At 38.8% G+C, this 109,261-nt stretch overlaps 1 protein-coding gene across 3 annotated transcripts; it reads left to right on the top strand.

Moving 5' to 3' along the window:
• The first annotated feature begins 5,392 nt into the window (after positions 1 to 5,392).
• WASHC3 (WASH complex subunit 3) lies at positions 5,393 to 48,804 on the top strand. Of its 3 annotated transcripts, none has more exons than XM_001497456.5 (7): positions 5,393 to 5,618; positions 6,186 to 6,284; positions 13,330 to 13,395; positions 15,161 to 15,259; positions 19,057 to 19,167; positions 37,215 to 37,279; positions 48,612 to 48,804. In XM_001497456.5, the coding sequence occupies exons 1-7, from the start codon at positions 5,568 to 5,570 to the stop codon at positions 48,694 to 48,696; spliced, it is 576 nt and encodes a 191-aa protein (XP_001497506.1). In that variant the 5' UTR covers positions 5,393 to 5,567; the 3' UTR covers positions 48,697 to 48,804. The 3 variants fall into 3 exon arrangements, with proteins under 3 accessions (XP_001497506.1, XP_005606604.1, XP_023486829.1); XM_005606547.3 differs by having other exon boundaries at positions 5,435 to 5,618; positions 19,060 to 19,167; XM_023631061.2 differs by having other exon boundaries at positions 5,441 to 5,618; positions 19,033 to 19,167.
• Positions 48,805 to 109,261: the final 60,457 nt, after the last annotated feature.

Raw genomic sequence — 109,261 nt, 5'->3', positions numbered from 1 at the left:
GGACACAGACTTCATGGGAAATCAAAAGCACTGCATCTACTTTCTCACCTCTTCAGCTGTTCTTTGAACTATCTTAGTAACAATTGTTGCCTTTATGTAGGATCAAATTATATTTGCCTGGAAATTTCTTTGGATTAGCTTATTTCTGTGTAACTTATGTCTTTGTTATATAGCTATTTGCCTTCTCAACTAATTTTTAACAGAATACTCTTCCTTGGGACTTAGAACACTAAAAGCTGTATGAACAATGGGAAGTAAAAGGGGGGCCACCAGGTTTCTCAGCCTTTGCAAACAATTTGAGTAACCCAATAGGTTTAAAGATATATGAAATAAGCATTTTTACCAACTGCATTTTTAGTGCTGTATTGAGTTGAAGGCCTGTTTCCTTCCTTTGTAGTAAAAGACAATAAATGCTGCTATCTTTGCTTCTAATAGTGGTTAAGCACAAAACTTTGATCTTTCTTATAAACACAGCTGTTGTCCTATTATTGAGCCAAATCCACACAAGATTAGACTCTGGCCAAAATTAGGATTAATCTTTGCAACCATCTCAAGTAAGAGCTTTCTAATACTGTTTTAGGAAATCTCTATGTTTGAGACAGTGTATAAAGGAAATAAGCCCCAGACAGCTAACCTCTAAAGTAAGCCAGAGGCAACCAGTGATAAATTATACCACAGTGATAAAGATGGTGGAGACTGTCTAAACAGATTAGTTCATTTCAGTTCATTTTTATTTAGACTATAACTGTAGGAAATTACTTTCTTAATTGATGTTAAATTTAAATCAGACCAATGTAAGTTATGTTTTAAAGATCTTCTTTCTACCATCTTTTCTTAATGTTTCTTTGGTTAATTGCTAGTTCTTTCTTCCATTAATACTAATGAAAACTAGGTGTTTAGTTATTACAGATAACAGATTTTTTTTTTTTTGGGTAATTACTGTATAATAGCTCACTTTGAGTTTCAGCCTACAAAAAAATTTGCTTTTCCTTAAGATTTAGATTCTCTGGAATTTTAAATACTTTGCCAAATGTTCTGTAGGACTGATTCTCCCGAGAGTTGGACACTAGTGCCTCAAGCTGTGTTGTGAACAGCTAATCATGCATTTCTTTCTAAATTGCCTGTACCAAGGAGAACATCTGTGAGAGTCCCTTACTTGAAATCTGTAGAACTCTAAAGATTTCCCCGGCACTTGTTTTTGAGCAAGTACAGAACATGGCCATATACATAGCAGCTTCAGAGGTCTTACTCCATCCTGGATTTACCTCACAAATATATTAAACCCCGAGCCTGTGGAGCGATTCTGGAATTCTGTCAGTGTTTTTGACCTGTTCTTTACCCCATCACTCCACCCACCTGCCACAGTAACCAAGATGTGTTCACACGTATGTATAATCTTTACAAAACCCTGGGTCATGTCTTCCCAACCTATTGATGGCAGATAACTGGGAGAATATGGAATTATTGCAAGGGTTTCTCAATATTATCTTCATATTACTGCTATCAAAATCTTCTTTTTCCTTTGAAGCCATAACTTCCTGGGGTCCTGGGATAATATAGACATCTCCAAAATCAAACTTGCCTACTTAATTCTAACAGATGTTGACTTCAGGTGTCCTGCTATCTGCCACTTCCTTACCCAAAACACCACTAATGGGTTGTCAGAGGAATGAGCCTGCCAGTGAACCCTTCTCACCAATTCATACGGCTTTTGGATATTGGCTTTTGGAGATCTCGTTCAGAAATCTTGAGAGGGTTAAAAAGTTCCCAGATATATCAAGGTGTTCTTGTCATCCTGATGCCTATTATGTGACTTCAGGTTTGGCTCTGGAGTTCAGAGGAAAGCCAGAATACTTCAACCATTCCTGCCTTATGTGATATAGAAGAAGCAAGACTTTCTAAAGCAGGATGTATTATAGGAAAACTAATAGAATCTAGTCTGGAAAATAAAAGAGAGCGAAATACTATCTTTGAATGAAAATTTGAGATTTTAAGATGGATTTCCCAATGTAGCTCACTCATTTCCATTTAATATTCCTATTTTAAATCCTCAGCGACATGTATGTATTTGTTCAATGAATTTTAAATATCCAACCGCAATCATCTAGGGTTCCTCAAAATTGTTTTTTCATTAAAAAGGGCTTCTCATACTGGAAAATATTGTGAACCACTTTCCTAGACTGACTGGCTCATACCTTCTGGCTCATTTTTTAAAGGGTAATAGCAAACGTTCTAACATGATCATTTTGGACTCTAGAAACAAGGCTACAGCAAGAAATGTTTATGTTGAACTTCCAGAGTAGTGTTAAGTGATTTTATGTGGTGGTGATTCAAAATAACCTGACCACTTTAAGAAGTCCAGGTATTGAGTCATTTAGTAAAACAACCAGGGGAAGTTAATTAAAAGCAGCTGATAGTGGCATCATTTGCTGCTTTTTCTTTAAATATGTAAATAGAGTTGCTCTACAAAGAGAAGAGAGTGGTATAGAAGGTGTACAAAGCTAAGCAAAAACTTTTATTTTTTTGCTAAGGAAGATTCACCCTGAGCTAACTCCTCTCACCAATCTTCTTTTTGCTTGAGGAAGATTTGCCCTGAGCCAACATCCATCAACAATCTTCCTCTTTTTGCTTGAGGAAGATTTGCCCTAAGCTAACATCTGTGCCAATCTTCTATTTTGTATGTGGGTCGCTGCCACAGCATGCCTGCCAACAAGTGGTGTAGGTCCACGCCTGGGAACTGAACCCTGGCCACCAAAGCAGAACACACTGAACTAAACCACTAGGCCATAGGGCCAGCCCCTAAGCAAAGACTCTTGATTGAGGCCTACCTCATTTATACCCCCACTGAAGGATAAAAAATCTGGCTTCATGAATTCAAGATAAAATACCTTAGCTGTATAAAAATGGTAATAGTTATTCTAAGACTGCCTGGGTGACATTTTTCCCTCCTATGCTTTTTAAGTTTTCCATGGTGAATACCTTTTATAATAAATGCTTAACTTAAAAATAAGCAGATATTAACCACCTGTCATGTGCATGGCTCTGTAGTAGGTGTCAGGAAATGGAAACTGGCCTCTGATCTCAAATAAATTACAAAGGGGTTGGCAATACCACATGGTCACAAAAAGGTAAAGGTAGCATGTTTAAGGCCCATAGCAAGTGGTTTTGCAGGAATTGAAAGAAATTCTTGGGGGTTAAATGCAGAGTTAGAATAGTGATTAGGTGAGGTTAGAGAAGTGAGCAAGAGTCAGAGAGACCTGGGTTATATAATAAGATTGTCTGTAAAAAGTCACTATGGGTACAATGTGTAGAATAGAATGGAGGGACACAAGATGGAGGCAGGAAGAGGCTATTACAGTAATCTCTTACTAGGGACAAGTAGCCTAGTAATAGTAGCCTATTACTAGGGACAAGAGAATGTTGGACAGAACTTGAGATATGGCAATAAAGATGGAGAGTTACAGATAGATTCAAGAGCTATGGAGTAGCTAGAAGGTGACAGCTGTGTAACTTCTTCAGGCTTGCCAACCTCATGCCACTCTCATTACCTTGTGCCAAGGAGAACGACTGTCCTCAAATACAATTCAGATGATGCCGCTCCCCTGGTTAAGGCTCTTCAGTGGCTCCCATCATGCCTTCACTTGAAATCTTGCCATGACTTCCCACCTTACCCAGAAAACCAAAGTCCTACAATGGCCTACAAAGCTCTTCATGGTCAGGCCCCTACATAACTTTAAGACCTCATCTCCTTCAAGTCTCCACCTTGCTCACTCTGCTTCAGCTATACTGGCTTCCAGTGTGAGATCTGGGCTAGATATACAAATGTGGGAAACTAGAGGTTGGGGATGATGGGAAGGAATCAGCAAATGACAGAGAAGTGGTCAGAGAGATGAAAGGAAAATCATGAAAGAGTGAATCATGTCATTCTCGCTCAGAATTTTTTAATGGCTCCCATCACTTTTGCAAGTACCTTTCTAACCTTTTGGTTCAGAATAATGGAGGGAAGGGAAAAAGACTGGTTAAAGTGCAGATTTCTAGGCTCACTCCTAGAGGTCCTGATTGTTTATCTAAGGTTAATCCCCAGAATGTGCATTTTCAGAAGTACTGCCCACTCCCAAATAACTGATGCAGGCGGTCCATGGATCACACTTTAGAGACGCATAGACTATAGTATCAACCTGGCATAAAAGGCCCTGAATGAGCTGTTTCGTCTACTTCTCCTGCCACTTTTCCTACCATTCTCCATTTCTGGGATTTTTTTCTTCAACAGAACCAAACAGCTCTCCATTTCCCCCTGATGCCTCTGTGCCTTTGTACAAAGATCCACCAGAAATTGTCTGCCTGGCTAACTCCACTCAAGTACCTGCTAAAAAGCTACTTTCTCTAGTTTTCTCAGAGGATTTAGGTATATTTTATCTCTACTATATTTGCATCTGTGTAGCTGTGGGCACAGCTTTCTCAGTATTGTTTGCATGTCTGTCTAGATGCGGTACTTCTAGACTTTCTATGTCTGCCCTAAACTATAAGTTTCTTGAAGGCAGAGACTGTTCTTCATCTTTTCAGTACTGAGCATCTTGCTTGGTCCATGGCAGAAGGGGTTCAACTTTTGGTTTGTCCTAGGTCACATAGCTGGTAAACTGCAGTCAGAATCTGAACCAAGATCTTCAAATCTGAGCTGCAAAGTTCTTTTCAGGTGTCTGTTGCCCCTTTTTGGTGATTTCTTTAGGTGGATGTCATTTTTTACTTTGAAATTGGCTGTTTCTCTTACCCCAAAGATTTACATTTTTAGTACACATTGTTTCAGTTTATATTAAAATTATTTTACATTCCTTGATGCAAAAGATGAGTGAGGAGGTAGCCTAGAAACATAGCTTTAGCATCAAATATCATTATGAAAATATAAAAATACTTTCTCCAAATGACTTGTGAAGCCAGGATTAAGTACCCAATTAAGGATTAGGTACCAGATCCAGGGATCCGTGTCTTTAAAAAGCCAAAATCGGTTTCTGCCTCACCTGTAGCATTTGACATTTTATTTCAAGTTTTAAAGTCCTTCGGAAACAAGTCTTATCTCCCCATTCTGGGCACAAACCTCTCCAGTGCAGGAGGCTCAAACTGACTCAATCTCTGTATTCCCCACAGGGCCTAGGAGAGTATCTGGCACTTGGTATCATAGAAAAAAATAACTTTTTTTTTTTGATGGCTTAGCTATTTATGTAACAGACAGGATTAAGAGGGATAACCTCAAACGGACTCAATTTTTTTTTCACTTTCTTTTTTCTTGCCCCTTTTGTAAGATTTTACTACTACCACAGACGTCTGCCACCCTGCGCCCCCGCGTCTGACGTCACAATCCGGGCCTAGAACTACCAATCCCAGAATGCCGTGCGAAGGGGCGGGCTCTCCGGGAACCGCCGAGTGATTGGCGAACGGAGGCGTTTCCTTCCGGCTGGTAGGGCTTAGGAGGCGGGGACTAGGAGATGCGTTGGGACACTATTACCGGACTGGGAGGGCCCCAACGGGGAGGGGTTTGCGGGTGATCCCTGGGTCGCCCGCCAGCTGAAGCGATGGATGAGGACGGGCTTCCTCTCATGGGGTCAGGCATAGACCTGACCAAGGTTTGTAAAAGGCGGAGTTGAACTTCCGGCGACCCGGGAGGAGGATGGGGAAGGCACGCCCGGTTCCCAGGGAGACCCCCATCTCTCCATGCCCCATCCTTTCCCAGGCCCCGGGCCTCTTTTCTGCCGGTCTCGGGAGGGAAAGTTCCAGAGTTCACTTTGAAAAGGGATCCCTGCCCAGCTGTTTAAGGGGTAGAGTGCCTCTCCCAGCCTTCACTTCCCGCGTCACGAGTCTGCTCAAGGGAGACCCGCTGGCGACATGGGCCGGTTGCGACCTCTAACCCTACCTCTTTTATTCGGCCCCCAAGTGTTTTGTGAGTTCATGTGTGTTGTTTTTACCGGCAAGTTCGTACTTGTGAATCCAGAGCTCATTCTCCACCTTTTCTGCAGCCTCTGTCATCTTCGGACACCCCACCCCCACAGTTTAGGGAAACAAGTTAAAGACTATTCACAGTACTTCAAAGAGCTCATATCACACAGCAGAACGCCTCGTTGTTGTTAATATCAAAGGGATTGCACGGTGTACGTTCCTCCTGTACGAATCATATTTGTTTTTACATAATACAGGTACCAGCTATTCAACAGAAAAGAACGGTGGCATTTCTAAACCAATTTGTGGTGCACACTGTACAGTTCCTCAACCGCTTTTCTACAGTTTGTGAGGAGGTAGGTCCTCTGATAATGGTTTAATGAGTAGCCTAGAAATCGCCTTGCATTTTTGAAGGTGGCGATTGAGTAGAAAAGAATTACAGCCTTTACGGTATTCACATACTGTGACGTCATCACCCAGTTATGATGTTAACATGCGTTAAATCCTCTTTGATTCTGTTCCCATCAGTTCTGTACCCCATCTCTGAATTAGTTTTCTAGAAGCCTTTGTGAAATACTTCAGTAAGGCTTATTGTGATTAAAGAGAACAAAAGGAATTCCAAAATTTCACAGTGGAAAACTTTTTATTTTGAAATTGGTTGTGTTTTTCTTACCCCAGAGATTTACATTTTTAAGTATGCATTGTTTCAGTTTATATTAAAATTATTTTACATCCCTTGATCCAAAAGATGATTGGGGAGGTAGACTAGAAACATAGCTTTGGCATCAAATATCGTTATGGAAATAAAAATAAAAATACTTTTGCAAGTGACTTGTGAAATGAAGATTAAGTATCCAATTAAGGATTAGGCACCAGATCCAGGGATCTCTGTCTTTAAAAAAAAAAAAAAACAAAAACAAAAGCCAAAAAGAATGAGGAGGAAAATAGGAAACATGGGTTGAAAGTGGGTGTAAGAAAGGAGAAAAAGGAGTAAAATTAGATAATTCACAGGTGAGCCAATTAAACAGTATTTAGTTCATTTTGTCTTCTATTTGATATAAAGTATAGCCTTAGCAACTGGAGTTTTTGTTAGATGTGTTATTAAAATTTCATAGAGACAGGAAAACTATTCTCACTTGTGTTAGATTCCAGCTGCTGTTTTTGTCTAGTTATCAAAATCTCTTCTGCCTTCTCACTAAGGCAATGAAAGCAAAATGATAATTGATAGAGTAAGAAGCTCAATTCAATATATTGTACTTAACAGGCCCAGAGACTAAGGTGGTTGCTTCCGTGGGTTTTATCTTGTACTGCTCCCTCTCTAAATGGGTTATAGAATTGACTGACTAGAAAGCAGTAAGCCAAGGATTGAGTCCTTCACTTTTTATATCAGGGCAGGGTGGAGAAGTATCTGGAGAGACACTATTCCAGGATTGTTAGCAGAGATGAGCAAATACTCCATCCTCACACTCTCATCACCAGGTTAAAAAATAAAACCACCACCACCAGCGCACATACCTCTGAAAGCAACTTGATGGGGCTGCTGTGAGGCAAGGATAGCCCCTCACCTTTGTAGTGCCTAACAACTTCACTGCCTGAGGAGTGAGTGCTGTTTACTGGGGACTAGATCAAATATAACAATAATCGTCTCTTGTTTATTGATTACTTATAAATTATGAAAGTCTCATGATTCCTTCTTTTCCCCCTTTCTGTTCCGCTGTCAACTTCTCCCCAACTGTTTTGACTTAATCACTATTCCCAATTCTTCTTTGAACTTTAGAGAAAAGGTTATTGACCAAAACTCAGGAAGGTTAAAGGTCACTTATTGCCTTTTTCTCCTTAACGGATAAAACTCTAGGTTGAATATAACTCATTATTTACAATTTATGTTGTAACAGTTTGGATATCTGTTTGCTTGGTGTGATGACAAGAACTAATATTTATTGTGTGCCTATTCTGTGCTAGGCTTTGTACTAAGTGTTATATGTGTATTTAGTCACCACAGCCCAGCCCTCTGAGAGAGGTCCAGTTATCTCTCTTTTAGAAATGCAGGCACAGAGATGTAGAGAGATTTATATCATTTGCTTATTCATTCATTCAATATGTATTTGAGTTAGTATTTAAAGCTGCAGTAGCTGCTCTAACTTGCCCACATCACACAGCTAGAAAATAGCAGAGCTAGGATTCCAACTCTGATCTATTAACTACAAAAAAAACATGCCTCACTATTCTGTTATGTTGCACCTTCTGATCCAAATAGGAGGCATGTTTATATCATTTTCAAGTGAGAGACTGCACTGTCGTCTTTATAGCTATTTCATAATTTATTTTTTAGATTTGTATTCTTTTCTTTGCTATGCCATGTCCATTTAAAGTGATGTCTTTTTTGGGGCCGGCCTGGTGGCACAGCGGTTAAGTTCGCACATTCTGCTTCTCGGCGGCCCGGGGTTCGCTGGTTCAGATCCTGGGTGTGGACATGGCACCACCTGGCAAAAAGCCATGCTGTAGTAGGCGTCCCACGTATAAAGTAGAGGAAGATGGGCACGGATGTTAGCTCAGGGCCAGTCTTCCTCAGCAAAAAGAGGAGGATTGGCAGTAGTTAGCTCAGGGCTAATGTTCCTCAAAAAAAAAATAATAAAGTGATGTCTTTTTTGATATGATCCATTCCAAGGATATAATATATGTATTCAAACATAAGGTGCCATTTTCTCACGAGTTAAGATCAGTGTGGTTTTTCGAAATGGGATGTAATTTGTTAATGGCACCTATTAGACCTGTAGTCCTTGTTTAGTTAAAGCCTTAAGCAAAAACCAAAACAACTGTTTTCTTCAACAAAAAAATGAACCTCAGCTATTATTTTTTGAAGTGGAAGTTAACTGGGGGAAAAACAAAACCTGATTTGTTTTTTGTTTTTCACATAATCTGGTTTGAACCAAACCTAAACTGTAACAACTTCAGTCACAGCTAAACTCAAACCGGAGCTAAATTTGAGACAAATTGCTAGGGCTGTTTCTTCATCACTAATACTGGTTTTAGTGTTTTCTAATAAAGAGAAAAGTGGAGGACTTAACTTCTTAAAAACTTTCTGGATACCAGGCTACTTTGTAACTCTTGTAAAGACTGGAACCAGGGTAGGAGAAAAGTAGGAAGACAGAGAAAGGAAAGTAGTTGAGTCAAACCCAAGTTAGGAAGTTACTCAAGGTCATCTCGTCTTCCTTTTGAAATCCCCAGTAAGCATTTCTATTCTGGCCTTTGTTACAAAATCTTATGGAGTCCATTGGGACCGCAAATTTAAAATGGAGGGTGTGGGGAGCAACACAAGTTCTATGCATATTGCAGATAAAACTGAGCAGAAATTTAACCCTACAGTGAATTTTAAAGTCAAAGGTACTCTATAAACAGGGCAGTCAGGTGTGTTATTTTGATTTAGACTTGTAACATGCCTAGAATACTGGAGTTTTAATCTTTTTTAAAATATTCTAAAGTGTTTATTTTTTCTAAAATCTTTAAGTACAGGCAAAAGTGCTGAGAATTCTCATATGACCTAGAAATTTTACAGTGCTTATCTTCTACCTCCAATTTTTAAGCCCACAGTCAGACTTAACCTTCAACCAAATAATGTTTTGCTTAAAACCCTATTTACTGCTACAACTTTTACAACTGCTTTTACAACTTTTACAACTGCTGGGCTTAAGCGTCGGATGAAGTTTAATAAAACCATCAACTGCTTCCCTTTCTGACTTCTAGGACATATCCAACCCAGTGTAATATACCAAGAGATCCATTATTTTAAAATACCGTTTCTCTTTTAGAGAACTGGATATGCAAACTGGATATTTTACAAGCCTGACAAACCACAGTATTTTATTTTTGTCTCCATGTTCAACTGTTAACTCTATATTTCTTCATTTTCTTTTTCACTTTAATAAAATGCTCTGCCTTAGAAATAGGTGGGTGATAAATCAAGAGATTTTCAACTTATCTGACAAACTTCAGGTACCTTGTAAAATTCCCCCTTTGTCTCCAACCAAGGTATTTCAGGTTCTTTAAATCCTTATAAAGATAAGAGGATGGTTAAAAGGAGGAGAAAGACTGTTACCTTTCCATTTCCTCTTTGCTAAAACTTTCAGATGTGGGGACAGTTACTATCCGTAGTCATCTACACTTTAGAGCAGTGGTTCTCAACCAGGGGACATTTGACAATGTCTAGAGATGTTTTTAGTTGGCACAACTGGAGAGTACTAGGGGCATTTGGTGGGTAGAGGTCAGAGATTCTGCTAAACATCCTATAGTGCACAGCGCAGTCCCTCACAACAAAGAATTATCCAGGCCAAAATGACAACAGAGCCCAAGTTGAGAGACCTGATTTATAGTGGTCTGGGGGTTGTAGAAGGAAAATGCAGAAGGCATGAACATCTTAGAAATGAACCTCAGCAGCCCGTAAATGAAGCCAGGTGCACTTTGTCAAGTGACAATGACTTTTAAAAAGTATATATTTGTGTATGTTGTGGCAGTAATTCCATGGGAACAGACTCAAAAGCATTTTTTATTCTGAATCATCTTTGAAAAGCAGAGGTTCTTAATTATGCCATGGACCCTTTGGCAGTCTAGTGAAAGGAAATTAATGTTTTGCAATGTATAAAATAATATGCGTCGGATTACAAAAGAAACCAATTATGTACATTTAAAAACTCAAAATTATGATATAGTAATATGTTCTTTATTAAATTATATCATCCAGATAAGATGTTTAATATTTTAAACCCTCAAAAACCAGCTCTAGAGAAGATGGATAATACTTTTATGGATAATAGCACCATTTATCCACAACAAAGATCTTCCCTAGCCAAGAGGAAAAGCCTTTTGTTGATCTGATTTTGAGAAAATCATTTACATAGTGGTTCTAAACTTGGAGTACATGAACTTGGATGGGAAAAGAATTGTATTTTTACTTACCTCTAACTTAAATTTCACATTTTCTTTAACTTTAAATTTAATCAACAAAAATGCACAGTAGTATTAGAACCTATGGCTCTCACCAATAGAAATCACAGGTCTTTGTTTAGTAAATTACGATTGTTTCAGATTTCTTTATTCTTCACAATTCTGGTTGTAATTAGCTTAGATAGCAAAGATATTCAGATAAATTATTATAAATAAAAATAATTGCTGTTTAGATCAGTCTCATGTTTTATATGACTAAATCATTCATATAATCTTGTTTTATTAAAAGAAAACATTTTATTTTGGTGAAGATTTGATGATAGTAGATGAGAGTAGGTAAAATGAGTGTTAAAGCAAAAGATTGATATACCAGACAAATCTGCATCCAAAAAAATGGATAATTCTGTTCTAGAAAATATAGCTTTTTTTCTCCAGGCCTCTTTAATCTTCCTTATCAACAAGTACTTTTCCAGATAAACATTTTCATCCTTATTCCCTTATTTACTAAGACTTGTATTTCAATTCTTAGCCTATTCCGTGTGAATCACTGAGTTCCCATTTAAGGACAATTTAGTTTTATGATCTAACTCTGAAAAAATTAAATGCCAATTTTTAATAACTCCAGATAAACAACATCTATTTTAGGAAATTTAATCAGAAAAATTTGATTCCCAGTATTTAGCACAGTGGCACTTTAGTCTTAGTGAGAAGTGGGTTGATCGTTTGTTAGCTTTGAATAATAAAAATTCTATCTATGCAATAGTTGGGGATTTTCCATCTTTCTTTTTTGTATAATAAACTTTATTTTTTAGAGCAGTTGCAGATTCACAGCGAAATTGAGCAGAAAGCACAGAGTTCCTGTATACTTCCCCCTGCCACCCTGTATACACCACCTTCTGCACTGTCAGCGTCTGCTACCAACATGGTGCATTTGTTACAGTCTACATTGACATTGACACATCATTGTCACCCAGAGTCTAAATTTGCCAAAGTTTAATTTTCATGATTTTCAGGAAAACAGTTTTAATTTGGAGGGGAATTCATCCATGTGGTGTTTCATAGAGCTGTATTTGTTTACGTAAAAGCCTAATGTGAACAAATCCAGGAATCAAGGTTAAACTTAGCTTTGAATGCCATTAAAAGTAGATTCTAATGTTTTATTTCCAGATTATGTCTGTAGATATCAAGATGCTCATCTTAGAAATAACTGTCTTGTGAAGAAGCGGTAACTACTCTGTGGTTGCTTTCAGATTTTTTTCTCCCCTCTCAATGTGGGCAAAATGATCATTTCTTGGGGTGTTAAAATTCTGCTTACGATTTAGTCAGGATCTTGATAACGTCCCAGAAATGGGTCAGAGTGCTACACATCTGCCAACTAGTAAACTGGCCAAATGCTCTTGGACGCTGTCTCACTGAATATAATAATGTTTAGGGTTCAGGAGTTTTAAATAAATGTTCTTATGGATCATATTTTATGATATTACTTTTATTTGTGTGGATAGATAGATAGATAATTTAATTGTACAGAATAACTAGAGCATGGTAAGTTCTTGGTTCTGGTTTATCTTGGATTTTGATGGTAGATTGATTCCTTTTGCTTTCCTAGTACTCTTTCTCTTTGTTTTAATTCTTTCCAGCATTAACTGCTCATTTTCTAATTTCGTCGCCTTTTACTTTTCAAACTTGAAAAGTTTGAATTTGGGAATACTTATGTATACTTAGGTGTTTAACTTAGAAAGGCAGATCCTGCCTCAGGCTGTTTTGAACTAATTTTTTTTTTAAGATTGGCACCTGAGCTAACAACTGTTGCCAATCTTCTTTTTTTTTGCTTTTTCTCCCCAAATCCCCCCGGTACATAGTTGTATATTTTAGTTGCGGGTCCCTCTGGGTGTGATATGGGATGCCTCCTCAGCATGGCCTGATGAGTGGTGCCATATCTGCGCCCAGGATATGAACCAGCGAAACCCTGGGCTGCCGAAGCAGAGCGCGCAAACTTAACCATTGGGCCACGGGGCCGGCCCCTGTCTTGAACTAATTTTTATTCTGTTTTCTATGAAGAATTCCCTCAGTCATCAACAAATAATTATTAGACTCCTGTTAAGTGTCAGGTACTGTTCTGGGCACTGAGGGTATAGCAGTGAACAAATCTCTGTCCTGGGAGGAGTGGACATCCTGGCCCCAGTGATTGATTATGGCTCTGATAATGAATTTGACAAGGCTGAAAACGTAATTTTTTTCTTATCTGTGAATCTAGTTTTATAAAATAACCATGAAGGATGCCAATGAACATTGTAGACTACTTGATTCCCATTCCTACTCCTGTCAATAAGAGAGTAGCATATTAGAAAATCATAAATACTTAAACCATGGTTTTTATTATTTTCTAGGCTGCCCTTTGTCATCCTTAACAGTTCATTTTATTCAGACTTTGTTCTTTTGTTTCTAATCTTTCTTTTCCAGAAACTAGCAGACCTTTCTCTTCGAATCCAACAAATTGAAACAACTCTCAATATTTTAGATGCAAAGGTTTGTATTTCTGAATAATTTATAGTGTAAACTTTGCTCTACACATACCAACTTCCTCAGTCATATTTAACTTTAATTGCATTTGAGAATGAATCCAATTTAGCTCCTGTATCCATGAGGCAGTACAGTGGTTTTTGTTTGGTTTTTTAATTCATTATAATTGCAAAGGAAGTGATATTCATTATGAATCATTAACTGAGTCTGTTTAAATGTACATGTGGATTGAGATTTCTTTCATTATGCTTGTGAAAAGCATAATATAAGTAACATATTAACAAATTGAACCATTATATAGTTTACTTCATTTGATGTAAAATTCACAGTTATCCTGATAGTAATCATTTACTAACACAGTAAAAATTATATAAAACTTCAGATATCTCCAGAACAAAATTTGGGGAAAATATCAACTATTTTGCATTTGGGAATATTTTAAATACTAATGAAGAGTACTAATATGGTGTCAGAAATTACAGTTAATAACTAGGAAAAATAGAAGGGTGTTTTGATTTGAAAGTTTGCAGCTTTTATATGTTTTTCCTGTTTATAAAATAATGGAGACAGTATATTTTTGTGACTATGTTTTTTTATCAAAAAAAATTGATCTGAAGAAATATTTATTGAATATTTATGAGGCAGTAAAATGACTAATATCTTTAGCATAGGATCAGAGTGTCTAGTTTGTACTTTGTCTTCTTGTGGACTTCAGTCATTATATTTCACTCAGAACATTTCTCTAGCTTGGAAAATGTAGGATACCTGGGCTTGAACATATTCAAGATATTTTCCTAGCAGCCATACTCACTTGAAACTATTTGGACCATAGCCACTGTGCTAAGTACTGTCGTCAGTCAACAGTTCTCAATGAATATCGCTGCTTCAGATCTTATTACCGTTAGTTTTTTCATTATTCTTTATTGTAAGTATGTGTCTTATTTTAATGTTTGGAGAATTCTTGCTAGAGACCAAGGTCACAAGTTAACTTACCATATGGACAAGTTAACCTTAATTATTTCCATGACCGTAGAGTTAATCCCCAAAGTTAGCCAAACGTCTGACAAATGTATATTGTTGATATCAGGAAGAAATTAGAAAAGAGGGTTTGCATGGATCTTGCAAATCCAACCTGAGATGCTTAACCACTGACAACATGCCCATCTTTTGTGTATGAAAAATAACACATTTTAGTAATATTCAGTGATAAATGTTTAAAGAAAGAAAAAAGAAGGAGCTGTATCAGACATTAAAACATGTCAAGAGTTTGTCATTACCCAGATAATTCAAAGTTAAAATATGCTGCAAAGCACTTTTTTTTTTTACAAAGTATGTTTAATAAAAATCTTTTTACAAGAACTTTGTAAGTTTTCTTATCCATGCTTTGCAGGTGAGAAAATTGAGGTCTCAGGAGATTTACAACAGGTCACATAGCTTGTGACTTAAACCTCAGCAGTCTGACTCCAAAGCCTGTGCTCTCGTTCCTTACACCAGAGTTTCTTATATTTTAAAAATAAGTCCCGGGAAAAGAATGGGTATAAGCTAAATTAGATGTGTGAGAAATTCTTCAAAAATATTTTGTTTGTGAATTCCTTTCACTTTTAAATAGTTTATGGCATGGAGAATTTCAAACACCAAAGGTGAGATTTTATAAACCTATTTCTATAGGTTTAAAACTTAAGACAGCCATTTAAGACACACACATGTAGAAACTTAAAGTGTAAGCACCTAATATTATTCTCATATACCAACATTAAGTTTGTTTTCTCAGTTGTCGTCTATCCCAGGCCTAGATGATGTCACGTTTGAAGTATCTCCTCTAAATGTCACAAGGGAATCACATTCTGAAACCACTTCAGAGCAATCACAGGTAGGTATAAATTCCAAGAAACATGAGCACATCTTCTTGGTTGAACCACATAGACCTAAGCAGCAGGTTTGAAGGAAGAAGTTAAATAAAAATGTAAAACTTTAAATAATAACATTTTAAAACCTTAAGATAGAAAATGAAGTTCGAAAAAAAGTTGGCTGTTTCATTTTATTTTGTGATTTGTTATTTGTTCCTTTAATATCTTCTTTACTTATAAAAAAAATTGATCTATACAGGACTAGAAAAAACCTTGAATATGATTAATTTCTTCAGATTCATTACGGAAATTGTTCCAAGTTCTTGTAAGAAATGTACTTTTTAAATGTTTTATTATAAAAACTTTCAGACATACACAAAAATAGAATAGTACAATAAATACCCAGATGCCCATTACCTGGATTCTCCAGTTAAGATTTTGTTGCAGTTGCTTCATATATCTTTTTTGTCACTTGCTCAAGTGAATCCAGGCATCATGTTAGTTCACTCCTGTATAATTCGTGAGCATTTTTGAAAAGTTCTGACATTTTCTTATATAACCACAATGCCTTTAGCATACACAATATAACTGACAGTAATTCCCTGGTATCATCTAACCCCTTCTTACTCAAAGTGTGCTCTGTGGACCAGCAGCATAGGCATCACCTGGGGGCTTGTTAGAAATGCAGAATCTCAGGCGCCACCCCAGACCTCCTGAATCAGCATCTATGTTTTAACAAGATCCCTAAGTCATTTGTAGACTTGAAATTTGAGAGCTACTGATTTGAAATACCAATTGTCTAAAAAGTGTGTTTTTAGAGTTGATTTGTTCAAATCAGCATCAAGGAAGGGCCACACTTTGCATCTGGTTCTTATGTTCTGATGTTCATTTATGCTCTGTATAAATTTAAATTTTATATTACTTTTTATGTCAAAAAATAAAAATTCTTCATTGTTTAAGGACAGTCTCTCGTGTATCTCAACGAGGTATTAAAATTCAAAATAAAATGATGACTAAAATGTTGATCTACCAAGTAATACTGAACATGTAGATGTCCTATCTATAGGGAATTTTGCATTTGTACCTGGAGATACTTTTCAGATCATGATAGTGGTGACCGTGATAATAATGACTAACATGTGAGAGTGCTTACTGTGTGCCAGGCATGCTTCTAAGTGCTTTTCATAAATTAACTCATTTAATCCTCACTACAGCCCTATGGTGCCCTGTAATCCTCACTAATATAGAAGTAAATACTATATTATCAATTCTACTTTACAAATGTGTCAGATGAGGTATACAGAAGTTAACTTGCCGAAGGTCAAACAACAAGTGTAAGAGCTGGAATTTTAACCCAGGCAATCTGGTGCCAAGAGTCCTAACTCTTACCTGCTACACTATACTGTCTCCAGTACCTGTGCTGAATTCATTAAACATATTGAGCACATGTGGTGCGAGGCCCTCTGGGAGGAGCCATATATTTAGATATAATATGTATTTGGGGAATGAATTAGATGACCATTTATTTAACGATTAGATATTAGAAAATTTAATATCCATTTAATTAAGATAGCAAATTCCATTATCATGGCCACTGAAATATTTGTAATATACAAGAGGAAATCCAGATGTTGTAGAGGAGTTTAACTTTAGAAGGTTCTTTCAATTAAATATGGACCACCCTTTTCATAGAACGAAGCATGTGTAAAATATATTAAGAAACTGTTTCTACTCTTCCTCTCAGTTATTCTTGGGTGGATACTAGCTATCATACATTTCTATAAATTTTTTAAGTATCTGTCTAACTTTGAATGTTAATTTTTCCAGGTGTTATTATGAATGCCATGTATAATATATATTTAAAAACTTTTGCAGTTGTGTTTGTATTGCCTATTTAAGGTCTCAAAAAATTGATTACGATTTATCAGAGCTGAATTTTCTAAAATTCAGAATAACCTGGTGTATCTCTGGCAATTTTATTTAAAAATTATATAGTAATTCATTTGGAGGATTTATGAAGTTCTTTTGGATTCCTGAGTTTAAAAAATTGTGGTAAAGTTATGTGTTGATTAGCTTAATGAAATAACTGCTCAGCATGTTCTTTATATTCAAATCAATTTGTTTCTTCTCCGTTGTTATTGATTAGTATATTTTATGTAAAATATTTTGAAACGAATTTAGGTATTTCCTAAGGCATTTCCATGGGCATTAAAGTCAACTCACTTATCAGATAAAGGATAATCATGCACTTTTAAAAAAAATCATGCATTCATTGCAATCTCTAATCTATATATGAGTCAAAGACCTTTGCATACTGATTTTTCTGCAACTTTAATTTCATGATTCAGATCTTATCATTACTCACGATAGAACATCCAATTGTACAGTTTGAGATTAATTTGAGCATAAAATGAAGGACAGTTGAGAGATATGATAGAGGATTTAATGGGTCATTCAAATAGCAAAGGTGTAAGACCTGACATAATTAAACCTTGTTGAGGTCTTGGTTATTAGACAAAAGTTAATGGCTGAGTTTTGAAATCCATTGGCCCTGTATGTAATTATCATTTGCTCCATTGTGCTATTGTATGAGTTTATTGTCCATAATTTTTTTAAAAACATACTTCAGTTTTGTTTGATTTTTTTAATTTAATTAAATGTTTTGAACTTTTTGTATTTATGTATTTTACAGATGAACATATGTATCTACTCACTTCTATACACTTAATAGTGTCACATAACGGGAGAAACGTAAAGGATTTGGGGATGTTTTATTTGCTTCAGAGTTTTCAACAGGTTTAATTTGTATTTGAATTATCTAAGGAAAAACCTTAATATATAATTCACATTTATAGTCTAAAAACGATAAATATTTTTAAATATTTCTTGATTTATCTATATTTCAGCATAGATATGTAGACATAAATTGATTTTTCATTCTGTTAAGGAACTTCCTCTTAATGCTAATATACAGATAATGAGTGAGAACTGATAAAAGTAAACTTAGTCTAAATGTTCAGGTTGATAGAAAAATCAAGAATACAGGCAGTCCTAGCTTTGCACTTAAGTGAAGATAGGGCTCCAATATGGACAAGTTTCAGTTAACACAGTACCAGGCAAAGTGAGAACTGCCTGTGCGATGAAAGCATTTTTATCTAAGAAGACCACTCCCCGGTATTCTTCGTTGTAAGTAGTATTCAGCATTTAATCTTAACCACTCTGTGGAGAATGTTACCATTAATAGTTCCAGCAGTAGCCGAAATATACCAAACCAGATAATTTTGTCTGGGAAATGGGCTTCTCTTCCACAAACTCTCCAGGCATTGCTTTCTGAGATATTAGAATAACCCTATCTACTTAGAGTAAGATTATTTAATAAATGAGAAATTCAATTGTGTAGATGGTAGATACCTAGAAAATCAGTTGTCTGCTGGAGTTAACTGACAAATCAAGTAGTTTTATTAGCTTTATTAAAAGTTTTATTAAAATAATATGCCCTTCTATAATTCATGTAATATATCAGCACTCTGGGGACACAGAGTAAAGTAGAATTCTAATGTTTTTTAATGCCGTGAATATCTTTGTGTTTTTTAAGGAATAATATAATGTTGATATTAAGTGTAACTTCCTCTGAAATCTTAAAGTATTTGTAAATATTTAGAAAGATATATCCCATAATTAAATTATTGGTGTTTAACTTTAGAAATATTTGTTCTGATATTGATTGCTTTAGAATTATAAAAGGAAACATCCCTTTTAAGTAACATAATGGACTCCTTTTGTGAATTTTCTAAAGATTTACGCCCAATACTCTCTACAGCAGAACAGTTTACAAGACTCTGGACCACAGGAAAGTGAAGTAACAGCAGAAAATATCTTAACTGTAGCCAAGGATCCAAGATATGCCAGATATCTCAAAATGGTTCAAGTGGTAAGCTAATTTGGTCTGTCTTCTCTATCTAGCAGCCTCATTTGAAATTCTTAACCCTAGAGGTTTCATTGTTATTTTTTCAATCTGAGAAAACTGCTAAACTGAGTGACCAAGTTTTTCTGTTCTTTTACTTCTTTCCTATGCTTAATTAATGCCCTGATGAAAAGTAAGCAGAAGTCAAATCTTTCTAATTAAAATTGATCTCACACTTCAAATTAACATAGTTTAATATAGATTTATATAAATTTTTCTGCTGTATATAAAGTTATCATTGCAAATCTTGGCTGTGACAGATGGGGGAATGAAAGTGAACTATTCTTTTGGTAAATCATGTGGCTTTAGCTTAATTCCCATATGCTAGTACAAATAATGGGTTTTTTGTGTATTTTCATTCTGAATTTCATCTGTCAGCGGTTTGGTTCTTAGACAAAAGCATAAGTCTCTTGGCTATGTAAGGTAATGCTTTTAATATTATATGGCTTTAGAATTCTTATGTTTTCTAAGAAATCGTTATATAGTATGAAACCAAAAATATTTGCAGTTGTCTCTAACAGCAGAAGTTAATTTCTTTTCATTCCTTTAGAGTCCGATTACAGTGACTGAAGGAGCTAGCTGTCCATCATTTTTCTGTTAATCAAAAATTAATGCTTTTGTAAAATTCTATTATCAGGCAAAAGAAGTACTAATATTAAAGAAGAACAGTTTTGTTTTGCTGTCCATGGCATTATTTATCACCAAAATAATTTAAAAACAAATACTATCTGACAACCAGAAAGAGTAGACTGGCTCATACAGAAGCTAGAGTGGTGACAGTGGGTAGAAGAAAGTATGTTCACTTTTCCTAGCTGTCAGAAGAGGATTTGTCACTTTCAGAATTCTTCATTGACGGTCAAAATCCTGGGCTCTAGGCTTTAGAAAAAAATAAACCAGGGGCCAGCCCCGTGGCCAAGTGGTTAAGTTCCCGCACTCTGCTTTGGTGGCCCAGGGTTTCACCGGTTCGGATCCTGGGTGCAGACCTAGCACTGTTCATCAGGCCATGCTGAGGCGGTGTCTCACATAGCACAACTAGAAGGACCTGCACCTGGAATATACAACTATGTACTGGGGGGACTTTGGGGAGAAGAAAAAGAAGAAAAAGAAAAATATTGGCAACAGATGTTAGCTCAGGTGCCCATCTTTAAAAAAAATAATAAATAAAAATGAACTAGACTTTGGGATGAAATTATATAAAGTTCCTTAATTAATAAGAATAAAGTACAGCTAGTTTGGTTAGGAATCATAAGTTTTTAAAGCTAGAACCTAGGAAAGCTTAAGCTAAGTTTAAAATTTGGTCTGGGGGCTGGCCCCGTGGCCGAGTGGTTAAGTTCGCGCGCTCCGCTGCAGGCGGCCCAGTGTTTCGTTAGTTCGAATCCTGGGCGCGGACATGGCACTGCTCATCAGACCACGCTGAGGCAGCGTCCCACATACCACAACTAGAAGAACCCACAACGAAGAATACACAACTAGGTACCGGGGGGCTTTGGGGAGAAAAAGGAAAAAATAAAATCTTTAAAAAAAAAAAAAAAAAAAATTTGGTCTGTTAAAAAGTATATGTGTGACTCTTTCAATCAGAAGCAGAGAAGTTTCAGAGTGACTCTAGAGGGCTTTTTATGTCAGTCTCTTCTTGCCTCACATAGAATATAGGAAATGGGAACATCTACTTGGTGATCTCTGTAAGAATGCCCTGAAATCTTTCAGGAAAAACTGCATCTTCGGATAAGTGCTATATTCTTGCCTCTGATTTTACACAAACTTCAAAAACTCATTTCCCTTTTCAGTATAAATCCACTGTTCATTTATTCCACAAGTATTTATTAAACACTTACTTTAAGGAACTATATTAGGTATTGTCTAGATTTGTTTAGCCAGGTAAGGTCAGATACCACTTGACAATATTTTTGTTATTAATTACTTAGAAAAATTCCATTGCTTTTCAGAATCAGGTATAGCATATGTATGTGTATATATATTTAAATGACTCTTTTAAATATTCATTTTTCTAATCATGTGGCTTACTATTTCACTAGGACTAAAACCGAAGTCCTTCACAGGCCTATGAGATCCTGTACAGTTTCGTTCCCCTGTTACGTTTCTGATCTCGTATCTTTACTCACTCTGCTCCAGCTCTACTGGCCTCCTTGATGTTCCTTGAATAAGTATATGGACAGTCTCTTGTTTCAGGGCCTTTGCATCAGCTATTCTCTCTGCCTGAAACACTATTTCCCAGATATCTTCATGGTTTACTCACTCACTTCCTTCAAATCTTTACTCAGATATTACCTTCTCTCTGTCCCCATTCCTTTTACCCCTTCCCTGCTGTGTTTTTCTTCATGTAACCATCCAGTAATATGTAAAATACTACATATTGTATGTGGTTTATGTCTCTCCTGCTACTAGAATATAAACTCCATGAGAGTAGGGAATTTTTTTGTCCTGCACTATTCCCAGTTCCTAGACAATACCTGGCACGTAGTATTTACCTATGAATGAAAATGCCTATCTTTTTCTCTATGGTCTTTTATCTTTTTATATGTTTTGATGATAGGTTTCTTTTTTACACTAGCTCAGTGGTTTTCAGACTAAGAAGCTTTGTCAAATAGAAGTTCCTAGTCCCCACTCTACTGGAGTCTCTGGAGTTGGGACTTGGAGCTCGAACATATGTATTTTAAAAAAGCTCTTCTGATGAAGAACTGTTTAAAAATATTTTATACTGTATTATAACATTAAAATAACTTGTATTTAAAACATTTCAGAAAGAATAAGGAATTGTTTGTTTTGTTTTTTTTAAAAACTATCTAATTCCCTAGCAGAATTTGGCACTTAGCTTCAGCCCATCCTTTTTGCTTGGTATCACTTAGTATGAGCAGGAGTTTAATTTCTTCTGCCTTATGCTTTTCCCATTTTTAGCGCAGTTTTCCTCATTTCCGTCCTTTGCCTCCCTTCTGCCTTTGGTCCAGGAGTTTCTGACTCCTGAACATTTCCAGGGTTCTGCAAGTGCTGCTGCTTTGTGGTGTCTGCCTCTTCAGGCACATGGACTTGGCCGTCCTCTGCTGTGCTGTCATCATCATTCTTTTATCTGCTTTTAATTTCCATGTATTGTAGTTCATATATGCCTCTTAAAATTGAAGTTTGTGTTCTATTTCTTTTTGCCTTATTGTTTGGGGTAATTTTCAAGAAGAAAGGAGGGAGCAACATCTTTACACTGCCATCCTAAAACTAGAAGTTCATCCAAGTTAAATTTAATTTTATTGTTTTTAGGTTATTGTGCCAACCTGTATCCCAGAATCTTATTACCCAACTTTTGTTTTCTACTGCTCCCTGTCCTACATTTCATTCCTCAGACAAAACCACAAACCCTTCCCAATTCTCTATGCTTTTCCACCTCTGAATTTAGATTCCTCTTCTCTTGATTCCTACATATCCAAATTCTACTCATCTGACATGCTCCATGAACACTTCCACTAAAGCATCCCAGATTCTGAACCCACCAACACATAAAGATAGAAGTAATATCTGCCTTCATTGACCTGTCCATCCACTTTATACTTTTTATGGAACTTATCACTCATACTTTGGTTCTGTGATAATTTATCTGTATTTGTTTATCCCCTTTTGAAAAGGAAACCATGAGAGGAAGAAATGGTTCTTTATTCATCTTTATATTCACTTTAACACCTTGCCCATAAAGATGCTCAGTCAATATTTGTTGAATGGACTATTTTATCCTTCATATTAACTTTCCTTCCCAGCTTTGTGTCACCTGGAAATGTATAGATATACTCGCATTTCTTCAAGTTATTGGCATAAAACATTTTGTAGGACCAAGCCAAGAATAGACCAAGTAGAGGTCTCTCTCAAGGTTGACTTGAATCAGGTAATCATTATTTTTGGATTATCATTATTAAGCTGTCTGTAAATCCACCATTTTTCCTGTTTCCTGATATCATGAGTGACTGTCAGAATGTCCAACTACAGATGTAGGCTACACATTTGACAAGGACAATGCCCAGTGTTGCCTTTCCTTGGCATGATCACTGCTGGAGTTCCTGTCACTTCTGCATCATCATTCAGTTCTGCCTTTTTGTTTAAATATAAGTATGAAATAGTTAAATCAGTTCCCTTCATTGCTTCTCTTATCTTTTGAAGGATGAAATTTTTAGCAAGGTAACTTAGGAATTTATCAGATGCTCTGATTTGGGCAAAATTAAGGTGCCAGTACATGTAAGTAAGTAATATCTCCCATCATGTCTGTATCTTATCCTTGTGCTTGTTTGTAACATGTTTTAAAAAGCCTCATCTAAATCCTCCATCTGGTCAGGTGGCCAGAAAGTATGCTCCATCTGTTAATACAACTACTGCCTTCTTTTAGCCTTACTTAGGAGTTCCTTTATCCCATGTTCAAGAATTTCCATTGATTGATTGATTGATTGACTGATCAGTAAATCCTTCCATTGTAAGACATTGTGTCTCTGTAGGGAAATGCCTTCCTATTTTCTGCATTAGTCTTCTAATCAGTTGTTCATTCTGCTAAGGTAGGTCAGTTCCTTCAGTATGACTGAGCACAAATGGGTTCAGAGGGATATAGATAGAAAAAAAACAAATTTGACTACTTCCTGTAAGGAGCCTAACCCCAGCTAATTCTAGAGGGTAGCTTCATTACAAACTGCCTTATCAATACTGGAAAGTGTTTCACTTTCACTTTCCCTACAAGATTGTAGATTTTCATTAAAATGCCCAAATTTTCTCAGGTATTTTAGTTTTAGTTATTAATGTAGAGAAAGACCAATATCAGCATAATACATCTATTGAGTTCTCCTTCATCTGTTAGTATGATCTTGAGTAGTTTATCACCCATCATACACATTACTACCTGTTATCAAAGCTGAATTTTAGAAGCCTACATTCTGGAATTTAGGAAATTGCATTAACAAAAGAGAAGATAGAAGGTTCTCAAAAATAACCCTGTCTTTCTGAAAAATCACTGTATTTATATCGACAGTATAAAAACCTCCTGTGATCTCCTAAGTAACCGTTTCTATACCCTCAAAAGGAAGTTAGTAGTGCCACAAGTTATCCCACCTCCGAAGCACAGTAGTAGGATGTCTTTCGTTTTAAATTGCCTTTATATTTTTGTTGTTTAAAAATATGAGTTGCTGCTCCATAGACAGAGTCTTATACCTATAATTCCTCTTAGGCTGAATTTCTTATCTTTTTCCAAAGTGTAATATTCTCCCACTCAGCATCTTAGTACTTACTAGGTTGTCAGCCCTCTTGTAATCTCTTTTCTTGCTTCCTTCCTGAACTATTGTTTAGAACCATTTCATTCTCTCTAATAAGAAAGAGGGTAGACAAGTGTTTCTCAAGCCCTTTCAGCTTCTTTGCTAGTATAAAAGCTTGAATTTGCTGACCTACCCACATAGTAATCACTCATTTCAGATAGGAAGACATAGAAAGTCCTACAAATTACAAACACAAATTAAAAAAAAAAAATTTAGGCTTCCTGGGTATCAGGATGAACTACAAATCTTTTTTGGCTTTCTTCCTAAGCTGCCATGAAAACTTCCTCTTCCTGGGTCCTAGATAACTCTGGAATATACTGCTTTTGGATTTGCCTTTCCTCACCATGTACCTGTAAATCTACTTTAGAGCCTAGATAATTAAAACTGCTTAATTAATATAAACTCCTTTGAACAGAAGCCAACAGAATCTTTCCAATGTCACAAGTACCAGTTCACAGAGAAGCCAGCAGTACCTTGCTTTTTGGTCTTTATACCTTTTTTTGTCACTCCTGGATTCCTGCTCTCTGAAAGATATAAGAATGATTACAGATCCAGAAAGTAGTTGTTCTCTGTGAGAACAATTTGGATGCCAGGAGTACACTCAGATATTTACTCTGTACTTCTGACATGTGCCATGGTGTAGTTTCTTAGCTAGTTTCTTAGCTTTGTCATGCAATCCTGTGTTACCATGTTCAGGATATGTCACCTCTCAAAGCCTCATTCCCTCATACATAAAATGAGATCTGAAGTTCTCTCTAGATTTATGATCTATTAATTGATCCCCAAATTTGGATCTCATTATTAATGAATGTTCCTGGAACCCACCTGCTGGCATTTTCTGATTTTTTTACACAAGATTTTTCAGTGAGTAATACTGTTGTGTTCCAAATGTGGCAGATAATTGATTCTGATTTAGTGTTTGTTGTCATAATAGTGCAGCACAAGCCTTTACTAAGTTACATATTGCTTTTATAACTTAACTGGAATTGTGTACATAGATCACTTTTCCAACAACTCTCCCCTTTTTACTGGCAGAGCTTGGTGAATCCTTTGCCAGTAATAAATTGTGCATTGGGAAAGTCCGACTTCCACATTAAGAAGCTAATGACTTGTATTTTTTGAAACCATATTTGCCAAAACAGTCTCTTCGGACCCTTAGACTTTTTTAAAGTTCTATTTTCTTTGGCTGGCTTAAAATGTGAATTGAATAATCTCCTTGGTTCTGGTGGTTCTGATGCATCTGTTGCCAGCAGTGGATGTCAGCCTTGGGGAAATGTGACTTCCATTACTTAAAGATAAAGAATCGCCACTGATTGTTAAAGATGTTCGTCAAGAAGTTGTGCACCTTGGATGTGGGGAAACTAATCAAGCATGAAGAGGAGTGCTCTTTAGATAAGGTGTAGTTTTTATAAGATCAATTAAAGGCTTTAAAACCTCTTTTGGGATATAACCCCAGTGTGACTTTGCACGGTCTAGAGAGTTCTGGGGTAGGTTCTTCATCACTGATCAACAGTGTAGTCAAAAGGAGGAGCTGCTGGTTCATATATAGTCAAAGCTGTGGAAAACACTGGTACAAATTTAGTTTAACAACTATATGCTATTTCTTTTTTCATTGCTTTTTTTAAAAAAAATCTTATTGAGGTCATAATAGTTTATAACGTGAAATTTCAGTTGTACATTATTTTTTGTCAGTCACCTTATATATATATATGTGCCCCTTCACTCCTCGTGCCCATCTCCCAACCCCCTTCCCCTCTGGTAACCATTAAGCTGTTCTCTTTGGCCGTATGTTAGTTTATCGTCCACATATGAGTAAAATCATACAGTGTTTGTCTTTCTCTGTCTGGCTTATCTCACTTAACATAATACCCTTTAGGTCCATCCATGTTGTTGTGAATCAGATGATTTTGTCTTTTTTATGGCTGAGTAGTATTCCATTGTGTGTATATATACACCACACCTTCTTTATCCATTCTTCAGTCAATGGGCACTTGGGTTGCTTCCATGTCTTGGCTATTGTGAATAATGCTGCAATGAACATAGGGGTGCGTTAAGTCTCTTTGAATTGTTGATTTCAAGTTCTTTGGATAAATACCCAGTAGTAGGATAGCTGGGTTGTATGGTATTTCTATTTTTAACTTTTTGAGAAATCTCCATACTGTTTCTTTTTTCATTCCTTTTTATCTCTGTAGGTATTATAATATTAATATGTGTTTTTTGTAATACCTGAAAATTACTAATCAATGTCAAGGTCAGTATTTTTGGAGTACATAAAGGTTTGGGGGGGAACAACTTTTTGTGGTGTTTTAGCATCATGCTGTTCATTGAAGATAAAAGCTGCATGTACAATAATTGATTTCCCACACATCTGAATGTGAATAAAGAAAAGATACAAGTGAACATTTGTCTTTTTAATTAATTGCGTAATTTAGCCAACTCCGAAAATCGAAAAGGGAAAATATCTTATCTTTCCCATCAACTAAGTGGTCAGCCGGATCCATTGGACAACAACTAAAAGAAACAAAGCTTAGCAGAATGGTAGACTGTGTGAGTAGTAACTCTGAGTTGGGATAAGTGGAACTCAAGTGACCTCAGTTCTCCTCCTTGCCCTACATTCTATCTTACTTCAAATGCAAGAAGGATAGCGATTTCCCCTAAGGGAGAAAACCTTGACAGCTACCAGTTGGGAACCCCTAAGGTGTACTTATGCTTTGCCATGGCCTGAGTATCTGGAAAACCTAGAAACAGATAACTTTTTGTTGTATGCTTGGCAAAAAAACTACCAAAATAACTTATTCTCTGCTAAAGTGAGTGAACTAGCCTCTAAGGAAACCATGCGTCAAGAATTATTATGCTGGTTTTACAGGTTATGATTTTTCAGTATTTTGGCTGCCTTTGGAACCCTTCTCAAGTTGCCTTGAAAGTTAGGGAGCTCAGAACCAGTCATACTATGTACACATTTAATGTTGAGAAGTATTGGTTTTAATTGATATATTTACCCTTTTGTTTTTTCTTTGCTATTTTATTTTTCTTATGTACGTTTGTTAGAGGGCAGTAAACAATATAGCTAAGTTCAGCTTTTAAATTTCTTGCTTTTCCTGATGTATTTGTTTTCCTGATTTCTTGTTTTCCTTAGAACACTGAAAGAAAAACATGTAATGGGCAGCTACTACTAAGTTAGATGGTTGTCAATATCCATTTGGTAATATTATATGCGCCTACCTTGATTCTTATCTATTCCTCATATATTCTTCGCTAATACCACTTTTGCCATAGTTAGATTGCTCAGAATATTTTAATACTGATATCATATATTTTTCATTATAGCTATCCTTCGGTGGCATTCAATTGCCATGAAAGTGTTAATTTGTGAATAATTTCTTTCCAGGAACTAGCTGTTTAACCGTAACTATTTCTATTTATGGTGCTTTTAGTCTCTGGAAAAAATATATGTTGAATTGTGAACCTCAGGAGGGTTTGGAATTCTCCATCATATTTGAAGAATAGTCACATACCAACAAGCTGGTGTACACAGATGCCAGTCTCCATTAGAGCTGTAGGAGAATATTTGGCTATTGTACACTTGAATTCTTTTAATAATATATCAGAGTATTAAAAATTAATTTCGATTAAAAGCAATTTTAAAGGGGAAGTAAGTGAAACATAAGAGAATTGAGAATGCAAAATAATCTTCTTTGAAAAATAATTTATAAGGTAATAAATTTAAGATGCTAAATTTGCCACTCAGTTTTTCTTAAGCATAAAAGTATGTTTGAAGAGAATATATTTATTTAGGAATTTATTCTCCATAACATATTTTTGTGTCATTGGTATCATAATTAAATTAATTTAGATAATATATAGGGTGGCTTATCTGAAACAGCCCTTTCAAGCCAAAGCATTTAATTCTTTATTTCAGTTTATTTATTTGCTAAGTGCCAATAAAATTTCCTTCATGTGCCTTAAAGTCACTATAGCACCAGACCTCTGTACACCTCTTCCTACAGAAGAAAGAAAGAGAGAGGGTATAAGCAAGCAAGCAAGCAGAGGGGAGGGAACTTTTAGAGCTTAAGGTAGTTTTAAATTTCATAGGAATTTCCTTTAAGTGATATATAAAATGATAACCAACAAAAACAGGGGCATTTCGCAGAAAAATGTTTTTAACTTCTGACTTCATATCTTTCATTCTAACTTCTTGAAACAACTCTTTAACCTTTACTTTAGAAGTTGAGACAAAAGGAAGAGTAGTAGTAAGTTTCATAAGGAAGCTTTTGAAGATAGAAACTAACAATGGCAGTTTTTATACTTGCTGAAATTGTATGGTATAGTTCTTTTGCTTTGATCCAACTATAATTTTTCTGTTACCCGACTTTGATTTCTCATTGCCCTTCTGTCCTCCTTTCCTCCTCACCACATCTTCCAGAAATCAGGAGCTTCACATAGAGGTTTTCCAAACTGGTAAGGAGGGAATGAATAGAAATGTAAATAATGCAGTTACTTAGATTTATTTACTCTTTTAGAAATATCGTGATTCTCACCTTAACTATAAATTTGTTTGTCTAAGATTGTGGTTAATTAATGGGAAAAAAAAAGTAAAGACCAGAGGAGCAGTAAGCTAAAATAAGAAAGTGGGCTCATCTCAGGTGAGAGAGAAGTGTTGTAGAGATTTTAGAGACTATCAACTTGAGGAAGGCATTTTAGTACCATATTTGGACAAGGATCTCAGATAGTGTAAGCATTCATAGTGGGGTAGACGGTCCTGGTGCAGAAGATAATTTGTCTTGAATGGATCACAGCACTGTAAGATGCAACAACGTATTCATTTGTAAGTTAATTTTTTGGTAAGGATTATTTTACAATTTAGAGGAAATGCTAATATATTAATTGTATGTTTTAAAAGGAAATAAAATAGATTTCAAAATAGCAAATTTTATTGGGAAAAATGAATGAAAATTAGATATTCCTCTACCTGAAGATATCTACATCTTTTGTATTTATCTTAACACTACAATTTTTTAAAAATCTCCAGACTTAAATACAACTTGCCAAAGTTTTTCATAATATAATACAGCATCCTAATTTTTCTTGTTCTTTTCCTATCGCAAGTTCACAAATGACTTTTATTCACTTAGTTGGTTAGACCATATGCTGATGACATGTTGATATCAGATTCAGGACCCTTCAGGTGGTTCCATGTAGCCACATGGAATGCCTAATCCTGGCCATCTCTCTTTAAATGAGTACCTATGGATCCCTAAGGCTGTTGAATGAGAGACTCTTAATACACCAGTTCAAACACATTACCACTGTTGGAGAATTAGTTCAGAAATGAATTTTCTGTGATTTCAGACTAGTGGAATCAAGTCTATAGTTAACTACTAAGAATTCTATTCTTTATAACTTTTCTTGCTATATTTGGGGATATTTCTTTAAATCCTCTTGAATAGGTACACACAGTAATAAGCTTTCAAAAACTGATCAAAAGACCATCTTAACTTATTACACTTTTAATTTAAGTAGCAAATTTCAAAATGATTTGCCATAAAGATTCTTTGAAAGGTTTTATTCCTAGAAAGTAAAAGTATAATTAAATTTGGAAAATTCTAATTAAGACATGTTTTAAAGAACAATTATCATTTGAGTGAAATGAGGTATAGCAAAGCTATAATGTAGCTGAGGTATTCATAATGGAATTATAACATTAATTACTCTATCAAAGCAAGGCTTTAAATTTTAGATAATGTTTTTGCATTATACTGGAGGGAGGAAAATGGGTCTTCCACAGCACCAAATTACTCTTGTCACCAAATACTTCAGTATCTACGAAATGCAAAGAAAACACGTTTTTGGTCGTTACCACCTAATATTTATCATGTTGCAAGAATATCCAGGAGAAAAATCAATCACATCAGGAAATTGATGCAGCTATATTTTGAATTGTCTCATAACAATAGATCCCTAACTTTCTAAAATAATTTCTTTAAAGGTTTTTCTTGATAGGCATTTAGGTTAACCTTAGTTCCCATGCCTAAAAGGCACAAGTGGAACTGCTAACGTATTCATTTTACAAATAAAGTAGTAGTAACTGCCATACTAACTTCTTGGGGCCCTGGTCATGGCCGTTGTCATTTTTGTCCATTTTACCATGTGATTTGTTCCTTCATCTTTAAAGATATCTGATGGACAGTCAGTGAGAAGTACTTTCTCCCTGTGAAACTGATCTCTTGAGATCATCTCTGAAAAAGAAATAATTTACTGTTAGCTCCATGGAAACCACTAGTCAAGATTTGAAAGCCTCTTTTTTGCCCACATATTTAGGTTCAAATTAACAATCTAGGAGGCAACAGTATCAGAGTCTAGCATTTTCTAAATCTGTACAGTCATTAGAAATAAAGCTTCCCTTTTTTTAGATAGCCATATTCATTTTACAGTGATTAAGAGATTTATTTAAATTAATTTGGTATCCCCTCACGGAAACATTCCAGAAAGAGAAAAGATTATTGAATATGTGCTTGCTTTTGTGTTTTGATTTGTTCAGTAAACATTTATCCATTATATAGAATGTTTCATCTGAAAATTTTATCCTAAATACAACACCCTACTAATATATTTCATAAAATGCAGTATAGATATTTTCAATATATCATTATAGAAAGACAGGAAGCAAATAAATGGTTGAGTCCATTTCACTAAGTTAGAATTTAAGTAAAAGGAACCTAATTGGGGAACTGGCTACCATTTTCTTACCCATATCATCTTTTCAACTTCTACTCATTCCCTCTCCCTGCAAATAAAAAAAGTGCTATTCACCTATCAACTTAATGGATCCTTTTATTATTGTTGACCTAGGTGAGGAAAAAAACTTCATAAACTTCATATTTTCCATCTTTCATAACTGAATTGTTGTGATTCAAGCTCATAAACTGAGAGGAAAAACTCTAAAATATAAGGAGCATTTTTTGTTATTTTAAAAAAGGAAGTCATTTATCTCTATTAGATTGAGTAAGAGGATTTTCCCCCCCTTCTAATCTAAAACTTTAGGAAAATTTCAACCTGGGTTATAAAGGGATTTTGTAGTTTTGCTTCTATTAACACAATAACAAATAAATGTAAATATTGGCAGTCCTATAAACCTGCATACAGTTTTTCTGTTATAAGAAACTAGTATTTAACTATTAGTGTTGCCATCATAATTTCATTACTGTGGCTTCTTGACACACTTTCTCCAGTGACGCAAATACAGACGTGATTTTTTGGAACATCAGCCTTATGGCTGCCTTCTCTCTTCTTCATTACTTATGTTGGACAAACTGCCATTATCACTTGCCAAAAATAATCCCACAGTTCAGTCAACTTCAGTTTTGAGGTCTCTCATGTCCTCCTTAGACCACCAGTAGCTTTGTCTCTTGGAGATCAGAAATTGGACACTTCTTTTTGATGTTTAACAAACCAGGCTCTGTTCCTTAACCTCTAAGGAAGAATATAACAAAACAACAACTTTTCTAAGCAACATCACTGGAAACAGAGCAGCAAATCCCTTTGGAATGCATCCTTTGGAACACAAGCCAAGTTATTTTTGTATCAAGCTTTATGAGATTTGTATTACGGTGATGATAATAGTAAAATCTCTAATAGGGTAAGATATTATATATATTTTCCTTTATCTATATCCATATACAGAAATTATTAAAGACCCATCAAATTTTGGTAAATCTGTATTCTTTTGCTGTAACCAGCTTCAAGAAACTAAGGGTAAAATATGGAGCTTATAGATTCAGCCTCTGTTATAGTTATAATATAACCAATTCCATGAAACTAATGTTAAAATAGGAAGCTTATCTAATTCCACCAACTTCCCTGTTCCCCTTTCCTCCCTTCCCACCCACTGCCTCCCTCTGCCCCGCTGCCCCCCCATACACTGCTATATTTTAGGAAATGTTTTTTTCAACTTTATTTCTCCTCCTTTCTGTTTTCTCGGCTTTGTAACTTATTTGTACAACCTTTTCTGGTGATATCCTGTGGATTATGCTAAAGTGTAATAAATAAATCACATAGTTGAGTTTGTAGAAAGACCTTATGCCATCAAACCATAATTAATAGAAACTGAGGATCTTTTTAAAGAGTCTGGCATTAGCTCTGCTCTTTTTCCCATTTCTCCTTAGCACTTCAGTGTTTTTTTATGAAATATTTCAAACTCCTGACTTTCCCTGTTATACTAAATAATTGAGTGGCATTTAATTATCTAGTAAAATTCCCAACCTTGTTGTTCAAGTAGTCAGCTTTCTCCTCTACCATTAAAATAATGTTAATTTTATTATTAGGTAATTATTGAGAGCATTTTATTTAAAAATCTTTCTTTCAAGTCTTAGTTCCAGGTGATATATTTTAAAAGTGGTGCAAGTTTTAATCTCATGCTTACTTTATTCCAAGTTTTAAGAGTCTGTTCACACTAGATGCCCCTAAGCGAGTAACTGCTTGTTTTTTTCTGTCTTTCATTTATCCTTTAACTTCATAAACTAACAAAAGGCCCAAAGTTTTACCTTCCTCCTTCTTTGTCTTCCAAACCTACCATATTTCACTTTTCGGAATACCTTAAAGGGTGATCTGTGGAACGGTGTTACTTCAGGAGTATGATTTGGAAGAGAATTCTATGGTTCTATTTATTTTTATCCATCTAATATTTAGAATGCACTTAAGTGGCCATTGTTATCTGAGTCTTAATAGATGACATTTTACTAATTTATAACATGAAACATAACAGTTATGAAGATGTATGTAAGTGGGCCTGTAAATGACAGCCTTGCCTTTGCTACCTCTCAAGAGAGAGAGTCTCCTCGGTAACCTATAAATTTGAAAGAAAGGCTTTCCTTTCCCAGCCGGCTCTAACCTAGCAAGCTGTAGAGAACTTGGACTTTTTCTCCTCCATAGCCAAGATAAGTAAGGTTGTAGAAGGCATCTTATGACTCTATATCTGTCTTTCCGGACATTTTTTAAAAGTAAATAAGAAATTTTTAACACATTTTCTGATTTTGGAAGTGAAAATTATAGTTAATAATGACCTGAATTTAATTTGGCAAGATCTGTAACATTTCTATGAGAGGTAGATAGATGGTCATTAACTTTGAAGCCTCTTCATATTGAGTCATGTTCCAATTCGTATAACCCATTTGACTCTCGTATTTTTACAAATGCTTGCCTGGACATAAACGCAGATTTTATTGGCTGAAATGTAAAATAAAATCAGCATTTGGGGGGAGGAAAATAGCTTGACGTGTATATATTCTTAAAAAACATGTTTGAGACAAGCTTATGTATGATAGATTAAAGATTTGTGTATTTTTCTATGTCTTTGTGTTTTTCATTTTAAATAAACTGCTATCTCATCTTCAACACTTAGCTCAGCAAATGTTCTGCTGGTCTTCAACTCAATCTGTCTTTCCTTGGGTCTAACATTGTTCATTACGCAGGCCTCTGTTATCAATTTCCTGATCGTATTGTGATTATCTGTTTAACATATCTGTTAGACTGTACTCCCTGAAGGCAGGGGTTGCTTATGTCTTTATTTTCTCAGCATAACACGCTGCCATAGTGATGTTAAACATTGAGATGTGGGATTGTGATATCAGAATTCTACTGCTAACCACAGTGAATTTACTCTTGACCACCCTGTAAGATTCCTGAGACCAGAAAACACACAAAGGACAACTCCAAAAGAAAGCAAGGAAACCTTAGCAGGGTTGGTGCCGAGAAACTTCAGAGTAGGGCTCTGAGAAATTAGACTGGAGCATCAGAGCTCCTAAGGGACCTCTGCTGTAGCTTAGGTTCAAAACTGAATGTCACAACTGGCTAGTGACATTTAGAGGACCAAAGGGAAGAGTGTGCAACAGCAATAGAGAGGTGGTTGAGCTTTTTCCCATGTGTGCCCTGGCTCAGCTTGCCCCTTCTGCCACATGGGTTGAAGAGATATAAGGCAGAGGTCCCAACCATGTGTACAACCTTTTAAAGCACAGTGACCCCGTTCACTTACTTTTGAAGATGATATAATCAAGGTGCCCAAATTTAACACATCACATTAGTGTTTGCTCATCTTTTGGGATGATGTGAAGAGGAGGAGTTGACAAAGAGGCTTGATTGCCTCTTCTCCCCTTAGAGCTTTATAAGTGAGCTTTCAGTAAATGTTTATTTATCCATCAAATCAGTTCCCTTTTCAAGTAAATTTGTATTTCTGACATATGCTTTTCTTACTGTTTTGACGTTCTTGTGTCGAACTTTGAAATTCACATGTTCTCAATGTTTTTGTGACTTACACACTTTTAGAATTATCATTACTTAGTGTTTGTATTGGTGTAGGGAAGATCTGTAATATAGGCCCAGGAGAGTTCTTGAATTCTATTTGACCTTTGCACATAATGTGTCCAAATAGAATTGGACCATTTGCTTATGAAAAGAACATTAACATAGCTATACTTAAGAGTAGAAAGCTCTGAAATCTTTATTTGAAAAGACGTTTATTCATATTGTTAAGTATTCATTGTACCATTCCAGCCAAGACTTTAATCATTTGAGTTATCAATGTTTTCTTTCTTTTAGTGATATAAAGAAGAGTAAGAATATGATATCTGGCTTCTATAGAGCAGAATTAGTAATGGATAAGCTCCAGTGATTTAATTTGGGCTTATGTGGTATTGGATAGCACTGACTCCATTATGTCAGTTCAATATGTACCTTATTAGATTATTCAAGTGCTATGCACATGCTAATACAAAGGAAAATAAGAGCTGTTTCGAATAATGTTACATCTAAAAGATCTTGCTTTAAGTGGTAGTGGAGACATATAAAGGACTTTTTTTTTCTTTTTTTTGAGGATGATTAGCCCTTAGCTAACATCTGCCACCAGTCCTCCTCTTTTTTGCTGAGGAAGACAGGCCCTGAGCTAACATCTGTGCCCATCTTCCTCTACTTTATATGTAGGATGCCTGCGACAGCGTGGCTTGACAATCAGTGCATAGGTCCACACCCAGGATCCGAACCGGCGAACCCTAGGCCGCTGAAGCAGAACCTGTAAACTTACTGCTGTGCCACCAAGCGGGCTCCCATTATTTTTTTCTTTTTTTAGCTTCTGATTCTTTAAATTTTGTCCCTAGTTTTATTGAGAAATAATTGACATACATCACTGAATAAGTTTAAGGTGTACAGCATGATGGTTTTTGATTTACATATATTGTGAAGTGATTAACACAATAGCTTTAGTTAATACTCATCATCTTATATAGGTAAAATAAAAAGAAATTTTTCTCCTTGTGCTGAGAACTCCTGGGATCTACTCTCTTAACAACTTTCCTACATACCATACAGCAGTCTTAACTATAGTCATCATTTGGTACATTACGTGCCTAGTACTTATTTATCTTATAGCTGGAAGTTTGTACCTTTTGACCACCTTCCTCTTGTCCCACCCCCTGCCTCTGATAACAAATAAATCTGATCTCTTTTTTCGGTGAGTTTGATGTCTCTTTTTTTGGTTTTGTTTTGTTTTTTAGATTCTGCATATAAGTGAGATCATGCAGTATTTATCTTTCTTTGACTTATTTCCCTTAGCATCATCCCTTCATAGTCCATCTGTGTTGTTGCAAATGGTAGGATTTCCTGATTTTTTATGGCTGAATAATTTTCCATTATATTTATGTACCATAACTTCTTTATCCATTCATCCATCAATGGACACTTAGATTGTTTCCATGTCTTGGCTATTATAAATAATGCTACTATGAGCATAAGGATGTAGATATCTTTTCAAGTTAGCATTTTTATTTCTTTTGGATATATTCCTAGAACTGGAATTGCTGGGTCATATGGCAGTTCTCTTTTTAATTTTTTGAGGAACCTCCATTCTGTTTTCCGTAGTGGTTATGCCAATTTACAGTCCCACCAACAGTGCATAGGGGTTCCCTTTTCTCCACATCCAGCATTTGTTATCTCCTGTCTTTTTGATGATAGCCATTCTAATAGGTGTGAGGTGATATCTCACTGTGGTTTTAATTTGCATTTCTCTAATGACTAGTGATGGTGAGCATCTTTTCATGTACCTGTCGGCCACTTGTATATCTTCTTTTTAAAAAATGTGTATTCAGGTCCTTTGCCCATTTTTTAATTGCACTGTTTTTTGCTATTGAGTTGTATGAGTTCTTTATATACTTTGGATATTAACCTCTTATCAGATATATGGTTTGCAAATATTTTTTTCCCGTTCTGTCTGTTATCTTTTCACTTGTTGGTGTTTTCTTTTGCTCTGCAGAAGCTTTTTAGTTTGATGTAGTCCCACTTGTTTTTTTTTATTTTGTTACTTGTGCTTTAGTTGTGATTTCCATAAAATCATTACCAAGACCCATGTCAAGGAGCTTTTTTCCTATGTTTTCTTCTAGGAGTTTTATGGTTTCAGGTCTTAACATTTAAGTCTTTAATCCATTTTGAGTTAATTTTTCTAGGTGGTATGAGATCAAGGTCAAGTTTCATTCTTTTACGTGTGGATATCCAATTTTCCCAGCCCCATTTATTGAAGAGACTGTCTTTTCACCACTGAGTATTCTTGGCTTCCTTGTTAAATATTAGTTGACCTTATATGCTTGGGTTTATTTCTGGCCCTCAATTCTAGTCCATTGGTCTATTTGTCTATTTTTATGAAGGAGGCATTTTTAATAATTGAATTATTATCTTGTGTCCTTTGCTTAGGGTGTTCCAGTGATGGCAATAAGAAACAAAATGATATCAGAAGGACTAGACCCAGAACTTCTTGAGTAAGTAATTCTTCTAATGTAATGATATTTCTGCCAAGATGTTGAATTTATCAGTCAGAATAAAACATTTCAAGTTCTCCAGTTTTTTTCCCTATACAGTGTGTTATGGTTGAGGAAACCACCTTCATAAGTAGTGTCTCTGCTATGTTACAAAAATGAAAAATCTCCCCTGTGCCTTAGCATGTTTTAGGAGTAGTTTCATTAGAACAGTGATGAATCTATATATCCAAAAGAGAGGGAATTTGATGGCAGTTTTGTTGCGGTAGTGTCTATAAGAAGCAGTGTTTTTTCTCTTTCCATGCTACCTTTTCTTTTCTTTCTTTCGTTCTTTTAATTATCTACTAGACTTTTGTTTAAGACCTTAATATTCAGGAAATTTACTATACCATGACTTAGGTTGAGCCATGTTGAAAACTAAACAGGGTAAAGCCCCTCTAGGTCCACGTTAATGCTTATTATGAAACTAGATACCAGTTTACATGAGTTTTATAAAATATTTTTTGGGGAATTCTGAAAAATTCTGGCTCAGAAATTTGGCAATAATTTATTCCATCTAAGCAAACCTGGCTCATCCTGGATAAAATATATCTTAATGGATTGCTCAGAACTAGTCTGTTTTGCAAGTATATGGATACTTGTGAAGAGTCGTCACTGTTTGGGGTTTTAATTTACCCCAATGTATTAGGCTGTGTTATCCAGGCATTCATACTGTACTAGCAGTATATGCTGAAATTTTTCTTGGCTCTTAGCCCTTTAAGAAAATGTGTGCATTTTGGAGGTAAAACACCATAAAACAGTCTTCTTCTCATATTTTATCTTCCAAAATATGAAATTTAAGCAATTTTTTAAAGTCTGCAAGAACAGATTTCTAACATGTATCTATATTTAGTATATATTCAAGTAGCAAACAGTTCATGTACAATGACATGAATTGGTAATTTGAACTAAAGCATCTCCAGGATTTTTGGCATTTGTTCTGGAAGTTGTTTCTGATACACACTTTAGAAGCAGATGTACTGTGACATATATTTTAATATGAATTGAACATATGGGTCCAATCCATTTTGTTACTTGTTGGAATATATGTTATAAATATATTTAATGTTGACCATGACCTCTTTTGCTTCTGGAAATACACAGTAGACCTTCTGCAGTAAAAGAAAGCTAAAATGACCTTTAAAATGATGATTTTTCTCTCTAGAGAAAATGTAATAAATGGAAAACTAACAGCCCTATAAGCATCAACATATACTGGATATCCAATGTCTTTATCCCCTACTGGCTTCATTTCATAAGTAGGTTAGGCCAGCCCAGCCTAAACTTACTTCATAATCCTTTACTTCAACCAGCTACCCACACTAGTAAATTGAAAGTCATCCTTGATTATGCCCTCTTCGCTACCCCTTACTATGTCAGTTACTATGATTTTCTCATTTTTAATATATCTCACATCTGACCACATGCCTCCCTGCCCATTGCTCTTTAGTTCAAGCCCTCATCATTTCTCGTCTGAATTATTGTAATAGATCCTGATTGGTTTCCCTGTTCTCTTTCAATCTGTCAGCAGAGCCTTAGTAGATCTGTTCACACTTGATTCTTGCTTCAGATCTTTCTGTGACTCTCCACTGCCTTCAACATGTAGTCTAACATCTTAGAATTGCATATAAATGCTTTTATCATCAAGACCCAGATTCTCTCTCTAGCTTCATTTCTTGCCACTCTTCCCTACATCCCTGTCTCCTGCAGCTGTGGCAAACTACTCGCAGTTCTCTGAATGTATTATTTTCCTATTCTCTTTTGGTGTCTTTGAATGTTTTTTTCCTTTCCATGGAACTCCCTTCCCCCGTCTTATTGGCCTGGCTAATTTCATATTCTTCAAAACTCTATTTAGGCATCGCCACCTTAACAAGTCCATGGGTGACTACCAAGGAGAGAACCTCCAGCAGCCCCAATACTTCCTTGATGTATCTCATTTAGCAAGTTTGAGGTCATGTCATTGTCTGTAAATGTTGAGAAACATTTAGTTGCAAGGTGATGCCAAGTTTTAGGGTAGAATTCCAGTAACCGTTAACATTGCCTTACAGAAAAGCTGTTCCTCAACCACAGCCTGGAGCCTGAATTCTGACCCATTACCTCATATGTACATGCCGTTGGTCACACGGGGCACTGGTTGGAGTGGGGGTGACTCATTATAACCTATCACCACTACTACTAGAAAGCCAGCTCCAACAACATTTAGCCAGATATGATAAGTGGAATCAACTGCGTTGTTAAAGAGAATTCTGACAGTTTGGGAATCACGTTTACATAAATGTTAAGGAGGCTCACTTTGGGAGAAAAGTCTGAGATGGCGAAGAAGCAGAATATGTGACATCTGAGGGAAGGATATACTTTTATTTAGAATCTTAGGTACATATTAAGCTTCAACCAAGAACTTTCAGTAAAGATTGTTCTATTTTCTTTTAAAGTATAAACATAAACATACGAAAGTATATGCACTTTTTTTTATTAGCCTCAGATAGTAAGACAGACTCATATAACTGTTGGAAGAAACAGTTGGAAGAGACGATGTAGATCTGTCTGCACTGAGCAAAGAGCAAAACAGGCTGATGCAGAAATAGATACGGATCAGAAAATACATTGTTATGTGATTGGCTTGTGTCCATAAAAATTTGTAAGTTAAGAGTACGTAATTTTAAACTAAAACTGTTTATGTGATAAGAAAGAAGGGAGCCTAACTATTTTCCTATAAAAATGACTATCATTGAATTTTAGAAACTCTATAAAACTGAAGAAAATGGCTGATATTTACCAAATAAATAGTACTTGTTTGCTACTTTTAAGTGTTTAATTATTTTTAAAAATCCAAGTTATTGAAAGTAACAGTAGTTCTTAGATAACCAAGAATTAGTCATGTTTAACTTGTAAAAATTAGTTTCTAATGCCACTGAAATAAAAAGATATGTGAGAATACCTTTGTTGTCATCATACTCAAAAGAGTTTAAGGGGAAAGAAAAATGGAAATTTTATGGTTAATCGGTTTTAGTTTTGCATTCAGAAATATAGAACGGGTAAATTGTGCCATATAAATTCTTTCAGTCAGTGCCTAGATTTTCTTACCAGGAAAAAAAAAAAAAAAATCAAGTTTCTCCCCTATCCTGTTCTGTACTTACATTTATGTCCCAGAACTAAGGTTACTATCATTACCTAGTAATTACTACTTTTACTGCTTTAAGGTGCATAGACTAGCCTCTGGAACTGCCTATCAGCAGGAGATGAAATTCATGATGGTTAAGGCTCAGGCTAAGGCAGACTTTAGAAATGATCTGCTTCCTGGGGTTCAGATTCTGCCCTGCCACTTTCTAGCTATCTGACCCTGGACCTAATCTCTCTATGCACCGTTTCTCTCTGTGAAACTACTGTGCGGTTTCCTCATCAGAAAAATGGGAAATAGAAGAGTTGTTCAGACTAAGTAGGAGAATGATGTAAACAGTTAGCACAGCTCTGGACAAGCAGTAAATGTTCAATAAATGTTAGTTGTGATTTATGAATGTTTTAATGGAGGAATATGTGGAAAGTTCTAAACAATTGGATTTACCAGGCTTTGGCATCACAACTTGTTTCTAATCCTATAGTTGCCTGAATACCATTGTGTTTTCAACAAAGACATATATAATATACACAGAGTAGTTATCGTTCTGAATTACACTCTTTTCTCAAACTGAAAAATCTATATTTTAAACTTTGCGGTAAAGAACAGACTTCTGAAACTGAAATTCAGCTGGTCACACTCTAGTGTGAAGGTACAGTTTGTAGCATATTGATTTGGCTAAAGAAAGCATGTAATTGAGTTCAAATTACTGTGCAGGCTTTGAACAGAACCAGCACAGTTGGCATTTGTCCTGGAGATATCTATTTAAAAGACATTTACACCCTCCTCCCAGACTGTGGAATGACCTCTCATGTTTGCCAGAAATAAAAGTAACCACCTCAGCTTGCTTATCACTGAGACAGAGGGGATTTATTAATGTTAACCAAAAGGAGACTGGAAGGCAGGAAAACTTTCTGTTAATTATATTCAAGGCAAGTCAAGAAGATTTTCCTGCCCTGTAAGGGGATTTCTTATCTGCCAATGATCTTTGTCTACCTCCTGCTACACAACATAGTGGATTAAAGGTTGGGTTTCGGCTAGTTGAGGACTGAATAGACCCCAATTCCCCAGCTGGACAATTCCAAAAATAGATTTTTTTACAGGTTTCATTTTTTTTAGTTCTTGCTGAGCTAGGATCCCATTCAATGTAATTGCCAGTCCTCAGCCATTGGCTGGCAGACTGGCTAGACAGTATAGGACAGGAAAAAACAATGTCAAAAAAATTGTTGGTCTCCACTGTTGGAGACCTTGTTCACAAGAGTGAGAGAGAGAATAAAAATATCAAAGAGCTGGTTTTAAAAAGCAGCTGTGGTCTGCCAATGACTAGCAAAGAAGACATAGGGGAGCTGCTGGGAAGTAAAGAACCCCAAGATAAACAGCAGAAGCCCCTCTTAGCTAGGAAGCCTGCCTTTCTTTTTCTTTATGATATTAGGCACTACATTGTTCCCCTGGTTGCAGGAATCTACTTATCACAGCAAAGGACAGGATGTATCTACCTTGATGAGCATTCAGAAGAGAAAAGACCAAAGGATGTGTAGTTTAAGTAAATGTAATGCTGAAATAAGTCTTGCTACTATAATATCAAAGTCGAAATTGTCATTTTTTTTTTAACTACTTCAGAAGTCTTTTTATAGTCGGCGGATTCTCAGTTCTGGAATCTTAGCGTTTTGCTCTTAAGATCACCCGTTGCCATTTCGTAGAGCTCTGACAGAACACCACTAATGGACAACAGTGTCATGTGACATTATACCTTTATGTGTGCTATGCTTGATATTGAAAAGTGATTTGAATGATAACTACTGCACCCACTCCCACAGCCGCCTCCTCAGCAGTATTTTTACTAACAATGTTTTTGGTACTTAATCTGCTTTAAATTCAACTATTTCAAATTTAAGAAAATGAAAAATATTTAAAAACTATCTACATAAATAAATGTTTTTCTAAAGAATGTTTATATTTTTGTATCCTTAAAGTGACTACAGTTTTGAACACAAATATAAATCTCTCTTTAATGAAAACAAATTAAACCAATGATATTTGTATTTTAGAACTCTTTTCGTGTTCAGGATCACAGAAACCAATTAAAACCAGCTTCTGCAAATAGGGAAGGTATTGACTCATATAGCTGAGAAGTCTAAGTAGGACAGGATCAGGGGCTCAGTGTCATTAGTGCTGGCTGGCTGCCTGTCTGATGTTCTCTCTTTCCCAGCACCTCATTCCACTTTTTTTTTTTCCTGAGGAAGATTAGCCCTGAGCTAACATCTGCCACCACTCCTCTTTTTGCTGAGGAAGACTGGCCCTGAGCTAACATCCGTGACCATCTTCCTCTACTTTATATGTGGGACATCTACACTGCATGGCTTTGCCAAGCACTGCCATGTCTGCACCAGGGATCCGAACCAGCGAATACCGGGCTGCTGAAGCAGAACATGCAAACTTAACCACTGTGCCACCAGGCCAGCCTCTCATTCCACTTTTTTGTTGTTATTAGTGCCCTCAAGTAGATTCTGACTCCTAGTGCCCCTGTGTACAGCAGAGTGGAACCCGGCCTGGTCTTTTTGCACCATCCTCTCACCTTCCAACACTGTATCAGACAGTGCTCTGCTGCTATTCATAGGGTTTTCCTGGCAAATTTTTTCAGAAATGGATGACCAGTTCCTTCCTACATTCCACCTTTACTCCTTCGTATAATAACCCACTTCTCTCCTACTGCTGATGAGCTTCTGCCCTGAAGCCAAGGAATTAGCAATTGAAGGCTTTACTATTGCTAGTTTTTGCCAATTGAATGGAAACGAACCCATTCTTCTCCATAATGTGTAGCTCATTTCTAGGGAAACATTCACTTGGCCCTGCTTGCGTTATGTGCCCTCCCATAAATCAGTCTCTTCTCTCCAGGGGAGGGGATTCTTGTGATTGGCCAGGCCTGAGTCATGTGATTGAAACAAGGCAGGGGGAAGGGAGGGAATAAGGGCATCAGGGATTGTGGGTAACAGCTTTATTTGCTTCCCATAAATGGGAGAAAAGTGGTTGTCAGTAATAACCTTTGCATACAGCATCTAGGATGCTAAAAAGTACTGATTTGTGTATGTGTAGTCTTTCCTTCTCCTTTCTAAATTTTAGCTTATTTTTAGTTAAAGTCAACCTAGTAACTTCTTTGAAAATATCTGTTTTTTAAGATGATTTAGACTTAGAAATGAGTTTAAACTTAAACTTTTTAAAAATTTGCTTTTATTAAGACTTTTAATGATAATCTTGCTGCCACAAATTATATAAATATGCTTATTAAAATGTAGCTACCAGGCTAGTGTTTTTTATTGTAACCACTAAAGACTGAGATTTTTTTAAAAATATGCATGATGCATCATGAATATACTTCTGACATATGTTTTTCTGTATTTTGCTAATATACTTTTTTTTAGCATTCACTTCTATATTTAAAATATTGAGAGTTTTATAAAGTCCTCATTTCCAAATTTTAGTAGTGAAGTGTGTTTCCTTTGGATTATGCAAGCTAAACTTAAGGCTAGTAGTTAAAGTAGCAACCTTTCAAACGTGTTTAAAACTTGTTTCATGAAAAATGCTTAAAATGAAAGGGTCGTTTGTCATAGGATCAAGTAACAGCATTTCTGATCATAACATAGAAAGCCCAATTTCTGTTTCCGCTAAAAGAATATGAATATACAGTCTAGAAATGATGGTATTGTTACTATCATTACTATTACTATTGACATTTGTGTAAGGCTTTATAACATAAAATATTTTCATACATATTACCTCATCTGATTCTCATGGTTTCTTGAATTTTTCTTTTTTTATGTCTAAAGAGAACTAGTGTTTACTTTTTCTTTTGTTTTCATAGCAGTTCCAATTCAAAGTGGCATAAAGTTTATTTAAATGAATGAGGACAAACGATAACAAGTATTAGTGAGAATACAAAGAAATTGGAACTCTGTGCACTATTGGTGGGAATGTAAAATGATGTAAACAGTATGGTGGTTCCTCAAAAAATTAACCTTAGAATTGCCATGTGATCCATCAGTTCCACTTCTGGGTATGTAACCAAAGCAGCAAAAAGCAGGGACTTGAATAGATATTTGTATACCCATGTTCATAGCAGCATTATTCATAATAGCCAAAAGCTAGAAGCAACCCAAGTGTCCATCAAGAGCTGAGTGGATAAGTAAATGTGGTATATACATACAATGAAATATTACTCAGCCTTAGAAAGGAAGGAAATTCTGATACATACTACAAGATGGATGAACATTGAAGACATTATGATAAATGAAATAAGCCAGTCACAAAAAGACAAATATTGTATGATTCCACTTATGTGAGATACTTAGAATAGTCAAATTCATAGAAACAAAGTAGAATAGTGGTCGCTAGAGACTAGAAGCAGAGAGGAATGAGAAGCTATTGTTTAATGGATACAGAGTTTCAGTTTTTCAAGATGAAAGGAGTTCTGGAGATCAGTAGTGGTGATGATTACACAAAAATGTGAATGTCCTTAACACCAATAAACTGTACACTTAAAAATGGTTAAGATGGTAAAATATGTGTTATATATATTTTACCACAATAAAGAAAATGAAAAATAAGAATAGTGAATAGGACAGACATTAACCCGTGTTGGCGAGGATATAGACAAATTGGAACCCTCTTATATTGCTGATGGGAATGTAAAATGAACATCCGCTGCAGAAACCATTTTGGCACTTCATTAAAAAGTTAAACAGGGGCCAGCCCAGTGGCACAGTGGTTAAGTGTGCACGTTCCGCTTCAGCCGTCCGGGGTTTGCCGGTTCGGATCCTGGGTGTGGACATGGCACCACTTGGCAAGCCATGCTGTGGCAGGCGTCCCACATATAAAGTGGAGGAAGATGGGCACGGATGTTAGCTCAGGGCCAGTCTTCCTCAGCAAAAAGAGGAGGATTGGCAGCAGATGTGAGCTCAGGGCTGATCTTCCTCAAAAAAAAAAAAGGTTAAACATAGGCGGCCAGCCCCATGATCAAGTGGTTAAAGTTCTAGGCACTCCACTTCAGTGGCCCAGGGTTCACCGCTTCAGATCCCAGGTGCAGACCTACTCCACTCATCAGACATGCTGTGGATGCGTCCCACATACGAAGTAGAGGAAGATTGGCACATATGTTAGCTGAGGGCTAATCTTCCTCAAGCAAAAAAGGAGAAGGATTGGCAATGGATGTTAGCTCAGAGCGGATCTTCCTCACACACACACAAAAAAGGTAAACATGGAGTTACCATACAACCCAGCAGTTCCACTCCTAGGTATATATGCAAGAGAACTGAAAACAAAAACTTGGACACAAATGTTCAGAACAGCATTATTCATAATAACCAAAAAGTGGAAACAAGCTAAATGTTCATCCAACTGATGAGTGGATAAGCAAAATGTGGTGTATCCACAGTGGGATAGTATTCACTATAAAAAGGAATGAAGTACTGATAAATGCTACAGCATAGACGAAACTTGACATTATGCTAAGTGAAAGAAGCCAGATACAAAGGCCAAATATTTTATAATCCCAGTTATAGGAAACGTCCTAAATAGGCAAATCCATAGATACAGAAAAGAAGATTAGCAGTTGCCAGGGGCTGAGGGTAAAAGAAAATGGAGTGTCTGCTGATGGGTATAGGGTTTCTTTTGAGGGTAATGAAAATGTTCTGGAATTAGACAGTGGTAATGTTTGCAAAACCTTGTGAATATACTAAAAAAACACTAATTTGTACACTTTAAAATGGTGAATTTTACGATATGTGAATTATATCTGAATTAAAAAATAAATGACTAAAGAATCCCCAGCTTAGTTGTGCAATTTCAGTGAAAACCTGTATTTCATATAACTTTTCTCTACCCTCCACCTGTTGCTCCTGCCAAATGGTCTAATCTCATCTACTGTGGCATCCCAATGTACCTTACGCTCTAGCTACCAAATGAATTGTAGTTCCCAAATGCAGCATGTCACACCATTCCCTTTTTTTTTTCTGTATTTAGAACACTCTCATCCACACTTAATCTCACCTTTTCCTTATCTGGCAAACCCCTACTCATATCCCAAAACCCTTCACAGGTGTCTCCACCTCTCTGGAACCTTCTCTGATCAACCCTAGTAGAGTGAATTACTTTTCTTTTCACAGAAGCATAGTTAGTACAACTGTATTTGTGTATATCACCCTGTGTAACAATAGTTTGTGTGCATTTCTGTCTCCCCCACTAAAATATCAGTTTCTGCAGTGTAGGAACTACTTGTTATTCATCTCTGTGTCTCCAGCACATAACATACTTGCAAATAGTGGTTGCATAATGATGATGAGAATAGTGATAATAGACAACGTTTATTTAGTACACTTACTGTGTGCCAGATACTATTGAATACACTTTACATTTAGTAATTCATTTTAATCATCACAACAATGTAGTCAGTCAGTTGGGTTCAGAGCGGTTAAATAGCTTCCCCAGAGTTGCCCAACAAGTAAGTAGCAAGGCTGGGATTTGAACCCGTCTGGCTCCAGAGTCTGTGTTCTTAACTGCTGTGCTATACAGCATCACGTATATCCAAAAATGATTACGTGCATAAATTAATTAATTTCGTAATTTCACTCCGTTCTAGGCCTAAGCTGCCTTTACCCTTAAGTAGCATTTATTTTAGGGGAGTAGTGTAAGTTGTTTTGTTCGTTTGAGTTGTCATAGATAGTAATATAATTTTGATGTAGTATTCAAATAATTCCCTCTGGTAATTTTTTCCTTTTTAACAAAGTGAGGACAGTAAGAAATTAACTATATAGCAAAGAGAAATATACTGGGGAAAATGTACCCAGTATTCATGCGCACCAGTTCTGGAGTTCTTGCTGCTTTGGAGAGTAATGAAGACTGTGTTCCCGTGTTAGTATTTTAGGCAGATGGAGCATCAGTGAAAACCTAGAAATGCTGAACCCAGTCCTAAAGTTTTACTTATTAAGTAGATTAAGTATTAAGTAGATGTGACTTCCTGATAGACATAATCTAAAATTGTACAGCAGAGCAAATGGGTTTATATTTGACTGCTAGGAAGCAATGCCAGCTTTCTTTCTGTTTTGTTGCATGCCAAAAATGATATTAAAAAACATAAACTAAATCTCAGCCATAATTTTTAATACCTAAAAGTAAATAATAGACTCTACATTTTCTGACTTTATTAATAGTAATTGTATTTGTGGCAAAGAACAGTTTTATTTGTTGGTGTCTTTAATCCTTAATAAGAATCAAGGAGCCCGAGGGAGAAATAAGTCTGGTAGTTTTTAATTTTTAAGGCATAGCAGCTATATTATTCTTCCCTTCTCTCTTAGTTTCCCAAAAAAGTATACTTTCCTTGCCTAATTTACTTTCCTGGTAGGAGTGAAAAGAGGCTGAGTGATAGTGCCACCATGTTGATTTGCTGACAAACACTGTGGGATCTATCTGGTTGACTGTTCTAATGTGACACCATTAAAAGTTCATTTTGTTTATTATAGCACATCCATGCAAAGTTGGAATTTAACCATTCTCATGTCTCCTTATTGTGCCTAGGGAATCTTCTAGATACTATTTTTACCAACTCATACTTTTTACATTCATTTTCTGAAGACAAAGCATAAGTGAAAATATTCAACAGACATTAGGAACCTTCCTAGACCGGGCAGTCTCCTTCCCTGCAGAATTTCCATATTGCCTGTCTTTCTTAGTAGCCATTCTTGAACTCTCTTCCATTTTTAAATTTCTCCCTGCAGCTTTCCTGAACGTGAAGGTTTTCCTTTTCTTTCCATTTCTAGCTTTCCTTTTTCTGTACCCCATGTACACTTGGAGGCTCCAGGCATCTAGCCCTGGTCGTGCCACCCTCTCCAGATCTCATCTCTGTCTGTAGTCGGGTCTCCATGGTAATAAGAAGCAGAAAGTGCTGAAGTAGCACACTCTGGAAGGACTGGCAAGAGAAAACAGTGCCATGGCCTGTACAGGAATAGCACTTAATCCGCCTGCTGCTGGAGAAGCACGCCGCGGTGGAGAGCGCGAGACTCTCTCCGTTGAGGACGTGGACTTGGCAGATTTATTAGCAGCGATTTTCTAGGATGAACCTAATTCACAGTTAGTAAGTGCTTTTTTTCAATTGGAAAAACCTTTAAAGTTTTTTTCCTTCTTCTCTTTCAGGAAGCCAGATGCTCCAGTGCCTGATGGTGAAGGTGAAAAAAATACAGAAGAAAGTTCAGATAGCGAGTCTTCTTTTAGTGACTAAGCTGGAGAGCCTGACCTTGAACTCTTAGTCATAAAAACGTCAAATGATCACCTATCTACCACCGAGCTTGCTCTATGTTAAAAAATAAAGCATTATAATAACCTGGCAGTATGTCTTGTTACCAAAATAAAGGGCCTTGAACTGAAAAAATAGAATAGCCTAAATTAAGTGCAATTAGTGCTGTAAGTACTAGAATGGAATATTTCAGGGATACAATGAGCATTTAAAATGAAGTCAATGTTAGTTTAGTGATCAAAAATAGCCTCAATGCAGGGGCTGGCCTGGTGGCGTAGTAGTTAAGTCCATGCACTCCACTCTGGCAGCCAGGGGTTCTCAGGTTCAGATCTGGGGCACAGACCTAGCGCTGCTCATAAGCCATGCTGTGGCAGCATCCCACATAAAACAGAAGAAGACTGGCACAGATGTTGGCTCAGTGACAATCTTCCTCAAGCAAAAAGAGGAAGATTGGCAACAGATGTTAGCTCAGGGCCAATCTTTCTCACCAAAAAAAAATGGACTCAATGCAAAAAAAGTGAGTTATTCAATTTTTGTGAATATTTTAGCCTGCAAAGTATTATATGCATTTGTATCAGAAGAGTTGTTAAATTCCTGGCAGAAAGTAATACAGGATTGAAGTTTTCTGTAACAACTTGAAGCTTATATATATCATATATAATGGATGTTGAATTGATTGGTAGTATTTATTAGAATATAGAGCTTTTCATCACTTGGCCATTACTTCATGTACTATCAATGTCAGCTATTCTTATATTTATTATCAGATAGAAGTTGAATTGAAGGTAGTTTCAATGTGATTCAGTGAGCAAGCATCACTGTCATCAACTCTTACTGCCTAAACAGAAAAAAAAAATTTGCACTGGTTTGAAATATTGTCCTCACCTCACCTTATTCATTATTCATATAGTTATTCATGAATAATTATTTGCACACAGGTTTAGAGAAAAATCTCTAAAATACTTACATGAAAAGATATATAAATGCATTTGATTAATGATGCTCATCTTAGTTTAGGCCACCTGAAAGTAGACCCTGGGAAAAGGACTTAGGTATAAGTACGTTATTTGTCAGGTGATCCAGGAAGCAGAAGGGAGAGAGCAGGGAAGCAAGATGGGAAAACCGTACAAAGGTGTCAAGTTGCCATTTTGGGCTTGATTACTCCTAGACCTGAGGAGCTTACAAAAGGCCTCCCAAAATTGTTCACCTATACAGATGGGATAATTATTAACCAGTTTCCATCCGCCATTAGTTAAAGAGTTACCTCCAGGAGCGTCAGCTACCTCTGTACTTCTGGGCTGCACTTTTGTGTGGGAAAGCAGGCTTTCCCCGTGTTGAAAAAGAACTTGGAACAGAAGCAGAAAGATGCAGGCCCCACGCTCGCAATGGGATTTCACCAGCAAAAAAGGACAAGTCTGCGCTCATGTAGAACTGCTGATATCAGAAGTTGACAAGGGGATGTGATCTGGGGCAAAAGAGGTGTTTGCTGCTGTCTACACCTTGGCTGTTGAGAACTGCTTGAGCCCTCTGTTAAGTCTGTTCTGTCACCAAGTCTTCAAGGTGGCCAGCCACAAGGTCTAAAAGACTACACAGGAGGATCAGTGAGACAAACTACGGTTCCTGCTGCAGCTGAAGCCAAGGCCAAGACTCAAGTTCATCCACTCCTTCCTCCACCACCCATTTTAGATTTTCCTTGCTCTCTGCCAGAAATTCAGCTGGTCTAGTTTGTTGCCTATAGAGTGACCTAGGCCTTCGTCCCTTCAGGGATCTAGGGTTGCTTTGCCTTGGTTACTAGGCCTTGGTTACTTTGCCCTTCTTAGGCTATGATTATCACAATTGTCTGCTCACTCTTCACACCAGGCGTGAAGCACCAAGACATGCCCCATGAATCACCTGAGTTCCAGATACAGCCTCCCTATTTCATTTTATACTCACAACCCTAGCTCCTCATGTTAACCAACATATTAACTCCCTTTTTCTCCCCTGTTGTCTCACAGACATGAGCAGTCCAATGGGACCAGTTTTGCGGAAACCTTGTACTTCCTGATGGAAATATGCCAGCTTCTTCCACCACCCTATCTAGGAAACAGGACCTCCAGCCCAGCAAAGCCTAAGGTGATAGGGATGAGAAGCACAATTCTGCAAGTAGGTCGCTTGGAATAGTGGTAAGAAGGGCCAATCCTATTTTTATCCTCTTGGTTCCTGGACCCATGAATTCTAGCATTTGGGGCCAATGGCATCATATACTGGCCATTGATATAGTGCATGTATCACATCCTGGAGAATAGCACCCCAACCCTGCAGGATGTTATGGCTGAGCTGGAGCCTAAGCTGACCCTGTAATAGGACATTTCATTGTTCTATTAGGTTGCTTCTGGATAATGCTGTATATGGTAGGACCACGGATCTGATAATTCATGTTACTCTTCATTTGCTACAAAACAGTTCCTTGATCTGAGGCAGTGTAATTCAGGATACCATGTTGGTAACAGGCATTCTGTAGACTATCAGATAGGCATTATGGCAGAGGTACTGCTGAAAGAGAAGGCAAGCCCATATTAAGAGTACAAATTAATTACAATAGGAAAAAATTGCTTCCTCCTCCCAGGTGGAAGGAAACTTAACGTAAATAACTTGCTACCAGGTGACTAGTTAATCTCCTGAAGGAATGGTACCAAACCAGTGGTCCCTGCTGGTGACAGATCATGTATTCCACAATGGCAGTAACTAGACCAGCCCAAGTGAAAGACAACCCAAGCTGTTGGGCCCAGGCATAGCCTCCATCTCTGCCACCATGGCTACTCCAGTCATGGGTTTGTTATGTGAGCCTAGGGTGGTCAAGGACAAGGCTGGCTGAAATCTACTGAAGGAGTCATCCTTTCCACCTAATCTTTGCCTCCTCAGGTGAGTGGTCTCTTATTGATGTTCCATAATACAAACATCGCACTTTGCTATGATCAAAAGACTATGTTGTTATTAACTCAGGCCATGTCTTTCTCCATCAATATGGGTGACCAAGTGCACTCTTTGACAATTTTTCTATCACCCCGCACTAATTAATTCTTAGATTCACCTCTGAGAGAGGCTATAATGTAGAAACCAGCCATTTTGGGCTCACGCCAACATACCAAGCTGTTCCATCCATGAACAAGGCCCACTTTTTCCTCCTGTGTCATCTAGTATGTCAATATTGCAAAAATAGCCTCAATTCTTCACTTCTCCCTGTGTCCATGCCCTTTGCCATGTAATTTTGCATTGCCTTCCCACCCTGGGTGGAGCATTCTGCCTCACGTTTTGACTCTGAACTTAGCCATGTGATTTGCTTTGGGCCAACAGAATTTTAGCAAATTCTGATCCAAGCAGAGGCTTGAAAAATACTTGGGTGATTGGTCTTGCCTTCTCTTGTGGCTCTGTCACTGACATGAGAACATGACTGGGATGGTCTGATGGAGAATGAGAGATGCGTGGGGCAAAGCTAAGTTGTTCCAGTCACCCAGCAGCCAACCCCAAGATGTGAGTAAGCCCAGCCAAGATCAGAAAACCTGCCTGCCAATTCCCAGTTGGCCCTAGATGTGTGAGTAATAAGTGCTCAATGTTGATTCTCATAAAGATTTTTTTTGGTTGTTATTATATAGTATCATTGTAACAGTAAAGGATACAACTGACCGTTAGGGAATTCCCCATGAGTTCATAGGTGTAGGTTAAAGGAGATGCATTCGTGCCAGAAAGAGAAATGATAAGAGAATCTTGTCCATGTAACTTACATGCACCCTCTGGACTTCCTCAGGCTTGATCCCAAATGTATGATTTCCATCAAATGATGGATTGCTACTGTGACTATTTCACCTTATGATTTGGTGACTCTGATAACACCCAGCTCAAAATGGGCAGCTCCAGTTAATCACCTGATGTCATATATGGTCAGATCTGTTTCTTTTGGGCACGGAGGCATGCCAAGGGTTGCTTTTTAAACAATGAGAAGGCATGACCTTGCTTCGGAACCTAAGGCCTGTGATGTTAATCTTCTGTTGGAGCGTGCTAGAGATGCTATTCAAAGTTCTACTACAGATACCTGTAGCATCGATGGATAATCAGTCATAGTCTGAGAAGGAGGACAGCTTGTCGCGCAGCCTGAGCTTGCAGCAGAGCACTCCTGCTCTGGGCCCCACTTGAAACTGGCAGCCTTCCAAGTCTCCCCATAAATGGGTGAGAGCAGTATTTAGCTTCAAAAGCCAAAGTCCCCAGCATGTTGTACCTCTTTCTTAACGGGAGAGGGTGCAAGTTCAATAACTTGTCCTTTACCTTGGAGGGGATGTCTCAGCATCCTCCAGACCATTAGACCCCTAAAATCTGCAGGGGTCTGAATTTTCCATCCTCTGGAATGTGTGTCTTACAGGGCACCAAGAGTCCTTTCTACTTCCTCTTCACCAAGTCTGGTTAGCCTGATTTACCAATATAGACGACCAGCACAAGGTTCTGTGGAACATAGGATGAACAAGATCCCTGCAGACTACACTGTGAGAGAGAGAGTAGGAGAGTTGACATAGCCCTGCAGCAATAGGTTAACATGCATTGTGATTCTTCCCATGTAAATAAAAACACTTCCGGTGTTCCTAATGGTTGGAAAAAAGTTTGCCAGATCAACAGCCACTTCCCATGCCAGAGGCTGTGTTGATATGTTCCAGGAAAGGTACCATATCTGGCGTGGCAGCCATGATTGGCACTACCACTTGGTTAAGTTTATGGCAGTCCTTTGTCTTCCGCCTTTGTCCTTTGGTTTTTGCAGGGGCCATACAGGTGAACGCAGAGGGTACCACCTCTGCATCCTTCAAGTGTTTGAAGGTGGTGCTAATCTGCACTTTCACTCAGAATGCAATATTGTTTCTGTCTACTGTCTTGGCTGGGGTGGAGGGGTGCAATTTTAGGGATTTCTACTTGATCCTCCCTGCCATAATGGATTTTATCCCATAGGTCAGGGAACCAATGTGAAACTGTTAAAGAGTATCCCAGGTATGCACTCAAAGACCAGGGGAGATAGCCACAGGGACCCGTCTGGACTGACTGAAACTACTGTAAGGAGAACTGGAGTGAAGACTCCATTCATTACCTGGCATCCATAAGTCCCAACTCTGATTGAGGAACAAAAATGACATTTTAGATCACTTGATATCAAATTAGTTTAGCGTCTATCCAACAACCTTTGAAAGGATTGAGTATTCCTCATTGTATAGTTACGTTGATAAGCAGCTTATGGTTCTTTAGAGAAAGATTGGAGGAGTATTTATTGTCTATACTTGTGTTGGCATAGGTGGCATTCTTCAAAGGGCTTTGACCTTTTCAATCGATGGCCATGAGATAATAGTTACAGGCTAACACTTTTCCATTATAGCAGCTGACATCAATCTTCTGTTCAACAACTCTTGATTTTCTTTGGGTTTTACAAGTAAAACTCTAGTCTACTGCCTCCTACCTTGAGCATGAGATACACCATGGTGTAGCCGTCACCACCACAGATCCCTGCACATCAAGGAACCTTGGTTGCCACTTCAGTCTTGCTGCCACTTTGCCACTGTGGTTGAATACCACTACCTGCCCCCTGCCATTATGGGATCTTCAATTAATCATCTCAATTAATAAAAGAGAGCCCAGTTCTGTGGCACCATATCCTACTGTGAATCCTGGCTACCACTAATATTCTCAAAGATGTCATTGCCACCCTCATTAGTACATTCTTTATTGCCTTAGTAAAGAGAGTTTTCTCTGGACCCTTCCTGGGAAAATAGGTTTGTTCTCTCAACATATGAAATAGATCCATTTTAACATTCCCACTTCTCTGAGCTGCTGACCTCTTCTTCAATACTTTGACAAGGCAATTCTAGCATTTCCGTCTCATTTAGTATAGGCCATCATCCTGACTAAGTTTCAAGAAGCCATTCCAACAGCCTATTAACACCAATGCTATGTGTCCTTGCCAAGATGTTAAATCCTGAGTCATAAGAGAGTGCTCCTACGTCAATCAACTCTCCTCTGTCCAGCCTTATATTCTGCCCCTCTAGTCCATCACATTCAAGATTATTCCCACACATATTCTCCAGATTTCTGCCAGTACTTATTAGCTGGTTCCTAAAATTATTTCAGTAAATAAGCTATTTCTTTCTAGATCAAGGACCATATTTCCTCTCTCAGCTGAAACCTGACATTAGTTATTCTTCTCAAGGCCATGGAGGAGGATGAGTTAGATCTTGAGGTAATAAGAGTCATCTTAGAAGCCATCCATTTCAGGTGAACACTTCACGTGGCCTCAGGTAAGGGGAGGCGGCCCTCCTCTAGTAAGAGAAAGAGCTATTTGGCTGACAACAGGGATTCAGAGAAAACCAAGGATTCAAGCTCCTCAGGCACATCTCCCCAAATTTGCTCATCCCAAGTCTCAGTCTCTCGCCTTTGATATCAGGACCCTGACTTTAGCAAAAGAGACTTGTAGAGACTGCATGTTTCATCTACTTGGCAGCTCTGCCACCCTTGCAATTAAACTCTGAGCCCGATTTTCACCTCAGCTGTCCTATGGTTGAGGAGATAATGGTCTTTTTAAGTACTGACAAGACAGCCTCTTAACTTTGTGTGCCCTAAGGTGATAGTCGGCTGATCTGAGTGTTATTTTCTTTTTCCAAGGCTTCCAAGGCAATTAACAAATGCCAGCCAATTCCACAATCCTTCGCCCCCAAACCATTCTAGTGACAGAGCTACCAGATAACCCACTACTTCTCATCCCAGTCCACCACAAGTGAGACTCTTAGGAATTGTGATGCACACCAGGGCTTACCACCATTCTGCTTATCCTAGCAGTGATCCAGTCCCAGAACCCCATCCTAAGGATCTGCTTTTCAGGGTCACTCTCATATTAAAGCCCTATGTTGTGTTCCTCCTAAAACAGACCTTGAGACAAACACTAGGGCACAAGTAGTTTATTTGTGAACTAATCCCAGGAAGCAGGAGTGAGAGAGCTGGAAGACTGAGTAGGGAAGAAAATACAATACAAAGGTATGTGGTCAAGATTGCTATCGTGCTTGGGACTTGATTCCAGGACCAGCACCTCCTTAAAAATGAGCGGTGCTTTCCAGGATTGTCTACCAGAAGGACTAGAGGCTGGATCCTCTGTCCAGTAGCCCTAAACCCATTGGTCGAGGGCATTACTCCTCTACCCTTCTGCGATGTACTTTCTTATAGGCCTAGGAGGTTCCAATGGCTTTGGAAAGGACACTTTGTCAGAAAGTGGAGAAATGGGGCACTCATTTGAGATGGGTTGCTGTCACCAAAAGGTGAGTCTGAGATTGAGCAGAACTCTCTACTACAACTGTGTGGCTGAAATCCAAGATGAGCCTGGGGGATATGTTGCAGGGCACCAACAGAAGCATCAGGTACAGGCAGTGCTGATTCCAAAACACCAAATTGACCTGAACTTACCTTTATTTGAAATCTATTATTTTCTTCTTGGATATAAAGACAAATTGGATATTAAGCCACACTCAAGATTTCCAGAACATTTTCATTAAAATTTTTACTTTTTAAAATCTTCCAAGAATGAGCAAAGGATAAACAATGACTAAATCTATATCTTTATAGTCTGTTGTAATCATAATACAATTTTTAAATGTTTTCTTTTCACATACCCCACAGAGTTTTTCTGTGAAACTTTTATATCTGAACCAGCGCATGGCTCCTGTTAAAGAATAAATTGTGTCCATGTGGTCTTGAAAAGTGCCCAGACAACATAATGTTCAGTAAAACAGTTTTGTTTCTGATCAAGTTCTGCACAAAAACAAGCTTGATTTTCAGGATTCGTGAAAACTTAAATTCCCACGATTTAATCCTGTACTTTAATAGCTGCTGCAACAGTGCCAAGATGTCTTTTCAAAAACATTCACTATTACCTTTCTTATTGGTAAAATTAATAAACAAAAGGACAGACACTAGAGCAAATGTCACTCTGACTTGGATTTAAATAGATAGCTTAAACAAGAGACATGTATCTTCCTTTGGAACACGAAGTATAAAGAGTTTATTTGTGACTCCATTTCCTCTCTTCCCAAAACAGTATTACTTTATTTATTTATTTATTTATTTATTTATTTATTTATTTGGTGAGGAAGATTGGCCCTAAACTAACATCTGTTGCCAATCTTCCTTTTTTTGCTTGAGGAAGACTGTCGCTGAGCTAACATCTGTGCCAATCTTCCTCTATTTTATGTGGGATGTCACCACATCATGGCTTGACAATAAGTGCTGTGTCCCGCCTGGGACCTGAACCTGCAAACCCTGGGCTGCTGAAGCAGACCATGTGAACGTAACCACTATGCCACCAGACCAACCCCTGCAATATTACTTTAGCTTGGCAGCTTACAAATATATAAATTTGGAAAAAATTCATTTTACACTGTCTACAAATTATTTAGTAGGTATCTGATACTTACATTCAAATCATTAGATTAAAACACTTTAGAATTAAACACTTTGTTTCACAGATAACATTGCAAACATTTTTTCACGATAAGTTCTAAGTATTGGAATAATAACATTTTTAAGTCTGGAATAAATCTTAGCCAATATCTAGTCTAATTACCTCATTTTTACCAATGAATAAATTGAAACCCAGAGGAAGGGGCTTGAACAATTCCCCCCAGAAATGTAAGAAAGAAAAGAGGTTTATTTATATAAACAAAATACTTGATCTATCAATAATATTCTTCTCTTAAATATTAATACTTTTAGTTATCCACACAAAAACAAAATACTTACAATTTCAGTAATCTTATTAAAATTTCGTATGGTAATCTGCAAAATGGAGTTGTGAAAATTTTTTTATAGTTCTCTTAAGGATATTTGGACATGAATCTCTCGATTTTTTCACTTGTACTAAAACATGTGACCCTGCGGCAGTCAAGTCAAGCCACTTCTCCATTTTCTTAGGGGCATCTTGACCGTACTGGTGTATACTTTGCTAAACTGTCATTCTGGTTTTCCAAATCAAACCTTAAACGATTCTAAAAAGCTGGCAACATAGTTTTTAAATGGTCAGCATAAACACAGTATACCTAAATAGCAAAATCAAAAAGCCCCAAGGGTAAAATCTGTGACAAAATTCCTTGAAAGACACTAACTATCAAAAACTACTCAAAGAGAAATACATGATCTGAACGGCCTTATATCTACAAAAGAAATTGAAATTATAGTTTAAAAGATTCCTGTAAAGAAAATCAGACACTCACGTGGCTTCAATGGGGAATCCTACTAAACGTTTAGGGTAGAAATAGCGCCAATTCTACACAAACTCTTCCAGAGAACCGAAAAGGGGAAACTACTTCCCAAGTCATTCTATGAGACCAGCATTAGATACCAAAACTAGACAGACATTACAATAAAAATATAGAGAGAGACCAATATCCTTCATGAAAACAGAGGTAAATATTCTTAAAAATGTCTTAGAAAATTGAATCCAATAGCATAGAAGATATATAGGTGTCCAATAAACATGAAAAGTTGCTCATCATCATATATCTTTAGGTGATTGTAAATTAAGACAATAACGAGATTACACCACATACATATTAGAATGATTAAAATCCAAAATGTTGATAATACTAAATGCTAGGAAGGATACAGAGCTGATTTATTCATTGCTGATGGGAATGCAAAATAGTACAACCACTTTGCAAAACAGTTTGGCAGTTTCTTACAAAGCTAAACATAGTTTTATCATACAACAATCATGCTCCTAGGTATTTACCCAATTTAGTTGAAAATTTATGCCCACACCAAAACCTACATATGAATGTTTATAGCAGCTTTATTCATGATTCCCCAAACTGGAAGCAAGCAAGATGTCTCTCAATAGATAAATGGATAACCAATTCTGATATATCCATACAATGGAATATTATTCAATGGTAAGAAGAACTGAGTTATCAAGCCATGAAAAGACACACAGGAACCTTAAATGCATATGGCTAAGTGAAAGAAACCAGTCCGAAAAGGCTACATATTATATGATTCCAACTATATGACATTGTGGAAGAGAAAATAGTATAGAGGTAGTAAAATATCAGTAGTTGTCAGCATGTGAGGGGAGGAAGAGGAAGACTGAAAAGATGAAGCACAGGATGTTCTTAGAGTAATAAAACTGTTCTGTACGAAACTATAATGATAGATACATGTGTGTACAACGCAAAGAAGGAACCTAATGTAAACTATGGACTAATAATAATGTACCAATATCGGTTCATTAATTGTAACAAAAAATTGGCTTGTTAATTGTAACAAAAGTATTGCACTAGTGCAAGATGTTCATAACAAGGAAAACTAGGGGGAAGAGGAGTGGGGTGTCTATATGGAAGTTCTGTACTATTTGCCCAATTATTCTGTAAATGTAAAACTGCTTAAAAATAAAATCTGTTTTTTTAAATAATTATTACATCACATCCAAGTGGGGTGTATCCTAGGAATGGAAAGTTGGATTAACACTCAAAAACCAATCAATGTCATATTAAAAAACAGAAAGAAAAACCACATGATCGTCTCAATAAGTGCAGAAAATACATTTGAAAAAATCCAACAACCATTCCTGATAACAATTCTCAACAAACTAAACATAGAAATTAACTTCCTGAACCTGATGAAAACAATGTACAAAAAAACCTATAACTAACTTAATGGTGAAAGGCTGAATACCTTTTCCCTAAGATTAGGAACAAGAAACAATGTCTGCTCTTAGTACTTCTATTCAACATTCTACTGGAGATTCTGGACAATAAAATAAGGCAAGAAGATAAGAAATACAAGGCATGCAGATTGTAAGAAAGAAGTAAAACTATCTTTACTCGCAGATGACATTATCTATGTTGAAAATCCATTAGAATCTACAAAAAAGCTGCTAGAACTAAGAAGTGAGTTTAGCAAGGTTGCAGGATATAAGATCGATATACAAAAATCAATTGTATTTTTATATACTGGACATGAACAATTGAAAATTGAAATTAAAAAATACCATTTACAATAGCTCAAAAACTATGAAATACTCAGGCATAAATCTAACAAAAGATGTGAAATACAGGTACACTGAAAACTACAACACATTGCTGAGAGAAACTAAAGAAGAGCTAAATAAATGGAGTGTTTTACTGTATCCATGGATTGGAAGACTCGATCTTGTTAAAATTTCAAGTCTCACCAAATTGATCTATGGATTGAACGCAATCCAATAAAACTTCCAGAGGCTTTTTTAAAAATAGAAATTGACAACCTAATTCTAAAATTCATACAGAAATGCAAAGAACCTGGAATAGGCAAAACACTTGAAAAAGAACAAAGTTGGAGGACTAAAACTACTTGATTTCAAGAGTTATTATAAGCTAACAGTAATCAAGAAGGTATAGTATTGGTGTAAAGCAGACAAATATATTCATGGAACAGAATGAAGAGCCCAGAAAGAGACCAACACATATATGGTGCTAATTTTCAACAAAGATGCAAAGGTAACTCAGTGGAGAAAGATCAGCAGTTCAACAAATTGTGGCAGAACAACTGGATGTCCATATATTTAAAAAATGAACTTTAATCTGTACCCTAAACCTTATACAAAATTAGTTTAAAATGTATCATGAACATAAATGTAAAATCTAGAACTATAAAACTTCTAGATAAAGCTGTAGAAGAAAATCTTTATGACCTTAGAGTAGACAAAGATTTCTTAAATGTAGTAACAAAAGTGTGATCCATAAAAACCAAATTAATAAATTGGAACACTGAAATTAAAATCTCCTCTTCAAAAGACACTTAAGAAAATGAAAAGGCAATTCACGATCCGGGAGAAAATGTTTGCAAAACATATATCTATAAAGGACGTTAGTCTGAAATATATAAAGAAATCTCCAAATTCAATAATAAGTAAAAATTCCAACTTAGAAAGATAGGCAAAAGATTTGAACAGCTACTTTACCAAAAAAGAGTCACCAATAACAAATAAGCACATGAAAAGATGTGCAACACCATTAGTCATCAGGAAAAGGCGAATTAAAACCATGAGGAGATACTATTATATGTCTATCAGAATGGCTAAAATTTGAAAGGCTGACCATACCGAGCATTGGCAAGGATGTGAAGGATTGGAGGGAAAGTTTATATATATAAATAAAATCAAAGTCAATTCTACATGCATACAATAGGAGTCTATGAAGAAGAAAAATAAAGCCATACAACATAACAAAATACAAAAAGTACAATTTAAGAAAACTTTTCTAAAATGAAAAAGATTGCATATTAAAGTTACATATTGAGAAGGCACTCTATCTATCTGAGAAAGACCCAGAACAGCTAACTTCAGGACATGTTTTACTAAACCTATTGGACAGTAAGGAAAAAAATCCTTTGGGTATCTGGGCAAAAAAGACCAAGTCACTTCTAAATGAAATAACATTAGATGGTCATCAAACTTTTTGACAACAATCGTTTATAATAGAAGACAATGGAATAACATGTTTAAGATACCCAAAGAAAGAAAATGTGAGCTAAATATTTTATATTCAGTCAAACTGAACTTCAGGTATAAACATACCCTTAAACTGTTAATCCTACAACTCAAATTAACCCAACCCAACATCAACAACAACAAAAAACAATTAAAAAATAGGCATAGGGGCCTGAATAGGTATTTCTCCAAAGAAGATACACAAATAAATAAGCACATGAAAAGATGCCCAACATCATTAATCCTTAGGGAAATGCAAATCTAAACCACAATGAGGCACCATCTCACACCCATTAGGATGGCTAGTATAAAACAAAACAACAAAATTAGTATTAGTGAGGAGGTGGAGAAATTGAAACCCTTGTGCATTGCTCGTGAGAATGTAAAATTGTGCAGCTGTTGTGGTAAACAATATAGCAGTTCCTCAAAATATTAAGCATAGGATTACCCTATGATCCAGCAGTCCCACTTCTGGGTATGTACCCCAAAGAAGTACAAGCAAGACTCAAACGGTATTATTCACAATAGCCCAAAGGTGGAAACAACTCAAATGCCCATCCGTGGGTGAATGGATAAACAAAATGTAGTATATACATACAATGGAATATTATCAGCCTCCAAAAGGAAGAAAATTCTGATACGTGCTACAACATAGATGAACCTTGAAGACACTATAATATGTAAAATTACCCAAACACAACAGGACAGACATTGCATGACTCCTTCCACTTGTATGAGGTACGTAAAGTAGTCAAATTCATAGACACAGAAAGTGGAATGGTAGTTATCCCTGGCTGAGGGGAGAAGGGAATAGGGAATTATTGTTTAATGGGTACGGAGTTTCAGTTGAGGAAGATGAAAATGTTCTGGAGATGCATAGTGGTGATGATTGCACGACAATGTGAATGTATATGATGCCTCTGAACTGTATACCTTAAAATGGTTACAATGTTAAATGAAATGTATATTTTACCACAATAAAAAAAACTATTAAGATCATGCAAGAACCTAAGAACCTAATTAGGGAATATTGTTCCCATGAGATCTTCCTGAAGAATCCAATACCCCTCCAGGGAGGACAGATGAGTAAACAAGTTTGCAGTAGCATGTAACAATAAATACCATGTGCCAGATAGTGCTCTATGTGCTCAGGACAAAGATTTATTTGTTTATATAACAAATGACTACTGAGTGCTTACAATGTGCCAGGTACTGTTTGAGATGTCAAACATCTTGCAACAAAACAGACAAAAGTCTCCACCTTCATGGACCTTACATTATTATTGGAGGAGAGAGACAAATAAGTAAAATATATGCCAGATGGTGTTAAATGCTTGAAGAAAAATTAAGCAAGGAAGGAGATAGATAGTACAGAGGGTGAGGAGGGATTCACAATCTAGTGATGGGAAAAACATAAACAGATACTTTTAAAAAATCAAGATGAATGCTCCACAAAGAAGGTACTTGGAATATTTAATGGATGTACTGAGCAGAGGTATCTAATCTCAGCTTGGAGAAGGGAAATGTTAGGGAAGCTGTTTAGATGCACCAGTGTCTGATATGAGTCTTAAAGAATGCCATGAAGAGGCGTTAATAGGAGAGGCAAGATCCAGCAGAAGGAGCAGCATGTGCAAATACCAGGATGTATGAGATGCCTTGCAGCATGCAAGGAACTGAGTAATTCAGTATGAGGCAAGAGAGGAGGCTCCCATGTTGGGGCATTGTGGACCATGATGGGAGCTTCAGTTTTATCTGAAAGTCTATGAAGAATTATCAAAAGATACTAAACGTGGAGGTGACATAATTGGATTCTACTTCAGAAAGGTCACTTTTTGCTCCATGGATTTGATTGAAAGAAACCAAGACCAGAGGAAATGAGATATTACTAACAAATCCAAAAGAAAAATGATAAAGTTGAATTGAGGCACTAGCTATAGGGATAAGAGAGGAGACCCATACAAGAAATGCCTAGGAGCAAATCAGTAAGACTTGGTGACTAACAATGTGGGGTCTGAAGGAGAGAAAAAACTCAAGGATGATGCCAAGATTTAAGGTTACAATGACTACATACCATTTACTAAATTAAGGAGTGCAGAGAAGAACAGGTTTAGGATAAATACTAATTCCATTTGAGACTTGTTTACTTTGGAGCACTTGTGAACATCCAAGTGCAACTGTTCGGTAGATAACCAAGACTGGAACTTAGGAGAAAAATCTGGGCTAAAGATGTAAATTTGGAAGTATCAACCTATAGTAGATAGATGAAACTATGGACATGGATGAGATCATGAAGGAAACTTGAGATATGGATTAGGAAGAAAGCCAAGAAAGGAACCAGGGGGAAAACACTTAACTCAGGGGACAGGTGGAAGAAGAGCAGCCCCATACAAAGGTTATTAAGACATGGAAAGAATTAGGAGGAGAAAGGGACCCAGAAAGGGGTGTCACAGAACCCAAGATCAAAGAGTGGTTCGAGTGGGAGGGAGCAGCCACCATCAACAAATGCCAGGTAGCACTAATCACACCTTATTGTTTAATTGTTTGACTTTCTTGCCAGACTTGAGCTCTGGGAGGACATTTTTACTTCCTACCATCATATTCCTAGCTCCAAGGACACAACAGATACTTAATAAGTATTTTATTGAATAAACAAAGATTAAAGCTAAAAGAATCCTTTGGATTTGGTAGCAAATAGGTAAGTGATGACCTTGATGAAAACAATTTGAGGGGAATGGTAAGGTGAAGACATATAGCAGTAGGATGGGGTATAAATGAGATGTGAGAAAAATATAACAATCTTTTCAGAGGCTTGGCTGTGAGGAGGAAAGATAAAACAACAGCTAGGAGTCAAGTATGGTAGAAGGGTCAAGGAAGGTTTCAGTTGGTAAACCTTTTATATTTTTAAAGATGGTAGATACTCAAACAGGAAAAGAGGAGAATTAATGGAGCAAATATGTTCTAAAGGGGAAAGAGAGTCCAGAGCTTGGGTGGAGGAAAGATATAAACATGCGAATAGCTGAATAAAATTAAAACACTAAGAATAGAAACAGCTATGCAAGAACACCTCTCAGTCATTGCATGATTAATCATCAAACAACTGATGGTCAAAAAAGGGAGCAAAGAGGTGAAGTCAGCATCATGGAGTGAGCTCCCCTGGTGATCTCTCCTGACCATGATACAATGAAAAAGACATTCATACTCCAACAGAGGACACTCACACAACACAAAAGACGTCAGAGAGGCCCACGCAGCCATACGTCAGAGGGTGGAGAGGGTGGAGCCCACCCTTGGAGAAGGTGGAATGAAGTAAGAGAAAACTTCACTCCCTCCCCAAAAGACTGTGATGTGGGACTGTGCGTGACCTCCAAGAGGCCTCAAAGAGGACCTCCTTCCCTCCAAGGGGGAAGGAAGGGGGGATGGGGTGCCCCTTCATAAGAAGACCAAAGATCCCCAAGGTCCCTCACAGCCTAGGGGAAAGCCCCCTACTGAGGTAAAAGCTATTTTGGAAGTGACTTCATCAAGCTGACACCCCAGGAAAGCAGATAGCAAGAGCAGAGTGAGGAACACCATGAGAGCTCACAGAAGAAAGTGCACCTTCCCCGCCACCCACCCAGTGCCTGGGATCCTGGTGGAACACGGAAGGCTCAGAATATGCAGCTCTTGACCCCCAACCAGTGGCGATAAGTAGTAATAGCAATCAATAATACCAGGATGTGAAAGAACAGAGCCACGCCCTCTATCAGTATCAAAAATTGTATTAAATATCCAGACCAGAGAGAAAATGACAAGTACCCAGAAGTCAGTGCTGAAGACACAGAAATATGTAATCTAAATGACAGAAAATTCAAAATAGCTATCATCAAAAAACTCAACAAGTTAAAAGAGAATGTAGAGAAACAATTCAATGAGTTCAGGAGCTACTTCACAAAAGAGATTGAAACTATAAAGAAGAATCAATCAGAAATGTTGGAGATGAAAGACACAATGGAAGAGATAAAACAAAATATGGATTCCCTGAATGCTTGAGTGGACATCATAGAGGAGAGAATCAGCATAATCAAGGATTCACATGTTGAAATGCTCCAGATAGAGGAAGAGAGAGAACTGAGACTAAAAGGAAATGAAGAAAGTCTCCGAGAAATATCTGACTCAATTAGGAAATGCAACATAAGAATTATAGGTATTGCGGAGGGAGTAGAAAAGGAGAATGGAGCAGAAAGCTTGTTAAAGGAAATAAAAGCAGAGAACTTCCTAAACCTGAAGAAGAAGATGGAAATCCACAAGAAAGAGACTATCAGAGCTCCTAAATATATCAATGTAAAAAGACCTACTACAAGGCATATAGTAGTGAAACTGGCAAAAGTCAATAACAAAGAAAAAATACTAAGGGAAGCAAGACAGAAGAAGATAACCTACAAAGGAACCACTATCAGTCTTTCAGTGGATTTCTCAGCAGAAACTTTATGGCTAGGAGAGAATGGAATGATATATTCAAATCTTTGAAGGATAAAAACTTTCAGCCGAGAATACTCTATCCAGTGAAAATATCCTTCAGATATGATAGAGAAATAAAAACTTTCCCAAATAAACAAAAGATAAGGGTATTCGTAGCCACAAGACCCCCTTACAAGAAATCCTCAAGAAGGCCATTGTACCTGGAAAAGAAAAAAAGGGAGAAAGGGGTTACAAGGCCCAGAGTAAGGAGATAAACAGGTAGGCAAAATGAGAAAATTGTAGCTATACATAAGAACAGGTTAGCAAATACTCAAGTATAACATTAAAGATAAAGGGAAGGAAAACACCAAAAACCAAGATAATCCTATCATTTTAACCACAAACTCACAACACAAGAAGAATAGGATGTGACAAAAACAACATAGGAGGGGAAGAGATAGGGGGCTGAATCAGTTTAGTCTAAGGAAATAAGAGGCCATTAGAAAATGGACTATCTTCTCTATGAGATTTTGCATACAAACCTCAGGGTAACCGCTAAACAAAAAGCAGAACAGAGACACAAATACTAAATAAGGAGAAAACTAAGAAACCCAACATAAAAAACTACATAATTCAATTGGTAGACTGAAATACATGGGACAAGAAAAAAGGAAATGCAGGAGAACCATAAAATGAGTGATAAATGGCTTCATATATCAATAATTACCCTAAATGTAAATGGAGTGAATTCTACAATAAAAAGACACAGAGTGACAAGATGGATTAAAGAACAAGAGCCAACAACATACTGCCTCCAGGAAACACATTAGCTCCAACAACAAACACAGGCTCAGAGTGAAGGGATGGAAGATGATACTCCAAGCTAATGGCAAACAAAAGAAAGCAGGTGTTGCAACACTTATATCAGACAAAGCAGACTTCAAGATAAGACAGGTAAAGAGAGGTATTATATAATGACCAAAGCGACACTCCACCAAGAAGACATAACACTTACAAATATCCATTCACCCAGGAGCACCAAAGTACATAAAGCAACTATTAACAAACCTAAAAGAAGATACTAATAATAGCACAATAATAGTAGGGGACCTCAACACTCCACTCACAACAATGGACAGATCATCCAGACAGAAAATCAACAAGAAACAGTGGAATTAAATGAAAACTAGACCAATTGGACTTAATAAACATACATAGAACCCTCCATCCAAAAACAGCAGAATACACATTCTTCTCAAGTGCACATGAAGCATTCTCAAGGATAGGCCATATGTTGGGAAACAAGGCAAGCCTCAATAAATTTAAGAAGATTGAAATAATACAAGCATCTTTTGTGATCACAATGCTATGAAGCTACAAATTAATTACAAGATAAAAAGCTGAGAAAGGGACAAAAATGTGGAGACTAAACAACAGGCTATTGAACAAGCAATGGATCATTGAAGAAATTATAGGAGAAATCAAAAAATATCTGGAGACAAATGAGTATGAAAGCATACCATACCAATTAATATGGGATGCAGCAAAAGCGGTACTAAGAGGGAAATTCATCACAATATAGGTTTACTTTAACCAACAAGAAAAATCCCAAATAAGCAATCTCAAACTACACCTAACTGAATTAGAAAAGGAAGAATAAACAAAGCTCAAAGTCAGCAGCAGGAGAGAAATAATAAAAATCAGAGCAGAAATGAATGCAATTGAAACAAAAAAAGGCAGTAGAAAGGATCAATGGAACAAAAAGCTGGTTCTTTGAGAAGATAAACAAAATTGACAAACCCCTAGCCAGACTTACAAAGAGAAAAAAAGAGAAAGCTCACACAAATAAAATTAGAAATGACAGAAGAGAAATAACAACGGATACCACAGAAATACAAAGAGAATACTATGAAAAATATGTGCCAACACAAATGGACCATCTAGAGGAAACGGATAAATTCTTAGACTCTTACAACCTCCCAAAGCTGAATCAAGAAGAAATAGATCACCTGAACAGACCAATCACAAGGAAAGACATTGAAATACTAATCAAAACCATCCCAAAAAATAAAACCCCAGGACCAGACGGCTTCTGTGGAGAATTCTACCAAACTTTCAGGGAGGATTTAATACCTATCCTTCTCAAGCTATTCCAAAAAATTAGGGAAGATGGAAGGCTTCCTAACACATTCTATCAGGCCAACATCACTCTGACACCAAAGCCTGACAAGGACAACACAAAAAAGGAAAACTACAGGCCAATATCACTGATGAACATAGATGCAAAAATACTCAACAAAATATTGGCAACTTGAATACAGCAATACATCAAAAGATCATACATCATGATCAAGTGGGATTTATACCAGGGACACAAGCATGGTTCAACATCCACAAATCAATCAATGTGATACACCACATTAATAAAATGAGCAATAAAAACCACATGATCATCTCAATAGATGCAGAGAAAGCATTTGACAAGATCCAAGAGCGATTTATGATAAAAACTCTTCACAAAATGGGGATAGAAGGAAATTACCTCAACATAATAAAGGCCATATATGACAAACCCACAGCCAACATCATACTCAATGGTGAAAAACTGAATGCCATCCTTCTGAGAACAGGAACAAGATGAGGATGCCCACTATCATCACTCTTATTCAACATAGTACTGGAGGTTTTGGCCAGAGCAATTAGGCAAGAGAGAGGAATAAAAGGAATCCAAATAGGGAGTGAAGAAGTGAAACTCTCGCTGTTTGCAGATGACACGATATTATATATAGAAAACCCTAAAGAATCCATTGCAAAACTATTAGAAATAATTAACTACAGTAAAGTTTCAGGGTACAAAATCAACTTACAAAAATCAGTTATATTTCCATACTCTAATCATGAACTTAGAGAAAGAGAACTCAAGAATAGAATTCCATTTACAGTCACAACAAAAAGAATAAACTATCTAGGAATAAATTTAACCAACAAAGTGAAGGATTCATACAATGAAAGCTATAAGACATTATTGAAAGAAATAGATGATGACACAAAGAAACAGAAAGAGATTCCATGCACATGGATCAGAAAAATAAACATAGCTAAAATATCAGTACTACTCAAAGCAATCTACGGATTCAATGCAATCCCAACCAGAATCCCAATGACATTCTTTACAGAAATAGAACAAAGAATCCTAAAATTCATATGGGGCAACCAAAGACCCTGAATTACTAAAGCAATCCTGAGAAAAAAGAACAAAGCTGGAGGCATCACAATCCCTGACTTCAAAATGTACTACAAAGCCATAGTAATCAAAACAGCATGGTACTGGTACAAAAACAGACACACAGATCAGTGGAACAGAACTGAAAGCCCACATCTACGGACAGCTAATCTTCGACAAAGGTACCGAGAACATACAATGGAGAAAAGATAGTCTCTTCAATAAATGGTGTTGGGAAATCTGGACAACCACCTGCAAAAAAATGAAAGTAGACCATTATCTCATGCCATACATAAAAATAAACTCAAAATGGATCAAAGACTTGAAGATTTAAGTCCTGAAACCACAAAACTCCTGGAAGATAATATAGGTAGTATACTCTTTGACACCAAACTTAAAAGGATCTTTTCGAATACCAAGTCTTCTCAGACAAGGGAAACAAAGGAAAAAATAAACAAGTGGGACTTCATCAGACTAAAGAGCTTCTGCAAGGCAAAAGAAACTAGGATCAAAACAAAAAGGCAACCCACCAACTGGAAGAAAATATTTGTAAATCATATATCCGACACGGGGTTAATCTCCATAATATATAAGGAACTCACACAATTGAACAACAAAAAAACAAACAGCCCAATCAAAAAAAGAGAGGATATGAACAGACATTTTTCCAAAGATGATATACAGATGGTGAAAAAGCACACGAAAATATGTCCAACATCACTAAGCATCAGGAAAATACGGATCAAAACTACACTAAAATACCACCTTATACCTGTTAAAATGGCTATAATCACTAAGACTAAAAACAGCAAACGTTGGAGAGGGTGTGGAGAAAAGGGAATGCTCATACACTGTTGGTGGGAATGCAAACTGGTGCAGTCACTATGGAAAACAGTACAGCGATTCCTCAAAAAACTAAAAATAGAAATACCATATGACCCAGCTATCCCACTACTGGGTATCTACCCAAACAACTTGAAATCAACAATCCCAAGTAACATATGCATCCCTATGTTCACTGCAGCACTATTCACAATAACCAAGACATGGGAACAATCCAAGTGCCCATCAACTGATCATTGGATAAAGAAGATGTGGTATATGTATATACAATGGAATATTACTCAGCCATAAAAAAAGACAAAATCATCCCATTTGCAACAACATGGATGGACATGGAGGGTATTATGTTAAGCGAAATAAGCCAGACTGAGAAAGACAAACGCCACATGATTCACTCACATGTGGCATATAAACAAACATGTGGACAAAGAAAATAGTTCAGTGGTTACCAGGGGAAGGGGGGTGGGGGGTGGGCACAGTGGGTGAAGGGGAGCACTTATATTGGTGATGGACAAGAAATAATGTACAACTGAAATCTCACAATGATGTAAACTATTATGAACTTAATAAAAAAAAGAGAAAGCATTTTATTTAGAGAAACAGAGGTTAATATCTCCAAAATAACCAGCTTGAAAAAAAGAGAGAATCACTTCACGATTTTTTTTCACGTTAGTTTCCCACATTGGGAATTGCAATTGCTGACTATTCCCTTCTCTCCCAAAATAAACAATCTTTTCATCAGGAAAAAAAAATTAGGGATCAGTGTTCAGGAGAGGATGAAATCACTTGGATGGGAGTGGAAATGTTTTTTGGAAACTGTGGGATTTGAGCTGGGTCTTGAAGTATGTGTTAGGTGGAGAAGGTGGGGAAACGGAGGGCATTCTAGGTGAGGGGACTACAGAGGTAGTGCTATGTAACAAAAAAAATTTTTGGGTCATTTTCAAGCCATGCTTCAAATTTGTCAAATGTGGAAAATTTCAGCCATTGTTTCTTTAAATTTCGTTTGTTTGTTTGTTTCCACTTGCCTCTCCTTACCTTCTGGAACTCCAAATATACATATGTTGGCTTGCTGGATGTTGTCCTACAGCTCACTGATGGTCTATTTATTTTTCCAATCTTTTAGTCCTTGTGTTTCATCTTGGATAGTTTCTATTGCAGTCTTCAAATTCACTGATCTTTTCTTCTGGCCAGTCTAATCTACTGTTAATTCCAGCCCCATGTAGTTCACTTTTCAACTGTAGAGGTTGACTTGGGTCTTTTTAGATATCTTCCATTTCTCTCCTTGTCATGCTCATGCTTTCCTCTAAGACTTTGAACATATGGGATATATTTATAATACCTGGGGTTTTTTGTTTTTGTTTTTGAGGAAGATTCACCCTGACCTAACATCTGTGCCAATCTTCCTCTATTTTTCAGTATGTGGGTTGCCAGCACAGCATGGCTGGTAACAGAGCAGTGTAGGTCCACACCCGGGAACCAAACCCAGGGCAGTGAAGCGGAATGTGCTGAACTCAACCACTAGGCCACCAGCGCTGGTCCCTATAATAGCAATTTTAACACTTTTGTCTACTAATTCCATCACCTATGTCATTGATTTTCTCCTGATTTTGGATCTTATCCTCCTTCTTTGGATGCCTGGTAATTTTTAATTTAATGTCAGACATTGTAAGTTTGACATTTTGGGGGTACTGGATATGTTTGTAATCCTTTAAATATTTTGGGGCTTTGCAATAGGATTTAGTTAAATTACTTGGAAATAGTTCGATGTTTTTGTGGCTTGTCCTTGAGCTTTGTTTGTGGGTGCAGAACAGCCGTTAGTCTAGGCCTAATTTGACCCTTCTGTTGAGGCAATACCCTTCTGAAGGCTCTGCTCAGTTCCCTGCGTGTTTGGAAGTCTTTCTCTCTGGCTCATGGGACTGTAAACTATTCCCAGCCCTGTGTGTGCTCCAAGGATCGCTCCACCGGCTCCTTTCCAGTGGTTTCTTCTCCAGTCTTGGTAGTTTCCTCAAGTCCATGCGCTGATTATTATTCAGCTAAAGACTCCAGGGACCCTCTGTGGTTATCTAGAGCTCTCTCTCATTGCAGCTTTCTTCTCTCCAGTACTCTGCCCCATGAAGTCTGGCCGCCTTGGTTTCTTTGTACTATAAACTCTGTCTCCTCAAGTGAGGGAGATCACCAAACTCTGCTTGTGCAGTGGCCTGGAAACTCATCAGGCAGTAACCTGGGGCATTCATCAGGCTCATCTTGGGTTTTTTCCACCTTTTTTCAGAGATTTCTGTTCTTTACTGCCTATTTTCGAATGTCTAAAAATCAGGTTCATAGATTTTGACCAGTATTTTAGTTGTTTAAGGAGGGAGGGTAAATTTGGTCCCTGTTACACCATCATGACCATAAGTGGAAGCTCAGTGCTTCAACTTTAGATCCTTAAATTTAATTAGAATTTGAGCTCTTGGAAATTAAGCTAGCAACTAGAACAGGGCCTGGCACATGGCAGACATTCAACAAATATTTTTGGAATGAATGAGGTCCTGTTTCCTCCCCATATTGTCCTCAACGAACTTTTTTCCTTTTAATTCTAACAATTTCCCTAATATGCTAAGAACATTATCAATTCTCTCCTATATTCATCTTGTAGTTAACACTTGTCCATATCATTTCTAAAATGTTTACGGAAAAAAATCCTAAAAGAGGACCTACAACTCTAGGTGCCTCTAGCTGACTTAATCTACTGATAACTTCTTGAGCAGAATCCCTAAACAGTTGTGTACCCATCAAAGAATGATCTAATCCAATGGCCTAAATTTTCCTCTATAATTTATGGCCTAAAGACTAGAAAGTGCTAAGATATGGCTAGTATTGGCACATTGACTCTGTCACTTCCAGTCTACCAGGCTAAGTACTAAAAAATGTCTTGAGTGAAATCATCTCCTAAAGAAGATCCTCTTTTAGAAGGATAAAGTAAATTCAGTTCAAAGCTAATAACTGTATTAGTGCACAGTGGGCATTTGGGCTTCCTCCATTATCCCCATGGCTGGTCTTCTTTCATCCATATTAGCGCGATTGCCCTTCTGAAAAGCGGAATGACATAGACAAGAGTGAAACTACATATATCATTCCAGCACTAGGAGGACAAAAACCTTATTTAAAAATTTACTTAAAAATCAGATGTGGAATTAAATGGAAATACTTTTTGCAATGAAAATAATTTATTTAGGTAACATATTCCTCCCCAATTAAAATGGAATATAGTGTAGGGTAAGAGTGCCACCTGACAAGCCACAGCATAAGTGGCTTATTACTGCTGCTTTTGGAGGGAGCATTTCCCGACTTATTACCCCTGCTCAACATCCATTTTTCACTTTGGATTAATGAATCTGGACTCTTATGTCCTAGAAGAAATTGACACCACTTAAGCAACTTTGCTGATAGTCCTCAGACTCCTAGGGCTTATCACCAGCAAGATGGATAAGGCCTGGAAGAAAGACATGCTTGAAAAGGGTTTGGGATATTTCTTTTCAGATTCTGATGAAGAAGACCAATGGGTCTGCTTATTTAGGCTCAGCGTTGAGTCAAAGTTAAGACACAAAATCCATTTTCTGATTTTTCTGGGACATACTATGTTAAATATTTGAAAATTTTCTTCCCGATGAGATGCTCAAGTCACAATGTATTTCTCATATACTCTGGCCTCATAACAGCCTTCCATTTCTAGAAGCACGTGCCTTTCCTCAACCTTTTCTTTTACACAGTTGAAACTGAACGGAAAAGAAAGCAATCTTTTAGAGTTCCTTTCGTTTAAGTAAAAGAATTTAATTATTTTAAACTTTATGGAATACACTGCCCAAACAGGCCAATAAAGCAATGACAGTAGTAGCAAAACAGAACTCTCTAAAGTTAATTTATTAAACAGAAATTTAGTTTGGTTTTATGGATGAGGTGCTGAAACATTTTGACCACAGAACTTCTGAGGTGCAGAAGAGGATGGCACGTCGGAATGGAAGGGCTGAGTTTAATTTATTTCTCCCTCCTTTTATTTGTACTAATAATTTGAGGGCAGAGTTTTTTAATGTTGGCTGTAATTATTAGGCCAAGAGATTTTTTAGTTAACACAGGGTTGCAACATTTCAGCACGCAGGAAAAACGGGACAAATCAAAGTCAAAATAAGTTTCTCCTCCTGGAGCCATTAGGCGAGTGGGAACAGCTTGTTCACTAACTGCACAGATGAAGTCATTTTTGTTGCACTGATATTAAAAGGTTGACATGAGAATCTTGCACTTCCATCTTGCTCTGCTATTTAACGCCGGTGACAGGTACTTAAGAACTGCCTGTTCTGTCCAAAAGGCTCACTGTCTACCGAGTACTATCAGACCGTCTATAGACACCATTAAACTGCTCCCAACTGCTTTGAAACACAGCAGACTCTCCGTGTGGCAGGCACGCCTCAAGTTGTAATTCTCCCCTTTGGATTTCAGACTCGTCACTTAGCTTTTGACTCTTTCCTTTTTGGGGGGTCACTTAGACTTCAAAGACAGAGAATAAGGTTTTTGCTATTTTTGGAGAGGCCACTTTTATTTAAAAACAAACTTCCATGCTTCCTAAATGCAAAGAACCTTGCAAAACATAGTAAAATACTTTACATGATGTCTCAGCTCCTTCCTCCAGTTTATTTTCGTTGTATAATCAGTTCCATTTGGTGGAGAATCCTTGAGGCTATTTCACATTCTGTTAAGTGCTAACACACACCAAATTTGTAGAATCATAGCAGCTTGTTGGTGTGAAGCAGGAAGGTTCTGCAAAATTAGGGCAAATTAATCTAAAGGTCAGTATTCTGATCAAACATTACAATTTCCACTAATCCACAAGAAAAAAAAAAAAAAAAAGAATTGGAAGCCCTGCCGTTGAATCCAGGAATGCCCCTTCTGAACAGCTCCTTGCTGTTCACCAATGTGAAAGCAAAATGATCCTTCAAGTACTCTGGTTTTTGAGAATTTGCAATTGTTATTTGATGTCCTAATAGAAATATTGGCTCCAAGCTCTTTGCAGGAGAGGAGTATTTTGCAATAACTTCTTCTTTAGAAAGGTTGAGTCCATTTAAACATGTTAGACTACAGCTTGCCCTGATATGAAAGTTATTAATATGAGAACTTTTCACCTCCCCAGCTTTCTTCCCTTTCAGTGGCCCCAAATAAAGAATCCTTTCAAATTTTTTGTTTAAATAATTTTTATAATATAATAATTTTTGTAAATAATTTTTATAATGTAATATGTACAGAATACCATAGCCATTAAATCAAGCCTGCAATTGCAACAGTCTCCACGGAAACATGGAAAGGCAGATGACAATTCTGGACAACAGACAAGAATGTATCAACCTGTTTATGACATTTTGACTTTCTTCCTAGTGCACATGTTGACAACTTCCCTACAAGGGAAAAAGTCAGATAAATCAGAGGAGATGGAACTATTTTATATTTGCAATAGAAAATAACACTGAACTTTCTGTAGTAGTTCTGTCCGAAAGGATGATAATATAAGCTACATAAATTACTTGAAATTTTTTAGTAGCCATATTTTAAAAAGTAAATTTAATAATACATTTTATTTAATCCAATAAATCTAAAATATTATCAAGATATAAGCAATACAAAAGGAATTCATGAGATATTTTACATTCTATTTCACATTCTTTGAAGTCTGTCGTGTATTTTATACTCACAGCAAATCTGAATTTGGACCAGTCACATTTCAAATGCTCCATAGCCACACGTGGCTGGTGGCTACCATATTGGACAGAGCAATCCTTTGGAGTAGTACATATTCTCTGTATTTAAAAAAAGAAATAGCGTCTCCAGTGGAGAACTCCTGCAGTCTTTTCCTAGGACTTTTTAGAAGATACGTTGGTCCCCCAAGAACCTGATATGTTCTCGTCTTGAATGGTTATGCCTCAGGGTGACTTGCATGCTACAAGGAAGCAGGTCCACCAGAATCTGGTGGTGGTTTGCTTCCCTACGTCTTCCGTATTAACATTGCGCCCCAAGCGAAAGACGAATCTTGGCTTCTGGCTGTAGTATTAGTCTTCTAGAACCTCTCACACTGCAATGCCTTTGGCCCGGCAACCCGCTGCTAAACCTGTTTTGAAGCCAAGAGGAGGCTCAGCCAATTCTGATGGGCTAAGAGCTATTGCTGTCCTGAACAACCTATCACCCAGCATGTATTCAGTGCCTGTTATAGGCTACACACGGGCTTCGTTCATAATCTCATTTGCTCGGGTCCTCACTTGCTTTCAGTAGCACTTCAGTAGCATCCTCATCCCTGCCTCTATTCCGCAATTCTTAAGTCATCCTTCATCAATCCAAAGAGAGTTTGCTTCCCCAGTGGACTTCTGCGGTGGATCCCACGACTAGTTAAGTGTAGACTCTCCAGTGTTGCACCTGAGGCCCATCCCACCAGGTCGCAATCCATCTCCCAAACTACACCTCCATCTAATTCCCTAACTGCGTGGCCTCTCCCCATACTCTCTCCACACGTGCTCCAGCCAAGTGACTTCTTGCCACCCTGACCACGCCATATCATTCTTTCAGTTTCCTTTGCTCAAAATGCACCTTTTCCTCTTGTTTACATGTCAAAATCCTACTCAGCCATTCTATAAAATCCAAATTCATGTTCTAGCTTCCCTACTTATTCCATGGGGGAGCTGCCTGCTAATCTGAAAACACCTGTTTCTGATGGTAAATGTCGAGATCTTTCTTCTGTTTGGGGGAACTTTTCCCAGTTTGTTCATTCTCTTGCTCACTGTCTTGTCTCAGAGTGGAGCTACTACTAATTCATGAACAAGTCCAGTAATTCTCAAACTTCACAGAGCATCAATGCCCCAGTTCTTTTGAAGAATAATCTCTCACAAAAACACAAGTAGAGCTTTATTTTAAGGTGCACTTGGAAGCTACTTGGAAAGAATAAACAATTTTTAATATAATGATACCATGAAAGGATTAAAATAAAATATGGACCTTGTTTAAGTCCTTTTTGTGGGCTGAGTATTTTTTATCCCTTTAGTATTTCTCAGTGCAGTGTCCCATTCATGCTTTTTACAGCAGAGCTATCAAAAATTCACTCTCACACATCAGCATGTCCCAAGTCAAACTCATCATCATCTCTTTAAAGCTGTTCTTCTGGACTCTGAGTTCTGGAAAGGATACCACTTGGTGTTGTACTCAACATGTCTTTCTCCATCGCTCCTGACAACAAATAAATGCCAAGTCCTCTTATTCTCCTTCTGCAGCATCTCTGACAATCATTCCCACTCTGCTATTCCCACTGCCAACATCTTAGCTCAGGCCCAGGTTGCCTCCCACCTATACCCTTGGAATGACCTCCAGCCCCATTTCCCTGCAACTCCTAAATTCCAGCATCTACCAAGATTTCTAAAGCCCAGCTCTCAGCATGTCACCTCCCAGCTCAAAACCCCTCAGTTCCTCCCTATCACCTAATAAACAAAGTCCAAATTCTTTAGCCTGACATTCAAGGCCCACCCATTCTCTGACCCCAATATAACGTTATAAAATGTGATCTCCTCCTACTCCCCCACATGTCCTCCAGCCAAAAGGCACTAATCGTCTCCCCAATGCACCCTGCTCGTTCTAGCATCTGGGCTCTGTCTGTGGTGTTCTTGTCTCTTTTTACTTCCCTAACTTCTTGGTGATTGAAATAGGACCCCAGCCTTCAAGTCCCATTCAAAACTACTACCTCTTCCCTGAAGTCCGTCTCAACTTTCCAGCAGGAAATAATCTTTTGGTCCTTGAACATACTTTATTTGTATTTCTATTATGACCCTTACTACAGTTTACATTGTAAGCTTGTCTGTGTAGGTGAGTCAATATCTTATCTCTGCTCAGACTATAAAGTTCACTTCATTGAGTCAACAAATATTTATTGAGCACCTACCATGTGCTAGTTCAATACAAAAAACAGTGAGCAAGCCAGGCATAGAGTATGCATTCTAAAGAGCCATCCGACAGCACCTAGCATATATCTCGTACTTCATCAGCACTCCATGATTACTTGTCAGATAGGTGACTGAATTCCAAATTTATACGAAAAACAGAAGGTTTTATTTTCAGACCAGAAAAGTAAGAGTAGGAAGTAAATTAAAAAGGCTTCAGAGCAGCTGAACTAGGAGTTCACACCATATATGTGTTTGTTTCTTGCACACTTTCGCCACGGAGAACCTGGCAAGCCCTCACACAGAGCCCTTTGCTCTCAGTTTACACACATCTCTAGCAACAATAATCCTGACAACCACCACAGTGAGCTTGGGCTTTTGACTTCCAAACTCATTTCAGATGAGAAGCAGCAAATTAGGAGCAGAGAGTAGAAACGGCACAGTCAGTCACACGGGCATCAGATAGACTGACGGTCCAGCCGCAAGGGAGGACCCAGAAAAGCTAAAAAACAAAACAACAATTTAAAAAAGCAGCAATCTGCAGCCATTTAGAAGAGGGACAAACAGTTCTGCATACCACTTGAAGGGCCTGAGGGCTTCTCAGTGTTGTAGCACAGTACTACTTTTAATGACAACCCGAGTCATCAAGCTGGATTCTGTTTATAATGCACCAGTTTAGAAGGCAGGCAAGATTAATATATTGGAAATGTTTCCATCTAAGACAATTAAAACTCTTGGTGTTTAAAAGGATAAATCCTCAGCCATCTATTAAACTCGCTTATCTAGAACGACTCTCGCCCGTCCCCACCCGCAGTCTCTGAAGCCAGGCTTTGATTTTACTCCCCTGCATTACTTGATTATTTGCCTCAGAACAGTCACTGGCTCTCAGCATCTAGTTCAATTTTCATTCAGTAAATTTTAGTCCCCTTTCATTTGCACAACAGTCTAAAGGGGCCAAGGGAGGTCACAAAAGATTTGAAAAATCTACACCGCAGGCTTGTCTTAGAGATGTTCAAGGTCCCTACATCCCAGAACCAACATAAGGACACATTTAGAGGGAGATGCAAACAATGTATGGTGGAAGAAGTGTTGCAATGAAGGATCATCTGGGAAAAGACTAGGGCTAATCGTGAAAGATGTTTTAGAGTTAAGCTTCTGCATCAGAAGTGGGAGATTTGGGGAGGGCATTTTGGGTAAAGAAAACAGCACAAAGAAGAATGCATACTCGAAGCAAGAAAGAGCAAATTGTGTGCAGGCAATGAGAAGGAGCCAGCCTAGCAGACTGGGGCTGAGGGCCCTGCTTGGGAATAATAAGAGAGAGGTTTGAAGCACTTCCACAGTTTTATACAAATCCCTGTCGTCTTTCTAAGGTCATGTCTTAGTCTCCTTGGGCTGCTGTAAGAAAATACCATAGATGAGGTGGCTTAAACAAAAGAAATTTATTCTCACAGTTCTGGAGGCTGGGAAATCCAAGATCAAGATAGCAGCTGATTGGGTTTCTGGTGAGGACCCGCTTCCTGACTAGAAGATGGCCACCTTCTTGCTGTGTCCTCACATGGGGAGAGAGAGAGCAAGCTCTCTGGTGTCTCTTCTTATAAAGACACTAATCCCATCATGATAGCCCCACCCTCATGACCTCTTCTAACCCTAATTGCCTCCCAAAGGCCCCATCTCCAAATACCATCACAGTGGGGGATAGGCCTTAAACATATGGATTGGGTGAGGGTAGAGGACTTGGAGGTCGGGACATGAACATTCAGCCCATAACAGTTCATCTGAATGTGAATCCCTGCATTGTTGTCTTTTTATTGAGGTCAATAGTTTATCACATTGTGAAATTTCAGTTGTACATTATTATTTGTCAGTCACCATATATATGTGCCTCTTTATCCCTTGTGCCCACCCCTCAACCCCCTTCCCCTCTGGTAATTACTAATCTGTTCTCTTTGTCCATGCTTTTGTTTGTCTTCCACATATGACTGAAATCATGCAGTGTTTGTCTTTCTCTGGTTTATTTCACTTAACATAATACTCTCCAAGTCCATCCGTGTTGTTGCAAATGGGACAATTTTGTCTTTTTTCTGGCTGAGTAGTATTCCATTGTATACATATGCACACTACACCTTCTTTATCCATTCATCAGTTGATGGGCACTTGGGTTGCTTCTACATCTTGACTATTGTGAATAACGCTGCAATGAACATAAGGGTGCATAAGTATCTTTGAATTGTTGATTTCAAGTTCTTTGGATAAATACCCAGTAGTAGGATCCTGCATCTTTTGAAAAGCCCAAGATGTCAAGTTTGATGTACAGATTGCTACTCTGTTTCCAATGGTGTCATTTCACTAGAGAGTTTATGTAACAGCTGGTTGCAAGCTACAAAGCTGACTTGATTTGCTTTTCGAAGTTTATTTTACAGATAAAATCATAGAGTATGTAAAGTCCTCCTCTGATTAGGAGCTCTGGAGGATTCTGCTTCTAGAAGACATCATCTAATGCCGTGGATGTGTCGAAGCTCTGGTCACTGGTGAACAGAGTCATGAGTAATTGGGTATGAACACAAACAATGAGCTTACTTTCTACAGCTTGTTAACTGGTAAAGACTGGAGATTTAGCCTCCTATTAAAATGAGGTTCTAGTTATGGAGCTTTTACTTCTCACAAGACTGTAAATTCTGGGAGGGTGAGGCAAATGTTTTCCCCAGCATGTACACCATCACTTACCACAGAAATGGGACTTAGTGTTAAAGGAACAACTGAATAAATGATTGAATGCAAGACAAATTAATTTATGACCATTTGAGGGAAAATCATCTATTTCTCAAAATTAACGTAGCCTGAATTGGCGGAGATTCCTGTGACTGGTGGATCATGCGTTTTTAACAAACTAAAAGCAAACCACAAAATCAGGGATTTTAAAGTAATTTTTTCACAGACTTGTTTGTTGTAAATCCAATACACGTATCCTGTTGAATTGGCTGCTTTGCGTAATTGGGGGCCAATTTTAACGTTCACATGACAATGAAAATTCAAGCTTAAATTTATTAATATGTTGCCTTGGCAGAACACCAGGCCCCTTAATGGCAAAATACGGAGAGAAAGGATATTGGTCTCCAAAGACTTGAGTTTGATTTTGAAAATAAACTGATGTTCTTAAAAAGATCATTCATAAGGGAACATAACTGTGGAGCTGTGGACTATAAGCAATTTAAATGAAAAATAATCCAAAGGACAGAGAATCTAAGTTTCAGTATGCTCTGTAGTTGGAAGGCCCAAGGGTCAAAATATTTAAGTGTTTTAGGGCCCACCTGAGTAATTGAAATCCTTGATAATTGCTAACCCACCGATCAGATAACTCTTAATCTAGTCAGATTGACAAGTCATTTGCCAAATAAACTAGGATGTGAAGCAGAAGCACCGCGCATTCAACCAGATGGATCCCGGGAAAGGAGACAATATCATTTCTAATAAGTAAGACTATCATTTATTGAGCACGTGCCGTGTATCTGTCTGGCACTACGTCAAGTGCCATACACTTATCTAATCCTTACAAAACCCCCATTAAACAGATGAGGAAACTAAGGCTTAAAAATAGGTTAAATAAATTACCCCAAACCAACAAGTCTGTAAATGGCAAAGGCAAGATTTTAGCCTTCACTGTTGACCACTCCATTTTATTCCACTGCTGCTCAAAAGATGGTCCTTGAACTGACAACATCAGCATTATCTGGGAACTTGTTGGAAATCAAAGTCCTGAACCCCGTCCAGACCTACTGAATCCAAATTACTGGTAGTGGGACCTAGGAATTATTTTAACCAGCTCTCCAGGAGATTCTAATGCATGCTGAAGTTTGAGAAGTACATCTGCATTCTACTCTCTTCCTCCAAACTTTAGCGGATATATACATTTCACTTTGCCAGTGCAGGGTCTTACAAAATCCAGAAAGTTAATATCACATTCATGTCTTTGTTTGAGCTATGTGAACAATAGTCACTATACCAGAGACCATAATTCCTATAAATAGAATATATAAAATGAGCCCTAAGGAAAACAAACCAATAGCATTATTATCCACCTAAAATATGAACAAGGGCTACGATGATTGGAATTCTTTCAAGAACTGACTACACATATTGATTTGGGATTAAAACAGCAATCACTTAGCTCATTCTAAGCTTTAACAGATAAAATAGATTTTTAATATAAGCTCAGAAATGAGTATCTTGCCAAGAGGGCAAGAGTAACCATCAGTGCACTGTGACAAAAGTGAAATATAATATATGAACAGGGCAATCAGAATTCCAATCTATTGCTATGACTGGTTGTCTTGCCAAATAATGAAATGTATTGACATTACTGCTGAGCTGTCATTGGCGTGTTTCTACAGACATTGAGATTTTCTAAGCAAAGTTACTGGAAGTCATTCAAATATTTATAATGGTGTAATGGGTGAACTGGAGACTTTCTCTTTCAAGAAAACTTTTGTTCCAAACTCCTTGATGAGAAAATATTTGGAATAAAGCACAATAGGTTTATGCACAGACTTATATGGCTGAAATTGATTTTTGTTTCCCTGGGAATTTAAAAATCTTTTTAATAGTTGAGAACTGGTGTACAGCTGCAAGAGGTTGGCCTAATACAGAGCCAATATTTATGCTTTCTTGATAGAACAAATGAGAGTTCTCGCTCTGTTTTCTGTCTTACTTATGTTGAAAGCCTGGCAACGCTGGGATATAATACTTGCTTGTTCAAAATATTTCTAAATTGTTGTTCACTGTTCTGTATTTCATCTCAAAGCTGCTTTATTTATAATATTATTAAACCTCAAAGAAACCCATATGGTGGAAGAAAATGGAGAAATCTTGCAATTTCACTGTTTTATTCTCCTTTAATAGAATTTATGTGAAACTAAAAATTGTTCAAGTCTGTTTTTTATTCTCAAGGAGTGTCTCCGTGCCTCGCAACAGGATGGCTTAAACAGATGGGTAAATTATATTACACAATAAATTTTATGGCTGACATATAATTCTGCAGAAATCACCTTCTTTCTAGTGGGTATGTGAAGGTTTATGTAGATGCTTGCTATCTCTATATTTCAATAAAGCAAACCCAGCCTTGCAAAAATACAAACATATTTTTGTCCAAATGCAGATCCAGCAACATTGCTCCCAGCAGCCCCTACTTCTTAATAATTTCTAGGTTCTTTCTAGCCGTACTTATTTATTCCTACTGCTTACCATTTGCTTACTATATTGAGGACCTACTAAGGACCAGCATTATGCTGCTGTTTCACCTGGATGTCATGTGAACAGGTGCACTACTCTGACATTTGATAAGCACTCAAGCAAATATTATTATCCACATACATCTGCTGAGAACACAGAATTTGTCTGTAGACAAAGTAATTTATGCTTGCTGGATCCTAGCCCTCACTAGCAGAGATTTGACATCATGTGCATCATCTTTTAGCAATAATAATAATAATAAGAGCAGGAATCCAACTGGTCAATATAATGCGGTGGTTAAGATCATGGACATTGGTACCAGACAGCCTTGGTTCCAATCCTTACTCTACTGCTTATTACCTATGTGACCTAGAATCGGTCACTTCAGCTTCCTGTGCCTCCATTTCCTATCTCATAGAGCTGTTGCTCGGATGAACTCAGAGAGTGCTTGGAAAAGGGTAGCTGAGGGGTAGACTGTCAATCTATGGTAGTCATCATTGTTCTCTTGGCCTTTTCCATCAATCACCTCTAAAATAGATGCAATAAACAAACAAACCTTATGGGATTTCTGTTGTGGGGAAGGCTAGAGTTTTCATGAGATCAAGAACCATATACATCTTTTCACTATTGTATCCAGCACACAGCATAGATGCCTGGCATAGAGTAGGTATCAGTAAAAATTTAAGTGAATGAATAGTTAATGAATTACATATGTCAAGCATTTGGCACAGTCCCTGACACATAGCAAGTGTTCAATAAATGAGGGCTTTGTAAAGTACTTTAAACTATCTTGTGGAACCTCTGAATAGAGCTTTCATTCAAGCCTGACCTCTGTCCAGAGTACTGGGAATCTATAGTGGGGAGTCTTTACTCCCTGGAACTAAGACCTCCAGGAAGCTCCATCCAGTGGCATTATGGAATATCTCCATAGGCCTTGACTAGAGAGGGTTTACTGGTAAGAGCAGTGGGCCAGAAATCCAGGCGATTAAGCTTCAAGTCCTGGCCTGACAATTTCATAGTTGTGTGGCCTTAGAGAAGTCACTTCACCTCTATGAGTCTATCTCCAGTGTCAGATGAAGGGTTTGGATTGAAAGATCCTCTCCTAACTCTGGATCTCTATAATTTTAGAAATTGTGTCATAATTCTTTGTTCCTGAACATACGAACAATTTTTATGGCTTATTGCTCACCAATGTAGCATGCCTATCTCACACATACACACACACACACACACACACACACAAGTCAGCAGTGCCTGCTGTCAATCTTTTCAACCAATATAGGAACTCATTTTCTGGAACAATCAATTCCTCTCTCTGTTTATACTTTTTTGGTGATGCACGCATGAGAGTTGTACATTTAGATTTGGCACCCACATTAGATTAGAAATAAGAAATGTTTTAAAAGAAGCCTTGATTAAGAAAAATTAATGACTTATTTTGTCCATTCCAACACAATGTGATTTCCCTCCTCCACACTTATCCAATTTTTCCTGTTTGTACCAATTATTTTTTGCCATTTCTTATACAGCCAACTGGTCAGGTGTGTGTGTGCCTTGTCTGCCTATGTAAGAAGAGCTGTCACTTACAAGACACCCACTATTTGCCACGCACCATGCTGGAGAATTCTCTAATTCTTTCAACAATCCTCAAAAATTACAGATGAGGAAAGCGACTTTAAGTGTTTAAGTAGGTGCCCAAGTTCAAACCACAGGAATTGATGGAGCCAGATTTTCAATCTGGGTCTGTCTTATCAAAGTCAATGCCCTTTCTCCTCTATACTGTCTTTCAAATAGCTACTTACCTTGTCAATTCTCAGCAGTCTAAAAATTTCCCTTGAAGCAGATCTGTTTATTATATTTATTTGGACTCTCTCCTCTCCCCAAACACACACACAGAGTTGTGAACATCATGGGTGCTCAGTAAATGTATGTTGAGTAAATGGAAGAAGAAAAGGGGCACACTGGCCTTCCTCAATTTTGTGGCCCCCTTTCTCTCCCACCGTTCTTTTTTTGGATCAAAACAGGAAGTGGTAAGGTTGTCACATGAATACAAATCTTGGAGTTGTGACAAGTGCCAAACTGGCTTTAAGGCATCAAGGAAGTCAGAGCTTCGTTCCCTCTATTTCCTTCCCAACATTCAGTGGGCCTGAATGTCAGTTTCCTCATCTTACAGCAGCCTCTGTAGACAGCAGCCTGCAGTGGAGGGATCCCTAGGTGCTTCCACGTTCTACACCAAAGAGTTTCTCCGGGCTTATTAAAGTATGGTTTAGAAGTTGATCAGTTCTTTGGTGTTGTTACCATTCACACATACTTTGAAGACTACAAAAGCGAGAGACTGAACAACGCCATTATTTCTGATCACGGAGATGAGAGAGCTTATTCTTAAATGGGAGAAATAAATGCAATTTTGGATCTTCCTTACTGGGTGCTCTTCTGAAAAGTAGGTACTCACGATCAATCTTGGAACGTTGCATTAAATTTAGCACTTGTATTAGGCAAGTTAAACTGAGAACTGTGACAAGCAGTCCCAAACTTTCAGAAGCTTTACACAATAAAAGTTTATTTCTGACTCATGCAATAGTGCAATGCAGGTACTTTTGGTCAGCCAGTGATCCCCCAAAAGTATGTTGGGGGCCCAAGCTCCTTCCTTCTTGTAGTGCCACCTCCTCTAGATCTTCAGAGTCCTCTCCATGAAACCGCAGGATGAAAAGAGAGAGAATGTGAAAGATTAAGCAGAAAGTTCTTACAGGCCAGGCCTAGATACATATCACTTTCTGCCCACATTCCATTGGCCAGAATCCAGTCACATGGCCACGTCTAAATGCAAGTAAGGCTAGGAAAAGCAGTCTAGCTGAGTGCCCAATAAGAAAAGGAAATGAGGTAGGGTGAGCACACAGGAGTCTCTGCCACACTCTAACAGTATATTTCCCACCCAGCATTGCGAGATTAGCAATGTTCCATGCAAAGGGCCAATGGTTGCTCTTGTTACAATTGGTACATCTGATACAACCTAATAACCCTTATCTGTGACATTATGATGCAAAGCCAAGGGTTAATCATGGGCTGTGATAAATAACACGTGACCTCTGCCCCTAAGAATTCTGCACTAAAAGGGAGCTCTCAACCAATTCTAAAATGGAGAAGAATAAAGTCAGGATAAAATAGAGGTGAAAGTCTTTAGCAGCACACAGTTAATCATATGCCTGCCTGACCTAACTTTAAGGCCCTCAAGACCAAGACCTGAAAACACATCTTTGTGTTTGTGGTCTTCATTCAGTGCCTGGCAGATAATAGGTATTATAGAAGTGTTTTTTAAGCAAACAAAATAAAGAACCATGTTGAAGGAAATCAACAGAGAATGAAATAATTACTTATTTCACTGTTGTTATGAGTTGTGCACTCTACAACTCTAGGAGATGCAACTCACACTGTAGTCACTGTGAATGACTCTCCTTAGGGTTGTGTAGTACACAATATGCACAGCTGTATGTAGCCACCCTACAGAAAAGAACAACCAGAAAATGCATCCAGGAGAACATGGCAATTGAACTGGGCTTTGAGATCTACAAGGGATTTCTACATGTGAAGGGGAGCAAAGGCATCTCAGACTGAGAAAAGAGCCTGTACCAAAGCCCGGAGTCCTGGAAAGGCAGCTAGTAGACCAGGCAGCTGGGAGTTATGCTGAGACAGGAAGGTAACAAAGGTAAGTTACTTTGTCACTCAATAATGAAGGGTGTTGAGTATCACTCCGAGAAGGGTAAAGGATTTTTGGTAAACGTTCAGGAGTTATTGCTGTTTTTGAAGGATGGAAATAAAGCAAGCCTCCTCATATTTTAGGGAGATCATTCTGGCCAGCAAGTGGAAGATGGATGGAAGAAATGATAAGCAAGGAGACCACTTTCAAGGCCACCACCAACTGAAGCTGAGCGATGATAAAGACCTAACTAACTGGGACAATGACAGAGTGGATAAAAAGAAGAGGACAAAAAGGGCTTTGTGACTTACTGGCTGCCCCAGGTGAGAGAGAGAAGTGAAAAATTCCTCTGAGGTGACTTGGAAGATACTGGGGCAATTAACTGCAAGGGAAAATAGGAGCTTTAAAAAGGGAGATGATGTGTTCAGTTTAGTATGTATCGTGTTGGAGGTGCCAGGGGACATCTATATAAATACCTGCTCCAGGACTCAGGAAAGAAGTGAGATGATTTCTAAACTATCAGTCTCTGGATAGTGGCTGAAACCATATAGGCCAAGTAGACAGTATAGGGCAACGGTTCTTAACAAGGTTGTGTGTGTGGTGGGGGGGAGGGAGGATTGGTCTGGTTTACCTATTATTGAGTAACAAATAAACTACCCCTCAAACTTAATGGCTTAACACAACCGTTTATTTTGCTCCTGATTTTATGGGTCAGGAGTTTGGGAAGGTGGAAGTGAAGTGGTCTTGCTCCACATGGTATTAGCTGCAGTGGCTGCGCCTGGAGGATTCAATTCCAAGATGATTCTTCACTCGTACCTGATGCCTCAGTGCTCTACTTATGGAGTCTTACTCTTTGGGGTGCTCCCTATGGCTTGGGTCTCTCATATCATGGTGGTCTCAGGATATCTGATCACATTTCTTACAAGAAGCAGGAGTTAAAAGGCCCAGGCCAGTGAAAGGCATTGCCAGAACTGGCACAGTGTCACTTCTGTTACATTTTATTGGTCACAGGGCCAACCTCAACATTCTCAAACATTCCAGAGTTTGAGAAATAGACTCTGCCTCTTGATGGGGAAAATGGCACAGTCACGTTGCAGAAAAGCATGTGAGATGGGAAATATTTGGGGGCCATCTTCGGAAAATACTATCTGCTACAGGAATGTCCCTCAAAGTCACCTAAGGAGCCTTTTCAAATTATGCATCCAGGTTCTGCAGGGAATTTTGGTACATATCCCCAGCTAAGACCCACTGGTGTGGAACAGAAAGAAAAAGAGGCACAGGACTGAACTGTAAAAGGAAGGACAACTCTGAACAGGGAGTTCCTGCTGGTAGACCAGAGATGACAGACATGACCTAGAGGCATTACGGGAGCCAAAGGAGAAGAGAATGTCAAGGAGGGTGTGGTCAGAAGCACCAAATGCTATGGAGACGGTGAGAAAGGAGAAGTAAGCAGAGGGGGCTGAATTGGGCTTTAAAAGCTTTCTAGGCATCTCTGAACTCTGTTTCAGTTGGAATCCGAATTCAGATGCTTGCAAACTGAGTTTGCAACCACAGTAGGTCCTTTCTTCCCCCAGTCATTTGGCTATCCTCATGAGATCCTATTTTGTAAGGACTGAAATAGCAATATCCAATCTACAAATAAGAAAATGTTAGGATAGACTCTAAACGCAATTAAGGTGTGAACTTCAACAAAACGAGGACATTTTCTTCTGCTCCTCCCCTTCATCTTTGCAAATAAGTTGGTTAGCAGTTAGTTTGGTACTTTTCTTTATGGGGAAAACCAATTCAGAGTCATATAGTATGTCTGCTAGCTCTTGTTGGGTAACAAATCGCCCCCAAACTCAAGGGCTTATAAGCGGGGGTTAGCAAACTGTAGCCTGTGGTCCTGAAGCCTGTCTTTATCAATACAGTTTTATTTGAACATAGCCATATCTGTTCATTTAGATATTATCTATTTTATCTGTTTATCTATTTTTGCACTACAGTAAACAGAGGGGAGTTACAACCAAGCGTACGCCTCATGAACCTATAATAGTCTCTGTCTGGCCCTTTAAAAAAAAGTTTGCTGGATCCTGCTTAAGACAATAAGTATATATTATTGCTCATGAGTCAGCTGGGTAATTTTTCTGGTCTCAGCTAGCCTCATTCATGATCAGCTGTGCACTCTGATGATCTGGGCTAGGCTCTGTCATATGTGGTAGTTGACTGGCTGTTGGTTAGTTTGACTTTACAGAGTAACTGGGATCTTCTCCATGTGACTTTTCATTCCCTAGCAGGCTAGTCTAGGCTTGTCCTAGTTCAGCATGCTCTGCCTTGGTGGCTCAGGTTCACAGGTTCAGATCCTGGCCGTGGACCTACACCACTCATCAGCCATGCTGTGGCAGCAACCCACATATAAAATGGAGGAAGATTGGCACAGATGTTAGCTCAGGGCTAATCTTCCTCAAGCCAAAAAAGAGGAAGATTAGCAACAGATATTAGCTCAGGGCTAATCTTCCTCAGCCAAAAAAAAAAAAAAAAGCACCATATTCTGTTCTTGTTTGCATTCAACAAATGTTTATTTTCTTGAAATATTTTCTTAACAAGATTTGAAAATACTCTCTGTTTTCTAATGTGGTATTACTTGGGGCCAGCATAAGGGAAAACATCTGCTTTTATTTCATTCCCTTGACAGAGATTCTAAATATTTGTAATTTACATGAAAAAAATTACAAGTCATGTTGGGTTTTTTTCAAATGTGAAGAAAGAGAAAAGGTTGTGCAAATGAAAATGATAGAAGCCACCTTAGGAAGGAAAATAATCTGAAGATGGTGTTTGCTCAGAAGGGCTCAAAAAAGTACCAAGTCCTTGATTTCACCAGGAAGTCCTGGTAGGTAGGTAATATAAGAGAGGTTTAGGTGGATAAACTCTCCGGAGAGTGCAGTGAGGAGGGTTATGATGACTGGGTTGGCTTTATGCTCGTCAAAACCTTTCCAAATGAAACTAGTGAGACATGGAGGACGCCTGGATGCTCCTGGATCAGCCACTGGGAAGATCCCCAGGCAGTGTCCTTCCTACCCCTCCGCTCTCACCCCCCCAACCCCCCATCCCCCCCACCAACAGGGCTTTCCAGGCATCTGCCTTCAGCCAGGCCAAGGCTAAAACAGAGTTTACACAGCTGGGTTTCATGAGGATCTTCATTCTTCGTAATCTGGTTCTCAGGGCTACTCTGGGATACCCCTGAAGATGGGGAGCCAATACAGCTCCCATCAAGTCAGTTACTAATCAGCCGTCCCGTTTCCAAATCCAGACCCTTTCGCTTCAGCTTGGTCCCTTTCTCCGTGCCCTTAGCTACTACTCACTGCTCATTCCCAAGTCCATGTCTTGTTCATATTTTCCCTTCCTCCTCTTTCTCTTATTCAAATTTTAATCAGAGCTCAGAGCCCAGCGAAATGCTGCCTCTCCCTGGAGCTTCCCCTGCCAGCTCCAGGCCTCAGGGCCCCCTGCCCCACAGGCATAAGTTACCCAGGAGGCAGGCTGAGCGTGTGCTTGAGCCCTTGTAAGTCAGGGGTCTCACTCCACCGCACCCCCACCCCCACCCACCACACATGCACACAGGAAAAACCCTTGGCTTTAATAAATATATGCAGAATTTTGAAATGGAAAAATATAGCATATGTAACCTTTGTGACATTTCAAGAAATAGCATTTATCCTGCATTGCGCCAAGAGGAAGGTGCAAAAAGGGATACTTTTTTCAGTTTAGGGTCTTGAGTACTTAATTTTGTACTGATCTCTCCCCGAAATTATATTGTGTTTATTGTGTCTTCCGCAGACATTGGCATTTAACTGTATATTGTCATGCGTATGTGTCTGACCTAGTGGCTGAGCTCCTGGATTCTGAAGGCAGACTGATGTGTTGAAATCTCCATCTGATGCTCACTAGCTCCGTGACTTTGGGCAAAGTATCTGTGATAGATCGTCTCCAGTCACGGCTGTCATCAACTCCTCCCCTCCCCGCCACTCCTCCACTGAGAGGTGAAACTTCTTCCCCCTTCTCTTAAATCTTGCCGGGCCTGCAAATGGTTTGACTAACAAATCAAGGCAGAAGTGACATTCTGAGACTTCTGAGCCCAGGCCTTAAGAAAACTGGAAGCTTCCATTTCTTTCTTCTTAGAATGCTCATTCTTGGAGTCCAGCTCCAAGAATCCCCAGAGAGGCAGTGGAGGAGCATGGTGTAGTCTGGTGGACAGGCCCAGCTGTGCTCCCAGCTGACATCCAGCACCAATTGCCAGCCGTGAGAGCAAGCCATGTTGGATGTTCTAGCCTGGTCGAGCCTCCGGGTAAGTGCAGCCTCACACAACGTCACATGGAGCAGAACAACTGCCCAGCCAAGCCCAGTCAACTCAGAATTGTGAGACGTAATAAAATGGTTGTTGCTTCAAGCCACTCAGTTTTGGGGTGGTTTGTTACATAGCTATAGATAACTGAAAAAGTATTTAACCCTCCTTAGATTTGGTTTGTTCCTCTGTAAAATGGGGTGAATAGTGGTACAATAGTGCCCCCGTACCTGCAGTTTCGCTTTCTGCAGTTTCAGTTATCTGTGGTCAATTGCAATCTGAAAATATTAAATGGAAAATTCCAGAAATAAAAAATTCATAAGTTTTATATTGCGTGTCGTTCTGAGTAGCATGATGGAATCCCGTGCCATCCCAGTCCATCTCACCCAGGACATGAATTATCCCTTTATCCAGCATATCCACACTGTATACAGTGCCCGCCCATTATTCACTCAGTATCCGTCTGGGTTATGAGATTGACTGTCCGGTGTCACAGTGCTTGTGTTCAAGTCACACTTATTTTACTTAATTATGGTCCCAAAGCACAAGAGTGGTGATGCTGACATTCAGATATGCCAAAGAGAAGCCATAAGGCGCTTCCTCAAAGTGAAAAGATGATTCTCGACTTAATAAGAAAAAAAAATCATACGCTGAGTTGCTAAGCTCTACAATAACTTTTATTACAACATATTGTTATAATTGTTCTATTTTATTATTAGTTATTGTTGTTAATCTCTCACTGTGCCTAATTTAAAAATTAAGCTTTATCATAGGCATGTACATATAGGAAAAACATGGTATATATATGGTTCAATACTACCCACGGTTTCAGGCATCCACTGGGGGTCTTGGAACGGATCCTCCTCAGATAAGGGGGATTTCATAGAATTGTTTTGAGGATCAAATGAGATGAAATGTATGGTAAGTTCTTAGTGATGTTATGCCATTTATTTGTTATGTTATGCTAATTATCATCCTTATTATTATTTTTAATAGTGCAAGAAAAGGCTCTGTCACTGGGTAAAAGATTTCAGGAATCAGAGCGCAGGAAGTGGTGGAGCAGGGGAGAAACGGAAGGCATAGGAAATAAATGGAACTAATATTTATTGGGGACCTACTCTGTGCCATGTCCCCTGCTAGGTTTTCCCATGTATGACCTTTTAGGCAAGTGTTTTTATCCTCATCATTGAGTGGAGCTTCAGAGAGGTTAAGTAATTTACCCAAGGTCCCACAGCCAGGATGTAGTGCAAGTGAGCTTCAAAGTGGGCTGTCTGACTGCAAAGCCCATTCTTTTGTTTCCATCCTCTCACACATTTTGGACAGAAGGGCTTCCTGAGCTCCTTCAAAGTATAGTCACTGTTTTTGATGATAAATTACATATTCAGCCAGATTCTATTCAACTCAACCAATATTCTGCCTCTGATATGAATCCCTAGGAAAACTTAAGAACATCTCCCAAAGTCCTTCACTTCCAGGAAGAAATTATTACAAAACTAGCACCAAGGAATCTAAATAAACCTTTCAGAAACATTGCTTTTAGCTTATGTCATCTCTCTGAGAAATGATTTTCGGGCACGTAAAGCTGTACTTGCTTCTATTTTTTTCTGAAATATCACCTTTAAACCTCTAGGAAGGGCTGCTCCATTCCACCTGTGTACATTGCTGTTTAATTTGTAAATGAGAAGTTAATTTCTCTTTTCCCCCAGAGCCAGTTTGCTTGGTAAGGTCAGCACAACGCTGATAAGAAAACCAACTCTAGGCCCCTCAAGACGGGCCTCTGAGACGCTGGCTCAAAGCTCACCACAGATCTGTGTCCAATAATAAAATCCTCCTCGAGTCTGGGAGCGCTCAGCTCATTCCTGCCTGCTCAATCTTTTAAGTGCCTCCTTCCCCTGTTCCTTCTTTTCCTTTCCCCAGTCTCTTGCAAAATCTTGTTCCAAAATGTCAGTCAACCATCAGCTAATGGGACAGAAGTTGCCTCACAATCACAAAACCTCCTGGTCCCCGGCCCAGGGGCCCCCCATTACAAGCAGTGTCCCAAGATGACCTCCCAGCCTCCGTGACATAAGAAGACATTTCAGAGCAGCTTTATAAACGGAGAAAATCATTCGTTATTTTTTCAAGGGACCAAGAAAAGGAAATGTTATGAACAAGGAAATTGGTGGGTCACTGGCCAGGACACTGAAATTTGAACACTGAACAATTAATTTGAGGATAATATAAACAGGTTTCATTATACCAATTTTAGAAATATGATACGAATAATCTGTTGTTTTGAATTCTAGAATGTTCCTACCCCTCCCCCACCCCTGCCCCTGGCCCCCTTACTGTGAGTTGGCATTCTCCCTTTACTCCTCTCTACTCTACTGGTTGTTTTCTCCGTGTATGTGTGCTGTTAGGGTACAGAGGAACTCACTCAGAGACCAGCATCGTGCGGTTGCCTTGCCCACATTTATTCTGGTTTCCTATTGTGTTGCCGACACACATTTTTAAGAGCTCCATTATGTTAGGTTTTTTTTCCTACTCTCTTCAGAAAGATTGACTTTTCAAATGAATATTTTTTAAAAATTTTTTGTTTCAAGAAATGAGGTTCTTTCTAGTTCTTTGTCCTCTTTCACAATTACAGCCATGTACTCCATAAGGAACCCATTAATGTGTAAGAGGCTTTGAAGCTGCTTGATGTGTGCATGCGTGCATGCGTGTGTGTGTGCGTGTGTGCGCACACACTGCTTTTTTCTCTTTCTCTCAGAATCTTGCCTCTGCCAACCACTGATTTAGGAATGTTTAGAGGTATATGCCAACTCAATAATCAAAATCATTTCGGTACTGGGAACCCAACCACAGTCTCTGTAGGCCAGTGGAATTTATTGCCTGCTCCAGTTTACTAAGTAATAGTACCAACAACGTTTTGAATACAGAAGAGTCTGATAAGATGCGATAGAGCGTCAGGATTATTCATTTTGATCCTAAAACAATGCTTATTTTGCGTTTGAAATATTAAAAGCACAAATAGCCCGATGGTCCATGGCTTCCCTCCCTTGACCTGCTAGAGTATGATTCGTCGTTCAATTCAAGAAAGAGGCTCAGTGCAAACTGCTGGTTTTCTGCTCCATACACATCCCTGTTTTCATTCCACAAATACGTATCTAGTACCGACTGCGGGCCAAGTGCTGGCCCAGGCGCTGGGACCACAGTGGTGAGCAGGATAAACACGGTTCCTGCCACATGGCACTTTCTGAAGGAAAATATCTTGGCTGCATAGATTACTTGCTGTTGAGACATTTGAGGCACATGCAAAATAGAGTAATGGCGGAGCCTGTGGACTCGAGAGTCTGACTGAACTGTGTTCTCATCTGGGCTATGCCACTCCAGGCTGTTTTATCTTGAACAATTTATGTGGCCTCACAAAGCTTCAGTTCCTAAATTGCAGGACTACATACCTCATAGGGTTATTTTCAGGGATAAGTGAAAAAATTCTAGTACAGCTTTTAGCAATACGTCTGGTTAACAGCCAGTAGTAGTAGCAGTAGATGGGCCACAATGACCCTCAACCGAAAAGGCTGCTTCCTCATCCTCGGCATGGCAAGTCCATAGGTCCAGCCATCACCAGGAGGTCGCAGATCCATCCCACCCTGAGAGTCGCTTCCATTTGAGGGAGAGAAAAGAAAGGCTTGCTGAATGGTCAGAACCAGATCTCCTGCTTCCGAAGCTGCAGTGCCTCCTACTGCTCATGGAAGGAAATGCAGCTCCTTCCTCTCCCCAGCCCAATAGTTTAGTTGCCAGCCGCACCCAGGCAAGGATCCCTCATACTACGTGAGCCCAGACATCTCTGACCCCAAAAGATGCAACCCCCCCCCTCAACCCTGAGACCTGCCACTGGTGACTGTGGCTGTGAAAACCTTCCATCCTGGGATAGAGATTCTTGCCACCCATGCTGCCCCTTCAATTTCCATGTTGAGCCCAGAACTGCAGATTTGGAACTTCCAGAGGTGCTGGGCCCCTCAGAGCTCACAAGAAACCCATCTTTCTGATGGATCCAGATTGTTTTTCCCTTGGGACAGCCCTGGTTTCAAAGATATACCTCCAAAAGAGCACTGAACAGTCATCGTATGACTGCCACATGCCCTGATGTCTGGGCTGCGACAACATGACTGCCAGACCTAACCAGACCCCTCCCAGAATGATCAGGAGCTTCTCCTTGCACATTGGGGGATACTCTGCCCAGGGGTGATGCAGGGCGGAAAGCTGTGCCCACCTGGTTCCTCTGTACCTCTGCCTCTCCAGCGGCTACCTCTTCTACCCAGCAGGAAAGAGAAGTTCACTTGGTTTCCATTCAAGAGATCTAGGTGCAAAAAGTTCCCACAGTAACGTGTCTGCCCACTCCCTCCCCGGTGAAGTGGGCAGGCACAGAAAATCCCCCCTGACCCCACCCAGCTCATCTCCCCCTAAGGGGCCTTACCATACCTAGCATGTGGGAAGAGAGCAAATTTAACTGAAATAAACCTGTTTCCTCCTGACATTAATAGTTCTATTCATTCAGCCCTTACTGAGTGCTCAAATACCTACTCAGTGCCAGAGGAGAGACAAATCCCAGCTGCCCTCTTGATAATTCAGCAACAGGCTGACTGAGCGAGTCTGTGTTCGCTCGAGGTGAGAACAGGCTGATGCCAGAAGCTGATCTCTGGAGCCTCCGTCTTCGAACAAGGCTGCTTCCTCAACCGGGAAATTCCCGATATCACATGGTATACCAGATGTTCTCTGCCATCCTTTTCCTGAAATCCATAGAGCAGGGTCCTTCCCCAGCAGCCACTTCCAGTGTGCATGCAACTCTGGCCAACCAAGTACACATCTCTCTGTCAGATGACTGTAGCCCAGGGTACCCACACCTTCTGCTGCCTCTTTACACGGAAGCTTCCTGAATAAGCCAGACCACTTTCTGCTGCATGTTGCTGGTCAGGTGTGTGTCTGTGCCTCCTTGCCCCCAGCAAATTAGCCAGCTTGCAGGTTTGAAGACAAGTTCCCTACACGCGAGATGTTCACAATCTTGTGAAAGAGATCTTGAAGGCAATAGCAGATGCAAATACACTAGTGGATGCTTAAGATCATATGGGACTCTAGCAGGGTATCCCTGGATCTCCACTCCAGGCAGCAGATGTTTGCAAGTGATTTGATCTTTTTTTTTTTTTTTTTTTGAGAAAGATTAGCCCTGAGCTAACTACTGCCAGTCCTCCTCTTTTTGCTGAGGAAGCCTGGCCCTGAGCTAACATCTATGCCCATCTTCCTCTACTTTATACGTGGGATGCCTACCACAGCATGGCGTGCCAAGTGGTGCTATGTCCACACCTGGGATCAGAACCGGCGAACCCCGGGCCGCCAAGGAGCTGAACGTGTGAACCTAACCGCTGCACCACCAGGCTAGCCCCCAGAAGTGATTATAATCTTAACTAAGATGCAAACTTCTGCCTTATTAGCAAAGTCCTGGAGGGCCACTCATAAAGGGGCCCACATTGGTTCCTGGACCCTCACTTCCACTCTGCATGGAAAGAAGCAGCTCCCCACAGATGACTGTATCCGACAAGATCTTCCACAAAGAACATACCCAAAAGGAGGGGACATTCGCTAAGGGGGAACTAATTGTGGAGAATGAGCCACACACTAACTCTTTACTTACATTGACTCGTCTGAGAAAATTAACAGAAAATAGTTTTTGCAAAAAAAATAAGTTTTTGCTACACCCACAAGTAATGTTTCAACATTTGTTGAGGAGACACACCACCTGGGTGGAAACATGGCAGTTAGCCCTTTGAAGAGAGATGGTAAACCTAGGAAAATACTCAGGTCTGGGCTGCTGTGTTCAGGTTAGGCCTGACATACAAGGGCAGGGCTGAGGGGAGAGGGGGTGCTAAAATCTGGCCGACACTCCTCTCTTAGCCTTTTTGTGTGGTGCAAGTGCCCAAGGAAGGGGTGCCACACTTTTAAACTCACAGGCGCTATCCACCCACAGAGCCTAGAGGAGGCCACTTTTCCTCATCCATCTGCCTGGAGGGGCTCCTTTTGATAATTGGTAGAATTTGTATGTGCTGGCAGGTGCCCCAGCTTCCCTCAAGGCCTATCAGGAATGCCAGTTCTGAGGGCAAGTGGGGTGCAGGGCACCAAGTACTAACAGTTTGAAGCATCCATCTCCCATTTGGAAATAACAGCTTCATAAAGGCCTTCCACTTACTTTGGACTCTGATCTTCTACCAGGGGATAACCAGGGAGCTTTAGAGACTAATTGGCCCTGTTTAAGACTTTTTTTTTTCTAATTAAATGTCTCTATTTTGAGATAATTGTAGGTTCATGTGCCCTTGTGAGAAATACAGAGAAACCTTATATCCTTTACCCAAGGTTTGATTTTTTAACCAACATTTGTTGAGCATTTTCTCTGGCCAGGCTTCAGGTGGGACCCCCTGCCTTCAGTACCTTATAGTCTCATCATGGAGACAGACACAAAAGACGTCTTTGATGAACTTCATTGTGCAAAGTGACAAGAGGAAAGTGAGCATCTTGGAGGAGGAGTCCTGGGCAGTGTCTTGGGAGATGAGTAAAAGTTTTTCAAGAAAAGTGGGTGTTGGAAGGCAGTCGGGGCAGAGAAAACAGCACAGCAAACATGGACACAGAAAACATGGACTAGCATGGTGTGTGCTGGGAGCCACTCAAGTAATTCAGCATGGATGGGAACAAAAAATACAAGGAAGGGAGTTCAGAGGCATCTTGGGAATGAGAAGGGAATGTTGTGTGATCCTGGCCTCCCGCATTCTATGCTGGGGAAATGAAAAACTGATGGGAAATATGCTCCCAAACATGGCTCAGGCATGGCTCTCGGAGAAGCAGGAGAGAATCTCATTCCAGTTTGAGGAGCCCACTGAGGCCTCACTTCCAACCCTTGGAGTGTGGCCCACCTCCTTCCGTGACCTTCACTCAAGGCCAAGGTCAGGAAATCTAGCTCACATCCTTCCTCTTCTGCACAAGGGCAGCAACTGGAATGAAACAGAGCACCCTCACGACCAATCAGGGCTGCCACATTGGGCATGATTAAGCCCAGCCATCCTCGGCTCCTGTTTGGCATGGAGATTATCCAGAAGTCCCCCAAGGGCCCACTGAAGGACACAGAAGGTAGTGGATGCTGCTACTGGCAAACTCAGCAGACAGTTACCGAAGTGGAGGCTGCAGGGCAGACCACCTGAGCTAGGAATCAAATGGGAATCCCAGCCATACTTCAAAGAAATATGCAACCTCGGAGAGCTGAGACAAGGCAAGTTAACTGGGAGGACGCCAAGCCCTGACTGACCTGAGAAACAGCAGACCTGGCGTATTCTAGCCACAGAGGTCCACAGAAGGTACCAGTAGAGTGAGGAGCGACCAGAGACACAGGGAAATCACAGTGAGGATCCAAGGAGCAGCAAGAGATCTGAGTTCCCACTTGCTCACCTCCACAGCGGCCCAGTACGCAAACTCAGGTACTTACAGGCATTCTGGAGAAGACAGGGAGGAGATACTGAGATACTTATGTGTAAGTTTCTTTGTTACTCAGCAGGATGGAGCTCACACGGAAGACTAGGTAATTTACAGAAAAATAAGAAAGCCACATTTTATTTGAATAATTGAGTATATTGTGTGTAAATGATCAACCCCTCTCTCTATGTGGTCTAGGCACATCTCCAGCCAGGTTTTGAATGAAACAATTCTATTTTATTTTAGAAGGATAAGGATTCTATGCTGGTTGCTGACTTCTGAATTATGCCAAACTCTCTACCAGTGCTAAAATATTCTCTTACTGAAGAAAAGATGAGCTCCCTCTTTGCCTGTCTTCAGGTCCAAATTGGTGACAACCCTGATACATCCCAAGAAAATAGGGACATGGCCTTTACAAGAAGACTGGGGCAGCCTTTGGATCTGTAAACTAACTGCTTTACTGATTTTGTTGTATTCCACCTTGTAAGTGAAAGTGAGGGAGAACGATGTGGGATAAAGAAGACAGCAGTATCCTTTATGGGCAGGACTTGGAATTTGGTGACTTATGAGTCACTGGTGGCCATATTTTTAGGTATGTTTTTTAAAGTGAAAAAGGAATTTTCTTAGTAAGGTTTGCTGTGTTAACAAAAACCCCCCAATGTGGGCACTTACAACAATGGTTTATTTCTCCGCATGCTCTGTGGAGGCTGAGATGGAGCGTGGTTTTGCACCAGGCCCTGTGACTAAGAAAAACTCCCTCTTCCTCCTGCATGTCCACTCTTTATTCTCACACCACTGTCACACTCACAACACTTTTCATACCAGATTTGTGGGTTTTTTTCTCACCCTAAGCAATTCTGCAATACTAGCTGGGTGTCCTGCAATTCAGCTCAATTCTGACACCATCTACCTGGAGGTAGAGTCAGATACCACAGGTTAAGGGCTCAGTCCCACAAGATGACCCTCCCTCTCCCCTATAGATGGCAATTGCAAGTCCAGGTTGTCACCTGTGCTTCTGACCAATCTGCTATAGCTCAGAGGCTCCCACCACCCTCTCCTTGGGTTCAATTAATTTTCTACAGCAGCTCACAGAACTCAGAAAAACAGTTTCCTTACTGTTTACCAGTTTATTATAAAAGGATATGATAGGGGGCTGGCCCCATGGCTGAGTGGTTAAGCTCATACACTCTACTTCGGCGGCCCAGGATTTTGCGGGTTCGGATCCTGGGCGAGAACCTAGAATGGCTCATTGGGCCATGCTGAGGTGGCATCCCACATGGCAGAACCCGAATGACTTACAACTAGAATATACAACTATGTACTAGGGGGAGTTTGGGGGAGAAGAAGAAGAAAAAAGAGAAGATTGGCAACAGATGTTAGCTCAGGTACAAATCTTAAAAAAAAAAAGGATATGATAAAGGATAAAGACGAACATCCAGATGGAAGAGATGCATAGGGCAAGGTAGGTGGGAAGGGGCACAGAGCTTCCACGTTCTCTCCAGGGCACCACTCTCCCAGCCCCTTCATGTGTTTACCAACCCTAAGCTATCCAAATCCCATACTTTTGAAATCTTTATCAAAGCTCTATCATGTAGACATAATCAATCATTAACTCCATTTCAATCTCCTTTCCCCTTCCATGGAGAATGAGAGGTGGGGCTGAAAATTTCAAGCTTCTAATCGTGGCTTGGTCTTCCTGGTGACAGCCTCCGTCCAGGAGCCCACCAAGAGTCACCTAATTAGAACAAAAGTCACCGCTATCACTCAGGAAATTCCAAGGGATTTAGGAGTTCTGTGTTAGGATCCAGGGACAAAGACTGAATATTAGAACCAAAGATGCTCCTAGGGCTCTGATCACCTAGAGAATTCCAAGGGTTTTAAGAGCTCTGTTCCAGGAATGGGGGCAGAGACCAATATGTATATTTTCTATTATCCCACCTCCAGGCTCTGCTCTGTCTTCTCATTTCAGAACCCAGGCTGAAAGAGCAGCCTCTATATGGGACATGCCTGGGAAAGAGCAAGAGAAATGTCCAAAACTCAAGATGAGTCTTAAACCTTCTGTTTCAACATGGCGAATGCCACTTTACTCACCTTTCATTAGCCAAAGTATGTCACATGGCCAAGCCCAGATCCAATGAGGTGAGGACACAAAATCCTCCCACAGGAGGTATGGTAAATCGCATGCAATGGACAGGGAGGGAGTAGGGAATGTGGGAATATCTCACTTCATTGCGCTTTGCAGATATCGTGTTTTTTACAACACCTTCCACCAGCAAAATGACTATGACTTGCTGAAGGCTCAGATGATGGTCAGCATTGTTTAGCAATAAAGTATTTTTCAATTAAAGTATGTACTTTTTTAGACATAATGCTATTTCACACTTAATAGAATGCAGTATAAACATAACTTTTATATGCCCTGGGAAACCAAAAATTCATGTGACTTGCTTTATTGTAATATTGGCTTTATTGTGGGGGTCTGGAACTGAACCTGCAATATCTCTGAAGTATACCTGTAATTGAAAAAATAATATGATCTATGATAATAATACAAACTCAGTATAGAAAATTTTAAAAATATAGAGAGGAGAGAAGAAAATAAAAATTACCTGTAATATCACTGTTAACTTTTTTTTTTTTGGTGAAGAAGATTGGCCCTGAGCTAACATCTGTTGCCAATCTTCCACTTTTTGCTTTAGGAAGATGGTCCCTGAGCTAACATCTGTGCCAGTCTTCCTCTACTTTGTATATGGGACACTGCCACAGCATGGCTTGATGAGCAGTGTATAGATCTGTGCCTGCGATCTGAACCTGCAAACCCCAGGCCACAGAGCGGAGTGCATGAACTTAGCCACTATGCCACTGGGCCGGCCCCTACACTGTTAACATTTTAATACATTTCCTTCCAGGAAATGTGTGTGTGTTTACTTGTTTTGACAAATTTACGATTATATAACATATACAAATATATGCTTGCTTTATAGGCTGCTGATTTATATAGAATTATATAATAAACTCTTCCCCACACAAATAATCATTCTTTCAAAATATCACTTTAATGCCTAAACAATCTTTACATTAGTTTGGATAGACTAGGTTTTGCAGCAATAACAGAATATCTCAGCTTTGTTGCACGGCTTCAAACAACAAAGATTCATTTCTTATTCAAGCCACAGGTCCAGCACAGGTTGGCCTGGGGGCTCTGCTCATCTTGATCACCCCAGAACCGAGGCAGATGGAGGATCCACCATCTCATATATATCTGGTTATTATGCATGAGGGAAGGGAGAACATAGGAAAGTATGCAGTGGCTCTTAAAGCTCCTGCCCCAAAAGCTTTCACATTTTATTAGCCAAAGCAAGTCAGGTGGTGTGATATGTATATATTTGTAAATGGCCACAATGTTTTGCAGCTCCTCCAATCAAAAGGTTGAGTCTATTTCTCCACCTCTTGACTCTGGGCTTGGCCACGTGACTTACTTTGGCTACTGGGAAATTAGCAAGTGTAATGTAAGCAGAAGCTTGAAACGTGCTTGTGCACTGGACCTTGATCTTTCTTAATCCTTTTAGAACAGGCCAAGATTGACCTAGAGGATGAAAGACCACATAGAGAGAGAGGCCAAGCTGGCCCAGACATGTAAGTGATGCTATCCTCAAGCACCCAGCTGCAGCTAAGCCAGCCCAGACCAGAACCATCGAGCCCATCCACAGATTTTGAGAGTGTTTTAAGCCACTAAATTTTGGGGTGGTTTGTTATGCAGCAAGAGCTGACTTACACACATGTCTATACCTCATTTCATCTGGCAGGGAGCAAGGAGATTTTTGAACAGTCTTAACGACTATCTCAGTATTAAATCTTATAGATTTTTAAATTTATTTATCATTGAATCAGTGTTACCTAATGTGTTACATCACATTTATTATAACTATGAATAACAGTACCATGAACATCTTTATACAGAAATTTTTATCCAAGTTCCTGATTATTTCATTACAATAGACTGATGGAAGAATTATTACTGGGTCAAAATTTAAGCCTCTTAATAATTACCAAATTATGAGCCAAAAGGATCACACCAATTTATACATCTAATGAAAGTATGTAAGCAAACCCATTTCACTGCACCCAAACTCACCATCCCTGTGTGTGAGCTTTTAAAAGCATCTTTGTTAATCTAGTGGGGGAAAAACACTCAAATTTTAATTTCTTTGAAAATTGAGGTTGACTTTTTCTTTCAGATTGTAAACAGTTAAGAATTCTTCCACAACACTCACAGTGTATATGATAATATTTCTTTATTTTTCTACATTAAATTAAATCCAACTTGCATGCCCCACGGGACAAAATTGGCAGGAAGCTCAATACCAGATATCTTTCCCGGATGGTGAGGAACCTGGAGCTCTGAATAGGCAGTGTGAAGGCGGGGAGCTCAGTGCCGGTGCCTCTTCTCCCCTCAAGCAAGGTGCAGGGGACTCTTCACGAAGGAGAAAGTCCACGTGGGTTCCCACATCCTTGAAGGTAGTGTCCAGGTCTCACACTTAGACCTTATTCAGGTCCTTCTACCTCAGAGACACTGGAGTTGGCACAGGTCCCCTCCTGCTCAAATCTTTAACCACCTGTTGCTTGCCCAATATCACATTCTGTCAACATCACAGGAAGGCAAGATGCAGACCTCTAGTCACCTATATTTGGCAAATATAATCTGGGAAAGCTTACATGTGACATATGGAAGATGGAGAGATGAAGGGAGTGGCTGAAATAACAAGAGGTTATGTGTACTACAAAATGTTTTTCCCAATGGAAGGAACAGATATCTCAGAAGACAAACAGTGTAACTGTTAGAAGTGTGATGTAAATGTCAAAAATCTAAAAAGTCAGATATGGAAGTACTGAACCATAAGTCATCACATTTGTTAGAAAACAAATGGCAAGTCAGACTATGAATACCACTTCATGAACAGAGTTACTACTAAGACCCTCTGTATTCACATCTCCCACCTCTACTATTGATCATACCCTGCTCTTTGAAAAAGCCTCACTTCCATCAAATGTCAGGGGCTATCGCTTCAGTCAGTCAATGAATCAACAACTCTCATCACGTGGAGTAGTGGGGTGGATCCCAAATCCCAGTCACTGTTGCTTACCTCCAAGGAGCATATAGTCCTGTCTGCGACTCTTCTTTCAGGCAAAGGAGCTGAGTGAAAAAGCAAAGTCCTCATGAAACCCACTAATTGACTACCCATAAGCCTACCTGCCCCGGTGTTGCGATGGTCCATCAGTGCACTGGCCAGCTGGCCTGCATCTAAGACAAATGAAGAACTTGAGAGAAAACACTGAAGGCTGCTAATGCCAAACACCTTATGAGGCAACATCTGTGCAATCTGTGTGCGTCATGCTCTATAAAGGTATACCAGCAAAGAAAAGAAATGGAAACCATTCCGAAGGTGGGCAACCGCCCCTCCCCGACACATGCTAGAGCTAGGACAGTAGATAGGAGAGTAGGCAGAGGGGAGGAGGCCCCTGAGAAGGCTGATCAGAAAAGGGGTCAGCTCTTGGAATTGCTGCTGGAAAAGAGAGGGCTTTGACTCTCCCCCACAGAGCTGTTTTACTCTTCCAAGTCTACTTGGGGTCCTTTTGACGTAGTTACTCTACCACACAACCTCACATCTCCTTAAGAGTCAACTTCAGCTAAAGGCCCTGAAGAAACAAGGCCTCTTTTGAAAGAACAGAAGAGTCCAGAAGCTTCTGGGTTCAAGAGGCCACTATCTAACCTGACAACCTGAGGGATGATAAAACTTCACAGACGGGAAGGGAGAGAATTCCACATCAAGAACGTCTGCTTCTGAGAGCTCACTCTGATTGCCCTCATCCCCATTAACAAAAACAGATGTGTGCTCACGAGTAAAGTAAACATTCAAGGTCAATATACGTTCCTCTCCGCCAATCTAGTTTGGCACTTTGATATGAGCACATAGTCTATGAAGCAGAGTGGAACTTTTCTATAACATTGGTGTCAAGTGACAGGACTCACATCTCTGTATTAGGTTAACTTATATTAAATATGTACGGCTTAGACTGTGTCTAGTTGGAGAATGATGTGGGCTATGGTAAATCTACTGACATGGAATGAATAGTTATTCTCTGTCAGAGAAAAAATAGGGTATGAGCTTTATGAGCCTGAGTTTAAATCCTGCTTCTAGTGCTTAATATCTGTGTAACATTGGGCAAGTCATTTAACCTCAGTTTCTATCTCTAAAATGGAGGTTTTAATAGCATGTATCTCCTACCTGGTGAGTGCAAAGCATATAAAAATCATTCTAGGATTATTCCATGGCACTAGAGGAGGTAGGATCCAAGAAGGCTGGGATACCTAAGCTTGTCTTCATTCATTCTTTCACCAAATATTAATATTGAGTACGTACAATGTGCCAAGTCGAGATACAGCAGTGATGGTACAAGACATAACTCTAAGTCATTGGGGGTTTACAGTCTGGTGATTCATCTGCCACCCTAGATGTGACCCTCCCATATCACTCAGAACCCTGAGCATAGTGTTTCTCAAAGTTATTGAGCATAAGAATTACCTGGCACTCTTGTGAAACGACAGATTCAAAGACCTCACCTCATCCTCCTGACTATCACAGGAGGATTCTGAATTCCTTTTCCTCACTTGCAAAATAGGGAGCAGAGCAACCCCTACTGCAACCTTGTTGTGTGTTTCAAGCGAAACAGCATATGGGAAAGGCTTTGGAAGCCATGAAGCTACTTTCCAGTGTGGGACATCCAGGCTCTTTCTGGAGGTTCAGAGAAGCCAGCCAAAGGCCACCCAGAGTCTGTGGTCTGTCCTGGTGTCCTCTTGCCCCACCTCCTCTTTCCGGATTTTCTAGAGAAATGAATCAGAAGCCACACACTCCTGTTTTAACCTAATGAGCTAAAAGGTCTCAGACTTGAACCAACCTCAAGTCCACCACCAAGGTCGACACCTGTGCTGTATTCTGGGCGTGCCTATTACAAAGTTTCAGAGGGCCGGCCAGGCCATAACTGGTGGTTTTAGGGGATAGCCCTGCCTTCCCTTGGTACCTGCTGAAATGGAAGATGAACCCAAAGATTGGAGAGGTGAACTGTAGGGTCTCAGTAGGATCACACAGCCTCTGCCCACCTCTCTAGCTTCATCTCCCACTCCTCCTCCATCCATCCCCCTAGCCTCTACTATCTCCCCTCTTCTTTCAGTAATAAAATCCTCCAGTTTCTAACAGGTCACAAAGCCATTCAGAATAATGACTGCATACCCCAGGCCCCTTCTACTATGATCAAGGGGATACAAGCAGAAATGTCATATGGCCACATCCAGGAACAGTCCACAATAAACAACTGGCATGTGTTGTATCCCCTTTCTATCCTACACCTTCCTCTATCCTGATGCTTGGAATCTGGATGCTCTAGCATCTATTTCGGATGTTGGGAATGAGACTACATATTGGGAGTACCAGAATAGAGAAGGAGCCTGGAGCCCTGAGCACTGTGTGTAGCTGAGCCTCTAGTCAAGTCTTGAACTATCAACCTCTGGGCTTTTACACAAGAGAGAAACAAACTTCTACCTAGTTTCAGCCACTGTTATTTTGAGTTTCTGTTACTTGCCTCAAGAATGAGTCCTACCTCATACAGTGCTCAGTAGTATGGATTCTGGAATTGGGCTACCTGGGTTCAGTCACTTACTAGCTCGGAGCCATAGATAGTTTGCTTCAGCTGTAAAATGAGGATGCAAAGACAGCACCTTCTAGGATTGCTGGCAGGAATGAGCTAATACACGTGAAGCTTGAAACATGTAAAGCCCGGCAGATAGTAAATCCCCAAAATAAAGCTGTGCCCAAAGGAGCAAGACTGAAGATTATTCTTCTCTCAGATTAGAGGTAGGATATTTTTAGTGCTGCAGCAATAGCCATAGTGCTAATAATAATACCTTTAAAACTTTTATAGAGCACTTTGCAGGAATCTTTTCAACAACCCTATGAGTTATGTATTATTACTCGCATTCTACAGAGAAGCAAACGGAAGCTCAGAGAGGTTAAGTAACATGCCCAAGATCACATAGCTAGTAAGGGACTGTGACAGATTCACACCCAAGTCTTTTACCTCCAAATTCCCTGCATTTTCCGAAAACCTTCGCTTGCCCTTAAATGCAAGGAGTTGTACTGCTATGTTCTATTTTTCTATGCCCTACTCACATACATTTTTGCAAAGGGATTCCCAGCCTAGATTTTTCTATTCGTAAAGAATCCAAAAGGGTGCTCAAATTCCCCGTGTAAGAAATTTTATTTTCTGGTCCCTGACAGCTCAGATGTAAATAGGCCCTGTACTTGATCACATAAAACGTTAGCCCTCGAATATATTTTGAAGAAATGGATCCGATCAAGGCTCAGCTCAGGAATGGGGGTGGAAGAAAAGCCTTTATCCCTCTTGACTGCAATCTGGATAACGGGGCCTGATTCTAGGTGATATTTCAGGCTTCCCCTAAAAGGGGCCCAGATTCGAGCATCTGGGGCAGGAGTGAGGCTTCACAACGGCGCATGTGTTTTGAATTGGCAGTTCTTTTAACAGAAGCAGTTTGGAACCAGGACTGGGAAGCGGCTGCTAACCGGAATGTTGTAGCCATTTTCCATGTTCCCTGAGGGCAGGGTCTGTGGCTCTCACTGCCTCTGGAGGAATTTAAGTTAGATGCTAGGAAGAAGTTGCTCACTCTAATGATTGTGAAAGGCAGACAAATGTCCTCGTAGAAGATTGTTATCTGTGCAAATTTGAAGACAGCATAGGAAACAATCTTTCAGACACGAGGCTATGGACTGAGCATTGTCATCGTAGCAAACAGGAATTGAGAACAGAAAGTAATGGTATAATGGTTCTGAGCAGTGAAAACAGACCTGAGCTCAAATCTTAGCTTACTAGTTCAGTGATTTGGGCCCATTTCCTTGGCCACTCTGATCCTCTTTTCCTCCCTCTATAAAAAGATCGTGGTATGCCTACCCCTGAGAGTGACTGTGAGGTCCAATAAAATGGGAGGTGTTACTTCATCCTTTTCTTTTGAATCTTTCCCTCTTCTGTGACTCTGATACAGCACTTCCTGGAATCCTAAGGCACTAGAAACTTTCCAAAGAGCTTAAATTGCTTAATTTCTAGCTTCCGAGCCCTTCCTAGCCTTCCTTTCTGAGACAGGTAGAGACGGATCAGAAATCAGGCCAATGGGCCAGGCTTTGCTTTCTGAGCCCGCAGCCCCCTCTCACATTCCACTTTCTCCACTGTTCTCACGGAGACAAGAATAGGATTGTCAAAAACAAGATGCCCCACGCGACGTGTGGAATCAGGGTGGGATGTGACTATTGCTTGTGCATCTGACCACCTGCAGAGATGAGTGCCTGAAGTCTCCTAAGGCCTTGGGACTGGGGTGCAGCGTGAGCGGATGTGAAGGGCAGGCGGCCAGAAGCTCAGGCATGGGCCAGGCTGGGACCTCCAATGATCTGGGGACTCTGGTCACCTTGTGTACACAGTGAAAGGATGAGATTAGGTGAATGCTGAAGACGCTCCAACTCAAAGTTCCTGTGAGCCAGCAATGCAGAGAATTTCTGTCGGAGGAAAGCGATTTCTCTGTCCTCTATTAGTTTCTGTGGGCTATACTCCTGAATCTTGTTTACACTTTCCCTTGAAGAAAAAACTGTTAAACTCTGTGTAAAGCTTCTTTCCTAAGTGGGGGGGGGGGGGGGGGGGGGGGGGGGGGCTCTGTGTAGGGGCAGTACGGGGGGAAGGTGGCAGTTAACAATGAGGGCAGACATAGGAAAAAAATGACAATCTCATCTTAGAACCAGACCCTGCAATCTCTTGTGTTTGACTTGAATAAGCAGGCTGGCCTGCCTCTCCAACTTCACAGGAAAAATGACCAAGAGGTGATAAATGTGAAAAGTACGCACATCGCTTTTCCCCCCAGCCTCTCAAAGCAACCACATCATTACAAAGTTTTATTGTGTGAGTCGTACACCCAAAGTTTAGAGAACAAAATATACTAAAAAGAACTTACATCCTAATGCAGTTTGTTCTTTTCTTTACCTGTACGATGTCTTTTTTTCTTCAAAACGAGAGAACTGAGGAAAGAAAGAATTCCTTTTTTCAACTCAGAGACTCTGTGTTTGGTTCAATAAGAACTTCCACTGTCAAACGTGGCTGCCCCAAAGTGAACACAACCAACGGGGAGAAGTTGAAAAGAGCTGCTGTCTATGATTTTCTGTCTATAAACGTATAGCACAAAAGTCCTATGTTACCCATCCTGATGCTATCCCATTTTTTCCTCCAAAGGAGAGATCCAAAAGGGAAAGGAGTTGGCTCTCAGTAGCTTTCCATTCTGCTGGAAAAGGAACTGCTCTCGTTGCTACAGCTTCGTTTTGCCCTTTCTTGCCGAGTTGGGGAGGGACGGCCATTACTGCAGTCCGCTAGTGCCCCCTATCGTCCATTTCAGGAAACTCACAAGGCTGCGTGAACTGCTGAACTCTGACAAGTCCTCTTAACACCCTCTAAACTTTTTCTGACAAAGAAATCTCAAAAATTTGAAATTGTGAGTCTACTTTTAATTCACTGAGGGGCAGTTTATAGTCAGGTTATATTATTATTTCCTACACTTATACAATGTTAGAAAGGATCGTTAGAAAACATTTAGCCAATTGTGGGGTTTTTTTACCCAAGTATGAGTATTATTTCTGAGAGATGTTTGCAATTATTATGTGAAACCAAAGGGGGTTAGGAAATGCTGTGTTAACTAAGCATTAAGTAAACGTTGCATAAGCAGGCCCTTTCCTGCTGGCCTTCTCAGAGCCTTTAA

The sequence above is a fragment of the Equus caballus genome, chromosome 28 (assembly GCF_041296265.1).
Source record: "Equus caballus isolate H_3958 breed thoroughbred chromosome 28, TB-T2T, whole genome shotgun sequence".
Lineage (NCBI taxonomy): Eukaryota > Metazoa > Chordata > Mammalia > Perissodactyla > Equidae > Equus > Equus caballus.
Note: the sequence above shows the minus strand (reverse complement) of the source record. Positions and strands in the feature narration are given on the sequence as shown.

What these genes read in the sequence shown, in the direction of transcription:
- WASHC3 (XM_023631061.2), top strand. Translation starts at nt 5,568, where the DNA reads ATGGATGAGGACGGGCTTCCTCTCATGGGGTCAGGCATAGACCTGACC. An exon ending in TCAATATTTTAGATGCAAAG is followed by an intron (nt 13,396 to 15,160) that starts GTTTGTATTTCT and finishes TTGTTTTCTCAG; the next exon opens with TTGTCGTCTATCCCAGGCCT. An exon ending in ATCTCAAAATGGTTCAAGTG is followed by an intron (nt 19,168 to 37,214) that starts GTAAGCTAATTT and finishes TCCTTTGCTTAG; the next exon opens with GGTGTTCCAGTGATGGCAAT.